Source organism: Perognathus longimembris, chromosome 4, assembly GCF_023159225.1.
Source record: "Perognathus longimembris pacificus isolate PPM17 chromosome 4, ASM2315922v1, whole genome shotgun sequence".
Classification (NCBI taxonomy): Eukaryota; Metazoa; Chordata; class Mammalia; order Rodentia; family Heteromyidae; genus Perognathus; species Perognathus longimembris.
Genome location: NC_063164.1, coordinates 53463205 through 53607383, shown reverse-complemented (window position 1 = coordinate 53607383; position 144179 = coordinate 53463205). Strand labels below are relative to the sequence as shown.

The 144179-nt window shown below is 40.5% G+C and overlaps 3 protein-coding genes and 1 pseudogene across 5 annotated transcripts; 2 read left to right on the top strand and 2 right to left on the bottom strand.

Annotated features, from left to right (window-relative positions):
- Positions 1-34418: 34418 nt before the first annotated feature.
- LOC125349984 lies at positions 34419-35253 on the top strand (annotated as a pseudogene).
- Positions 35254-59004: 23751 nt separating this feature from the next.
- Positions 59005-103059, top strand: Bbs5 (Bardet-Biedl syndrome 5). Of its 3 annotated transcripts, XM_048345281.1 has the most exons (17): positions 59005-59124; positions 61680-61762; positions 65780-65845; positions 67330-67379; positions 67484-67611; positions 69678-69813; positions 74730-74825; positions 78912-78974; positions 82246-82380; positions 83398-83481; positions 85035-85058; positions 88642-89763; positions 95038-95195; positions 95297-95404; positions 97947-98132; positions 98762-98908; positions 102442-103059. In XM_048345281.1, exons 1-17 carry the CDS (start codon positions 59066-59068, stop codon positions 102551-102553), a joined length of 2757 nt encoding a protein of 918 aa, XP_048201238.1. In that variant the 5' UTR covers positions 59005-59065; the 3' UTR covers positions 102554-103059. The 3 variants fall into 3 exon arrangements, with proteins under 3 accessions (XP_048201238.1, XP_048201239.1, XP_048201240.1); XM_048345282.1 differs by lacking the exon at positions 82246-82380; XM_048345283.1 differs by lacking the exons at positions 88642-89763; positions 95038-95195; positions 95297-95404; ... (1 more) ...; positions 98762-98908; positions 102442-103059 and adding an exon at positions 85196-85617.
- Positions 68686-69133, bottom strand: LOC125350585 (U6 snRNA-associated Sm-like protein LSm6). Its single transcript, XM_048345284.1, has one exon. It carries the CDS (start codon positions 69131-69133, stop codon positions 68891-68893), a length of 243 nt encoding a protein of 80 aa, XP_048201241.1. The 3' UTR covers positions 68686-68890.
- A 6416-nt stretch (positions 103060-109475) lies between the features above and the next one.
- Positions 109476-140311, bottom strand: Fastkd1 (FAST kinase domains 1). Its single transcript, XM_048345277.1, has 15 exons — positions 140190-140311; positions 136644-137143; positions 133876-133944; positions 132545-132670; positions 130943-131341; positions 128744-128854; positions 127426-127557; positions 124223-124709; positions 122821-122935; positions 118299-118427; positions 116309-116440; positions 115420-115533; positions 111985-112123; positions 110620-110734; positions 109476-109639 (listed from the first exon to the last, which is right to left on the bottom strand). The coding sequence occupies exons 2-15, from the start codon at positions 136976-136978 to the stop codon at positions 109544-109546; spliced, it is 2499 nt and encodes an 832-aa protein (XP_048201234.1). The 5' UTR covers positions 136979-137143; positions 140190-140311; the 3' UTR covers positions 109476-109543.
- Positions 140312-144179: the final 3868 nt, after the last annotated feature.

Here is a 144179-nt window from a genome sequence, read left to right as displayed (position 1 = left end):
GAGTTTTGTCATTGCAGAACTCTGGCAAGTATTTGTTGGTCAATTCTCAACAAATTACAGGTAAGCTCTACTCCTCTTGTTCTCCTGTTGCTTTAATTGGAAATAAAAAGGGCTTTTATGGATAAGACTCCTTTGATTTCAGTTCAAAGCCACCCCAGGCAGGAAAAAAATCCCTCTAAAACTCCATCTCCCATCTAACCAACAAAGAGCCAAACTGGAAGCTTGGCTCAAGAGATTCATATCATAGTAACCAGCCAAATGCTGGAAGCAGCATGGTGGCTCAAGTGGTAGGGTGCTAGCCTAGAGCAGAAGTGCTCAGGGACAATGCCCAGGCCTGGAGTTCAAACCCCATGAATGCCAACTGGGACAAGCTATCCAAGCAATGAGCACCTAGACAATCAGGACAAGGTCAGTTCTGACAACGAAGAACCATGGAGAGGAGTAAGAGAAGATGAAGTCACATCCTAAATGGAGTCACTTTAAACTTGCCCTTTCAAAATTAATCAGAGCCGGGAGCTGGGAATATGGCCTAATGGCAAGAGTGCTTGCCTTGTATACATGAAGCCCTGGGTTCGATTCTACAGCACCACACATATAGAAAACAGCCAGAAGTGGCACTGTGGCTCAAGTGGTAGAGTGCTAGCCTTGAGCAAAAAAAAAAAAAAAAAGCCAGGGGCAGTACTCAGGCCCTGAGTCCAAGGCCCAGGACTGGCAAAAAATAATAATAACAATAATCAGAGCCAGGAGATCAAGAGGGATAGTTGCTTGCCTACCTAATGTCCATACCTTTCCATTTTCCGTCTGGACAGAAACTTGCATTCTTGCCTTTGTTACTTGCTATATATATATATATATATATATATATATATATGTGTGTGTGTGTGTGTGTGTGTGTGTGTGTGTATACACATATATATACATATATACATATATATATATATTAGCCTTTGGCTGGTTGCTCCCAACAAATCCACTGCCTAATTGCCCCCTAAATACTCCCTTCCTGCCCCCAGTCCAGTTATTCCTTCTTCCTTGTAATGGGCCACAATTGGGTTTATGCTCCAAATGGAACTTTTCTGGCTTGTGGCCAGGGTGTGTTCTCCCATGTCATTCATGTTAACTGGTCCTGTAAACTTGTCAGCCTTTTGCCTGACATTTTCAAAAGTCTCTTTAACAGGATAACATCCCTCACCCAGGATGCCACCTGGGAACTTGCAGTTCAAGGCCATCCTGTTACTATAGGCAACTGGAGGCTTCACTTACACTGCTCTGCCCAGCGCAGATCTGGATCCTGAAGACCCCAGCCCCAGTGACTCCTTGATGTGCCCAAGCTGCAGGAGGTAGCCAGAGGAGACAGTGACACCCATTGGCCCTGATACCCATTCTCATGGAAATGATGAGGACTTTTACCAACCAAACTGTCAAATACTTCTTGGATGGTACCAGGCCAAACAACGAATCAGGGACCCCTGACTACTTCACCCCTTTACAGCAGGAAGTAGCTCCAGAAGAAACAACCTCCTCCCATACTCCCAGCCTGGTACTCCTCCCCAGTTATTAATAAACAACAAATGGGGGAATGTTAGCATTTCCCCAGCCTCAGGTCCTCAGCTCCTCCAATTAGCCCCCAGATCCACCCATTCCTAATGAGCCAGTCCTACTCACTATTAAGACCTACCTACTTTCCCTTTACCCCCAGAGAGAAGCTGCCACCTGGGTAAGGTGCAGACGCCATATTGCTCCCTCTCCCATGGGAGATATGGCCCCACGAATAAACCTCCTTATGAATCTTCTTCTCCTGTCTGTGATTATCTCCACACGGTCCCCTGGGATGGCTGGGACATATCCTTTCACAGATCTTATAGGAAAAGGAATCTCCTTAGATAGCAAATTCACCAAAGCAGTGTAAAGCTAAAATACAATCAACTCATTCCTTCAAGGCAAAATGCCCTCTTATCAGACCCTGACCACAGAATCATTATCAGGATCCGAGGTGGGCTTTGTTTCCCTCTGGGAAAGACCACTTAAATGAAAAGCCCCCAGGCCACTTTCAGCAAAAGGAAAAAGAAAAATTCCTATTTTCTAAAATCTCTCTTGAACTCCAGTTCTCAGATCTCTGAGCTAGAGATAGGGCTGGAATGTAGATGATGACTGGGAGTTGAAGTTCCAGGGTCTAGTCAATGGATACCCTGTTAAGGGGTGGGTTATTTTTTAAAGAAGTTTCCTAAAATCACTCAATGGGGGAAAAATAGATTACTTAACCTCTGGGTCTCAAAGTAGCCAATATTTGTGTCTCCATTTTATTTATCCTATCTAATGCACACCAATAACTAGTGTTTTCACTGTCTATTTTTTTGTTTCCTCCTCTATGCTACATACAATCTTTAAAACCCTGCTTGTATTTGAAACTTTACACTTCACATTATTTGGCATGCTTTATTGCATGTGTAAAAACAACTTTCAAATAATCTACACAAAAAGTTCAAAAGTGTGGAAGTAAAGAACCAAGATGGGTTGGAGATCTTTTTTTTCTCTTTGAGTTTATGTCTACTATGAGCTATTCTAAAGGTAATATGAATTACAGCTCTTCAGCCTAAAGGTAGCTTTAGGAATCATTGTTTTGTGCATTGTATAAGTTGGTGCTGAGTTTGTAAGGAGTATACCTTGAGCAGAAGTTGAGTTGAACTACATGGCAAAGATTTTGTAAAATCTGAACTTTAAACAGCATCACATCCAGGTGTTTGCTCTTTCAATGTCTGTCTGGTATTACTGACTCATAGGTGTCTGGTCTGCCTTGAATTGCCTTGAGAGCTGTGACTCAGCACATCTCAGGCAGAAAGCAAAAGGCAGAGAATGAATGTATGAACCAAGTAACACAGAGACAACTGCTCATCCCACTTCCCAATGCTTCGAGTACACTTTTCCTTCCTAAAATCCACCTAACCAGAAAAGAGACAGTAAAATAAAAGGAGTTTCCAATACATTTGAAAAGAATTTTTTTTACCAATTCTGTATGCAAATATATTCATGTACATGTATATATGTGCATATATATGTATAAAGAGAAAAGGAAAGATTTCTATGGTAATTTCTTATTGGTGGAGGGGGGAGGTTCTAAGACTTGAATTCAGGGCCTGGGTGCTGTCTCCTAGCTTTTTGGCTCAAGGCTAGCATAGCACTCTACCACTGGAGCCACAGCTCCACTTTCAGCTTTTTAGTGGTTAATTAGATGTAAGAATCTCACACTTTCTTACCCAGGTTGGCTTCCAACTTCAATCCTTAGCTCTCAGCCTTCTGAGTAGCTAGGATTATAGGCATGAGCCACCAGTACCTGACAGTCTTATTTTTAAAGTGGTCAATTAATGGGAATGTAGAACTCTGAGATAACTAATACTTCTAGAAAGCTAGAACTATTTTAAGTATCAAACAGACCCGATTTTCTACAAGTAATTGGTATAGTCAAATACCTATGAAATTGCAAAAGCTGCATTTCCTCTGGTGGCCATGTTTCTCCTTAAGCTTAACTACAACTCTTAAAGGTGGAGACTGTGGCAGCAGATCAAAGAATAAGAACTAGGTGGTAGGCTGCGGTCAGTTCTACATCAATAATAGCATGCAGCCTCCTCCTCCTCCTCCTAGTTCTTGATAAAAACCCATTAATTCCCACTCCCTCCTTTGCTAACATTCATTTCAAGGAAAAAAGTGCTTGGACCTGCTTTGCATTTAGGTGGCTCCCATACTGCAAAGACAAGCACAAAGACAGCTGAGCCACTCATAGTTTGTTCCATTCAGCGCTGCCTCCGATACCTCTGCCCCCTCCTCCATCCACCTATGAGGTGTTCCAAAGGAGGACTTATCATCCCCTTTACTGCCTAAGGTCAAAAGAAGATCAGATAAAAGCACATAAAAAGGTTATAGAGTGACCAAAGAGGGGGCAAGCATGTCTACTAGGAGCTTATGGCAAAAACCAGAAGCCCTCTGTTATTTTCCATACCCTTTGAGCAGATTCCCATGGGGTAGATTTTTATCTATTACATTTCTTAAACAAATTTGCCAGTTTTGAAGAAAACATTCAAGGACTAAGTTGCAAGGTTAAATATGACCATTTTAAAAGATTAACCTCTGTCCTAACCCCACTTGTTTTAATTCTTCTTTAAATGTGAGTAAAACACCTCAAGGTTTTACATATCCATGTTTTACATATCCAATACATAGACTTTTTTTTTTTTTGGCAGTACTGAGAATTAAATCCAGGGCTTATGTTATCTCCTCAGTCTCCTGCCTTCATATGTGTATGTATACACACACACACACACACACACACACGCGCGCGCACACACACACACACACACACACAGTCTTAAATAAACTTGTTTAAAGAGAAAAGTAGTATATCCTGTATATAATTTTATGCTCTTGTTATGGTTTTGTTTATGCCTGTACTGAGACTTAAACTCAGGACCTATTGTTCCAGCTCTGCTGTTTCACTCTAGGCTGGCACTCTACCACCACTTGAGTCATGTCTCCACTTTGTCCTTTTGCTGGATGATTGGAGATAAGAATCTCTCAGATTTGTTGGCCCAGGCTGCCTTCAATCCTTAGATCCCAGCCTACTGAGTAGCTAGGGTTATAGGTATAAGCCACCTTCACTCAGCTATATACATGATTTTTTAGAAGCAGGAGTAAACTCTGAAATAATGTTTTTTTAATTATAGCATAGTAAAAGCATAAACCAATTACATGGCCATTTATTATCATTAAGAAATGTCAACAGGTGCTGGTAGCTCACACCTATAATCCTAGGTACTCAGGAGGTTGAGATCTGAGGATCCCAGTTCAAAGCTGGCCCAGGCAGGAAAGTCCAGGACATTCTTACCTCCAATAAATCAGCAAAAAAGCAAGAAGTGGAGGTGTGGTTCAAGTGGTAGAGCACTAACTTTGAACAAAAAAGCTCAGGGACAGCCTCCAGGCCCTGAATTCAAGCCTCAGGACAGGCACCAGGAAGAAAGATGAAAGAGAAAGAGAGAGAGAGACGAAGGAAGGAAGGAAGGAAGGAAGGAAGGAAGGAAGGAAGGAAGGAAGGAAGGAAGGAAGGAAGGAAGAAAGGAAGGAAGGAAGGAAGGAAGGAAGGAAGGAAGGAAGGAAGGAAGGAAAGAAGGAAAGAAGGAAGGAAGGAAGGAAGGAAGGAAGGGAAAGATCATGTACAAAAATGTATTGCTATGGTTTAGGGATTTTTTGGGGGGGGGAGGTAGTAGGGTTTGAACCCAAGACCTGTACTTGCTAGTCAGACACTCTGCCAGTTAAGCCACTCCCTAACTGTGTTATACCTTTATCTGACTGATAATTCAATGGCTTTTTAAATTTTTCTCTTATTACCTTTAAGTAGTTGTAAAAAGGGATTACTATTCAACACTTCAGTTTATGAGTGCAATGTGTGGATCAATATCATCCCCAAAATAGCTGTGTGTGTTTGTGTGTCTATCTATCTATCTGTCTGTCTCTGTCTGTATGTGTGTCTGTGTCTATGGATCCTGGGGCTTGAACTCAGGGCCTGGGCATTGTCCCTGAGCTTTTTTGTTCAAGGGTAGTGCTCTACCACTTGGGCCACAGATCAACTTCTGGCTTTTCTTTTTTTTCTGTGCGTGTGTGTGCGCACACGCACGCACACTGAATTGGAGCTGAATGTCCTGGACTTTCCTGCCTGGGCTAGCATTGAACCATGATCTCCAGATCTCAGCCTCTTGAGTAGCTGGAATTACACCTGGCTTTGCAATGGTTTTTTAACAGCATCTCCACAAACACATGAGTAATATTGGTAGCTATGATGTCACTAAGACAATAGGAATTTTTCATCTCCATTACAATCTTATGGGACTACTGTCATGTTCTGGTATCCTACCACTAGAGCCTTAGTTCCACCTCTGGTTTATTTGCTGATTAATTGGAGATAAGAGTCTCACAGGCTTTCTGCCTTGGCTGGCTTCAAACCATGATCCTCAGATCTCAGCCTCCTGAGTAGTTATGATTACAGGCATGAGGCACCAGCGCCTGGCTCAAAGTCAAATACCTATTAAGGCATTGCATATGCAGTAGGAAGAGGATATTTGAGGTCTTGTGATCATCCAGTTTCCAGTCTTGTTCTATTTAATATAAGCAAAGGAAGTAATGGATGATGGAAGGCAACCATGGACTAAACACATAGGGGTCATTAGATGACACATCTTCCTGAAGGGACACAGAGTCAAGGAACACAGGCCCTCACTGCCCCACCTCCTGGGGCAGCCTATCCTTGATAGAACTTGCTCTCAAAAGTTTATTTCAAGTTTTTGCTTGTCTTCTACTTAGAGAGAACTCTTTTTCTTCCCAAAGTGCTCAGTGCTCTTATCTCTCCCTATCAACAACTACTGTTAATTTATTCTCCTTAACATGTAAATAGCTGCCAAACCTGAATGTTCTCTTTCATAGCAATATTTGCCCTTACCAAGACATCTTGATTTTAAGGAGTGAATCTCTAAGTATAGAATTTTACGTATCAGAGTCGGAAGAAAAGGTCTATATTAAAGAACAAGTAAGTCTGGGTTCTCAAGGTCACACCTGTAATCCTAGCTACCTAGAAGACTTAAAACCGAGGATAGAAGGCTCAAAGTCAGCCAGGCCGAAAAGTCCATGAGACTCTTATATCCAATTAATCAGCAAAATGCCAGAATGGAGGTATGGCTCAAGTGGTACAGCACCCACCAGCCTTGAGCAAAAAGCCAAGTGAGACCTTGAAGTCTTAAGTTCAAGCCCCAGTACCAGTACTGGGGATATGTGTGTGTGTGTGTGTGTGTGTGTGTGTGTGTGTGTGTGCATGTGTGTGTATCTGATACATATATACACACACATATATACCTATATAGCCTATATGTATACAGTATATATAAATATATGTGTGTATATGTATATGTATGTGTGTATACACACACGCACACACACACACACTATCTTATCAAGTAACTATGGAAGCTACCTTCTCTCCTATAGCAGTAGCTCCATTTGCTGAATGCTTGCTATGGGCCTTCCTTGTACCATGATCTTTATAAACTTCTTCTCACTTATATCTGTAGGCAGTAAGTAACATTCTCATATTTTTGCTTTCACAGATGAAAAGATTGAGGTCTCTTCACAGATGAAGAGGCAGCCCAAAAGGACACAACAAAGGTCACCGATTCATCTTTTCTCTCTGTAAGGCTGATCCTGAATACAGCAGTAGTTACCAGCCAAAGCTAAAGTAGGAACAAGAGGTTGAAGCTCCTCAGCAGGTCCCAGGAGAGGACTCATTCTTTTAGATCCTTAGGAGTGGGGGGTCTGAGAGGCCACGAAACAACACAGGCCCTGGTATCCCCTCCCCCCTGCTTCTGGCACCTTCGCCCCTCCTTCCTGCTGGACTTTGTCAGATGCTACATTAATGTTCTCAAGGCTGGGATAAGTCAAACTGCAGCCAGAGCTAAAGCACACGGAATGACTGCTCTGGAAACCCTGCAGAGCAACCTGCCAGGTTGACTTACAGTCATTCTAAGAAGTTATTGAAGCTTCTGAGCCCAATGAGGACTTCAGCTGCTGAACATAAAGAACCCCATATTCACCTCTGCACATGAGCACAGACCGCTTCTCCCAGTGCTCCAAAAGCAGTCCTCCAAAACCACTCCAAAGACACTTTTTTTTCCTATCATTCACTGAACTTTTGTGCTAGTACTGAATCTTGAGCTCAGGGCTTTGAGTTCTCACTTGGCTTTTGGGCTCAAGCCTGGCATTGTACCACTTGAGCCACAGATTCACTTCCAGCTTTTTGCTGATTGTGTGGCGATAAGAGTCTCACAGACTTTCCTGTCTGGGCTTGGCTTCAATCTGGGACCCTCAGATCTCAGCCTCCTGAATAGTTAGGATTACCTGGGTGAGCCATTGGGGCCTTCTTCCTGGGCCTTCCTGAAGGGTACTGTAGTTATCAGGAATTCTAAATACTGGACTGAGAAAGAGAACCAACCTTGGTTACAGGTGTGCCCCAAATGGACAGCCCTTAGTGTCATTAATAATCTCCAGGGATAGGGGTCAATCTTCTGGAAGTGCTGAAAAGGAAATGAATTCAGAATCTAAGCACATCCTCCCACAGTGCTTAGGTTTGGAAAGGAATGCAGAAACTCAGCAGCAGAAAGGTAAGAACCATCTACTACCTGTTGATCGTAGGTGTGATGATTACACTGGTTTTAGAGAGATCACTGGCACAGAACAGTTTCAAAGTCAGCCTAACATAATAGAAGGGTGAATTTGAAGCCATAGCCACCCATAATATACTTAAGGCATGTGTTAAAAGTGTGTGTGTGTGTGTGTGTGTGTGTGTGTGTGTGTGTGTACTGGGGCTTGAGCTTAGGGCCAAGAAAAATGTCTCACAGACTTTTCTGCATTGAACTACACCCCTGATCTCAGCCTTCTGAGAAGCCTTCTGAGGATTACAGGTATGAGCCCCAGTATGCACAGCACCTACCCCTCCTCCCACAGTTATGAGGCTTGAACTCAGGGCCTGGGAATTGTCTGTGAGTGATTTGCTCGAGGCTAACGCTCTACCACTCAAGCCACAGCTCCATTTCTGGCTTTCTGGTGGTTAACTGGAGATAGAGTCTCATCACCTTTCCTGCCCAGGCTGCCTTCGATTCTCAGATCTTTTTTTTTTTTCTCTCTCTCTCTTAGCATCATTTTTTTAAAAATTTTTATTATCAAACTGATGTACAGAGAGGTTACAGTTTCATACGTTAGGCATTGGATACATTTCTTGTACTGTTCGTTACCTCCTCCCTCATTCCCCCCTCCCCCTCCCCCATCCCTTTACCCCCCACCCCCCAATGAGTTGTTCAGTTCATTTACACCAAACAGTTTTGCAAGTATTGCTTTTGGAGTTGTTTATCTTTTTTTACCCTGTGTCTCTCGATTTTGGTATTCCCTTTCAATATCGTAGTTCTAATACCAGTATACACAATTTCCAATATACTCAGATAAGATACAGAGATAGTGTAGGTACAACCACAGGAAGGGGATACAAGAAGATCATCAATAATAGAAGCTACAGTTATACATAGCACGTTGAAAGTAGTTACAACAGTGATATAACAATTGTTTCCATAACATGGAGTTCATTTCACTTAGCATCATCTTATGTGTTCATAAGGGTATAGTTATTGGGCTCTTGTGATCCTCTGCTGTGACTTGCCTAAACATGTGCTAATTATTCCTTATGAGGGAGACCATAGAGTCCATGTTTCTTTGGGTCTGGCTCACTTCACTTAGTATAATTTTTTCCAAGTCCTTCCATTTCCTTACAAATGGGGCAATGTCATTCTTTCTGATAGAGGCATAAAATTCCATTGTGTATATATACCACATTTTCCTGATCCATTCGTCTACTGAGGGGGCATCTGGGTTGGTTCCAGATTCTTGCTATGACAAATTGTGCTGCGATGAACATTGTTGTGCTGGTGGCTTTAGTGTGATTTTGTTTGTGGTCTTTCGGATAGATACCCAAAAGTGGGGCTGCTGGGTCATAGGGGAGCTCTATGTTTAGCCTTCTGAGGAATCTCCATACTGCTTGCCAGAGTGGCTTAACCAGTTTACATTCCCACCAACAATGAAGTAGGGTTCCCTTTTGGCCACATCCCCTCCAACAATTGTTATTGTTACTTTTCTTGATATAGGACATTCTTACTGGGGTGAGATGGCAATTCTCAGATCTTACCCTCCTAAATAGCTAGGCTTACAGGCATGAGCCACTAGTGCCCATCTCCATTGAGAACTTAAGTTTTAAACTAATAAATTTGAAAAAAAATGAAAATATGTTCCTGACTAGTTCAGAAGTGAATGAAATCAAATGATTGTTTTTTCTTTTTGCAAATACCCAGCCTTATCTAGTTGGATGGAATGTTTTCTCCTGTGCCTCTACCTGCCATGATGAGTTTTAGGAGCCATGATATGGCTGTGATTTGGCTTAAGTGGACCACCAACTTCTAAGGAGATTTATCAGCAAGTTTCAGATAACAGAAGTCCGAGGTATGTTCAAGATTGTTGAGAGCTTTGGAAGGAGGGGGAGGAGTAGGGGTATCAAAGGCTTGAAGACTGTCAAAAGTAAGAGTGTCCAACTTTTCTATGTTCCACTCCCTCTAATCTGGACTGGCATGTCTGCCCAAATTCTTGCCTTTGGGACCACTTTTAAAATCCTAAAAGCTGAGCATACCAAAACACTATGCTAAAAAAAAAAAAAAAAATGTAGTCTTCCTAGGTGCTGGTGGCTCACGCTTATAATCCCAGTTACTCAAGGGGCCTGGGATGTGAGGATAGAGGCTCAAAGCCAAAATAAGCCTATGAAATTCCAAGTAACAAGAAAAAAGTTGGTTGGCTGGGAATATGGCCTAGTGGCAAGAGCACTTGCCTCGTATACATGAAGCCCTGGGTTCAATTCCCAGCACCACATATATAGAAAATGGCCAGAAGTGGCACTGTGGCTCAAGTGGCAGAGTGCTAGCCTTGAGCAAAAGGAAGCCAGGGACAGTGCTCAGGCCCTGAGTCCAAGCCCCAGGAAAGGCCAAAAAAAGAAAAAAGAAAGAAAAAAGTTGGAAGCGGAGGTATGGCTCAAGTAGTACAGTGCAACCTTGACTGAAAAAGCATAGTATAAGCCTCAATACCAGCAAAATAATAATAATAACAACAACAACAACAATGTGGTCTCAAGTCAAACTAATTCAGTTCCATGTTAACTTTTATAAAGCGATGATCAAGATATAATTATAAAATAAATAAATGAGGTGTACCATAGCACTTTTCCACTAGAACCACAGCATCATTTCTGGCTTTTTTTGGTAGTTAACTGGAAATAAGAGTCTCAAGAGCTTTCCTGCCCAGGCTGTATTTGAACATCAATCCTCAAATCTCAACCTCCCAAGTAGCTAGGATTAGGCTTTAAAAACCATTCAAATTAGCTTGTTTACCATCTTTGCAGAAAAAGAGTTAGGTGTGGTGATATATGTCTATAATCTTAGCACTCAGAAGGCCAAGGCAAGAGGAATATGTTCTAGGCTAACCTGTACTGCACTGTGAAACCCTGTCCCCAAAAAAAGAACAGAGAGAGAGAGAGAGAGAGAGAGAGAGGAATGAGGAGGAGGAGGAGGAGGAGGAGGAGGAGGAGGAGGAGGAGGAGGAGGAGGAGGAGGAGGAGGAGGAGGAGGAGGAGGAAAAGGAGGAGGAGGAGGAGGGAGGGTGGGAGGGAAGGAGAGAGGGAAAGGAGCTATGTATATATGTTGATATATGCATAGAATATGTCAACACACCAGAAGCATACTACTCTAGGAAGAGAAGAGAAGAGAAGGGGACAGGGAAACTGAAAATTTCCCTATAATGAACAACCTTTTCTAGTTTCACCTTTTTCCTTGTTTGAAAAAGTAATCTAAAAGAGTTAGTCTTCTTCCACTCATTAAGGTTTTATGCTCTGGGATTTCTCGATGTTCCATAGAGTACCTTAGAGCAGTGGTCACCTAATGATGTCTTATACCAATGACTGGGCTTCACCCAGAAAGATGTTAAAAGTGCAACTATCAACCTACTGTTGTCATGCAGGCTTCTTCTCCTGCCCTTTTCAGTCTTTTTTTTTCCCCTCCTCATATTTCTGATGATTAAAATCTTTGTTATGGTGGGAGATAAATCACAAAGACTCTAAAAGAGGAAGCCTGTCACATCTCCAAACTCTGGGGAGAAAATCGAGAAGAAAAGCTCCAGTTAAAGATTTTTCTTCCCTAACAATCCATAAATATGGATCAAGATTGACACCCAGTGGCCAAAATTTTTCTTTCTTCTTTCACTGAAATCCCCTTTCTGTATAGTTAGCTCTTTTCTGGGATGTCCTTTCATCTATTTTCAATGGGAAAAATTATTTGTATCTGTAACTTGTGAACATGAACTGCATCTAGGGAGACAGGTTAAATGGGAAAATTGTATTTCATACATAATTAATAGGCATGCTTTTGAACCTTTTTGTACTTTGTCTCTTACATTAAAAAAGCAATTTACTGCTAAGAGCATAGGACCATATATAATGAAGCATATCAACATGAACTCCAATAAATGGAAACAAGAGGGCTTTATTATGTCCTGTATGTTGTTACTTCTTCTTTTTCATTTCTTAGTTATCTGCACCCTGTGTCTTACATATAAATTTATTCGATCTGGGAAAGGGAATTACAGAAACAGCAGGACAAAGGATAAACTAATGCAACATAGATACTTGACACTACATTGGAGATGAACTCTACAACTTGCAGGAAGAAGGGGCCTAGGAATGGGTAAGCAGGAAAAAATGAGGGATGGGGTAACAGTGTTTAAAAACAAATGTTCTCATTACCTTACTTATGTAACTGTAACCTCTTGTGGATCACCTTTTCAGTGAAAAGAAGAAGAAGATGAAGAAGAAGAAGGAGGAGGAGGAGGAGGAGGAGGAGGAGGAGGAGGAGGAGGAGGAGGAGGAGGAGGAGGAGGAGGAGGACGAGGAGGAGGAGGAGGAGGACGAGGAGGAGGAGGAGGAGGAGGAGGAGGAGGAGGAGGAGGAGGAAAGCAAATTGCAAACTAAGCTCTTTTGCTCACACCTGTAATCCTAGCTACTCAGGAGGCTGAGATGTAAGGACCAAGGTTCAAATCCAACCCAGTCTGGGAAGCCCATGAGTCTCTCCTATCTCCAATTTAAAAAAAAAAAAAAAAAAAAAAGGCTGAGAGTGGAGCTGTGGCACAAGTAAAAGAGCCCAATCTTGAGCAAAAAAACGATCAGGACAGTACCCAGACCCAGAGTTCAAGCTCAAGGACTGGCACATGTGCGCGCACACACACGGAAATTTGTTTTCAATTGACAAAACAACATACTCAATTTCTAGTAGACATACTGTGACAAATTAGAATTATGTAACAGTCGAATTAGATGGCAAGATAAAATATCCATAACTTTTTCTATGTGGAATAGCAAAGTTACCAATTTCTGGTAATTAAGTCACTCATAATAATTTTAATTGTAAAATCTTAAGGGTAATATAAAAAGGGTTCATAAAAAAATTCACCAGACCTGAATTTTACTTACGTATACGGAGAAGAAAGTAACATAAAATACATAATTTTGTGGAATTGACTTTTTTTTCGGTTTTTTTTATTATCAAACTGAATTACAGAGAGGTTACAGTTTCATACATTAGGCATTGGAAACATTTCTTGTACTGTTTGTTACCTCCTCCCTCATTCCCCCCCTCCCCTCTCCCCCTTTCCATTTCCCCCATGAGTTGTTCAGTTGTTCAGTTCATTTACACCAAACAGTTTTGCAAGTATTGCTTTTGTAGTTGTTTGTCTTTTTTTTTAACCATGTCTCTCGATTTTGGTATTCCCTTCCAATTTGTGGAATTGAATCTTTTATAAACACTTTGAGAGCTTTGTGATAAGGCTTGTATTAAATGTATCTTGTCACATATATTTAAGTGTTCTGAAGACTAGAAAGGAAAAAAAACTATGATTTTGATAAGTCAATATTATATAAGTATTTTACCAAATGCACTTCACATGTTTAACATATTATCAAACAGAAAAGTAGTGAATTTTATTCCATACTTCTTTTTTTTCCTGTGCCGGAGATTAAACCCAAGGGATTGAATGCCAGAGAAAGGAAGATTATAAAACTCGAACTGACATCAGACATCTTTGTTATTGTTGTTTTGAGAAATGTCACACTATGACCTTTCAAGCTGGTCTAGAAATTTTCATCCTATATTATCCTCCTGAGTGCTGGGATTACAGGTGTATACCACCAAACCCACTCTCAGAATGTTCTTCTTGAATCAACTTTCCAGTACCTGGTTTGATGAACAACCCAGATTACATAGTTCCCTATGTAATCTGAGTATAAAAATTAAAATATAATCTAAAATGTTATGTATAACCTGGTTTGAATTATACAGTATTTTAAGTCTGTGTACATTCTTTTTTTTTTTTTTTTTTTTTTTTGGCTAGTCTTGGGGCTTGAACTCAGGGTCTGAGTACTGTCCCTGGCTTCTTTTTTGTTCAAGGCTAGCACTCTACCACTTGAGCCACAGCACCACTTCTGGCTTTTTCTATATATGTGGTGCTAAGAAATTGAACCCAGGGCTTCATGCATACAAGGCAAGCACTCTACCACTAGGCCATATTCCCAGCCCCCTCTGTGTACATTCTTGAACATTCTTCTATCAAAAATTAAAATTAGGGAGCTGGGAATGTGGCTTAGTGGTAGAGTACTTCCCTAGCATGCATGAAGCCCTGGGTTCACTGCCTCAGCACCACATAAACAGAAAATGCCAAAAGTGGTGCTGTGGCTCAAGAGGGAGAGTCCTAGCCTTGAGCAAAAAGAAACCAGGGTCAGTGCTCAGGCCCTGAGTCCAAGCCCCAGGACTGGCAATAAAAATAAATAAATAAATAAATAAAATTTGCTGGGTGCTGATGGCTCACACCTGTAATCCTAGCTACTTAGGAGGCTGAGATCTGAAGATTGAAGGGTGAAGTCAGTCTGGGCAGCAAAGTCCATGACACCCTTATCTCCAAATTAGCACCAAAAAGCCAAAGTAGATTTTTTTTTCCATCCTGAGGAGGACACCCAGAGCCTTGAGAATGCTGGGCAAGCACTTTACCATTGAGCTACATCCATGGAAAAACTTAAAGGATGTGATAAATATAATCAAAATGGAGCTGAGTGCTGGTGGCTCATATCTGTAATCCTACACTCAGAAAGCTGAAATCTGAGGATCTTGGTTTGAAATCAGCCCAGGTAGAAAAGAACGTAAGACTTTCATCTCCAATTAGCACAAAGCCAGAAGTGGAGCTATAGCTCAAGTGGCAGAGTTCCAGTCTTGAGTGAAAAGACCAAGCAAAAGCTTGAGGCACTGAGTTAAGTCCTCATGCCACACTGAGTTCAAGACACCTTACATACACACGAATGCATGCACGCACACGCTCACGCACACACACACACACACACACACACACTATACAAAGACAGAGAGATGGAGAGAGAGAGAGAGAAATAGCCTTTGCAAGAATCCTAATCTAGGTGATCCCTAATCAGGATCATTTTCCATTAAAGGAGAGTGACAATAATATTTGGAGCACATTATTGTTATTACTTAGAGCTGAGAAAAGCTTTCAAAAGTCACATAAGACTGCAAGTAGAAAGACAGAGTCTCTCAGATTTCTAAGTGTGGGAGCCATGCCAAAAGGCACAGAACTGACAACTCACAGCTCTTGATCTCTCTAGTCTCCACTGAGCTGGTGACTGCCTTAAGCAATATGCCATCAGACAAGGCTTCCCTGGGACTGAGAACATACATTCCATTACACTGTCTTCCTGGTTTTCGTCACAGTTCATCCATGTGTAACCTACACAGAGGTACAATTAAAAGTTATTCATGTATTGTTGCTGCTAAACACACACTCGAACTATAGCAGAAAATGTGTACCACACCAAAAATTTAGTAGATTTTTCTGCTTGTTTAATTTTGATTTTTTGAAAAGGAGACTTTGAGGGCTGGGAATATGGCCAAGTGGTAAAGTGCTTGCCTCACATACATGAAGCCCTGGGTTCGATTCCTCAGCACCACATATACAGAAAAAGTCAGAAGTGGTGCTGTGGATCAAGTGGAAGAATGCTAGCCTTGAGCAAAAAAAAAAAAAAAGAAAGAAAATCCAGGGACAGTGTCCAGGCCCTGAGTTCAAGCCCCAGGACTGGCAAAAAAAAAAAAATGACTTTGTTTTGTTTTTGTTTGCTTTTAGTATTTGTTTGGGGCCTTGTGTGGTGTGCGTGTACACATGTGTGTGTATGCACGCTGCTACTAGGCTTGAACTCAGGCCTGATTCAAGCCTGGGTGCTGATACTTTCTCTTTTTTCCCAAAGCTGGTTCTCTATCACTTCAGCCACAGCTCCTCTCCCAGCTTTTTAGTAGTTAATTGAAGACCCAAGTCTCACAGACTTTCTTGCTCAGGCCAGCTTTGAACCACAATCCTCAGATCTCAGCCTCCTGTTTAACTAGGATTACACGTATTAGCCACCAGAACCCAGCTTAGTTTGGAGTTTTTGAGACAGGATTTTATGATGTAACCCAAGCTAACCTTGAACTTGGTTATCCACTGGCCTCCATCTCCCAAGTGCTGGGATTATAGTCCTTTGCCATCACACCAGCTGTATTTTTTTTTCTGCACAATGAGAATAGCTCTTGTGTAGAAGAAATTTAGTCTTGATTGTGACATAGACAAGTCTCTTACTACTCTATATCTTATATACCTCATATAGTAACTGAAAGTGATATTCTTCACATTTATTGCAGGAATAGCAGGCAATACCACAGGCTGGTAAAAGGATTCTACAAATAATAGTGTTTTTTCTTCATGCTCTCAAAACAGTAAAATTATACAAAACTGACACTAATATCTGAGCATTCAGGATTCTCTCAGCCCAGCCCAACCCCAAACTCCTAGTGCCTTTAAGTAAGAGACCAAGGGTCATTCCACTCATCTATAAGTAAACCTACCCTCAAAGTACTAACATTTTCTGTCTTTTCTGGCCCCAAGAGAGATCCATTCTGAGTTATTCCTTATCAGCTGGCTCTGGGGCTTCTGGTCTGTAGCTCAGGTGAACAGTTTGCTCAGAAAAAGCCTTGGAATTCCAAACAGGCAGGTCACAATATTTCCTCTCTGACCTCTCCCTGACCAAGTGAATTTTAGTCATTAAGAAAGTATCTGCTTTGGCTCCTGTTTGACTTTTGTGCTTCACTGGTACAGATGGCTTCTCTCTTAGAATAAAGGACCTATTATGGGCCTACTACTGTACTAGGCATCTTACATACACTATTCCCACAGTCTACAACAACTTAGGAGTAGAAGTTAGTAACTTAGAAAAGTCACATAGTAGGGAAGGAAAATACTCAGGATAACCAGTTTCATCAGGCTGTAGTTATATGCTCTTTGTGGTTGGTAGTGGTGGTTTTTAACCTTTTTTCAGTTATCTTTTTTCTTTTTTTTGGTCTGAGACCAGAACTCAGATTCAATACAATTTCACTCATTGGCAAAATGAAGCCATGCATCCAAACCCTCTTTTAAAAGTGCAATATATATGTTTTTTGTTTGTTTGTTTGTTTTGTTTTTTGCCTCCTGGCTTGAACTCAGGGCCTGAGCACTGTCCCTGGCTCCTTTTTGCTCAAGGCTAGCACTCTACCACTTGAGCCACAACACCACTTCTGGCTTTTTCTGTTTATGTGGTACTGAGGAATTGAACTCTAGGCTTCATGCATGCTAGGCAAGTACTCTACCGCTAAGCCGTATTCCCAGCCCTATGTTTTTTTTTTAATAGTTGTAAAAGGGCACATATTCTTTGTAAAACAAGAAATCATCTAGCCTAAGCTATGCCAAATTCTGAATTCTGTCTCCTTTTTCCTCTCACAAGCTTTCCAGGAATCACTAGACTCAGTATCCAGCACCGTCTCTTATTAAAGCTACTCACCTTTTTCAGCTTTGGAACCTATCAAAGCATTCTATATGTGTGCACCTTGACCCATGGATTTCTCAACACGAATCTCTGGCTACATGGTTTACAACCATGTAAACCTGCTTGATGGCCACTTGCATTTCTCTCTCCACACATTCCCAGCCTTTTCCCATCTCATGCCTGCCAATGTTTCCAAAACGGCAGAACAATTCACACCTGAACCAGCCTCCATAACAACATATATATGTATATATACATATATACATGAAACAACATAATAATATATATCACCTTTTTAATCTCACTACAATGAGGACTTGGTGAAGTGAAAAGTTATTTGCTACCTTGGAAAAATATATTTCATTTGGATAACTAATTACAATTTACCATAAGAGAAGAGGAGCAGACATGTAGGCTTATCTTTATTGTTTGTCTTGTTTTCTACCAAGGCTGGTCTCATACTCCTACTTCTGCCTCCCTATTGCTGGGATTACAAGCATGTACCACCATATATGTCTGTAAAAACTTAGATTCACAGAAATCAGATGGAGAGGGTGCCCACACACACATAGTCATATTTATTTATTTATTTTCTTATTTGTTTCTTTGTGCACTTACTTATTCACTTTATTTCATATCTACGTTTTACAGTGCTTAGGGTAGTAACAAAGGCCTCATGCACAAAGGCAAGCATACTATCAGTAAGTTACATTTTTACCCTTCACTTTATTTTAAACTCAGGGACACTGCTCTAAAACCCCAGTAAAGAGCAATATTCCGCATGAAGTTTTAATATGCTCACACTAATTCTCAAAGTTCTGAAAATGTACAAAGAACCAGAATCAAATTTTATAGGCATTTGGAGAAGATATTTAGACAGTATTAAATCAACTATGATATCTCCAGAGTGAGCTTTGAAGAGCCCACAAGATAGAAGCAATACCACCCACTTATTTGTGACAATTCACTTCAATGTAGACTGGAAGCCATGATTTAAAAGAAAGCAATAGCTGAATAGCTGTAAGATCCCATGCTCTGGTGAACAAAGATTTCATTATGATCGCAATTATATACATTTGAGAATTAACTAGCAAAATTCACACCCAAACCAGAAGACAGGTATAATATCCCAACAAAGTGATCTCTGTTCTTGATGAAAAAGCAAGATATAAACCAGGTACCACTGATTCATCTGTAAACCTAACTACTCAAGAGGCTGAGATCTGAAAATTTTGGTCCAAAGCCAGCCAGGGAAAGAAAGTCCAAAAGACTTCTATCTCCAAGTAAACACTGAAAAGACAGCCTTGAATGAAAAAGCTAAGGAACAGTGCTCAGGCTATGAGTTCAAGCCCCAGTTTTGGCACACACACACACACACGCACGCACACACACACACACACACACACACGCAAGATGTGAATGTTAACTATGAGGTGACTGGGCAACCATTATTTAAACAATTATTACAGAGGTTAGATGGAGTAACCGCTCCCATTTCCAAGAGAATGTCCAGGTTTGGGGTAAAATACGGTTATAAAGCATTTATCAACTACATATGCTACAGTGGGTCCATCCTCAACACTGTAAACTAAATAAAATATAATAACTTGATAGTGAAAATCATTTCCAAATGCATATATATGCCATATATATACAAATACATATACATACATATATACAAACACATACATATATGTATATATGCACATGTATATGTATATATGTATATATACATATATGTATGTATATACATACGTACATATATGTACATATATACATATACATACATATACATATATACATATATATGTATGGTCACACTCATGCTCACAATCTCAGCATTCAGAAGGCTAAGACAAAAGGATCTTGAATTTGAGATCAGCCTAGGGTTACATAGCAAGGCCCTGTCTCAAAAAATAATAATAAGTTATGTATTTTAACAATTTTAAATAATTTAAACAGTTTAAAATAAACATTTTAACAATTTTTATTTGCCAATAAAGGAAGGGCTGTAGGTGTGACTTAGCAGTAATACTTGCCTAAATGCATAAAGTCCTAAATTTGATCCTCAGCTCTTGGGGGGAAAAAGAATTTGTCAATTATACATCAATAAAGCTAGAAGGAAAACAGCACTGACGCCAAGTATTCTACTTCATTCACGAGGAACGGGAACAAATGCCTCTGGCAGCCTTGATGCATAAGCCAAATTGCCAAGAGAATCTTAAAGGGTAGAGATCAGAACTAATTAGTGTCAGAGCCTTAGCAAAAGAGCAAGAAGCCACTCAAATTTCCCAGATCAAAGAGGACAAAAGTCAATTTCCACAAGCTCCCAGCAACACCAACAGGAGCATGGATGTCACCCTATGTTAGGCCTATTTCATGCCTTGCTGCCATAATAATATTATGTGTGTAAAGATTTTTCATACCACAGAGCTACTCTAATTCTTTTTAATTTCCAGTCAAGAAATATTGGAGGTCTTTCAGTTAAATATTGAATCTGGCCTTTACATTGTTTTAAGCTTCTATGCTGGCTTCATGGGAAGAGAGCTGATAGGAAGGTACAGTGGCATTGTTTGCTGTAACCTGATGTTGATTCTTTTGTTTCTTTGTATCCCTGTTGTCATTTAGTCCAGGGATAGAGGAATGCTGACACCTCAGAGTGGTTTTGTTGTTTCAGACTCCTAGGAATGTTCCAGGCCTGCACATTCCTTGCCCTTTTATCTTTCACCCATATATGACAACTAAGATAATCATGTAGTCCTTATCACAGTAACTGGCACATAACTGCTGAATAAAGATTAGCTATAATTATTCATTTTTCTGTCTATGAACTGTAGCTTAGACTGATAGTCCACAAAATCTTCTGGTTTTTCAAGGAAAAGAATTATTTTAAAAAATTTAAATCTTACAGCTCTTACCAAAGCTCTGATAACCATCAGAGCTTAGAAACATAGGTTAGAAACTCAAGGATAGCCAGACATAAATATTTGAACAATGCAAGTTAAAAGATAACTTTCTAAAGGTTAAAAGTAGATGGACACCAGTGGTTCACCTCTGTAATCCTAGCTACACAGAAGGCTGAGATCTACATCTAAAGCCAACTCAGACAGAAAAGCCTGGGAGATTCTTATCTCCAACTAGCCACCAAAACCTAGAAGTGGATGCAAGGCTCAAGTGGTACAGCACTAGTCTTGGGTGAAAAAGCTAAGAGATGGTACCCAGGCCCTGAGTTCAAGCCCCCAATAACAGCACTGAAAAAATATTAAAACTATGCTTTCATATAGACATTACAATGAACATGCATTAAAGATTAACTCAATGAGAAAACAGGAGAGATGTTATAAACAAGTCAAAGAAGTCAAAAAAAAGGCACAAATTTATCTTATCTAAATGTTGAAAGGCTAGTTTCCTTCACAGTGAGAGGATAGTCAGTTGTGCTTTTAGTAAAAATGGCATAATCTTCATGTCATAGCACGAGTTATTTTAGATGATTATAAGCTATCAACAATTTAAGGAACTTCAAAACAGTTCCTATAGAATTAGAATCAGATAGTATACAGGTCTTGCTCAGGCAATACATAGGCATTATTGGCCATTTTTATTTTATTTCTTTTGTGTGTGTATGTGTGTTGTCAGTCCTGGGCCTTGAACTCAGGGACTGGACACTATCCCTGCACTTCTTTACTCAAGGCTAGCAATCTAACACCCCAGCCATGGCTCCACTTCTGGTATTTTGGTACTTAATTAGAGATAGGCATCTCACAGACTTTCCAGCTGGGACTGTCTTAGAACTGTGACCCTTAGATCTCAACCTCCTGCGTAGTTAGGATTACAAGTGTGAGCCACTAGCACCTGGCTTTATACTTTTTCTTTTGAGAACTGTATTAGTTTGCCTAGTTATTAACAAATTTTATTAACAAATAATACCATTATTTGTTATTTTGGTGTCAAAATTTTTTAGCTTTTTGTCTTCTGGATACTGATCTGTTCTGGTGGGGAGGATAATTTTCTTTAAATTTTAAACTAGAGGTTGGAGGCATGGTTCAGTTGGTAGAACACTAGCCGATGAGTGAAAACATCAGAACCAAGTTTGAATCCTGGTCTTGGAACTAAAAAAAAATTTAATTAATTAATGTAATTTCAGTCCCCCAACACCTATTAAACTCTAGTTTGCCTGAGGCTTCCTAACTCCACAGACTGGAACACAGATGTGCTTATGTACTTCTCACAGAAGAACCAAGAGTATAAAAACAAAACCTAAAGGATTGTAATTACAAGGGTTTAGACCACTGACTCACATCTGTAAGCCTAGATACTCAAGAGACTAAGAACTGAAGATCATGGTTCTAAGCCAACCCAAGCAGGAAAATCTATGAGACTATTTTCTCCAATAACTACCCAAAAGCCAATAATGGAGCTGTGGCTCAAGTGGTAGAATGCCAGCCTTGAGAACAAAAAGCTACGAGAGAGTACCCAGACCCTGAGTTCAAGTTCCAGTACCTGTACCAAAAAAAAAAAAAAAAAAAAGCAAGGAAGCAAACAAGCAAGGAAGGGAGGGGAGAAAGAAGGAAGGAAGGAAGAAAGGGAGGAAGGGAGGAAGGAAGGAAGGAAGGAAGGAAGGAAGGAAGGAAGGAAGGAAGGAAGGAAGGAAGGAAGGGAGGGAGGGAGGGAGGGAGGGAGGGAGGGAGGGAGGGAGGGAGGGAGGGAGGGAGGGAGGGAGGGAGGGAGGGAGGGAGAAAAGAAATTGCAAGGGCTGGGAATATGGCCTCGTGGTAGAATGCTTGCCTAGCCTGCAGGAAGCCCTGGGTTTGATTCCTCAGCAGCACATATACAGAAAAAGCCAGAAGTGGTGCTATGGCTCAAGTGGTTGAGTGCTAGCTTTGAGCAAAAAGGAAGCCAGAGACAGTGCTCAGGCCCTGAGTTCAAGCCTCAGGACTGGTTTAAAAAAAAAAAGAATCCTGGAGAATACTGTTCCTGGTTTCCTTTTGCTCAAGGCTAACACTCTACCACTTGAGCCACAGCACCACTTCTGGCCTTTTCTATTTATGTAGTACTGAGAAATCAAACCCAGGCTTCATGCCAGCTAAGCAAGCACTCTACCTCTAAGCCACATTCCCAGCCCAAAAGATCTCCTCTTAAACTTCCACTTATATTTTCTTCTATTAGAGGACATAAGGACCCATGAGCAAGAAATTTTTTGTTCATTTGTTTCTGTTTTCTTGTTTAGTTTTTGGTGCTGAGGGTCAAACCCAGGGACTCATACATGGTAAGCCTCTGTATTACCAGTGAGCTACATCTCCAGCCCAACAAAGTTCAACTTCTAACTCATGTAAGTTTTAACTAAATTTTGAACGAACTCTCTTATTACTTGCCCTGTAATAGAAGACAGGCTTGAGAAATAGGAATCCTTGAGGATCTCACTAGCAACAGACAACAACACTCCAGTCAAGACAAGAAAATCACCAGGGTAAGTTGGAATCCATCTGCCAAAAGGTCAAGCTTTCTGTCCCTCATCAGGGTAGAACAAAGTTGTGCACCTGTAGCTTTGCAGCCCGGAACTATATACTTACAGAGAATACTTTATTTGGTTGATAGCTACTGCTAGGTTTATATTTTTCATGGAAGCAACAGGTAAAATATTCCCAACCAAAAACCAAAGAAAGCAAAATCAGTAGTAACAGTGGATTCGAGCTGGAGCGCACCTGGAAGGGAACTCTGACAAACAAAGTGCACTGCATCTTGGGTATCCCAGGAGTTGCTGGTGCTTGAACACTGAATGGTTGGTGACTAAAAAGCTAGGTGGTGGCATGAGTTCAAAGACTTAATACCCATATCCAGGGAGCATTATTTGCTACTAATTTGGGTTGCACAGCTAAGCAAGTGTTCATTTTCTGCTCTTGGACTATTGGCAGACCTTGAATATTTTTTGGTTTTGTTTAGTTTTTTTGCCAGTCCTGGGGCTTGGACTCAGGGCCTGAGCACTGTCCCTGGCTTCTTTTTGCTTAAGGCTAGCACTCTGCCAACTTGAGCTACAGCGCCACTTTTGGCCTTTCCTATATATGTGGTGCTGAGGAATCGAACCTAGGGCTTCGTGCATAGGAGGCAAGCACTCTTGCCACTAGGCCATATTCCCAGCCCTTTTGTTTATTTTTGTGCCAGTCCTGGGGCTTGAATTTGGGGCCTGGGAAATGTCCCTAAGCTTCTTTTGCCCAAAATAGCACTCTAGGGCTGGGGATATAGCCTAGTGGCAAGAGTGCCTGCCTCGGATACACGAGGCCCTAGGTTCGATTCCCCAGCACCACATATACAGAAAACGGCCAGAAGCGGCGCTGTGGCTCAAGTGGCAGAGTGCTAGCCTTGAACGGGAAGAAGCCAGGGACAGTGCTCAGGCCCTGAGTCCAAGGCCCAGGACTGGCCAAAAAAAAAAGATAGCACTCTACCACTAAAACTACCGCTCCACATCCAGCTTTTTTTGGTAGTTAGTTGGAGATAAATGTCTCACAAGTCTTCTTGACCAGGCCAGTTTTGAACTTGATCTTAAGATCTCAGCCTCCTGTGTAGCTAGGATTACAGGCATGAGTTACCTGTACCTGGCAAAGGTATAGCCCAGGCTGGTCTCAAACTCATGATCCTCCTGCTTCATCCTCATTGATTACCAGCATGTGCCACCACAGCTGGCAACATTTTAAGACTCGAACATTTTAAGTCTTTCTTTTGTGACAAGCTCTTACTACAAAATCCAGGCTGTCATTGAATTTGTGATCCCCCTGCCTCTACCTTCTGTGTGTTGGGAATAGATGTATAAGCCACCACATCCAGTTATGTTAAAGTATGGTATATGCAAAGGGAAGGTTTCAATGGTGTAACACTCCTTCGAACAACCAACTTACAGTTTAACAAAATGAATACCAGGAAGCTGAAACATGTGTTATTGGAGGTCAGGTTAAGAGGAGGGGTGGGGCAGACCAATGAAAAGAATAAGGGTGGGAGAATGTAGTCATAATATATGTAAAAAATATCGTAAGATCAAGTTCAAAACCAGCCTGGTTAAGAAAGCTTGTGAGATGTTTATCTCCAATTAACTACCAAAAAAAGCTGGATGTGGAGCTGTAGTTTTAGTGGTAGAGTGCTATCCTTGGGTTAAAGAAGCTCAGGGACATTTCCCAGGCCCTGAATTCAAGCCCCAGAGGCAAGCGACCAATACAGGCTCAAGGCTTTATTGGGGGGACAGGCCTGCTGGGCTGCTCCAAGCACAGATGGAGGCAGCAGCAGTGGGCAAGTGTGGGCCAAACTTAGGTGGCAATCATGTGCCACATTACATGGACTTCAGGAATTGGTGTGGGGGGAGAGTCTGAGAAGAGGCATTTACCTGGGCTTTGGAAATTGCAGGGAGAGTCTTGTTCTGAGAAGGAATGTAAGAAGAATGCTGCAACCAGGGCAGGAATTTGTATATCACACTGGGGAAACAGTACAATGTTGGGGAAATAGAAACTTAACAGAGTTTTGTAAACAGGTAGAGATGCAGGATGGAGACTTTCCAGAATCAGCAGGCTGACTCGAGACCTTAGATTCCCATCTTTTTATGTATATGTTTAAAAAAGTAAGAGGCAGAGGGTAGGTGAGATAGTCTCTATCTGCTGCCTGATGGTTGGGGCATCAGAGTTTTTAAAGGATCAAAGGTAGAGATGTTGTCTAGTCCAGAAGAAGGTAGTAGCAACAGTTCCTTGGTGGCAAACACACATATATATCTTTGGATGAAATCTGAAAGAAGTTTTATAAGACAGGGGTCAAACAATAAGATAAGAAAAAACATTATTAGAGGGCCTACAAACAGCAGAAGGAAGGACAGCCATCCATTCCAGGTGGAAAGGAAAAAATTGGATGACTTGGCTAGTTCCTGTCTCCTGCATAACAGGAGGTCCTGGAGTTGGTGGATCATATCCTTCACTACTTCTGACTGATTAATATCTGGACACTGGGTAATGGAGAGCATGGTGGACTGATTGAGAATAATCAGTCAGAAGCTGGGGCTGGATTGGATTGATTAATGGCCCAGTGGGAAGCTTTGATCATTTCCTGAACTATAGATGTCTAGCCTAGAGAGTATGGATGGGAGACCCACTATAAACAGAAATAGCAAGTAACAAAGGCAAGAATTAAGTTCCTGTCCAGTTATACAGCAGATAGATATGGACATTAGATAGACATGCTTATGAACTATGTTCTTTTGATCTCCTGGCTCTGGTTAGTTTTGAAAGGACAAGCACAAAGTGACTCCAAAGGGACACCATCCCCTCTTACCTGAGCAGTTCTTCCCAGCTGCCTCTGGATAGACCCTGGTTGCCAGGGCTAACTCTGTCCTAGTGGGTCTAGGAGGTCTCTTCTTATTGCTGAGATGATGTCCCATTTGGTGCTTTTGCTCATTGCTGGGATGGGATGTCCTAGTTGACTGAGTCCCGTATTAGAGGGGATGGTGACTGACAGATAAAATGAGAATTTTTGCCAATAACCCCTTTTTCATTTCCAAGTGAAGAAACAAGGAGGTCAATAGAAATAGTTTATAAGCAGGGCTTACCTGAAACTTACTAAGAATAAAAGTTCAACCTGACAATCTCCTAAGAGTTATCTGTCCCTCTATGAGTTTGACTGTAAATGCTGCAGAGGATCAAATCTGTAATAACAAAATTCAATATTGGTCATGATGACAGTTTTGAAACAGCAACTGATTACACAATCTAGTTAATTTTTTTTTTTGCCAGTCCTTGAGCTTGAATCAGGGTCTGGGCACTGTCCCTGAGCTTCATTTGCTCAAAGCTGGCACTCTACTAACTGAGCCACGGTGCCATTTCCAGCTTTTTCTGTTTATGTGGTACTAAGGAATTGAATCCAAGACGTCATGCGTGCTAGCCAAGCACTCTGCCACTAAAGCCACATTCTCAGCCCCAATCTAGTTATTTTCAACTGAATAAAGCACTTTAAGATACTAATTAAGATTGAAACCATTGTCAGCTCTGTATTCAAGGTGGCTTACATACTTGGGAAATGGACATATTAGACACATTTGTTTGCACCCAAATCTGATTCATTTCTTACAGTTTGAGTTTTTGTTTTTTTCTTTTGGCCTATGGCACTAGTTAAGTCTTGGTTACCTTAGAACTTCACAGTGACTCTCCTCAAAACAATTTACTGTTAGCCTATACAGAGTAAGGCTGCCCAAGCAGAGAAGTTTGTTAGGTTTTTACCCCAATCCAAACTGTTCTTCCTCCCTGTCAAGGAGTTACACTCACATTCTAAGTATAACTGATTACTAAGAGGGCTATTCCTCTAATTTTTGTCACTAGCAGCATAGATAATTGTTACAGTTGAAGTCAAAAAGCAAATAATTTCAGGAAATATCAGTACTAAAGAAATCAGAAGCACTTTGGTTTGATAGAGGACTTTTTCTCACACTGTGACAGTTTTATGCATTAAAATGAAGTTATCTTGAACATGTTTACATACATACACACTTGCACACAAACATTTTATGGCACACTTAGGTTTTAAAAAATGAAAGTTGTCCATAAGTTTTCTGGAATTCCAGTGGCAAAAGACATTTTTGACCATTGCATGTGGTCAGTGCTAGAAAAACAGGCAACAACAAACAAAATATAAGAAAAAATTCAAGACACAACAACAAACAGAATTTAACAGAATCTCCATGCTTAAACATAGATTGATTAACCAGGACAGAAAACTTTTAAAATAATTTTGATTAAAAAAAGACACATTCGCCTACAAATGGACCTTTGACCACCTAGGTGGGTGGAGAAGGGTAAGCTTGACAGAAGAGTGGGGGTGACATGAAAACCTACCATGTGGCCTTTGTTTCTTCCTAGGTATCAATCTTCAGGGTCTGCAAAGAAAATTGGGGGAGATGCCCAAACCAGATTTTCAAGGGAAAGATGCAGCACTTTCCTAAATTCCTATAGACCCCAAAGAGGACAAGGCCATTTAAGCTAGAGAGAGAGAGAGAGAGAGAGAGAGAGGGAGAGAGAGAGAGAGAGAGAGAGAAGAAAAGAGAAGAGGAGAGGAGAGAGAGAGAAAGAGGGAGAGGGAGAGAGAAAGAAAGAATGAGAGATTGAGCAGCTTCTACTATATTTACAAGACAAAGGAAATTACCTTTCCAGAAGAGATGCCTGGGAGGCTTATGCCCGCCCCCATCCTGTGTCAGCCACATGGGCCTGGCAGGCACAGGGGTGAAGGTCAACAGAGAGTTTGCTTAGAGAGACAGACAGAGAGAAGGATGAGCAAGGAGAGCAAAGAAAGCCTGAACATATGGAACCTCTGACCATTTACCATTGCATTGGCAGAAATTGTCCAGCTCTCTAAGAATATTGAAATGTGATTAGTTGTTTTGGCTTTATGTCATCTTTTAGAGAGAGTTTGGTGAGGATGTGGAGGGAGAGGATCATAAAGAAGTTGTGCCAGGTGAAGTTACAGGCCTGAGTATAGATGTCAGGCTCAGTTTGGAAAGAACCCAGACTTTTTTCTATTTGGGACAAGTCAGAAAGGGAGAAAAGAATGTGAATATGAGCAATGCCTTAGCACCGGCCACCTCTCAAAGGTGAAAGAGGTGGGCTGGCGCCACAGCAGATGATTGATGGGAAGTGTGGGAACAGGCTTAAGGCAGAGAGTCAGCAGCAAAGTGGGGCGAGTAGAAGAAGAAGGTAGGCATTGATAGGGTGGTGGAGAGGGAGGAGGAGACTAAGAAGTAGGGTTGAAAGGGGAATATGGAGGAGGAGAGTGAGTCAGCAGGGTTGAACAGTAGGTCTGCTTCAAGGAGAGGGGCATGAGGAAGTTTAGGTTGTGAATGAGCCAAAAGATTTGAGGAGAACTACAGGACTAGCAAAGAGAGGGACAGGATTGAAGTTAGAAAAAACCCTGAGCATAAGGAATCTCTCCAACCTTGCCATGTTAGTGACAGAAGTTATTCAGATCTGTAAGGATATTAAAGTCGAAGGTATGGGACTGCCTAACATGCATGAAGCCCTGGTTTCGATTCTTCAGTACCACATAAACAGAAAAGGCCAGATGTGACTCAAGTGGTAGAGTGCTAGCCTTGAGCAAAAGAAGCTCTGAGACAGTACCCAGGCCCTGAGTTCAAGCCCCAGGACTAACCAATTGGTATTGAGGTTATGCCATATTGCAATAGAAAATCAGCCTCTTGGGTTTAATAACATCTGAGAGACCCAGTTAATGGAGATTAGCCAAAAGATAGCCGAAAAGGGTGTTTTATTCTTTTTTTTTTTTTTTGGCCAGTCCTGGGCCTTGGACTCAGGGCCTGAGCACCGTCCCTGGCTTCTTCCCGCTCAAGGCTAGCACTCTGCCACTTGAGCCACAGCGCCGCTTCTGGCCGTTTTCCGTATATGTGGTGCTGGGGAATCGAACCTAGGGCCTCGTGTATCCGAGGCAGGCACTCTTGCCACTAGGCTATATCCCTAGCCCCGAAAAGGGTGTTTTAAGGCTGTTTAGATTGATTGGTACCCATTTTAAGCAGAGAGTGGCAATTGAGATCCCAGTAGAGGAATTTTCTGTCCTGGGTGTCCCCAGAAGCTCAAGAGGACTCTTAGTACAGCAGGACAATGCCTCAAGGAGTCACATCATTCCATGAAACAAGTCAATGGGAGCAACCCCGGCCACTCATCTGGTATTTTGAGAATGAATGTAGAGGCAGGGAGGCTCAAAAAGACAGGTGGTCAATGCTCACCCTTGCAGGTCTGATCATGAGGCATGTAGATGTCTCCAAGTGGGAATGGAGGGAGCAGCAATGGACAGGTGTGGGCAAAAGTTAACAAAATAATTTAGGGGGAGGTCATGGGTCATATTATGTGGGCTGTGGGAATTGTGGGGAGAGTCAGGTTCTGAGAAGAGGTTTCCACAAGGGCTATTGGAATTGGGGGGAGAGTCACTTCCCCAGGAGTGGAAGGAGACTGTTACAACTGGGGTGGGAATTTGCACATCACATCAGGAAAACAGTACAACATCAGGGAAATAAAAACCTAACAGATTTTTGTAAACAGATAAGTATACAGGATGGGGACTTTCCAGAGTCAGCGGGCTGACTCTGAGATCTTAGAAAATTCAATGTGTATGTATGAAATTGGAACTGGGTAAATAGAGGGGATGGACAGGGTTAGGAGAGATGGGGAAGAATGATGCTGGAAGGGGTGAAATTGATCAAGATGAATTTGTACTTACAAATGGACATGTAAAACTAAAACTTGTTTCTACAACCACTTAAGGATAATAGAATATTTTTTTTTACTTTACTGCTATGTTGAAAATAACCACAACAATGATAAACCACTTATTTCCATAACCTGGAGTTCATTTCACTTAACATCTTTCTATGTTCATTTGCACTAGCTATTTAGCTATTGTGATCTTCTGCTAGGATAATCCTAGATGTGTACTAATTATTACCAATGTGGGAAACGATAGAGTCTATGTTTCTTTGAGTCTGGCTCACTTCACTTAATATGATTGTAGTTATTTTCAATGTACCATGTGAAATTATGCCTTTTTCTTTTGCCTTTCTTCCCCCATAGTTTTACCCCTGATGTCACTGTAACTGATTTTGGTACCCTGGGTATTGTATATGCATTTATCAGAACTAGGGATGGGAAGGGGAACATCAAAGTGGAGAAAGAAAAGGTAAAAGGAAAACCAATGCAACAGCAATACTTACAAGACAATATGCTGTAAACCAACTGTACAACTTGGAGGAAGAGACAATTGGGGAGGGGGGAAGATAGGAGAAAAATGGAGGAGGTAACAAGTTTGATAAGAAATATACTCACTGCCTTATGTATGAAACTGTAACCCCTCTGTACATCACTTTGACAATAAATTAATTAATAAATTTTTTCTAATTGCCCATGAATCCCACCCATGATCCTGCTTTTGACTGCTTGTCAGCAGGTGCTGCTAGCTTGTTATTCCTCTTCCTATGCTAAATAAATATCTGAAGTTTCCTACCTGAGTGCCTAGAAGAAAAAAAAAAAAGACTACCTTTTTGTGAGAGGGGAAGAAACTAAAACCCTCAAAGATACCCAGAAAACAACATAGAAAAGGGAAACATAAATAATGATAGATTTGTTTAGTAAACTCAACAAACTATGCTATGTTTGCTTTCTTATTAACCAGATTATGCAAGGATAGTACAGGAATTTCAACCATGTTCTTGATTAACACAAATGTTAGGCAGTATTGACTGAAAAATGGAAGAAACACAAACTTTCTCCAGGCTAGTTTGGAATGACTTATCTGAAAGGAATGACTCCTGAATCTTGTACCTCATGGAAAGTTTCCATGTATAAGGCTAGTTAAAAGGTTAAAAGCACATAAGTTATAAAGATACTATGAAAGAGCTTACAAAAGTAGCTACGCAGAGACTTAAAACCAAGGGTTCCACACCAAAGAGAAATGAATGCTCAAGATTCAACAACTACTTCATACTTTGGACAGTAGAGAACTAAAGAAGCAAAAGGATACAAAATAAAGAAGGAAAAATCAGGGGGTGGGGGGGTATGTAGTAAAGGGAAAGGAGGAAGGATACTGTTCAGGAAAGATAGGAAAAGTTGCAAGGAATTACCTTAAAAAATGAAGAGATTTCCTGAAAAGAAAAGAGAAGACAAGAAAAAAATGAAAGAAAGGAAAGAAGTGCTAAGAAAAGAAGTATTCTAAGAATAAGAAAGAGCTCTGAAAACAAGATACATGACTCACATGGCTGACAGAGCACTTATTTAGCTACTGCAAGGATCTGAGTTCAAACCCCAGTGTCACAAGCTTACGTACGTAAGTACATACAAACATACATGCTATCATCTGTTTTTTGTTTTTTTGTTGTTTTTTTTTCTGGCCAGTCCTGGGCCTTGGACTCAGGGCCTGAGCACTGTCCCTGGCTTCCTTTTTGCTCAAGGCTAGTACTCTGCCACTTGAGCCACAGCGCCACTTCTGGCCGTTTTCTGTATATGTGGTGCTGGGGAATTGGACCCAGGGCCTCATGTATACGAGGCAAGCTCTTTCGCCACTAGGCCATATCCCCAGCCCCACATGCTATCATCTGGAAATGAAAGATCTATACAGTTGGTCAGACAGACTGATTCACACATATAGTCCCAGCCACTTTGAGAGGCTGAGGTGGAAGAATCACCTGATACCAGCCTAGAAATTGGAGGCCAGACTGGACTCTGTCACAAAAACAGAACCAAACAAAGAAAACATACACTTATTCAAATTTTTACTGAATTTGAAGAATGAGGTAAATACAGTCTTACCAGAGACTAGGAGAAAAAAAAGAGAGATCAGAAAACAGAGAAGATGAAAAACAGATTTTTTAAAAAATCCGAATATTAATTACGTTTGTGGAACATGTCATCTTTGAGTACCAGGAAAGGGAAAAAAATAGATTAAATAAAAGGCCCAAAGTGATTGTCTAAGACATAATTCAAGAAAAGTAGTGGGGCCAAAGGACACAACTCAGACTGGAGTGTAGCTCAATGATTGAGCATGTGACTAGCATGAGTAAGGCCCTGAGTTTGACCCCCAGCACCACAAAAATGTGTGTTTTTTTTTATTTTAATTTTTTTTTCACAAAAATGTTTTAAAAGCAGAAGACATAACTCTGTAGATTGAAAAGATTTCCCAAGTGGACAGTTCTTCTGGGACAATTTTCCTTTCAGATAGAACAATTGATTTTAAAATTCCCAATCAAACAACAGTATAATATATCCCATTGACTATTGAACATAACCAAAAATTCTCTAGGTCTTCAGAAAACAGAATCCAAGATCAGATACAAATAAGATAAAAATAGCCTTGAACTTCTCAATAATGACTCCAGATACGGAAACAAAAGGTCATAACTCTCAATATTTTTTAAAGACAGCTGGCTCTTCAACAAATTGGGCTGGCAAAATTGGCTATCTACATGCAGAAAACTGAAGCTAGATACCCATAAATCACCCTGTACTAGAATCAACACTAAATGGATCAAAGACCTCAATGTAAGACCAGATACCATGAAAACATTACAGGAAAGGGAAGGAGAAGTCCTAGACCTTCTAGGTACAGTTGGAAACTTGCTAAATAAAGATCCAGAATCACAGCAAATCAAAGAAAGACTGGATAGATGGGACTGTATCCAATTGAAGCGCTTCTGCATGACAAAGAACATAGCTAGGAAGATAAGTAGAAAGCCCACAGAATGAGAGAAAATATTTACTAGCTATGCATCAGACAAGGACCTCATATCTCAAATATACTTAGAACTCAAAAAATTAAATCCCCAAAAAATAAACCCTCAAAAATTCAACAACCTAATCAATAAATGAGCTAAAGACTTAGAGACTTCACAGAAATGAAGAAATAAAAATGGCCAATAGACACATGAAGAAGTGTTCAACAGGGGCTGGGAGTAGTGGCAAGAGTGCTTGCCTCGTATACATGAGGCTCTGGGTTCGATTCCTCAGCACCACATATACAGAAAATGGCCAGAGGTGGCGCTGTGGCTCAAGTGGCAGAGTGCTAGCTAGCCTTGAGCAAAAAAAGAAGCCAGGGACAGTGCTCAGGCCCTGAGTTCACAGCCTAGGACTGGCAAAAAAAAAAAAAAGTGTTCAATATCTCTGGCTATAAAAGAAACACAAATCAAAACAACATTAAGATTCCACCTCACTCCAGTTAGAATGGCCCTTATCAGGAAAACTAAAAATAACAGATGTTGGTGGGGATGTAGCCAAAAGGGAATTCTATTACACTGTTGGTAAACTTGTTCATCCACTCTGGAAAGCAGTGTGGAGGTTCCTTAAAAGACTAAACATAGACCTTCCCTATGACCCAGAAATCCCACTCCTGGGCATTTATTCAGTGGACCACAAACCAGGTCACACTGAAGCCACCAGCACAAGCATGTTCATTGCAACATTACTTACCATAGTCAAGATATGAAATCAGGGGGCTGGGGATATGGCCTAGTGGCAAGAGTGCCTGCCTCGGATACACGAGGCCCTAGGTTCGATTCCCCAGCACCACATATACAGAAAACGGCCAGAAGCGGCGCTGTGGCTCAAGTGGCAGAGTGCTAGCCTTGAGCGGGAAGAAGCCAGGGACAGTGCTCAGGCCCCTGAGTCCAAGGCCCAGGACTGGCAAAAAAAAAAAAAAAAAAAAAAGATATGAAATCAGGGCTGGGGATATAGCCTAGTGGCAAGAGTGCCTGCCTCCGATACAAGAGGCCCTAGGTTCGATTCCCCAGCACCACATATACAGAAAACGGCCAGAAGCGGCGCTGTGGCTCAAGTGACAGAGTGCTAGCCTTGAGCGGGAAGAAGCCAGGGACAGTGCTCAGGCCCTGAGTCCAAGGCCCAGGACTGGCCAAAAAAAAAAAAAAAGATATGAAATCAATCCAGATGCCCCTCAGTGGACGAATGGATCAAGAAAATGTGGTATATATACACAATAGAATTGTACTCATCCATCAGAAAGAATATTGTAAGGAAATGGAAAGACTTGGGGAAAATTATGTTAAATGAAGTAAGCCAGAGCCAAAGAAACATAGGTTGCATGGTTTCCCTCATTTGTGGAAACTAGAATGTGCCTATCAATCTACAAGTAAACATACTGAATGAATGAATATATATGCGCAGACACACTGATACATGAATACAGGACTGTAGACATTCACATACTGAGACCAAAGGAGGATATGCATAGAAGTGGTTAACAAGGCTCAATAACTATGTGCATGTGATCATATAAAATAATATTCTGGGGTCGTGGAGCCGGCTTGCGGCCCGCGGTGGCTGCCTGAGCCAGGCGCTCCGCCGCGGGGCTGCAGCAGGGGCTGCTGCAGGCGGGCCATGTTCTACGCCGTGCGCAGGGGCAGCCGAACCGGGGTCTTCCTGAGCTGGAATGAGTGTCGTAAACAGGTGAACCGATTTCCTGCTGCCAAAATTGAAAATTTCCATAGAAGATGAGGCCTGGGCCTTTGTCAGAAACTCTGCCAGCCCTGGTGGTTCAGAAGACCAGAAAAATACCCATGAACACAAGCCACAGGTGGAGGCCAGCAAGCAGCTTCGAGAATCTTCCGATGAAGATGAAAGTGCAAAGCCCTGTGCAAAGCACGTGAGACAAAACTCAGAAATGACACCGGTTGTTAGCAAAGACACCTTTTCTTATATGCGAGACCATGCATGTCGTGGTCTACACTGACGGCTGTTGCTCCAGTAACGGGCGCAAGAGGGCGCGAGCAGGAATTGGCGTTTACTGGGGACCCCGCCATCCTCTCAATGTTGGCATTCGACTTCCTGGACCACAGACGAACCAAAGAGCCGAGATCCATGCAGCTTGCCAAGCCATCGAGCAAGCCAAAGCCCAGAACATCAGTAGATTGGCTCTGTATACGAACAGCATGTTCCCATAAACGGCATCACCAACTGGGTCCAAGGCTGGAAGAGGAACGGGTGGAGGACCAGTGCGTGCAAGGATGTAATCAAAAAGAAGGATTTCATGGCGCTGGAGTGGCAAACCGATGACATGGACATCCAGTGGTTGCACGTTCCTGGTCACTCGGGATTTGTGGGTAACGAAGAAACTGACCGACTGGCAAGAGAAGGGGCAAAGCAGTGTGCAGACTGAGCTCTGGGAACCTGGCCCAGGGCTCTAGGTTCCGCTTGCTGCTGTCGACCCCAGGACCACTGCAGTGCCACTGCAGTAAGCAGCACCCGTGGCTGTCCAGCAGTCGGGAGTGCGCAGTGGTGCCCCGTGGTGTGGTGACACGTGGGACGTAACGTGCTTCACTGGTCAGCCGGGGAACACCTTTGAAATCTGGAATAACGTGGGACTTCAGCTTTAGACCAACTGGACTTGATGCTCTTCTGGCTTATCTGTTGCAATCTGGCCCCAAATAGTTAGGCTTAGATTTTATTAAGGAATCAATAAAACATGGTTTAAAAGAAAAAAATAATATTCTATGAATGAACTCCAATAAAAGGTAACAAGAAACATTTTTAGTTGACGTTGTGGCTGTTTTGTTTTCTTTTCCTCTTGTCTTATATGCTAGTTTGTATTTGGGAGTGTAAGGGAGGGCACAGAAAAGGTGAAACAAGGGTTAACAAATACAACAGCACTCACTAGACACTGTGGAAGATGAACTATACATCTTGTGTTACAGGAGGGAAAAACTAGGAGAGAGCGACAGGGGGAGACACATGGTTCACAAAGATTGGTACCTCATTCATGTAACTGTAAAACCCTCAACTCTACAACAACTTTTTAAAGACAGCTGGATATGGTAGTGCATATCTGTAATCCCAAGAGGGATTTAAGGAGGCTGAGATAAGAGGATTACAAGACCAGCTTGGTCTAAATGAAATTAGACTCTGACTCAAAAATCGAAAAATAAATAAAAATTATATATGTATATATATATATATAATTTGAAGACAATGTTGAAACAACCAAACGTTTTATACCCAAACAAGTTTTAGAGTAGACTCCAATTGTCTTATAAATGCACAAAGAATAGACAAATTAACATCCTTTCTTAGAAAGCCAGTATGTATTCAGCAAAATACTCAAACTAATCAAGAAAAGAGAATCACAAATCCTAAAAATGAGATTGTTGAACTGTGTCCATAAATAGTTACAAGATAACAACCTGGAGAGCAGCCAATTCAGATTGAACCCACAGGGTTCCAGGAAGAACAGAAGAAAGAAAGAAAGAAAGAAAGAAAGAAAGAAAGAAAGAAAGAAAGAAAGAAAGAAAGAAAGAAAGAAAGAAAGAAAGAAAGAGAAAGAAAGAAAGGAGGGAGGGAGGGAGGGAGGGAAGGAAGGAAGCAAGCAAGGAAGGAAGGAAGGAAGGAAGGAAGGAAGGAAGGAAGGAAGGGAGAAAAGAAAGAAGAAAGAAAAAGAAAGAAGGAAGGAAGGAAAGAAAGAAAGATGAATGAAGTTAATTGATGATCTGGTATGCTCTTTATTTGGAAAACTAGTGAAAGTTGTTTGACAAATCTCATAGAAAAAGTCAAGGGTAAAATAGTGGAAAATAATTGAGTGAAACAATTGTTGCAATCATCAACTCAAGGAAAAACAAGCACAAAGACTTAAAATAAAGAAATTAAATCATAAAATAATAGTTGGTCCAGGTGTAAACAAAATTAATGTAGTGTGATGTACAGGAAACAAATATTGTTCTATCAATGTGATAGAATATTGCTACTTTCCTAATATCTCTTGTCTACCTTCCCCCACCTACTACCTCCACCTAGATTTTACTCCTGAATTTGCAATTTTCTGCCCGTCAGTGCACTTTATGGGAGAGTAATCCCGCACACACAGAATCCAGCACACACACAGAAAACACGTTACTTACCCCTGGAAGAATTTGACTTGTAGATTCCTTATTCTAGCACTTCTATAGGGGAAGAGCAAGGGGTAGATGGATGGTTAGGTTGATTAAATAAAGGGTGAATGAACAAACTAACTTAGCCTGTGGCAAGATTTGCCCCTGCATATGTTTCTATTGGCCAAGGAGCTCATCAGCTAAATTCCATAGTTGCCCACTCCACCTATTCTTTTTCTTGGGTCCCGGGCAGAAAGTTTTTGGTTTAATAATGAGTGGAGTTCTGCTAAAGCCCACGGAGTAAGGAACATCTGTGTCCAGAACAGGACTCCCCCAGACAGTTCTCGAAAAGTTTGGCCACAGGGTGAAGACCCCTTGGATCCGTCAATACTGTTCAAGGCGGTGCCCACCGGTTCCTCTGCCCACCTTTAGCTCTTATGGCTGAATTCATCCCTCCCTGAACTCGTTCCATCCAGGAACCAAGGAGCTGGGTATGCATTTAAGAAGAGAGCAGGGCTTGGATGTTCTCAGCAGGCCCAGAAAGGAGGCCCACAGGGCAGGGCGAGGACCCAGAGCCTGCTCTGCCTTTCATTAGCAAAGCCCAATGTCCCAGGGTCACTTCGCCATCTGCCGGCTAAGAGCTGTCTTCCCTTGGGGTTGGGGAAGACTAAATGAACTAAGTGGCTGGCACACAAAGACCACTGGGCTGGGAATGTGGTTTAGCAGTAGAACACTTGCCTAGCATGCATGAAGCCCTGGGCTCGATTCCTCAGCACTACATAAACAGAAAGAAAAGAAAAAAAAAAGCCAGAAGTGGCGCTGCGGCTCAAGAGGTAGAGTGCCAGCTTTGAACAAAAAAGCTCAAGGACAGTGCCCAGGCTCTGAATGCAAGCTTCAGGACTGGCAACAAAAAAGGAAAGAAAAAGGAAGGGAGTTGCTGTGGTTACTGTCAGACTATGGGAAATCTTCAGATAGAAACTCTGCCTCACAAATTGTACAAGAAATGTATCCACTGCCTTACATCTGAAACGGTAGCCACTCTGTATATCAGTTTGACAATAAATAAGTGATTATTTAGAAAGAAAAAAAATAATGAGTGGAGTTGGTACTGGTGGCTCATGCCTGTAACCTTAGCTACTTAGAAGACTGAGAGCTGAGGATCACAGTTAGAAGCTGGTCAGGGCAGCAAAGTCAATGACACTCTTCACTCCAATGAATCACCAGAAAATCGTTAGTAGAGCTGTGTCAGAGTGCTAGTGTTGAGCACAAAAGCTCAGGGACATTGCACAGGCCCTGAATTCAAGCCCTACAGTAGACAAAAAAAAAAAATGAATAACAAAAACATTTGTTCATGTGTGCCTGTGTGTGTATGTGTATATGTGTGTGTGTGTGTGTGTGTGTGTGTGTTGTGGTGTGTCTTGGGGCTTGAACTTAAGAACTAGACACTGTGGGGCTGGGAATATGGCCTAGTGGCAAGAGTGCTCGCCTCGTTTACATGAAGCCCTGGGTTCGATTCCCCAGCACCACATATATAGAAAATGGCCAGAAGTGGCGCTGTGGCTCAAGTGGCAGAGTGCTAGCCTTGAGCAAAAGGAAGCCAGGGACAGTGCTCAGGCCCTGAGTCCAAACCCAGGACCGGCAAAAGAAAAAAAAAAGAGCTAGACACTGTGTCTATACTTTTTGCTTAAAGCTATCATTCTACCACTTGAGCAACACCATCACTTCCACCTTTTTGAATGGTTAATTGGAGACAAGAGTCTCATAGACTTGTCTTCTCCAGACTGGCTTTGAATCACAATCCTCACATCTCAGCCTCCTGAATAACTAGAATTACAAGCATAAGCCACCAGAGCCCAGCAGTTATTCTGTTTTGAAAAAAAGACTGTCCATTTTCTCTCTTAGAACTCATGGTAAGTATGAGGTGGCAGACAAGATATTTTTTAATCCCTGCACCTTTGTCTGACACTCTGAAAGTGAGAAATCCAATGGGGTCCATGCAAGCCTTTGCTTTGAAGTGCCCCTATGTGACCCACATGGAGCCAACACATGGTTGTGGGTTTTCATTGTTTGAATAAATGTGACCACTCTTACCCAAGGGGACTGTGGTTTTTGATCTATTGAAAGAACCCTACAGACAGCCAGGGATCAGCATAAAGGGTGAAAGGTTACCAATAAATATGCCAGTGCAGTCACACAATTAGGTTTATAAAAAAGGCACTGAAGCAAAATGGAACATCAGCGATTTACAAAAGCAGCTGACATGTTCTGTGTTTTAGAGATGGATTTATGGCTAATTAACTGTCCAAAACTATTCTAACTCCTGAACATAGGAAAACATGAGCTGAGACAAAGAGTGATTGATTTCAGTGGGAAAGTCCTATATTGTGAAGTGAGAAGAGAGGGAAGATAGAGAAGGCAATTATTGGGAAGTATTGTGTTTGCACAACTCAGATGTAGAACCAAGATTTTGTCAAAGACTTGCTTTACTTCTGCAGTTGTGGTTTATATTGCTAATGTTTGTGTTGTTTTAACGTATATTGTGGTAAAATAGCTCTGTCATAGAATGGAAGCTGGACCACAAGACCGCTCAGAACCTTTGAAGTTTACTAGCTCTGGAAGCCAAAGGGCAGCAATATTAATCAGCAATCATTGTAAAGAGATTAACATGCAGTTGTTACAAGAGAGAGGAAAGAGTTTCCAAATTTCATTGAATTTGTTTCTTCCACAGTCTGAATTTTCCTAGGATTTCAGGGGCTAATAAAATGCTATGTAATAAGAATAAGCACAGTCATATTTTGAAAATTCATCCTTTGTCCTGAAGTAAGCAATTTCTGCCCACAGCAACATGTGCAACCACTTTCACAGATTTGAAAGATGTCAGCCAGTCGCTCATGCCTGTAGTCCTAGCTACTCAGGATGCTGAGAACTGAGGATCACCATTGGAAGCCAACCCAAGCAGGGAAGGCCAGGAGACTCTTGTCTCCAATTAACTTCCAAGAAGACCAAAGTGGAGCTGTGGCTAAACTGGTAGAGCACTAGCCTGGAGCAAAAAAGTTCAGGGAAAGTGCTCAGGCTCTTAAAGTGAAGCCCAGGACTGGCAACAAACAGAAAAAAAAATTTCCAGAGGTAAAACTGGTTGAAATTAATAGTAAATAAAGATTAAAGATAAATGAATAGCTTACTTTTCTGACAATGAAAAACAAAATTCTAGAGTTGATCAATTTAATGACATCTAACTCTAGAAAACATAAAATGTCTTAAACACAGAGTTGGTTCATACATGGGAAAGAAACTGGTGATAACTGACAGCAAGTTTCACAAGTGTTCTGATATACTGTCTCGCAGTAGACCACACATAGGTCCTTGATGAAAGTTGGAGATTTCAAAAATTATGTGCCTTCCAGGTGCCTGTAGCTCACACCTATGGTCCTAGCTACTCAGGAGGCTGAGATCTGAGGTTACCAGTTAAAGACAGCCAAGACAGAAAAAAAAAAAATTCAAGAGACTATTATTTTGAATTGACCACCAAAAATGCAGAACTGGAAGTATGGCTTAAGTGGTAAAGCTCTAGCAATGAGAAAAAAAAAAAAAACTAAACAAGAGAGTGAAGCATGGGGTGACGTCAAAAAGAAATATACTCTTTACCTGACTTATATAACTGTAACCCCTCTGTACATCACCTTGATAATAACAATAAGAAAACTTTTTAAAGAGAGTAAAGCTTGGTATACACACACACACACACACACGCATACACACCTTATACTTTCATAATCCAGTAAAAGGCATGAGCCACTTTTTCTGAGCCTAGTTTAGGGGATGGTGGGAAGAATTGGACACATTTAGCCTGGTGACGCAAAGAGATGAAATGATGAATTACCTATTAATTTACAGAACTTGCCCATAGTTTGCTAAGCCCTTTCCAGTATATTACTCCTGAAGAAAGATCTTAGTGCCTTAGAGTTTGACCTCAAACCACTAAAGAAAAGCTTTGTAACCTTTTCATTGGGAATAAATAAAATGACCTACCTAGATAAGCAGTGAACTTCTCATCATTGCAAATCATTGACCATGTTCGAGCAGATGTTACATCACCATACATCAAGCTTATTGCCAGAAAGATTATTTCACTGAGCTTTCAAAGACTGATCTACTTAACCTCTAAGGTCTCTTCCAACTGTACCTCCTGCATTCTGCATTATGAATGAGGCTGTAAATCACTTTCACCCTGCAGGGGCCTCTGACTCCCTGCAGCCCATTTGACTGTACATTACATACAGAAAGCTCACAAAATCTCCATCCATTTCTCCTACTCATAACTTCCCAAAGAGCCTTCCTGGCTGTGTTAATGATACCCCACCAGTAACTGGGAAGAAGATATGCAGAACTGAGAAAAAAAAATCTGAAAGTAGTGCAGAATGGACAGAGACTATATAAAGAAGAAAGAGAATGATTCTATAATTCTTTAATCTCACTCCTCATATTTTACTCTCTAGTTTCCACCATGTGAATTAGCTAACTTTCCCAAGTAGTGAGTCTGGAAACAAGTCACTCAAACACCCAAATATCGTTTGTTTTTACTCACATGTGAAAGCTAACTTAGAAGACATACATAGTCATGGGCATCTATGTGTGCAAATAGATCCATATACATAATTATTTATACAGATAAACACTGAACATGAATCTAACTAAGGGACTACTTTGAAGAAGAAAGAAAAGGGAGAAATGAAAAAGAGAAGTAATAGATGAATAATTTTGAAATACATTGCAATTATATATCAGAACAGCATGATGATCCTCAATGAAAGCTGTTCATCAATAGATGGAGAAATAAGTAAGGGGTAGTTTCTAGCAGGGGAGGAAGGTTGACACTGCTGGGTACAGTCAAAACAGATTGTCTGTAGGGCATTGGTAGCTCACACCTATAACCCTGGCTACTCAGGAGGCTGAGATCTGAGGATCAGGATTGGAAGCCAGCCTGAGAAGGAAAGTCTGTGAGACTTTTTTTTCTCTAATTAAGCACCAAAAAGGCTGAACGTGGAGCTATGGCTCAGGTAGTCAAGCACCAGCCTTGAGGAAAAAAAAAAAAAAGTTGGCTGGGAATATGGCCTAGTGGCAAGAGTGCTTGCCTCATATACACGAAGCCTTGGGTTCGATTCCTCAGCACCACATATATAGAAAAGGCCAGAAGTAGTGCTCTGGCTCAAGTGGCAGAGTGCTGGCCTTGAGCAAAAAGAAGCCAGGGACAGTGCTCAGGCCCTGAGTCAAAGCTCCAGGACTGGCAAAAAAAAAAAAAAAAAAAGTTTAGGGACAGCACCCAGGCCCTGAGTACAAGCCCCAGGGCAAGGCTGGAGGGAGGGAGAAAGGGGGGGGAGGGGGGAGGGAAAAGAAAAGGATGGGGAGGAGGGGAGAGGAAGAGAAAAGAAGAGAGGACAGGAGAGGACAGGAGGGGAAGACAGGGCAGGGCAGGGTAGGGCAGGGCAGAGCAGGGCAGGGCAGGGTAAGGAAGGGAAGAATGAAACCTGTTGTTGAAATTGTTTAGAGGAGGGAGAGATAAAATGAAGTTGATTGGAATATATTATAAATATGTCTGAAAATAAAACAATGAAACACACACTTGTGGGCTGGGAATATGGCCTAGTGGTAAAGTGCTCGCCTCATATACATGAAGCCCTGGGTTCGATTCCTCAGCACCACATATATAGAAAAAGCTGGAAGTGTCACTGTGGCTCAAGTGGCAGAGTGCTAGCCTTGAGCAAAAAGAAGCCAGGGTCAGTGCTCAGGCCCTGAGTTCAAGCCCCAGGACTGGCACAAAAATAAAAAAGAAAGAGGGCTGGGAATATGGCCTAGTGGCAAGAGTGCTTGCCTCCTACACATGAAGCTCTCGGTTCGATTCCCCAGCACCACATATATGGAAAATGGCCAGAAGGGGCGCTGTGGCTCAGGTGGCAGAGTGCTAGCCTTGAGCGGGAAGAAGCCAGGGACGGTGCTGAAGCCAGGGACGGTGCTGAGTCCAAGGCCCAGGACTGGCCAAAAAAAAAAAAGAAAGAAAGAAACACACACTTGTGTAACTAATATAAGCTAATTACAAAGGATGTATATAGGGCTGGGGATATAGCCTAGCGGCAAGAGTGCCTGCCTCGGATACATGAGGCCCTAGGTTCGATTCCCCAGCACCACATATACAGAAAACGGCCAGAAGCGGCGCTGTGGCTCAAGTGGCAGAGTGCTAGCCTTGAGCAGGAAGAAGCCAGGGACAGTGCTCAGGCCCTGAGTCCAAGGCCCAGGACTGGCAAAAAAAAAAAAAAAAAAAACAAAGGATGTATATATTTTGTGCCCGTTGTGGGACTTGAACATAGGGTCTGTGCACTGATCCTGAGCTTTTTTGCTCAAGGCTGGCCCTGTACCACTTGAGCCACAGCTGTACTTCTCGGTTTTTTGGTGGTTAGAGTGAAGAGTCTCACAGATTTTGTTTCCTAGGCTAGCTTTGAACCATGATCCTTGGATCTCAGCCTCCTGAGTAGCTAGGTATGAGCCACTGGCACCTAGCTAGAAAACATATTCTAGCCAATAAATTTTAAAAAATTAAAATAGCCACTCTGCTACCAACTCGAGGGCTGGGAATGTGGCTTAGTGGTAGAATGCTTGCCTAGCATGCATGAAGCCCTGGGTTCAATTCCTCAGTACCACATAAACAGAAAAGGCTGGAAGTGGCACTGTGGCTCAGGAGGTAGAGTGCTAGCCTTGAGCAAAAAGAAGCCAGGGACAGTGCTCAGGCCCTGAGTCCCAAGGCCCAGGCCTGACAAAAAAAAAAAAAAAAAAAAAAGTTCATCCAACTAAAGAAGCACAAGTGACTAGAGAAGGTCACAGTAGAAAGGATCAGGGAAGACCACAGGCTAGGCAGACAGCAAGCCAAGCAGGACTGGGCTAGATCTGTCTATGTAGAGGAGCTATGTCTGGCAGGATCAGTCAAAGCAATGATGAGTACTGGGATATCGAACATCAGAAGGGTAGCATGTACAGTAGTCAGTCTGAAAAGTTATGCAGCATGTCAAGCAGAAATTCTGTAGCACCCAGTGATGCTCAAGTCCAGAGTTTTGGATTTTTTGTTTTGTTTAGCTACTGGAAGCCAGCAGTAGGCCTTAGCCCAGACGCTCAGCATGTGCTTGCCCTCTCACCCTTCCTCTCTGTGTCTCTGTGTCTGTCTGTCTCCCACCCCATTCCTCGCCCCATATCCTTGCATAGGAAGATGCACACATACACAAGAGGAATTTGTCTTTTATCCCCAACTGGGAGCCGATGTGGCATGGCTCAGCACCTGACTGTTGTCATTCTGTAGACAGGATTTAATATTCCATTCCTCAGTGCTAGGGGCCTTGTGCACTGGAGCAGGAGAAACAGGTTAATATCTGTTTACTAAAGTGTGTGTGTGTGTGTGTGTGTGTGTGTGTGTGTGTAGCAAAAAAGGAAAGAAATACATCAATGCCTCAATAGCTGTTGTAGGGAGTACAGCTGACTCCATCTTGATTAGGGAAACATAGTAGGAAATGTTGGGGGAAGTAGATTAGGTCAACCTAACCCCAAAATTCTGCTTCTGTAAATGGCTTGCTTAACTTGTTTGTTGCTTGTTCTACCCCCTGCATCAACCCCCTACATCTGTGCTACGTTTTTACCTTATAAACCCCAGTTTGAGGACTGCTGGGGGTCAAGGTGGCAGCTCCCGAGTCTGTACTGTGTCCCTGGCCCGTTAGCCCGCTTTTCACTATTGCAGTTCAGCTCCCAAGTTTGTGCTAAGTCCCTGGCCGGTCAGCTCGCATTATGCTTCCCCAATAAACCCATTTTTTTTTTACTTGAAACTGTCTCTGCGTGGTGGACTCTTGGAGGGACAGGGAATCCCCTCCCTCAAACCCCGTAACAATAGTTATTTCTGTTGAATGATGAGATTAATATTTATCACTGTTTTTCTCATCTCCTTTTATATTTTACTTATGATTGGGCATTCTTTTTTTTTAAATACTATCAGTAAAAATGTTATATTCACAGAGTAGACTACCATTTTTTTTTGTTGGTTGTGGAACTTGAACTCAGGGCCTGGGCACTGTCTCTGAACTTCTTTGTGCTCAAGGCTAGTGCTCTACCACTTGAGCCACAGCACCACTTCTGGTTTGGGGGTAGGTTAATTTTGAGTGGAAATAAGAGTATCATGAGGACTTTTCTGCCCCAGTTGACTTTGAACTGGGATTCTCAGATTTCAGCCTCCTGATCAGCTAGGATCACAGGCATGAGCCACTTGTGCCCAGCTACACTATCATTTTTAAACTAAGTTTTCTCAGTGGATTCATTGTATTGTTTGGAAAACAAGGCTTTATCAGATGAGGTTTGAAGATGGTTCTCCTTCAGTCTGTGCCTTGTCTTCTCATTCTCTTAACAGTATCTTTTCTAGAACAGTAGTTTTTAATTTTAATACAGTCTAGCTTATCAACTTCTTTCTTTCATAGACTGTTCCTAATGCTCCTAAAAACTCATTACCACCTACTGAATATCTGGTATTATTCTCTGTTTAAATAAGAGAAATAGTTCTCTGATGTTCCTTATCTCCATTTTGAAAATGAGGAAATCAAGACTTAAAGATTAGCTAAGTTGGCTAAGCTCAGACAGGCAACAAGTACTGTATGGATCTGGAATTGACCTACATTCCAGTGTTCCATCCAACATGTAATGTTGCATTGCTTGCTAACCTTATTGTTCCAGTATTTGTTTTCTTTTCCTTTTTCTTTATTTCTTTTGATTTATTTTTTCTAAGAGTTGAACTCAGGATCTTGTGCTTGCTAGCATAGGTATTCTATTATTTGAGCTATGCCCCAGCATTTTTGCCTTAATTATTTTTCTGATAGAGTTTTTAATTTTTGCTACAGCAGATCTAGACTACAATCCTTCCGTGTACACTTCCCACACAGTGACAAGTATATGCTACTATGCCTGTCTTATTTGTTGAGATGAGATTTCACTGACCTTTTGCCTCCTGAGTGGTCTCACATCCTTTGTCCTGTAAAGATGTTATTTTAACCTATAGTGCACCTGGTTTTTCAAAAGAAATGGCAGCTAGCAAGCCAGGGGGAAGGAAGAGATAAAGCTTACAAGTTATCCCAAAGTCTATCACAATTACACTGGCAGAAACATGCTGTTAGAGGCCAATGTCATGATTCTGGGAGTTTTAGACCCCATGAGGAGTATGTTATGAAAGCAAGGGCCAGACAGGCACCAGTGTCTCTCATCTGTAATCCTAACTGCAATCTATGAATCAAGCTTCAAAGCCAGCCTGAGCAAGAAAGTCCATGAGACTTTTATCTCCAATTATCCACCAAAAAGCCTGAAGTGGAGCTGTCGATCAAGTGGTAGAATGCTAGCCTTGAGCAAAAAAACTCAGGAACAGCTCCCAGGCCCTGAGTTCAAGTCCTTGGACTGGCACAAAAAAGCACAAGGGCCCATTTTCCCAACAATACACTTACACACAACAGTTTACATACTAATATTGGGCTGCTCTGCAACATAAATATATACAAAATTAGTTTAGCACCTGATCATCTGATAAAAAATAAAATAATACAAGAAAAATCTCTATGAAAGCAGCAGCATAGCTCCTGCCCACAGTAAGCACTTAGTAAATTCTCTGAATTTGATATGAAGTCTGATTGATGAGGTCATTGGTGGTTTTACCTGCAAGAAATCTACATCCACTCTGCACAATAACTTCAATTCTAAAGATTGCCACTAGATGTCACTACTGCTCCAGGAGAAAATGAATAGATTGTTCACAGGTGTTCTCCGCCCCCCCCCCTTTCTCTCCTCTCTCATCTCTGTCTCCCTGTTTTTCTCTCTCTGTCTCTCTCTTCCTCATTTGTTTTAAGTCCTTTTTAAAAGAACTAAGTACACTGGTGAGGAAGAGTGTAGGGAAGGGCATTATGATTTATCCTTAGAAGATTGGTGGGTGTGTTTTTTTCTTCAATAAACATACTATTATCATAATTCAAAGTCAGGTATAGTGGTAGATACTTGTATTCCTAGCTACTCAGGAGCTAAGGCTGGAGGATCACTTGAGCCCAGAATTTCCAAGGTAGCCTGGGTAGCATAGTAAGAACCTGTCTCAAAAACAATAATAAATAAACACAGCCGGGCACCTGTGGCTCACACACTCAGGAGGCTGAGATCTGAGGACTGTGGTTCAAAGTGAGCCTGGGCAAGAAAGACTAAGACTCTTATTTCAAATTAACCACCAGAAGTGACACTGTGGCTCAAAGTGGTAGAATGCTAGCCTTGAGCTCAGAGACAGTGCCTAGGCCCTGAGTTCAAGGCCCAAGACCAACAAAAAATAAGAAGCAATATGATTGATTATATTTAAATGTTTTATGAAAATATTGCACCTATATATTTCAGAGTTGTTCTTGGTATAAAAAAGCCAACTTGTAAAGCACTCTGGGTACAGACTAACCCAGAAGATATTTGGGAGTGTCAACCATAATTTCACAGAGTACGTTGAACAGAGTTGTTGTTTTTTTTAACATGACTAAACAGTACACCGAAGTGAAGTTCATTTTACTCAGCACAAAAGTGTCTGGAATTAATGTTCATGTGAAATCATTAATTTTTAAGCATAATCTGGGAAACTGTAGAGTCTGTCTAAGTATAGTACTTGTATCTGATATCTTATCATCTGAAGTAGGAGACAAGAAAAATGAACTCCAAGCCTCCGAGGAAAGTACCACCAAGATCAGCAAATGACACTCAATGGGATTCAGTAACTTTGCCAAGGATATCAAATCCCTTGTATATGAAAGTGTTAAGTTACAATTAAAAGCACAGATGAAAAGCTATGCTTTCCGAGTTCAAATCTTGAATTCACTGGTTTACTAACTGCATGAACTTGAATTCTGCTTTTTGTTTTTATGTTTCTGTGTTTGGATGAGCATTGGTGGCTCATGCCTGTTATCTTGGCTACTCAGGAGGCTGAGATCTAAGGATAGAGGTTCAAAGCCAGTGTGGGAAGACAAGTTCATGAGACTCACATACCCACCAACCAACAAAGAGCCAGAAATGGAGCTGTGGTTCAATTAGTAGAGCATCAGCCTTGACCAAAAAGCTAAGGAACATTGCCCAGAATTCAAACCCAGTACCAGAATGAAAAATAAAATACCTTTGTGCTTAAGACCATATCAAGAAGGGATGCTAATAATAGCTACCTACCTTATAAGGTGGTTGTGAGGTTTAAGTAAGCTAGTTCCTAAAATATTTAGAACAGTGCTTGCATATGGAAAGTCTTATGTAAGCATTGACTATTACTATTATTAGAATTCAAATTTGCCTGCATTTAAAGCCCTTGACCTTGATTAAAAAAATGCCTCTCCAGCTCACCTTATTTTTGCAGGCTAAAAATGGGGCTTGGGGAGGGCCCAAGCTGAATCAAGAATGCTGGGAAATGCCACCTCTCTGTTAAGCCTGGCACAGTCAGGACACTGCTGGTGACCCACCCAGTTCACAGCCAGACGATGACCATTGCCCCTTCTCTCCTTCAGCCGCTATGCCAGGCACCACAGCTTGGACATACACTGCACCTCTGCTCAGGAAAGAGTCACAAGAGCAGCTGCCTCCTGCAAAAGTCACTGTTATATCCCTATAGAGATAGACTGAGAAGCTCCTCTGCCATTTTCCAAACAGGGGAAGCAAAAACAGGCCAATAAAGTGACACAAGGACTAATGATGGCAAAGGAGTTGTCCTGTCATATCTCAAAGCTACAGGGGACAATCAGGCTGATTAATGGCAACAATGAAAATGGTGCTGGTTTGGTCCACAATGGTGGCGGGGAGGGCTGGTTCTGGGGTTCGAACCCCAGTGTTGTCCTTCAGATATTCACTCACGTTGGTAGTCTACAACTTGAGACGTATTACCAGTTGTAGTTTTGGGTCATGAATTGAAGATGAGTCTCACAAATTTTCCTATCAGGGCTGCTTCAAATCACAATCCTCATGTCTCAGCCTTCTAAGTAGCTAGGATTACAGGTGTGGACCACCAGCACCCAGCATCCACAATGTCATTAAGAGAACTGAGCAAATCTTTTAGTTCTTAACATTCATTCTGGGAGAAGGGAAACCAGAGAAGAAAGACATCTATTCCAAAAAATACAAAGGAATCAAACTTAACTCTGAAGTCTTCTTACACAAGTGCATTAACTCTATATTTGTATAACAGTCTGCTTAACCTCTAGAATTGCTTTGGGAGAGAATTAATAATCAGTTAATAAACAAATCCCTGCTGGGTGTGACCTTGGAGCTGCTGTATGGGGTTAATCACATAAAGCAGAAGCTCATTAACTCCATACCTATGATTGGGAGCACTGCCATGGTGACTCTGAATTTGAAATCTCTGTAGTTTTCTCTAAACATCTAGGGAGCCTCCTTACTGCAAACATTTTCAACTTTGGTTGCTGTGCCTGAAGTCTTGATGCCACTGGTCTGAATGTAACCAGGGAAACAAGAACTTCAAAGGCTCTGGGTTATAGAGAGTTACGTTTAAGACTTGGTGCTTGTTTGGCATTCCATGAGCCCCCCGGCTTCCTTGGTTTCAGCTGTCCTGCAAGATGGCGCTGGCATTTTGAGATCTCCTCTGATGTTCCTCCACTACTGGGTGAATTTTAATCTGCTAAGTAGCCTATGGCCCATTTATCACTTTAGACTATCCCAACCTGAACCTTCAGGAAAGGTCTCCTGCATGAGCAAGGATTGTCTTTTTCCCACAACCTCCTTTGGTTACTCAGTGCTATAACAAGTTACTATAGGCTGGACTGGTGTATTTCTCACAGTTGTGAAGGCCAGGAAGGAGATCAAGGTGTTCAGAGTTCTGTTGTCTGAAAAGGTATCAGCTGTCTTTTTCCTGTGTCATCACAGAAAGAAAAGATTCTGGGCTTTTCAGGTCCTTATGATGGTACTCATTTCATCCTGTGACCAGATTACCTACCCAAACCCCGACTATCATTACATTGGGAGTTGAGATTTCAGCATATGCCGACAAGACAATTCTGTCCCATTCACAATAGCCTGAAACAAACCCAAAACTTAGGAATAAATTTAATTAAGAAAGTGAAAGGCTAGGCAGTGGTGGCTCACACCTCTAATCCTAGCTCCTCAGGACGCTGAGATCTGAGGATCATGGGTCAAAGTCAGTCCAAGCAGGAAAGTCTATGAGGTTTTGTTATCTTCAGTTAACTACACAAAAGCTGGAAGTGGAGCTGTGGCCCAAGTGGTAGAGCACAGCATCCAGGTCCTGAGTTAGCTCTAAGACTGGCAATAAAGAAAAAGGTTTCTGTTGGTTTTTTTTGGCCAGTCCTGGGCCGTGAACTCAGGGCCTGAGCACTGTCCCTGGCTTCTTTTTGCTCAAGGTTAGCACTCTGCCACTTGAGCCACAGCGCCACTTCTGGCCATTTTCTGTATATGTGGTGCTGAGGAATCGAACCCAGGGCCTCATGTGTACAAGGCAAGCACTCTTGCCACTAGGCCATATTCCCAGCCCCAGAAAAAGGTTTCTGTGCTGTGCCCAACCAAATCCAGATACCCCAAATATCACCAAGACCGAGATCGATGCAAAAGCAAAGGTACTGTTTATTACCAAATACGCATTTGAGCCAATGTGCTCACCAGACGCAGCTGAGAGACGAGGGCCCTGAGGATTGCACACATTTTGGGGGAAGGTATTTAAAAAGTAAGGATTGTCTTCAATTGTCACAGAACGCTCGAGTAAGTCGCTGATAATGTGAGGAAGTAGAAGATGGTGTGAGTGGGGATGTGTTAAGTTTTATAAGACACAGCTTAAAAAACAGTATAAGGAAAGACTTTAGAAAAAGAATTAGGGATTTCATGGGGCTGGGGATATAGCCTAGTGGCAAGAGTGCCTGCCTCGGATACACGAGGCCCTAGGTTCGATTCCCCAGCACCACATATACAGAAAACGGCCAGAAGCGGCGCTGTGGCTCAAGTGGCAGAGTGCTAGCCTTGAGCGGGAAGAAGCCAGGGACAGTGCTCAGGCCCTGAGTCCAAGGCCCAGGACTGGCCAAAAAAAAAAAAAAAAAAGAATTGGGGATTTCCTTTAGCTTTAAAGGTTTTGGCATGTTAAAAGTGAGGAAGACACTCCCCAGAAAGTTTAAGTATGTAGCAAATGGTATGAGTATGTCTTTTTTTTTTTTTTTTTGGCCAGTCCTGGGGCTTAGACTCAGGGCCTGAGCACTGTCCCTGGCTTCTTTTTGCTCAAGGCTAGTACTCTGCCACTTGAGCCACAGCTCAACTTCTGGCCATTTTCTGCATATGCGGTGCTGGGGAATTGAACCCAGGGCCTCATGTATACGAGACAAGCACTCTTGCCACTGGGCCATATCCCCAGCCCAATGAGTATGTCTTAAAATCGGAACTTCTGAGTAAAGTTGGTATGTAATCAAGTAGTATAAATAGGGTCAAAATTGATGCATTGATGTTGGAACTATGTTTATCTGTATCCATATCTATAGGGCTGAAAGACACATGTAAAGTGATCCAAATGGAAACCAGAAAGATCTCCTCATGTTAGCTTTGATAGTAGGACCCTGTGTGATAAATAGGTTTGCAGCTTTTGTAAAAGAGCAAGTGAATACAGTTCAACTAATGGTGCTTAGACAACAATATCAATCCCTAGACTTGCGAGTGACTGACTCGTACATTGAGATGACCCCATACACTGATGTGGGCATCTCACAGGAACCAAGATTGGTTCCCCAGTCTCCTATGAGAAGGAGGGAATGAAAGACCAAAGTGATTCAATTTGAAAAAGAGGCAGCCATGTTAGAGTTAGAGCTGATTCCGAGAAGCTGAGAGAGCAGTTACTAAAAAAACCACAACTATATGCCCACCCAGTAACCAGCTAAACAACAAATAGGGGGCAAGCTGACCTAGCCAAGAATAAACCATTGCTGTTTTGAAATGTGCATATGGCCCCTAACCACTCAAGTTTAAACTTATCAGGCATTGCTGAAGGTCGACCAATAGGGTAGCTGCCAACATGGTAAGCCCTTAAAGTTGTTTGTTCACTTGTATAAAAAGTGTGCAGTCCCCTTTCTCAAGGCCCTTGTCTCAGCTGCGTCTGGTGAGCACGTTGGCTCAAATGCATATTCGGTAATAAACGGCACCTTTGCTTTTGCATCGATCTCAATCTCGGTGGTCTTTGGGGTATCTGGATTTGGGCACAACACCTGCACATCAAAGAAGACAACTCAAAGACACAACCTACAGAATGGGAGACAACTTTTGCCACGTATTCATCTGACAGAGAATTAATAGCCAGAATATATTTAGAAACTCAAAAAAAAGTTAAACATCAAAAGAACAACTCCAATCAATAAGTGTCAAACTGAATAGAGTTCTCAAAAGATGCACAAACCAATTATATATATATATATATATATACTTTCATTAAAAATGTTCAATATATCTAGCCATTATGGAAATACAAAGCAAAATAACATTGAAATTAAGTGTCAAACTGAATAGAGTTCTCAAAAGATGCACAAAACGGGCTGGGGATATGGCCTAGTGGCAAGAGTGCCTGCCTCATATACATGAGGCCCTGGGTTCGATTCCCCAGCACCACATATACAGAAAATGGCCAGAAGTGGCGCTGTGGCTCAAGTGGCAGAGTGCTAGCCTTGAGCAAAAAGAAGCCAGGGACAGTGCTCAGGCCCTGAGTCCAAGCCCCAGGACTGGCAAAAAAAAAAAAAAAAAAAAAAAAGATGCACAAAACAATAGTAAATATGTATATATGTACACTCATTAAAAATGTTCATTATACCTAGCCATTATGGAAATACAAAGCAAAATAACACTGAAATTTCACCCCCCAGAATGACGAGAGTGACAAAAATAACAAATACTAGTAAATATTTTTGCTCTTGTTAAAAATACATACAGGGCTGGGGAATATGGCCTAGTGGTAAAGTGCTCGCCTTATATACATGAAGCTCTGGGTTGATTCCTCAGCACCACATATTTAGAAAAGGCCAGAAGTGGCGCTGTGGCTCAAGTGGCAGAGTGCTAGCCTTGAGCAAAAAAAAGCCAGGGACAGTGCTTAGACTCTGAGTTCAAGCCCCAGGACTGGCAAAAAAACAAAACCAAACAAAAATATATACAAAGAATCAGGTTGTCATGTGCTGGTGGCTCATGCCTGTACTTTTAGCTACTTAGGAGGCTGAGATCTGAATATCAGTGTTTGAAGCCAACCCAGGCAGAACAGTCCTTGTGAGACTCTGTTGTTGTTGTTTTTTTTTTCTTTGTTGGTTGTAGGCCATGAATTTGGGGCTGGGTCCTTTCTGTGAGTCTCTTTGTATTCAAGGTTAGTGCTCTACCATTTGAGCCACAGCACCATTTCCAGTTTTTCTGGTGGCTTCTTGGAGATAAAAGTATAAGAGTCTCACGGGGGCTGGGAATATGGCCTAGTGGCAAGAGTGCTTGCCTTGTATACACGAAGCCCTATATATAGAAAATGCCAGAAGGGGCGCTGTGGCTCAAGTGGTAGAGTGCTGGCCTTGAGCAAAAAGAAGCCATGGACAGTGCTCAGGCCCTGAGTTCAAGCCCCAAGACTGGCAAAAAAAAGAAAAGAAAAGAAAAAGAAATGTACCCACTGCCTTACCTATGAAACTGTAACCCCTCTGTATATCACTTTGACAATAAATAAGTAATTATTCAGAAAAAAAAAAGAGTCTCACAGACTTTTCCTGGCTTCCAGCTGTGATCCTCAGATCTCAGCCTCCTAAATAGCTAGGATTATAGGCATAAACCATTGGCACTCAGCAAAAGGTTCAGGGTTTTTTGTTGTTTGGGTGGGGAGAGGTCGTTTTCATTTGTTGTGTTTTCTTTTTTTGTTTGTTTGTTATAGGGCTTGAGCTCAAAGCCTGGGTGCTATCCCTGAGCTTTTCACTCAAGGCTAGGGAGCCCTGTACCACTTTGAGCCATAGTTCCACTTCGGTTTTTGAGTGGTTAATTGAAGATCAGAGTTTCACAGGACGGGCTGGGAATATGGCCTAGTGGCAAGAGTGCTTGCCTCGTATACATGAAGCCCTGGGTTCGATTCCCAGCACCACATATATAGAAAACGGCCAGAAGGGGTGCTGTGGCTCAAGTGGCAGAGTGCTAGCCTTGAGCAAAAAGAAGCCAGGGACAGTGCTCAGGCCCTGAGGTCAAGGCCCAGGACTGGAAAAAAAAGAGTTTCACAGGAAGTGACACTGTGGCACAAAGTAGTAGACCAAAACCTTGAGCAAAAGAGCTAATGGACAGCACCCAGGCTCTGACTTCAAGCCCCACAAACAACAACAACAAAGAGGTATGGGCTGGGGGGTGAGGCCCAAGTGCCTGCCTAATAACTGCAAGGCCCTGAGTACAAACTCCAGTTCACAAACATACACACAAATCTTTAAAAGATAAAAGTAAAACAGGTCAATTTACAAGGTACTAGTGGCCATGGCTATAATCCTAGCTATTCAGGAGTCTGAAACCTGGAGGACCACAGTTCAAAGCCAGCCCAGGCAGAAAAATCTGTGAGACCTCTATCTTCAATTAACTAGTAAGATGCTGGACTAGAGGTATGGCTCAAGTGGTGTAAGCAAGCTGAGCAACAGCACAAGGTCACAATTTCAAGCCTTTTTACCAACACACACATACGAAAAAAATTATAGCTGTCTTCACAGCCCCTTTTTCTGTTCCTATCCTAAACATGAAAATTTACTCCACTTTCTGACTTTACCAGGCAAAAAATTGTCATGCAAAGCCTTTGTGTTGACAGCTGAATAAAAAAAAAAATTTTGGTAATACTGAGGGTTGATTGAACTCAGGACCTTTAACTTGCTACACAGGTGCTTTACTACTTGAGCCATGCTGCTAGCCCAACTAAAATTTTTTTGAAATAAGATTGACATCATAATCCTCCAGAAGCTTTTAAATCAAAGTCTACTGTGCACATCATTCAAAGGACCTCCTGCCATGCTGTTAAAATTGCCTTACCTACTTCAGCTTCCCTCTAGGTTGCTTTGTTTTCTCCCACTAGTCACGATATGAGTGGTCTAAAGATAACATGGTGGAGTGCAAGCACTTGTGTGCAAGTAGAGGGGCTTGAACCTCATGTTTTCACTTGCCTTTTTTATTCAAGGCTGGTGCTCTAACACTTGGACCACAGCGCTACTTCCAGCTTTGTGGTGGTTAATTGGGGATGAGTCCTTCAGATTTGTCTTCCCTGGCTGGCTTCTAATGGAGATCCTCAGATCTCAGCCTCCAGAATAAATAGGATTATAGGAGGGAGCTATCAGTGTCCAGCTGTCTTAAAATTAACAGTCTTCTAAAAGGCAGTTTTCAAAGTGCAGGCTTTTATAAGTATCAGTCATATTACAGCTTACAGAAAGGATTTTTTTTTTTTTTTGCCAGTCCTGGGGCTTGAACTCAAGGCCTGAGCACTGTCCCTGGCTTCTTTTTGCTCAAGCCCAGCACTCTACCACTTGAGCCACAGTGCCCCTTCTGGCATTTTCTATATACGTGGTGCTGAGGAATCAAACCCAGGGCTTCATGTATCTGAGGCAAGCCCTCTGCCACTAGGCCATATTCCCAGCCCCAGAAGGGATTTTTTTTTTAAAGCTTTGTTATAACCAATAGTAGCAGAAATCCCAAAAAATAGATATTTTTCTTCTTCCTCCAACATCTCTAATCTTTAAAACTTAACCTGATGGTTAATGTACTGTAAAAAGTTTTAACATCATCAGATTGTTTCATGTTTTCGAGTTACATGAAAGAACAGTAAGGATTAAATGCATTCTATTCGTAAGGTTTATGTTTTATGGTGCAAAGGGTTGCACTTTTATCAGCCCATTGAACATTAAAGCCCAATTGGACTGTACAAATCTTATTGCAAGACAAAATAATAATCTTCTAAATGTGTTGCTATGTAGTATTAATGTCATTCTGTTAATATAACTGGGACCATAGTAAATCTTTTCTGAGATGCAAGTTAAAATTATTGTAGTTTAGCCAGAGGAGAGGATGGAAAAGGGAGTGCAGACCAATAGAGACAGGAAGGATAAGCTAATAATGCTCATTATATTCAATGTCCATATGTAAAAATGGAACCACATAACTTGAAGGTATGGTTGGTGTTAGGACAGATGGAAGAGAACAAAGGAAGGGGTGACATTGATCAAGGTGCATTTTATGCTTGGTGCCAGTGCCTCACACCTATAACCTTGCTACTCAAGAGGCTGAGATCCATGGAACTGTGGTTCAAGTGGTAGAGTGCTAGCCTTGAGTAAAAGAGCCCAGACCCCTAACTTCAAGCCTCAGGACTGGAAAAAAAAAAGATACATTTTACTTATAAACCAATTTTCTGAAACCTGTTTTTACAACAAAGGATAAGAAAATGTTTTATAAAATGATTAATAATGAGATATGCATAATTCCAGATATTTTCCTTATTTTTATTTTGTACTGAAGTTTGAACTTAGGGGTTGAGCTCTCATTTTGCTTTTCCACCACTTGAGCCACAACTCCACTTCCAGATTTTTGCTGGTTAATTTAGGACTTTGCCTCGGCTGATTTCAATATGCAATTCTCAGATCTCAGCCTCCTAAATATCTAGGATTATGGAACCATCAGCAAGATTATATGAGCCACCAGCACCTAGTTCCTTTTTCTTTTTTATTTGTTTTTTGTTTTTGCAGCCAGTCCTGGGGTGTGGACTCAGGGCCTGAGCACTGTCCCTGGCTTCTTTTTGCTCAAGGCTAGCACTCTGCCACTTGAGTCACAGCGCCACTTCTGGCCATTTTCTGTATATGTAGTGCTGGGGAATCGAACCCAGGGCTTCATGTATACAGGGCGAGCACTTTACCACTAGGCCATATTCCCAGCCCCCTTTTTCTTTTTTAGATACAGGATATATCGGTGCAGTGCCATAGCCTGCCTGAGACCAATATTACCTTCTGTGCAGAATATACAGTGGTACTATGCTATGGATATAAATGACTGTACTTAGTTTTGGTAGGTTGGCCACCACAGAAATCCTATCATTTTATCAGTGAAATTAAACTAAAAAGCCTGCCCACTTTCCAAATGGAGGTTAGGCGAATAACCCGAGAGTCTGAGAGTTTCAGATGGGGAGGAAAATGCATCCAGGAAGAGAAAAACAAAAAGATAAGCATGAGGCTCATTCTCTGAGTTCCTAGTTGGGTACTTGGCTGTTGGTAAATTAAGGAGATGGAAGGCCAGAATGTTCGGATAATGATAATGAGAAGGATAATTATAAAGAGTATTCAGGATAAGGATAATTATAAAGAGTATTTATAAAAATTCTTTTCTACAATTAACCACAAAAAAGCTGACATGATTAGAAGTAATGTACCACTGAAGACACACAGGGATCCTCAGACCACTCTTGGTGACTCTGTGGTTTAAAGAATTGTCCTGAGGGCTGGGAATATGGCCTAGTAGCAAGAGTGCTTTCCTCTTATACTTGAAGCCCTGGGTTCGATTCCTCAGCACCACATATAAAGAAAAGGCCAGAAGTGGCGCTGGGATCAAGTGGCAGAGTGCTAACCTTGAGCAAAAAGAAGCCAGGGACAGTGCTCAGGCCCTAAGTTCAAGGCCCACGACTGGCAAAAAAAAAAAAAAAGAATTGTCATGAATGGAAGGAAGGTGCCTTGAAACATTGGAAACGATGGTGTTTATTGGGTGCCAATTGTGCACATAACATTGTTCACTAGATACACCAAATATCTGCCCTTAGTTTTGAAAGCATAGGTATCAGCCATCCCAGAGGACCATACGGAGATAATCACAGGCAGGAGAAGAAGGTTCATAAGGAGGTTTATTAGTGGGGCCATAGTTCCCACGGGAGAGGGAGGTACATGGCATCTGCACCTTATCCAGGTGGCAGCTTCTCTCTCTGGGGGTAAAGGGGAAGTAGTTAGGTAGTGAACAGTGGTGGCTTATTAGGTGTGGGTGGATCTGGGGGCTAGTGGGAGGAGCTGAGGACCTGAGGCTAGGGAAATGCTAACAAGTTTAGGTTGCTCAGCGCTTGACAATTGAACTGAGACGTCAATGACAAGAAATCGGCCATGCAGAATCTGGGGACATGGCACTCCACACAGGGAAGGGGGCCCTGCAAAGGCTCTAAGCCTTTCTGCCTGGAGCCTATCCAGAAGGAGCAGGGCAGGGGGAGGGGAGGTTCCCAAGGTCTGAGGGCCAGATCAGCAGATCAGGCAGGACCTGTTTTGTGTTTTTGTTGTTGTTATTGTGCCCATTCTAGGGCTTGAACTCAGGGCCAGGTGCTGCGTCTGAGCTTTTTGTTCACGCCTGGCATTCTACCACAGCTCCAATTCCAGCTTTTTGATAGTTAGGACTTTCAAGGTAGGGTAGGCTTCGAATCATAATCCTTAGTTCATAATCCTTAGTTCATAATCCTTAGCTAAGATTATATGCATGTAATCTCAGGCTGTTGTTTTGTTTTTAGGTTTTTGGTTTTTGCCGGTCCAGGGGCTTGAACTCAGGGCCTGGGCGCTGTCCCTGAGCTTCTTTTGCTTAAGACTAGCACTCTGCCACTTGAGCCACAGCTCCACTTCTGGCTTTTTTCTGGGAAGTTCATTGGAGATAAAGAGTCTCGCAGACTTTTCTGCCCAGGCTGACTTTGAACCAGATCTCAGCCTCCTGAGTGGCTTGCAGTGCAGGCCTGAGCCACAGACAACCGGCTGGGCTGTTTTGTTTGGTTGGTTGGTTGGCTTATTTTGTTGTTCTTTAAGTAGACCTTTAAGTCTAAATCTCCTGGAAGTGTAGAAAAATAGCGGGAAGGGTGGAATGGCTAAAGGAGGCCAGTTTGGAGGCGAGGAAGGTAGGCCAGAGGTGAAGCCCCAAACTCTATCCCACACCTCTAGCCTCAAAGCGGCTTAGTGACGTGACAGCGCGTGCGCGCTCGCTGCAGGAAGTTTGGGTCTCGTTGCCTGCCGTAGACGTCCTGACGGGAGCCTGTTGCCGCGGAGACGGGGAGACGCTCAGGGCCTCCTCCACCGTGGAGGCCGCGGGCCCAGGCCATCATGTCGGTGCTCGACGTACTCTGGGAAGACCGCGAGGTCCGCTTCGACTTGTACTCGCAGTGAGTCTTCGAGCTTCTCCCTGGGCCCGGGGCCTGCGGAGGCCGCCGTGGCGCGGATTCGCGACCCGCGGGCGGAGCCTGGCGGGGGTGGGAGAGGTGGGCGCGGGCTGTGGGCGGCGCGAGACGCCGGGGCAGCCCGGGCCTCCGCGGGTTCGCGGCCAGGGAACAGTTCCATTCTGCGCTCTCCGCCCCTGGTGCCCCCAGAGGATCCTTCAGGACCACCCGGGGATGGAATGTTCCGACAACCAAGTGAACTGGGATTTCAGGGGGTTTGGGGTGGTTTCTTTTTGGGGGGGGGCGGTTATTTTGTGCCGGTCCTAGGACTTGAACTCAGGGCCTGGGCTCCACTTCTGGCTTTTTGGTATTTACTTGGCGATAAGAGTCTCATGGACTTTCCTGCTAGGTCTGACTTTGAACCACAGTCCTCAAATCTCAGCCTCCTCAGTAGCTAGGATTACAGGTGTGAGCCACCGGTGCCCTACTAATTGTACTCATAAAGGTACTTTGTACACAGCCCTTTAACTATTCTTTCTCTAACTGCCTTGTATCTGTCCTATGCTTAGAAACATCTCCGGGTTCTCTGTTGTCCACAGAATGGGGCACATTTATTTGGGGTTTTCCATTATCTGGTTTCTCTTTGTTCAACTATATTTCTCTCACACTGAAATCTTTGTTCTTCCCGGCCTCTTATCATATGCCCTAATCTTTCTGGATCTTGGTCTTTAATTATAGACATTCCTCTTTTTTCTGTTGAGTTCTCCAAACCCTACCCACTTTTAGGTCTGGCTTACTTCCAAGTGACCCTGCTCACCCCAGGCCACTGCAGAACCTTGAGTTCTGGAGGTTGTGTTTTGTGTGTGTGTGTGTGTTTAGGTGCAGCACTGAGGTTTGAACTCGGAGGCTTGAGCTTGTAAGGAAGGCCCCCTACCAATTGAGCCATGCCTAATACCAGCCCAGAGTTCTTGATTATTTGCAAATGCCCAAAACAGCTATTTTTTTTTTCTTTTTTAAAAAATGTATTTATTGTCAGTGATGTACAGGTTACAGTTTCATACATAAGGCAGTGAGTACATTTCTTAACAAACTTGTTACCTCTTCCCTCATTTTTTTTCCTTTTTTGTCAAAATGTGGTACAGGGGGGTTACAGATTCATATGAAAGGCAGTGAGTACATTTCTTGTTCTGTTACCTCCTGCCTCATTTTTCCTCCACCTCCCAAGCTCTCCCCCTCACTTTTCTCCCATCTTCCCCCCTCCTCAATTTCCCCTTCCCCATGGGTTGTACAGCTGGTTTACAGCATATGGTTTTGTAAGTATTGCTGTTGCACTGGTTCACCTTTTATCCTTTGTCTCTCCATTTTGATGTTCCCTTTACCTTCCCTAGTTTCAATAAATACATATACAATACCCAGGGTACCAAAATCAAGTACAGTGACATCAGTGGTAAAACCCTCGGGAGAAAGACAAAAGAAAATGGCATAATTTCACATGGTACATTGCAAATAACAACAATAATAAACCACTTATTTCCATAACTTGGAGTTCATTTCACTTAGCATCATCTTATGTTCATATGTACATAGCTATCGAGCTATTGTGATCTTCTGCTAGGACTATCCTAGACCTGTGCTAATTATTACCAATGAGGAAAAACATATATTCTATGTCTCTTCAGGTCTGGATCACTTCACTTAGTATGATTTTTTTTCCAAATCTTTCCATTTCCTTACAAATGGGGCAATGCCATTCTTTCTGATGGAAGCATAGAATTCCATTGTATATATGTACCACATTTTCTTTATCCATTTATCTACTGAGGGGCATCTAGTTTGGTTCCATATTTTGGCAATGGTAAATTGTGCTGTGATGAACATAGTTGTGCTGGTAGCTTTAGTGTGGTCTTGCTTGTAATCCTTTGGGTAGATGCCCAAAAGTAAGGATGCTGGGTTGTAGGGGAGCTCTGTGTTTAGTCTTTTGAGGAACCTCCATACTGCTTTCCAGAGTGGTTGAACAAGTTTACACTTCTACCAACAGTGTAGTAGCATTCCCTTTTGGACACATCCCCTCCAGCATCTGTTATTATTAGTTTTCTTGGTAATGGACATTCTTATTGGGGTGAGGTGGAATCTCAATGTCGTTTTGATTTGCATTTCTTTTATAGGCAATGATTTGAGCACTTCTTCATGTGCCTCTTGGCCATTCTCATTTCCTCTTCAGAGAAGTCTCTCTTTAGGTTTTTAGCCCATTTATTAAGGGGGCAGTTGTTTCTGTAAGGATTTGTTCTGGGGGAACTTAATTTTTTGAGTTCTATGTATATTTTAGATATGAGGCCCTTGTCTATTGTATGGCCAGTGAAGATCTTCTCCCAATGTGAGGGCTTTCTATTTATCTTGCAAGCTATGTCCTTTGCCGTGCAGAAGCTCTGCAGTTACTATCAGCTATTTATATGCCTATATATGTCTCTTCTTCGTATGCCTATATGTCTCTTCTTTTCCCTAAGTAGATTCTAAGTGGATGGAGTTTAGTTAAAACATTAACACTTTTGTATTTATTTTAGACAAATGAAAACAAGACCTGGAGAAGTCCTTATTGATTGTTTAGATTCTATTGAAGACACCAAAGGAAACAATGGGGATAGAGGTAAGCATATTTCTAATGAATTTTATATTTACAAATACAGATTCTTATATGAAATACAGATTCTTATATATGAAACAGCATCATATGCAGATGTAATCACAGAAAAATTAAACCCACAGGGTTTTCTTAGACTTAAATAAAACAAAGAGTAGCCTTTAAACTTCCAGCCAGAGAACATAGGTTCTTCCTCAACTTCAGTCCATCTCTGACATCAGAACTTTTCTTTATCCAACGAAACTGTTAAGACTCCAAGAGGAGCCCTATTTTCAAGTGTCATGGGATAGTTCTGATCTGACTCCCCAAAAAGGACTTGGGAGCCTGATGCCAGTTGCTACGACTGTAATCCTAACTACTCTGGGGGCTGAAATCTGAGGATCGTAGTTTGAAGCCAGCCCAACTGGAAAGTCCACAAGACTCTTACCTCCAATTAACTACCAAGTGGCAGAGTGCTAGTCCTAAGCATAAAAGTTCACAGCAGGGGAAAGAGGGAAGGGGAGAAGAAGGAAGAGAAAGAAAATGAGCGGCAGAAGAACCTGTTGTCACTGCCAGCTCTGGGCAGATCCTTTCAGTGGCTAGAGCCTGTCCTTATAGGAATGCTTAGATCATTTCTGAAATGTTTTCTGGCATCATTCAGGCCAAGGTGAGGGTGAATTTTGGAGGTGTGACAGCAAACATAGTCTTGGTTTGTGCCTTGGGGGTGGGACAACAATTCCACTGTCACAATGGCTATATCTTGCTGAAATCTGAATTAACTTGAAGAAGTCAAGAAAAATTTGTGGTGTTTTTCTACAGATTGGAAAAAATACTTAATGTAACAGACAGTCCTTCAGTATAGACAAAGACTGGTGGGTAATAGATCATTTTTGATTTATCAAATATGAGTAGAGAATACTGCACTAGTACTTTGGAGGAGAGAGGGAGGAAAACATTCTCCAGCCAAAAATCTACATCACAGTGCCTGAAACCCTACTTTTAGTGGGGAAAAAAAACCCCACAAAACTATTGGATATTTATGGGCATGTGTGAACACAGAATCAGAAACCTCTATAAATGAAACTATAGCAGTATCCAAAGCTTCTGGGCTAAAAGGAGGTCGAAAAGAAAAGAAAAATCTTGCTTTCCAAACATCTGTCTACATTCCTTCCTAGCCATTTGAAAACAACTAAGTTAAGATGCTGTTGGTCTAGGAGCCCCTATTTTAGAACTATAAGTACCCTAGAAGATTAGCCTGTTTAAGCCAGTCAACTCCCAAGTATACTGCCTGAAATGATCAGATTAGCTTTTGCACTGAAACCACGTGAGAATCAAACAGGGCAGTGTTTGGAAGATTAATATTATGGAGATTAAAAGAAACAGGGACAGCAGGTGAGATAGAAAAAAATCCAGGCCTGAAACACCAGGTTTGAAGCTATAGGAAGAGAAGTCCTTTAGGAGAAAAGAGGTAGCATAGAAATCCAAGAAACTTCATCAAAGATCATCAAGAGAAAAAAAAATAGATGTGGTTGTTCCAGGGATACTGTAATAGCATTAAAACATTAGTAGATATTCTGTGTTTGTAGCCCAGTTGTACAGACAAAATATTGTCTTAAGGAAATAATAATCCAGGGACTGGGAATGTGGCTTAGTGATAAAGTGCTTGCCTAACATGCATGAAGCCCTGGGTTTAATTCCTCAGTACCACATACACAGAAAAAGCCAGAAATGGTACAGTGGCTCAAATGGTAGAGTGCTAGCCTTGAGCAAAAGCTCAGGGACAGTGCCCATGCCCTCAGTTCAAGTCCAGGACTGGCAAAAGAAAAAAGAATCCAATGTATCCATAGTTTGTGCGTGCGCATGCGCACGCGCACGCGTGTGTGTGTGTGTGTGTGTGTGTGTGTGTGTGTACTAGGATTTGATTTTAGGGCTTTGAGCTCTCATTTTGCTTCCCACTCAAGGATGGGGTTCTACCACTTAAGCCATATCTCCACTTCTGATTTTTTGATAGTTAATTGGAAATAAGAGTCTCATAATCAATCATCATATCTCAACCTCCTGAGTAGCTAGAATTACAGATGTGAGCCACCAGTACCTAGCAATATATAAAAAGTCATAAAAGTTAGTTGCAAAACATTAAAGTATAAAGCTTAGCACCATGGTACACAACTGTAGACCTACCTACTTTGGGCTCATTTGAGCCTACAAGTTCCAGACAAGCCTGGACAACAAGGTCCCATCTCAAAATAATTAAAATATTAAAAAGCATAACAGCTCCTAACATTTTGAATGTTTACTATTCGCATGAAGTAACTCAGAAACAGAGTTTGATTAAGTTTTCCAAGATCACATAGCTAAGTGATGAGCTAAAGTACTTACTTTGCTTCCTGAATCAGTAAGATGACATTATTTGCTTCTCAAAAATCTATAATCCTAAACTTGACCTCAACTCTATTCCCTCCATTACTAATGGGTCTAACTCTGAATTGCTTGGTCTAGCATCGAAGAACTTCTAGCTGGTCCATTAACAATCTTTTCTGGCTGTGCAGCTATGTTACATTTGTCCTTCCAGGTCTAGCACCTTGTTCTACTCCTTTCCCCTGGACCTGGAAAGATGGCTTGTTTTGCTTACATCAAAAGGTTCTTCCTGGGCAGAAGATCAAAGGGAGGTGTGAGAATCTTCCTGGGTTCTCTCTGAATGAAAGGCTGGCGCTATGTCTCTTCTCTCTATAATGTCAGCTTCAAGGGCTCTTGTTCCTTCCAGGTTATGTTAACTGCTCTGTCCTTTGGGTCTGGGGAGGTAGTAGGTCTGCTGACTCACCTATGATTCTGACATTCCATCCATACTTGTAATAAGTCCATCTGCAAATAATCTTCATTGTCCTCTTTAGGCGCCATCTGTTTTCTCTTGAACCTATCATTGATGCAGTGCTAAGTCCTCTGTGATGTGTAAACCACACATATGTTCTATCCATATTGGGTTACTTATTATTTGCCAAATAGTATGTAATTTCCTAAATTTTCCCCTAAGATTGCCTTCCTTTTAATTTTAATTCTTTCAGAACCTAATTTCTATCCCAACTCAGTCCAATACTCCTGTAGGCCTAGTTTATTATCTTTTAAGTAATTATACAAAGGGGTTGCCACTCAACCACTCAGTATGTGTGTACAACACATCTTGGTCACTATCACCCCTTTCATCATTCTTTGCCAGGTTTTTCTGATTTTAGGCATATTAGGTTTCAAGGAAGAAAGAGTATGGTAAATTACTCATAAAAAGAATCCTGAAGGAAGTGGAGCTTTGGCTCAAGTGGTAGAGCACTAGCTGTGAGCAAAGAAGCTCAGGGATAGCACTCAGGCCCTGAGTTCAAGCCCCAGGACACACAAACACACATACACATATCCTGTGGTTATAATTTGTTAGATAATTGTATTTAACAAAGTTCAGTGTGTTTTCTTATTTCAAGATTTCTTAAAGCTATTGTAATGTGCAACTATATTGTAAATTTCTGTAACATAAAATTTACCATAGGACTCTTTTGCTCCCTTCTTGGATCATCTGTACTACAGAGCAGACCATATAGGGTCCACCATTCTACAGGATACACTTTGAGAAATTAAGTGCATCTAACCTTGTACTTTTGTATGAGAACATCAGGCTGTTGCTAAGAATGAAAAGTGCAAAGCCTTATAGACTTCCGCCTTTTCCACTAACTAAATTGGGTATATAAGTATATGGCTAATTTAAACGAAAACTTCTAAGATAGCACTCTTATGGCAGGAACTAGTGTGTATATGTTATTTTAGTGAGTACTTTTATAATTATATTATACCGTATGTCCACATATGAGCTGCTAGGAATTAAGGGAATCTTATAACAAAACCAAGCTATTGTCCACGAATACCTGAATCCTTTCTACAGCTGTCACTTGTTAGTACCTAGAACAGATGTACAGAAAAAAGTTTTGCATCCCCTTCATTCTGTACTGCAGATATGGATCATTTCTTAAGCTAATCAATTTCTCGTCATTTGTTTGCTTTTAGGTAGACTCTTAGTAACAAATTTAAGAATTATCTGGCATTCTTTGGCATTAATTCGAGTCAATCTTTGTAAGTATTCTCACTAGATAAACCTCTTAAGGAAAAAATAATCTTTCATCAAGGAAGTTGGGTGGCAGATTTTAATATAAAAAGGCTATACTATGGCTGGGCATTGGTGGCTCACACCTGTAATCCCAGCTACTTAGGAGGCTTAGATCTGAGAATTTAGGTTCAAAGCCAGCCCAGTCAAGAAAGTCCAAGAGACTCTTAATCTCCAAGTACCTACTAAAAAAGAAAACAAACAAACCAGAAATGGCTCTTTGGTTCAAGTGATAGAGCACTAGCCTTGAGCACAAAAGCTGAGGAACAGGGCTCAGGCCCTGAATTCAAACCCCAGGACCAGCACATACACAAACACACACACACAAAGCTATATTATGAAATACATAGAAAATTGATTTTTAAAACCTGAGAGACTGACCTAAACACAGACTGCACCATAATACAAAAAAATGGCTTTTTCTTGCTTTTTAGCCTCCCTATTCTGTATCTTGCACATATACATATATATATATATATATATATTAGTGCTTTTTACAATTAGTGCTTTTACAATGAATGGTTTTGTTTTGTTTGTTTTGGCTTGTCTTTGACAGCTTGCTATAACCTTTTTTCAAGAAAACCAAAAGGAAGATTTAAATTCTAATGAAAATAGTCTTCATTATTGTAAATTGGTATCACTTTTTAATACTATTTTTTTTTTTTTGGCCAGTCCTGGGCCTTGAACTCAGGGCCTGAGCACTGTCCCTGGCTTCTTCCCACTCAAGGCTAGCACTCTGCCACTTGAGCCACAGCGCCGCTTCTGGCCGTTTTCTGTATATGTGGTGCTGGGGAATCGAACCTAGGGCCTCGTGTATCCGAGGCAGGCACTCTTGCCACTAGGCTATATCCCCAGCCCCACTTTTTAATACTATTTTAGATTATCCAGTAAGACTTTTTCTTTTGATGAGGGGTGCCAAGATTTTCAATAAATAATGCTATATGGGTTTGAGAAAAGCATATACCTTTTTTTCTGGGGTTATAAGTAATTTTGTTTGTCCAAAGAGGCAGAATTGACTGGTTTAACTAAATTTGTAAGTCACAAAAATTTTTAAGTTGTATTTCTTTTTTTTCCTTCTCTTTCTTTCCTTCTTTCTTTCTTTTTTGTGCCAATACTGGGGCTTGAACTCAGCATGTTGTGCTTTTGGTTGGCTGTTTTGCTCAAGGCTGGTGTTCTGTCATTTGAGCCATACCTCCATTTCCAGCTTTTTGCTGGTTAATTTGAAATAAAAGTCTCTTGGATTTATCTGCAGGGACTAACTTTGAACCTGAATTCTCAGATTTCAGCCTCTTAAGTAACTAGGACTATGTGAGTGAGCTACTAGTGCCCAGCTGAAGTTGGATTTTGTATATGTCTAGTTTTTAAAACTAAAGTTCTGGATGTTTTTTACAATAATATTTTTCTCAGTTTACTTTATCATGTTCTTTAAATTCTTTGATTTTTCTTATTTTAGCTATTGGTTACAACTGCATATTGAATATTACAATAAGGACTGCTAACTCTGTAAGTCTGAGAAATCTTAATGTTTGTTTTGTTAATGTTTGTTTGCACTTTAAATGAGAAATTATTCTTCAAATCTGAACTTTTAAATAAATTTGTTCTTACAGAAATTACGAGGTCAAACTGAAGCTCTTTATATACTAACAAAATGTAACACTACTCGCTTTGAATTTATATTTACAAATTTGGTTCCTGGAAGTCCTAGACTTTTTACTTCTGTGATTGCAGTACGCAGGTACAGTAATCGTTTGTGGGTAATTATATATTTTTAAGTTCTGTGATATAAAGATTTAGAGGACAAAGTTTAGAAGTTATTACAATATCTTTTACCAAGATTCACAGCAAATATCCTGAAGCTACTTAGGAGAACACATTATAATTCAATAATCTCTCTAAAGGAATTTATGAAACATGTAAGACACCAGACATGTTAGTGCATACCAATAATCCCAGCACTGAGAAGACAGTGATAAGGAGGATCGTGGTTTGAGGTCAGCGCAGGAAAGTTTGGAGCCCCTTCTCAACTCAGGAGGCATGGATCAGAATGTTGAAGACCCTAGCTGGAAAATGCCTACAGGAGAAAGTGACTAGAAGATGGCTTAAGTGGTAAAACACTTGTCTTGTAATATATGAAGTTCAGAGTTAAAATACCAGTACTTCCAAGAAAGAAAGAGAGAAGGGAGGAGGGAGGGAGCAAAAAGGGAGGGAGAGAGTCAGAGTAAGAGAGAGGGGGAGAGAGAGACAGATCTAGGCTAAGATGACAAGAAATATAATTGTTTTGATTTATATTTCATATAATTATACCAAATGAAAGAAAAAACAAAATTAGATCATTTTCTGCTCTAAATGTTACCAGTATTTCTCAACTTCAAATTCATTTTATTTTTAATTTTGTTGATGATTGTAAAATTTATATAAATGTTTAATTTTTTTTTTTTGGCCAGTCCTGGGCCTTGGACTCAGGGCCTGAGCACTGTCCCTGGCTTCTTTTTGCTCAAGGCTAGCACTCTGCCACTTGAGCCACAGCGCCACTTCTGGCCATTTTCTATATATGTGGTGCTGGGGAATCGAACCCAGGGCCTCATGTATACGAGGCAAGCTCTCTCGCCACTAGGCCATATCCCCAGCCCAATTGTTTAATTTTTTACAGAGGTATAATTTATGTTGGCATAAAATTTTACCTCTCAGGTTCTAGGATTACAGATGTGCACTACCATAGCCAGCTGAAAAAAAAATTTTTTTTTTAAATAATCTTGAAGGAAGAAATCGGTTTTGGTATTTCTCTTAATTCTTTTTAGCATTTTGTATACTGACACATGTAAAAAGAAAATGAAACTTAAATGAGCAATTCTTTACAAGTCAATCATAATTTTATATACCTTACTCATATATCAGGGAAAAAAATCACCATTATGAAAACTGGACAAATTATATCACAAAAGAACCCCATAAAATAGAAAAACATTTCATATAAATTACATCTAAATATGAAATGAACTGCTTCCTGGGTGCCTTCACATTCTTCTCTTCTGGGTGCTGATGTACAACACATTGTTTCCTTGGAAAAATGCATCCCTATATTTGTTCTTCAGCTGTCCATTTACATATTCCTCTGTCTGCTCCAGGGTTATGTTCATGTAGCCATCCAGGCAAGCCAGGACCCCTTGACAATCTACTCCAGAATTTAATTTTACTACAACTGTCCATCTGATGATTTGCTTTAAGAAGTCACTGGGGGTTTGCTTCTGTAGACTCATTTTAACAGTCTTGGAAAGCAGGAAACCTGAGTTCTAATCCCAGCTCTGCTACTTATTTAGCTGTGTGACTTGAGTTATCAGTTCATCTCTCGTGGCCCCAGGTTCATCTCTGGCACCTCCAGCGCCTCCATGTCCCATGCTCCGAAAACCCTGAAAAAAAATTTAATTTGCGGGCTGGGGATATGGCCTAGTGGCAAGGGTGCTCGCTTTGTATACATTAGGTCCTAGGTTCAATTCCCCAGCACCACATATAAAGAAAATGGCCAGAAGTGGCGCTGTGGCTCAAGTGGCAGGATGCTAGCCTTGAGCAAAAAGAAGCCAGGGACAGTGCTCAGGCCCTGAGTCCAAGGCCCAGGACTGGCAAAAAAAAAAAAAAAAAAAAAAATTTAATTTGCTATAATTATTTGAATGAAGTGCATAAGTACTAACATGTATGTGTGTGTTTTATATATATATGTATATGTATGTATTATTAGATAAGTAAACATAGCCTAAGAAAACCACATTTTCAGTTTGGATTAGCCTTTTGTTTGTTTTTTTATAGGGCATATGAAACTTCTAAGATGTATCGCGATTTCAAATTGAGAAGTGCACTAATTCAAAACAAGCAATTAAAATTATTACCACAAGAGCATGTTTATGATAAAATCAATGGTGTATGGAATTTATCCAGTGATCAGGTATTGTACAAAGGACTAATGAACTTTTGGAAACTGTTTTTTGGCAGTCATTTTTTTCATCCATCAAGTTCTTACAATGAAAATTATAGCTCTGGATAAATTAGTGTTATAGCTCTTGATATGAAGTAATATTCTGGTTTTTATGGCTTTATGCTCTTTGCAGCAACCTCAATTCTGTATAGAATTGAGAGCTACAGTGGATCTTTGAGATATCTAGTTCACTCCTTCACTCTCATACTTGAGAAACACAGGCCTGCAAGCATTCCGTAGTTTCATATGCATAGTTTGTCTCAAATCCATACTTCTCTTTATACTACACAACCCTCAACTTCTTGGTAACTCACATTAATAGAAGGAGAACCACAGTGTAAACAGTCACAGAGTCTTCTAATTTTGTTTGGTCTTCTTACAGCCCGTAGGTTTGTTAGAGAGAATGTCACTATGTAATCAACCTGGCCTCACACCTGAAATCATACTGCCTCTGCCCATCATAATGCTGGGATTATAGGCATGCACCACCATACCATCATGCTGAGATTTAGTCTGGTCTTTAGAGAACTATGCATATTATTTACTGACTATTTTTTCAGACAAGATCTTGCTGTGTAGCCCAAGGTGGCTTGGAGCTTGGAATCTTCCTGCCTCCGCTTCCCAATGCTGGCATTACAGCCATGGTTGGCTTTGTCCAGCTCATTTGGTGACTCTTAAGTCTACCATTATTGTTTTTCATTTTCTCTTTAAATTATAATCAGTTGGAACATGTGAATAATTAGAAAAACTTCTCTCTAGCTTTCAGGCTTTGTGAGACTGCTAACCTCTATGGAAACACTATAGTATTTTGGAATATAGAACTTTTTTTTGGTAGTCCTTGGGTTTGAACTCAGGACTTTGTACTTGGTAGGCAGGTGCTCCATTACTTGAGCCACCCCCATCCCTTTTTGCCTTATTTTTCAGGTAGGGTCTTGAGCTTTTGGTCTAGGCCCAGTTGCAGACCATTCCTCCTGCCAATGACTCCTGCATAGCTGGGATTACAGATATGTGTCAACCTCACTGGCTGGTTGAGATGGGAATATCACTACTTTCAAATTACACACACATACACACACACACACGTATATATATATTTACACATACACCTTATATATATTTATGCTTTTGATAAAAGGATATATATGAATATTTATAACATACATTATATAATATACATTAATGATATAGTATGTAAGATATATACTATATTTATATATAATGTATATAAGATATATATATTTATATATTAAGGATATATTATATATAATCTATTAAAAACAAGGATGTTACCAGGTATGGTGGCACAAGCTTGTAATACTCACTACTTGAGAGGCAGAGATCTGGGGATCAGCATTCAAGACCAGGTACAAGAGTCCTGAGACTCCCATCTCAACCAGTCAGCCAGTGCCTGGGCAAGGTGGCATGTGCTTGTTATCCCACCTATGGGGAAAGGATCATGGCCGAACACAGTGGTGCAAATGCCTGTTATTCCCGGCAACACAGAAGCACAAGTAAGAGGTTGAAGCCCAGGCATAAAGCAGGACTCTTCCTAGAAAATAACCAATGCAAAAGGTGCTAGAGGCATGGCTCAACTGATAGAAGACCTGCCTAGCAAGCTTAAGACCCTGATTTCAACCCAGGTACCACCAAAAAAGAAGGAAACAAGGATGCTGTTATCAACCTAACTTAAGTTTATGAAAAAATAATGAAATATGACCTCACATTATTTTAAGAAATATTTAGGAGCGGGGCTGGGGATATGGCCTAGTGGCAAGAGTGCTTGCCTTGTATACATGAGGCCCTGGGTTCAATTCCCCAGCACCACATATACAGAAAACGGCCAGAAGGGGTGCTGTGGCTCAAGTGGCAGAGTGCTAGCCTTGAGCAAAAAGAAGCCAGGGACAGTGCTCAGGCCCTGAGTCGAAGCCCCAGGACTGGCCAAAAAAAAAAAAAAAGAAATATTTAGGAGCTTCACAATTCTGTTATCTAAATGAGAGGAAATAATGACATAAGGAATTAATATTTATGAATTTAGACTTTGTATTGATAAATTGGACAGGAAACAATGGCTAAACTTTTTGCACAGTAATTACTTACATGATAAGAGTAGGGGAGAAATATTTATGTGCTGTAATGTTTGGGGGGTTTTGTTGTTGTTGTTTTGTTTTGCCAGTCCTGGGACTTGGACTCAGGGCCTGAGCACTGTCCCTGGCTTCTTTTTGCTCAAGGCTAGCACTCTACCACTTGAGCCACCATACCACTCTGGCTTTTTCTATATATGTGGTACTGAGGAATCGAACCCAGGGCTTCATGTATAGGAGGCAAGCACTCTTGCCAGTAGGCCATATTCCAAGCTTTGCTATAAGGTTTTGTTTATTTATAATTGAGGAATAGGTAATCTTTTTCTGGCAGTACTAAGGTTTGAACTTAAGTCCTTGTGCTTGCCAATCAGGCACTTTACACTTGAGCTGTTTGCTAAGTCCTACTTTCTTTTCTTTTTTCTTTTTCTTTTTCTTTTCTTTTGGCCAGTCCTGGGGCTTGGACTTAGGGCCTGAGCACTGTCCCTGGCTTCTTTTTGCTCAAGGCTAGCACTCTACCACTTGAGCCACAGTGCCACTTCTGGCCATTTTCTGTATATGTGGTGCTGGGGAATTGAACCCAGGGCCTCATATATACGAGGCAAGCACTCTTGCCACTAGGCCATATCCCCAGCCCAAGTCCTCCTTTCTTTTATGATAAAAACAAAAGCAAAGGGCAGTTTAGAGAAGAACCAACTATACCTCAAAGGGTGAGACAAGCACTTGGAGTAAAGTCTGCAGCAGCTTGGTGTTTATCAGTAAGTAGAGGTTACTAGATGTGAAGAAATCAGGGCTTTCTCCTGTGGCCATTCCCAAGTGGTATAGCCACTGAGCACAAGATACCCAGGAGTGGGAAGGTCTGTGCCTGTGCATTGGCATCTCCCTGCCTTTCTACTTGATTCTCTTTGTCTTTCCCAGTTTAACCTTGAAATGGGGACTGGGCACTGTAAGGATACAGGACCATTATCTTAATCTATTTATATTTATCTTAAACCATTATCTTAAAACTATGGGCCATTTTGCCTTCCCAAGTGCTCAGTAATCTGAACTTTTTCAGATATCTGGATGGTGAAGTCAGTCTGATCTCAGCTGACAGAGGGTGATGTGGGCACTCAGGTCCACAGTCTCACTGTCAGGACACAAGAAAGTTGATTTGGATCAGGCAGAGACACTGCTGAGAATGTGGCCTTTCTGCTGTCAAACCAGCAGAACTATGGTAGTCACAAAATGACATGGCTGTATATTATCCAAGGGTGAAAGATGCTGTGGGAAGATGTTAGGACTGTCTGAGGATGATGATACCCTAACCTGGAGGTGAGAAGTTGAGCAAATATGGTAAAAATTGAGACAAATAATAATATTAGGAGCAGGGAACAGTAGGTATGGTCAAAGGTATGCTCTGTATGACCATTTTCTCCAAATTGGTTAGGTATTGCTTTGTCAGGGTAAGAAAGCCATTTGTGCTTAAGGGTAGGGATAGATTCACTTTGCCTCTTGTCACAAGAAGTTTACCTGTCAGACCTGTTTCCCTAGGAATCTAAGGTGACTGAAATGACACTGTAGAGACAGAATGTTTGCAGGTCCAGTGAAGAGTTGGCTTCTGGGCTGGGGATATGGCCTAGTGGCAAGAGTGCTTGCCTCGTATACATGAGGCCCTGGGTTCGATTCCCCAGCACCACATATACAGAAAATGGCCAGAAGTGGCACTGTGGCTCAAGTGGCAGAGTGCTAGCCTTGAGCAAGAAGAAGCCAGGGACAGTGCTCAGGCCCTGAGTCCAAGCCCCAGGACTGGCAAAAAAAAAAAAAGAGTTGGCTGCTTTCTAGCAAAAGCACTTGAGTATCTATTACAAACCCCCTTATGTTTAAACATTTCTTACTCTTGGGTGAACTAGGATGCAACAAATCTATTTTGTATGTTTCCAGGCTGTGGATTAACTTGTATATGAGTAGAGGATAATCTTTAAAGGCTAGAAAAAGCCTGGTGTTCAATCCTGAAGATCATACCATTACAAAGCAGAATACAAGAACTACAGAGGGAATTTGCCTTCTGTCAGAAGTGCTTGGAAGGGCATTTATGCCAATAACCGCATAAGAATCCTTTCTCCATAACCTCTCAGTTTTTAGTTACTTTTGAAAGCACTGGCACAAGTCACTACATTTTTGCTGTTGTTTTTTAGATAGGGTCTCACTCTGCAGATCAGGCTGTCCTGGAATTTGGTATGTAGACTGATCTCAAACTCATGATCCTCCTGTTTCTGCCTGTCAAGTACTGAAATTATAAGAATGTACCACCATGCCTGGTAGACTCCATTTTTATTCTGAAACCATCCTCTAGTGTCTTCATGTAGTTCCAGAGAGAATGGTCTCTTCCATTGAGATGGAGTCTCTTGGACTTTTCCATCTAGGCTTATGTGGAACCATCATCCTGAAACCTAGCCTCCTACATAACTAGAGTGACAGGTCTATATAACACTGTTGGGTGCCCGCTGTGCCCAGTGTTGGATTGAGAAGAGGTCTTGCGAAAAATGTTCTGCCTAGCTTGGCCTCAAACCTTGATCCTCCCATTCTCAGCCTAGGATTATATGTGTAAGTTTTAACTATACTGACAGTTTAATGATAAATGATTCTACATTCTAGACTCACATCATCTAATTATTCTGCCATCATATTGAAAGCATTTATACTCCATAATACTCAGTTCTTACATTTATCTGCTGCTGTGATATCAGAATTATTCTGAGTTCGAGAAAATAAAGACTAAGTGTCCAAGCAAATAATCGATTTATGTTTTATTACTGTCTTTTGCAGGGAAATTTAGGAACATTTTTTATCACCAATGTGAGAATTGTGTGGCATGCAAATATGAATGACAGTTTTAATGTCAGCATCCCATATTTGCAAATTGTAAGTACATACATTTTGGTTACTTAAGTGTATAATAACTAATACAGTTAATAAGCAGTCAATAGGACTGTTGGAGTTAGATAAGTTCTTTCTCTTTCCCATTTTTATGTGGCAGTAGTTATTAGCTAAGAACATACTTTTAAAATTTTGATACTTTATCATTCTACTAGAAAAGACTTAACTATATTTATATTTATGGAAAACAGCATCATTATTAACTTAGTACTAAAAAAGAAATGCATTCGGTTCTACAATTTTAAATAGTTATCTAAGTTTTTTTTATTAGATTCTGATCAAAGGCCTTTAGCCACTAAAGTTTTCTGCAACCTTTCCATGGGGCAGGTAAGTGGTGATTCCTTTGGTTTGGCCTTAGCACACTAACTCATATACTTGCCATTGATTTTACATATCACTTTCTGCTTCAAACCCTTTTTAAGCCAGAATGAATCCATTGTCTTATGAATGACCTGCTTTCATTCTATTCAAATAGACTGCAACAAAACCACAGGTTTAGTGAAAGGAATCAAGATGATTTTTAGTGATAATACTTTCAGCTTAAGTTCAATTAAAGCTGCTAAAATTTAGAATAAGAACTTATTACATCTGAGACCAGGCACTGGTGGCTCAGGCCTGTAATCCTAGCTACTCAGGAGGCTGAGATCTGAGGATCGTGGTTCAAAGCCAACCTAGGCAGAAAAATCCATGAGACTCATATCTATTTAACCACCAAAAAACTGAGAGTGGAGCTGTGGCTCAAAGTGGTAGAGCCCTAGCCTTGAGCAAAAGAGCTCAGGGACAGCACCCAGGCCCTGAGTTCAAGCCCCATAACCAACAACAACAAAAAACAGTAAGTCTTACTCTGCTGCTACTACTGCTGGATAAATATGTACTTTGGTGAAAAAAATAGTAAAAACAATACATGAAAGAAATTACTTACAGAACCATAGGGCAACTTAAATGAAAATAAATGTTTATTGAAAATCCTGTGAGGTTATCCTATGATACTAATCTTTATTGTAGAAATAAGTAGTCTTAAAACTAAGTGAAAACAGCCATCCCAGAACACCATTCAGACACCATCATGTACAGGAGAAGCTATATAAGTAGGTTTATCAGAGGGGGTGATATGATCTATCCAGGGGCATTGTTGTAACACTAGGGTGAGAGGTGGGACATACCCTGTATGCACAGTTAGGTCTGGGCAGAGAGTGGGAATGGCAGCCTATCCCAAAGAAACTGGCGGGAGACCTGGGAGAGACAGGGTAGAGCTCAGGTTAAGTGGTGGGCATTCCTGTGGTGCAACTGGGGGAAGATACAAGCTGCTCCAGGAAGTGAAGAGGGAGGGGCTGAGGACCTGATGAGGGAATGCTAACACTAAGCAGTCTTATTAGTCCTTACTGAATAGATACAGTATATGTAATATCTAGAAGATACTTTTTTTTTTTCCAGTCCTGGGACTTGAACTCTGGACCTGGGCACTGTCTCCAAGCTCCTTTTGCTCAAAACTAGTGCACTAGCATTTGAGTCACAGCTCCCCTTCTGGCTTTTTCTTTTCTTTTTTTTTTTTTTTTTTTTTTTGGCCAGTCCTGGGCCTTGGACTCAGGGCCTGAGCACTGTCCCTGGCTTCTTCCCGCTCAAGGCTAGCACTCTGCCACTTGAGCCACAGCGCCGCTTCTGGCCGTTTTCTGTATATGTGGTGCTGGGGAATCGAACATAGGGCCTCGTGTATCCGAGGCAGGCACTCTTGCCACTAGGCTATATCCCCAGCCCCTGGCTTTTTCTTTAATTAAGGAACCTTATAGACTTTCCTATCCAGGCTAGCTTTGAACCTCAATCCTCAGAGCTCAGCCACCTGAGTGGCTAAGATTACAGGCGTGATCCACCTGTGCCTGACTGAAGATGCTATTTATTCAAAAAGAATTCTTGGGTGATATCCAAAAAGAAATGTACTTTCTACCTGACTTATATAACTATAACCTCTCTGTACATCACCTTTAAAATAACAAATTTTAAAAAGAAAAAATCTTAGCCTATGAGATTAATAATACTTTGCAAAATATTTCCAAGCCTCTTTTTTCCAAACTAGTTTGATTTCTAAGTTACTTTAAAGTATCTTAACATTTAAACAAATGTATTTATTGTCAAAGTGATATACAGAGGGGTTACAGTTTCATAAGTAAGGCAGTTTCATAAGTAAGGCAGTTTTATAAGTAAAGCAGTAAGTACATTTCTTATCCAACTTGTTACCGCCTTCCTCATTTTTCTCATATCTTCCCCCCTCCCCATTTCCCTTTCCCTCCTCCCCATGAGTTGTACAGTTGGTTTACAGCATATAGTTTTGTAAGTATTGCTGTTGCATTGGTTCGTCTTTTATCCTTTGTCTCTCCATTTTGATGTTCCCCTTTCCCTTCCTTAGTTCCACTAAATGTATATACAATATCCAGGGTACTAAAATCAGTTACAGTGACATCAGGGATAAAACCCTGGGGAAGAAAGACAAAAGAAAAAGGGCATAATTTCACATGGTATGTTGAAATTAACAACAATATATCTTAACATTTCTTTACTCATTTGCCAGATACTAAACACCACCTCTTTGTTAAGGGCCAGAAATAACAATCCTGAATCAATATACCATTCCTGCCATTAAGGAGCTTTCAATGTGGTGGAGAAAAGCAACACATAGAGATCAGTAGGAAGAAAATTATTTCTGGCCATCCAAAGAAATTCAATTTGTTTTATTTTACTTGTTGTTCTGAGGATCAAAGTCGGGGTCTTGTGCATACTGAGCAGGCATTCTACCACTGAACTATACCTCTAGCTAGAAATATGGAAAATTGTGATTTTATTGTATTTTGTGTGCTAAAACTTACCTCATATAACCTCTCTCATGCCAAATAATTACCGATTAGTAAACAACCATGTGCTTTCTGTTACTCAAATAAAGTATTTTTGCTGTAGTAGTTTATTCGGAATAGAGCAGCCAAAATGTGGCCTCTAGAGTGAATTCAGCCTAACCAAAACAGCTTGCAATCTGATACTATACCAGATTGTCTCTGCAGTAGTCATTCCCTAACTTCAGCTCTACACCTCAGCCATGGCTCGACTCTTTGTGTGCGTGTGCGTGTGTGTGTGTGTGTGTACTTGTTGCTGTTTCTCTTTTACCCGCCTGTATCTCCTAGTAACATTATCTGCTGATGACAGCAAAGGGTGCCAGTGTTCTATGGTTCTGAACTAGGAACTCTGAATTCTTGGTGGAATGTAAAGTAGTTAGATGAAAGGCCAGATTTTCATGAGAATTACCACTAAAGTCTGTCTCTCTCCCCTTTTTCTCTGGAAGTGTGATATGCCATCAGCTGCCACAGAAGACCCATCTCCGGGCTTTGGTCTGCTGGGATAATATTAGGTCCTCCAAGGTTTTCCCTTTCTCAACCAATAAGTGGTTTTTGTCTCTTTGTACAGCCCCTACTTGCCATTGCCTCCTCCCTTTTCCCAGGCTCTGGAGCCACTTCCCATCTCCTGCTCCTTTGTTTAATCCTCGTGTTACATTTCCAAGCTCTTGTTCATTACATCTAATTATGTCTTCCTGATTCCTGGTGATTGGTGTTCATAAGTTTTTTGTGTTTTTTTTTAAATGGAGGGCTGAGGTATATCTCTGTGCTAAGAGAACTTGCCCAGTGTGTACCAGGCCCTGGAGCACCACAAAAGAATAAGTAAATACAAAGTGAAAATCAAGGGTCTTTTAGAACTTAGCTACCCTTGATGTAGGAAATAGCATGTGACTTTCAACCTAACCCTACCTTGACACCACAAAAGACACTGGCTCATAGTAACTTAAAAATTATTGGTGTGTTAAACAAAAATGGTTGTGTAAAATAATCAGAAAAATTGCTAGCTCCCTGGAAGTGGGAAATATTTATGTGCATATTTCAGATGTCTTCATTTTCAGCATGAGTCTTAGTCTATTAACTTGATCTCTGTGAAGTGTATCCTTTGAAAAGTAGTGCCTGTATAAAAGTTTAAAACCTTACATTAAAGAATTACCACTGTAGATAATAAAACATGCATTTTCTTTTCTTTTTTTAGCGTTCAATAAAGATTAGAGATTCAAAGTTTGGCTTAGCTCTTGTCATAGAAAGTTCTAAACAGGTAAGATATTTTACATTTTTATTAACCTCTGATAAACTTTTTAAACTGTGTGACAGTCTGAATTTTTTTTAATCTTAGCTTTTGGTTTTATTACCTAGCAACAAAAAGAATATTAACTGTACTATGAAGCTGTGTGAAGTGTTTTAAGTTTTGTGCTGTCTCTGTAGGAGGGGTTCTGTCCATGTTTCTTGTTTCATTTGTTTTGAGAAAGTATCTCTCTGTATATCCCAAGCCAGCTTCCAGTTCACAATCGTCCTGCTTCAGCACCCTCAGTCCTGGGACTACAGGCCTGTACCACCAAGCCCAGCTCTGCCTTTGTTTTTGTTTTTTGCTGGAGAGACATAATTATCACTTGTTACTAATCAAGTTATTGTATCACATGCTGTTTCTTTATTCTCTCAGTCCAACAACTCTACTATTTTCCCTCATTTTACTGCCTAGAAGCTGACACTTGGAGAAGTTAGGAGCCTGGTCTGTGGCCTCACATCTAGTAAGGGGTGAGACTAGGATTTGATCCCCGATCTGACTGACTCATAAGATTTTCTTTGAGGGGTTGGAGGCATGGCTCAGGTAGTAGAGTATCAACCAATGAGCGAAAGCATCAGATACCTAGTTCAGGTCTAGAAAAACAAACAAAAGATTTTCTTTGAGAAACACACACCCACCCACACAATACATTTTATATTTTAACATACAGATTATATAAAATCCTAGACCCTCATTTTGCTGTGTTTTTATAGAAATACTTTTATTATTTAAGTAGTTGTACAGCAGATTTGACATTTAACAAAGCAGTTTATGAATACAATGCATCGTGTTCAATGTTACCCCTTCAAACATTCTTACCGATCCCTCTCAGCTCACCCTTAGAAACTATTTATTTATTTCTGTGTGTGCCTGTCCTAGGGCTTGAACATAGGGTCTGAGTCTTATTGTTGAGTGTTTTTACTTAGGGATGGTGCTTTACAACTTGAGCAATAGCTCCATTTCTAGAGATGAGAATCTCACGGCCCTTCATGCCCAAGCAGGCTTCAAACCACAATCCTCAGATCTCATCCTCTTGACTAGCTAGGATTACAGGCATGAGCCACTAGCACCTGCCTCCCAAAAACACTTTTAAATAGAACATCTAAAAATATTTTTTTGCAAAGTGAATTATAAAATACATTCTAGATTTAAACATGAACATCTATTCATTCTTTTCCCATAGGCTACAGCTGCCATTATTTACTATGTCCCAGCAACTATATCAAGAGCCCTATATACATTGCCTATTTTATGTGTTTTGTTTTTGTTTTTGTTTTTGTTTTTTGCCAGTCCTGGGCCTTGGACTCAGGGCCTGAGCACTGTCCCTGGCTTCTCTTTGTTTTGTTTGTTTTTTTTTTTTTGGCCAGTCCTGGGGCTTGGACTCAGGGCCTGAGCACTGTCCCTGGCTTCTTTTTGCTCAAGGCTAGCACTCTACCACTTGAGCCACAGCGCCACTTCTGGCCATTTTCTGTATATGTGGTGCTGGGGAATTGAACCCAGGGCCTCATGTATACAAGGCAAGCACTCTTGCCACTAGGCCATATCCCCAGCCCCGACCTGGCTTCTCTTTGATCAAGGCTAAAACTCTGCCATTTGAGCCACAGCGCCACTTCTGGCCATTTTCTATATATGTGGTGCTGGGGAATTGAACCCTGGGCTTCATGTATATGAGGAAAGCACTCTTGCCACTAGGCCATATTCCCAGCCCCTACATTGCCTATTTTAATACAACAACCAGATAACCATTTGGTGGTGTACCTGGGAATGTAAGTTTCCTAGCATCAGACAGCAAATAAGGATATATAGAATGAGACTTTGAACCCAAACTGTTATAGTATGCTGCTTATCTCTTGTTTATTATTGAATTATACCAGCGTTTTTAATATTTGTCCTAATGGCTAATCATAGTTTCTAAATTCTTTTTTTTTTTTTTTTTTTTTTGGCCCGTCCTGGGGCTTGGACTCAGGGCCGGAGCACTGTCCCTGGCTTCTTCTTGCTCAAGGCTACCACTCTGCCACTTGAGCCACAGCGCCACTTCTGGCCATTTTCTGTATATGTGGTGCTGGGGAATCGAACCCAGGGCCTCAGGATGTATACGAGGCAAGCACTCTTGCCACTAGGCCATATCCCCAGCCCAGTTTCTAAATTCTTGAAGGAGCTAGCCTTCAAGGATTTCAATAAGCCAGTTCTTTTTCTTTCTTTCTTTTTTTACTGCTGGTACTGGGAGTTGGACTCCGGAGCTTGAGCTCTCACTTAGCTTCCTTGCTTATGGCTAGTTCTCTACCATTGAGCCACAGCTCAAGTCTGGTATTTTGCTGGTTTATTGGAGATGGCTCTCCAGGTTCTGGCTTTGAACCTTGACCCTCCAGATCTCTGCCTCTTGAGGCAGGAATTGTAGGAATGAGCCACCAATGCCTGGCTCATTTCTTTTCTCTACCTTTTCTCTACTTTTTCAAGCACTAGCTCAAGCCAGGCACTAGTGGCTCACACCTGTAATTCTAGCTACTCAGGAGGCTGAGATCTGAGGATCGTGGTTCAAAGCCAGCTGCACAGGAAAAGTTCCTGTGAGACTGTTTTCCACTTAACCACTCAAAAACCAGAAGTAGGGCTGGGAATGTGACTTAGCAGTAGAGTGCTTTCCCAGCATGGATGAAGGCCTGGGTTCGATTCCTCAGCACCACATAAACAGAAAAGGCCAGAAGAGGTACTGTGGCTCAAGAGGTAGAGTGCTAGCCTTAAGCAAAAAGAAGCCAGGGACAGTGCTCAGGCCCCGAGTTCCAAGCCCTCAGGACTGGCCAAAACCAAAACAAAACCAAAAACCAGAAGTAACCCTGTGGCTCAAGTGGTAGAGTGCTAACCTTGAGGAAAAAGAGCTCAAGGACAGCTCCCAGGCCCTGAGTTCAAGCCCTACAACCAACCAAAAAAAAAAAAAAACTAGCTCAAGAAAAACTTAAAATCTACAGTGCATTTATTTTAATTTTGAGAGACCTCTTATATTTACAAATGAGGTTAGATGATATCTGAACATACTTCAGAATAATGCTGTCTGAAATTCTGTGATGACTATCTGAAGGCCTGTTGTATTGTTCTGTTTTTATATGTGCTTAAAATTTTTCATAGTGATGAGTTTAATTTTTTAATCAACATATATGTGTACTCTAAAATAAGAACAATTAAACTGTAGTTTGTCTTGTCTTTTAAATATCATTTCTCAGGCTTTTTCTTTTCTATTATTTTCTTGTAGAGTGGAGGATATGTTCTTGGCTTTAAAATAGATCCCGTGGAAAAACTACAGGAATCAGTTAAGGAAATCAATTCACTTCACAAAGTCTATTCTGCTAGTCCTATATTTGGAGTGAATTATGAAATGGAGGAAAAGGTAATCTGTTCAAGATCTGAACTGTTGAGTTTGCTGAATTGCTTTTATGCTACATATAAAATGCATATATAAAGGCCTTGTGTACAATTTGCTTTAAACTAGATACACAGACTTTGTTCAAGTGAGCATGGCCAGGGCTGGACTGTGTTAACTGTTGATCGTTACCTTTCTCCTGTTGGTTGCATCATCTTTCATTCTTCCATACCTAGATGAGCTTCTTTGCATAGGTAGAACCCGATGATTTGTTAGTATTTGACCTCATAAAAATCATAATTTCATATAGTTCAATCTAGTAGTTATTTGTAATTGTGTTTTATTTTTCTAACCACTATCAGAAGATTATAAATCCTTTGTGGGTAAGAAAAAGAATTTTATACCCTTGATGGTACTAGAACATGCTACCTAATACAGTATACAAACTCAATTTGAAAAATGAACAGCTTAGTAAATATCAGCACTATGTCTTATTCTGCCTTATCTTTAAAACATCCTATACAAATCTTAGTTATTTTACTTTTTTATAAATTTTATTTTATGAGTATGTTGAAGAAGTTTATAGTTTTTGATCATGTGAAAGAAAAATAAGGAGTTTTTAATCTTTAAGAATGGCTCTTAAGGGGGGGGGAGGGGGGGAATGAGGCAGGAGGTAACAAACAGTATATGAAATGTATGCATTGCCTAATGTAGGAAACTGTAACCTCTCTGTAGATCAGTTTGACAATAAAAATTTTGAGAAAAGAATGGCTCTTAAGTATAATAAATATATGGATTTTCCTATCCTAATTTTTTTTGATGATCTAGACTTCAGATTTATAAATCTAAGTGTAAAGCTAATGCATTTTACTATTCAAGTTAGTTTTAGTGAAGGAATATAAATTGTAATGGTGATTTTCTTAAGACTTGCATAGTTACAATTATATCTTCTTGAACATATTTACAGTTCTCACAGTACATTTTTCACAAATGACTTGTTTAGGTAATGTTGTCTCTGATAAATTCTGATATCTTGATTTCTAGCCACAGCCTCTTGAAGCTCTGACAGTGGAACAAATTCAAGATGATGTTGAAATAGACTCAGATGGTCACACAGATGCTTTTGTGGTGAGTGTCAGAAAGAACTATTAAATTTCTTACGATTTGTATATGAGTCATGTTTAGTTAAATCATGGTCTGACTGTAGAACATTATGAAATGTGAGACTTTTGACATGAAGTTGAGCTCATTTTTTAAAATGAGGGGATTTGTTTTGCGATAATGCTTTTAAATTACCAAACCAAGAGCTGTGCACTGGTGACTAACACCTATAATTTTAGCTACTTATAAGGCTGAGACTTGAAGGATCATGGTTCAAATTTAGCCTGGGCAGAAAAGTCTGTGAGATGCCATCTCTAAGCAGCAAAACACTGGGTTGGAGGCATGATTTAAGTTAGAGCATGAGCATGAGCAAAACAAGCTGAGCAACTGTGAAATTCTGAGTTCAACTTCTGGTACGAGTGCTCCTCAAGAAAATTATCAAAAACTATTACAGTTAGTTAAATACTTTAAAAATTATATATTACATAAGATAAATTTCCCTTAATCTGTAACAATATGGTGTTAGAAGTACACACATCTGAATAATAAATGTTTTTGTTTCCAAATTGGTATTACTTAACTAATAGCCATTAGGATAATAATGCTTTCTCCATACTGTAAATCTGTGAATCTAACCAGAATGCCTGTCTGGTAACATATTTTCAAACAAAATGTAACATTACCATAAAATATTTCATCATCAACTACCACTATCTCTGTGTATTTACTGGCACATTAAAGTACTGTTTTTTTTGTTTTGCTTTGTTCATCTCAAGTTAGGAATGAGTTACACATTAATGACAAAGCACATGTCAGGTTTTTTATAGTTCTGCGGCTTGATTTTAGAGCCTTGTGCTTGCTAGGTAGAGGCTTCTGCCTCTTGAGGACTTTTTGCTTTTGTTATTTTTCAAGTATGGTCTCTTATTTTTGCCCAGATTGGCCTGAATCACCATCTTCCTGTTTATTCCTTCCCATATGACAGCTGGGATGACAGATGCAGGCCGCCATGCTTAGCTTTTATTGATTGAGATGGAGGTCTCACAAACTTTTGCCAGGACTGGCCTCAAACCATGATTTTTCTCCATTTTAGCCTCTCAGGTAGCTAAAATTACAGATGTAAGCCACCATTTTCAGCCCTACAAAGCACATTTGTTTAGAGCTTAAAAACATATCTTGTAGAAGTTAAAACTGATCAATAAATTTTTATTTTCTAGCATCATAGAGATAAGTGAGAAAACCATTAAATACCTGGTAACAAAACATGGAATACGGGGCTAGGGGTTATAGCCTAGTGGCAAGAGTGCCTGCCTCGGATACACGAGGCCCGAGGTTCGATTCCCCAGCACCACATATACAGAAAACGGCCAGAAGCGGCGCTGTGGCTCAAGTGGCAGAGTGCTAGCCTTGAGCGGGAAGAAGCCAGGGACAGTGCTCAGGCCCTAAGTCCAAGGCCCAGGACTGGCCAAAAAAAAAAAAACATGGAATACATTTAGTTGCAGAATCACTGTGCAAATCCATTATCTGTTCCTTAGCTCACTTATCTATTACATATCAAATATATGAATTTTTTTGTCTTATAGGCTTACTTTGCTGATGGTAATAAGGTAAGGACTTTTTTTTTTGCAATTTTCTAAATTTCAGCATTTAGCATTCACAAACTTATGTGAAACCTATTTTTTGTTTTTTTCCTCTCCCTTGCCTACCCTCTCTATTCCTATCTTGTTCTCTTACCTCCCAAAAGCAACAGGATCGTGAACCTGTATTTTCAGAAGAACTGGGGCTGGCAATAGAGAAATTGAAGGATGGATTCACACTACAGGGACTTTGGGAAGTAATGAGTTGATTTTAAGTTGAGCTGGATTTCTATTTAAACATTTCTCAAGAGTAAAGATTCTAGTCACCTATAAGGCATGGAATGGTTTTTATATTTACAGCTTTTATAAACAAGGCTTTCCAGAAAGATTTTTTTTTTACTGATTAAGGAAAACCTCACTTAGAAAACCTCCAGTTCTTTAAGAAAATATATATATATGTATATATATAATTGTAATTGAAATGTATCTAGTTTGTAAATGTTTATAATATACTTAATACTTGTAAAGTTTTAGTTTTCAGATATTAAATGACTATCATTGGGTTTAATAAAGAATTTATGCAGCACCATCTAGTGTTTTGAAAGTATCATTTAACGGAACAAGATCATAACTCAGAATACACCTTTCTTAGTTATAAAAATTTAGCTTAAATACATTATCACATAGCCAACTCTATATAAGCTAACTATACAAATTGTAGCCTGTAAACATGTCATTTTTAGGGAGTCATTTTTGTGAAAACTAAAAACTATACCTAACTACAGTATACACATAAAACCTCCACTTGTTTTGAGTGCTAGTGTGGAAGTGATTTCACTATAGTTTGGACAAGAATATATTTCCAAGGAAATTGCTTTGTTATTTGCTGACTTTTTCTTCATTTGTATTTACTGAAACTTCTTAAATTTTTCAAAAAATAGCACATTCTTTTTCTAACTTCTTGATTAGGTAACATTTGTCCATCTCTCTGGCATAATTTAGTGGGCTCCTACCCCAGTTGCGAAGTTGCAAGAGCATTGCGAGAGCATTGCGAGAGCATTGTGGACAAGTGGTTCACATTAGCCACAGGAGTCCTTTCTCTAGTGGGAAAGAATGAGGTTGTACAGACATTTGAAGATTCAATAATATATACAGCCATAGACAGATAATACAACCTAGTGCTCATCTGAATTTTTTTTAAATCGCTGAACAAAAGTTTTAAGTGGGTTTCTTCTTTTAAATGGAAAAGGATTTTTACACTTTTTTTTTTCTTTTTTGGTGCCAGTCTAGGGCTGAAACTCAGGGTCTGGGTGCCATCCCTGGGCTTTTGTGCTCAAAGCTTGTGTTCTATCTCTTGTGCCACAGTTCCACTTTTGGGTTTTTTTGGTGATTAATTGGAGATCCGTCTCATGGATTTTCCTTCCTGGGTTAGCTTTGAACTTTGATCCAAAGACTTTTGCCTCCTGAGTAGTTAGGATTATAAGCATGAGCCACAAGTACTCAGGTGTATTTTTACACATTTAAGGGATAGAGTTATAATGACCTATTTTAGGGCGTCACAAGTAAAATATTGTCATAAGACTGTTTAAATGCTACTTTTTAAGCAAAAGAAACTAAAATTGCCCACTGGGAAGAAATAATCCCAAGTACCATATCATGGTACTTACATCTGACTCATCTTTTCAAATGATAGGTATTCTGTGTGGAGAGAAATGAGTCATTTATTGTTTAAGTAAGGGAACAGCTGTTATTTTTTTTTCTAGTGTGCTAAAACCTTTAATGACTTCTATAAATGGAAAAGGCATCAATGAGCTCTTCTTTCAGCTGTTGTTTTAGCAACTGACAGTACCATCAACTTCACTATGATGTAAAATGAAAGAATTTTTACACGTGGCTAGAGACCTTGAAATTTAAAAATAGAGAATTCTCTGATTTAGGCATTCATTCATTCAACAAATGTTTATGGAGCACTTGTGAGGCTATGGATTATACTTCTGAACAGTAGCGCGCACGCGCGCACACACACACACACAAACATAAAAAGCACAGAGGGTTGGGAATGTGACTTAGTGGTGGCATGCTTGCCTAGCATGCATGAATCCCTGGGCTTCATTCCTCATTCCTTCATTCCACATAAACAGAAAAAGACAGAAGTGGTTCTGTAGCTCAAGTGGTAGAGTACTAGCCTTGAGCAAAACAAACTCAAGGACAGTGCCCGGGAGTTCAAGACCCAGGATTAGCAAAAAAAAAAAGCACAGAGTTTATATTCTTTGGAGTATGTTTTAGAACACAGTGTCTCTGTGGTGGTAAATTACTTCCTCCAGGGCTGGGAATATGGCCTAGTGGCAAGAGTGCTTGCCTCGTAAATTACTTCCTCCGCATTCGCAAGCCCCTCAGTACCACAAAAACACCAAGTACCAGCCCTGAAGTGCTTTCTGTAACCCTACTGACTCTTCATTATGACCTCACGTTTGGTAATTAATGTGGTGTTCTCTTAGAATCAATGACTTCAATTATCATTCCTGTTATATGTGTATGTATACTTTTAAAAATAATGTTTGTTTTCCAAATTGTACAGATGGCATAGTACTTTATTCTGATTTTGTTAGTGTTCTGACAATAACAATATTTCATAGGGCTACATTTGTTCTACTTTTTAACATTTTGTTTAATGAAATAACTTAACACTAAAAATTACAAAATATCTCTTGTGATCATATTTTTTATCTATGGGGTCTTTAGTTTCTTTAGCCTTGATTTTAACTTTTTCCTTTGATCTTGAAGAATCCCTTTTAAAATTTTGCCTTCATTTCCCTATTATTGTTAGCTATAACACATCCTTAGTACAGCAAGGCAGGGTATGAAAAAATTTAAATACTTTTATAACTTAATTCAGCATCAATTAGTTTTCTTACATAAAAATAAAGATCATTTAGATTGTCTTAGAAAATTATCATTTGTTTATATGCATTATTTCAGATATTTTGGATGTGGCATCGCATATTTTATAAACATTTTATTTTATATTTTATAATTATATACAAGTAAACATCTTTTAAGTTTCCTGCTTCTAAAAGAAATATCTATATCCCACCATTTTAAATAGAAAATAAAAATTAGTGTATAACCATTCCTGGAAAGGTGATCTTATAAGAATTCAAGAAAACTCACTTCATATTCTTGACCTTTGCGTCATTAATTCAAAGAGCCATGTAGTTCGCCACTAGATCCTTTTTAGAGGGGTGACTCATTTTTATGATTCATTTTTCTGTAAGTTCAGCATATTCTTGTGGTAACCTTTATTAGCATATCTTCTAATGCTTTATATATATTAAAGCTTTCTACTTCACGTAAATGTCTTGTTTTCTTAGCAGTTTCCTTGGTGATTAAAAGTTCCAGTTGTTACTTTCAATCTATGACAGCTGCCAGAACAACTCTTCTTTCCAAAGTAGCTCTCCTAAATTCCCAGTGTTAAGAGTTGGTATCTATATTTAGCTGGTGATATTAAATTGCAGAGGCTTCAAGCTGGGCAAAGCACACTGATCTGCCTTTTTACAGCTAGACGGGTGTGCTGCAAGGAGCTGAGGCCCTCAGTGTCCCCTTCCTTACCCAGGTTGCTCACAAAATGGATTCCCAGCGGGAACTTGCAGAGGAACTACGGCTTTACCAATCCACCCTTCTTCAGGATGGTCTAAAAGATCTCCTGGATGAGAAAAAATTCATCGATTGCACCCTCAAAGCAGGTGACAAAAGTCTTCCTTGCCACAGATTGATTTTGTCAGCTTGTAGTCCGTACTTCCGTGAGTACTTTTTATCTGAAATTGAAGAGGAGAAAAAAAAGGAGGTAGTACTAGACAATGTGGATCCGGTTATACTTGATTTAATCATCAAATACCTGTACTCTGCTAGTATTGATCTCAATGATGGAAACGTACAAGATATCTTTGCGTTGGCTAGCCGCTTTCAGATCCCCTCAGTATTCACTGTGTGCGTGTCCTATCTCCAGAAGAGACTTGCTCCTGGTAACTGTCTAGCCATCCTAAGATTAGGACTTCTTCTTGACTGCCCAAGACTTGCCATTTCTGCCCGGGAATTTGTGTCTGATCGATTTGTTCAGATTTGTAAGGAGGAGGACTTTATGCAACTGTCTCCACAGGAACTGATCTCAGTCATTTCAAATGACAGTCTAAATGTAGAAAAGGAAGAAGTGGTATTTGAAGCAGTGATGAAATGGGTAAGAACAGACAAAGAAAACAGGGCTAAAAATCTTAGCGAAGTGTTCGATTGTATCCGTTTTCGTCTCATGACAGAAAAGTATTTTAAAGATCAGGTTGAGAAAGATGACATAATTAAAAGCAACTCCGAACTCCAGAAAAAAATCAAAGTTCTAAAAGATGCTTTCGCAGGCAAACTCCCAGAACCTAGCAAAAATGCAGAGAAGACGGGGACTGGAGAGGTGAATGGGGATGTTGGAGATGAAGACTTGCTTCCTGGCTACCTGAATGACATTCCCAGGCACGGAATGTTTGTCAAAGACCTCATCCTCTTAGTTAATGACACAGCTGCAGTGGCTTATGATCCCACCGAAAATGAATGCTACCTTACTGCACTGGCTGAGCAGATCCCCAGAAATCATTCCAGCATTGTTACCCAACAAAATCAGGTATATGTGGTAGGAGGACTGTATGTAGATGAAGAAAATAAGGATCAACCTCTGCAGTCATACTTTTTCCAGGTAAGACAACTATTTCTGTGTAAATAGAAGTTTAAGAGAATACTGTTACCATGCAGTTAGTCATTAGCCATTTGTGGGTTATTCGGGCCTCTTGCATTTTATTCTAATAGATATCCTATTGTACGCCATTGCAATGCTTAGAGAGTAGAGAGAAATACTCCACTGCTTGTTAAGATTGAACAAAAAGTGTGGTGAAGCAGAGTTCTTATTAATATTTATTTAACACTTTTACCCCCAAATATCATGTTTAAAGTTGATTGATTATAATCATAATCATTCAAAACAATATTTTAATAAAAAATCATAATCTTATATACTATTTCCTGAAAAATAAAGATCATTCCCTCAATGAAATTATTTCCTATCGTCAAAGTGACTTACCTATTGTATAGGTCATATTTTGTTTTTTCTCCAGATTTCTTTTTTTTTCTGAAAAGTCCTTAGAGATAGAATTTCATCTTAATATATGGTTACCATCTAAACCATAATTTTGTTGAAAAAAAGTTGTGTACATATTCTGTATATTTTTATTTTTGTTTTATTGTCAAGGTGATGTACAGAGGGGTTATAGTTACATATATAAGATAGTGATTACATTTCTTGTCAAACTTGTTACCCCCACCCTCATTTTTCTCTGACCTTTCCTACACACACACACACACACACACACATATTTGTACAGTTAATTTCCAACATATTGTCTTGTGAGTATCGCTGTTGCTTTGGTTCTCCCTTTATCCTTTGTCTCACCATTTTGGTGCTCCCCTCCCTTTCCCCAATTCAGATAAATGTTGCATATATTTTGAATTATAGGAAAAAACCTTTCTCCACAAATGTCACTCATTATATTAAGAAGGTTTTGTTTGTATTTTACTTGGATCAGAGCTATACATTATTATAACTTAATAATCTGTTTTGTGTATCCATAGAAGTTTGCAGGAAAACAAATTCTCCTAAATTAGTAGACTCTCTGTAGTTTGTTTATAGGGAATTGACTTCATATAATCAGTGCATTATAGGTTATGAATTTATGAAGGAATCAGTAATTCAAACTTTATATCCAGCAATATCAGTGGCACTCCTTTGTAGCTTACAGTTAGCTCAAAGAGTTCATTTAGGTCATAGCTAATCATGGTCTGGGGTTTACAGGCACTTGGATTGGGAAGGCCAAAGATAAGCAAGTGTAGAATGCCATATCATAGTTACAATATGCTCTCACAATGTATGACATACACTCACAAATACTATCTTTAAGCACCTTTTTCTGATCTTAAGAATGTTATAATAGGGCTAGGGATATGGCCTAGTGGCAAGAGTGCTTGCCTCGTATACATGAGGCCCTGGGTTCAATTCCCCAGCACCACATATACAGAAAGCGGCCAGAAGTGGCGCTGTGGCTCAAGTGGCAGAGTGCTAGCCTTGAGCAAAAACAAGCCAGGGACAGTGCTCAGGCCCTGAGTCCAAGCCCCAGGACTGGCAAAAAAAAAAAAAAAAAAAAGAATGTTATAATAAACACAGTATATATAAGACATGTTTATTTTAAATTCCCAGTGGAAAATATGTTTTTTAGTATGGACCAGAAAATTTCCTAAGCACTAATTTTAAATTTAGATTAACTTTTGAAAGGGCACATTCCATGAAAAGCACTATAAATACATTACATATAGGAAATATTAAAAATATGAAAACACAGACAGACAGATAGACCTCAGAATAGTGATAGCCACAGAATAATTCTCCAAACTCCTATAGCTTTTAATCCACTTTAGATTATTGAACATAGGATCTGGTATATAGGTAAATGGTAGTGTGCACTTAGCTTGCACAAGGCCTTTGGTTTGGCCCTCACTACCATACAAACAAACAAATTTAAGCATATCCACAGCCCAGCCATTGATTTTCAGGTGCTCAGTTTAATCTTTATTCTCTTCTAATCTGTTACTACCCTTACAGACATGGCTTCTTATTTATGGGTCAAGGAACTGGCTAGATATTTATTAAAGCTCCTAAAGCAGTTATACAAAGTTAGAAGGTCAATTCTTTGTCACTGCCTGTACTTTGCCACTTTCAAAAAGCACAAATGGTAGAACAAGATGCCAGGATTAAAACATCTGACCATAAAAGAGGGTGTGACTCACCAAATATATTTGTATGAGAATTTCAGGTTTTGTTTTTCTAGTTGTTCATACATGCTTAAAATGTATTAATTTAGAAGTAATTTAGTATTTGGTTATATACTGCAAGTAGATTACATATTTTTTTACTTAATAAGAGCCTTTTTCTTCCTCCATAGCATTAATAGATTCAGTTTTGAACCCCACTAGCTTTTGAATGATCTAGACCCAAACTCTTTTTTTTTTTTTGCCAGTTCTGAAGCTTGAACGCTGGGCCTGAGCACTGTCCTTGGCTTCTTTTTGCTCAAGGCTAGCACTCTACCTCTTGAGCCACAGCACCACTTCCAGCTTTTTTGTTTATGTGGTGCTGAGGAATCGAATCCAGGGCTTCCTGTGTGCTAGGCACTGTACCCCTAAGCCACATTCCCAGCCCCACACTCTAATTTTTATCAAGAGGAAAGTAGAACCAAGAGAGGTTTAGAAACATGATAGCCTCCTTTTACTAAAAGATGTGTTGAAGAGAAACTTGAATATTGATAACTTCTCTTCTTGTGAAAGAGGCTTGGTCGGGTGCTGGTGGCTCACACCAAAATCCTGTCACTTAGGAGGCTGAGATCTGAGGATTCTGGATGGAAGCCCATCTGGTCAAGAAAGTCTTTGAGACTTATTTCTAATTAACCACCACAAATCTGGGAGTGGAACTCTGGCTCAAGTGTTAGAGTGCTAGCCTTGAGCAAAAAAAGTGCAGGGATGGGGCCCAATCCCTGAGTTCAAGTCGCAGGACTGACCAAAAAAAAGAGAGGCTGAGGCTGGCAGGCAATTCACCATTCCATCTGCTATGCAAAGAACAGAATAAGGGTGATATGGGAGGGATAACAGTACAGCACAGTATGAGAACTGATCCCTCAGGGCACTGTTTCTCAAAAATGAAATCATTAGGGATAAAGGATCATGATCTAGATGGTGACACTAATGCATGGCAGGGATTAACACTCATGCCATGCTGTCTGGTTCTAATGCTTGTTTAACTGAGAGTACAAGACCATATCTAGAGAAGCTTCTACACATGCCTCCCTGTCCAGCTTTTCTATTTATAGCTATGCTTCATATCTAATGAATCTCAGCTTTACATGTTTTTCTTCTGCTATCTAGAAGTAGCACCAGTGAGAACAACAGCCTGCAGCTGCACTTCCTCAGGAAATGGTTTTCTTGTGCCTTACTATCCTAAAATGCAAAGTAGAAAAAAATCTTAAGACTAGTTCATAGTTAAGGGCTGAAATGGATGCTGGCTAGGTGAGAGCCACCTGCCCAGAGCATGGGTACTAGCAAGGTCATAGTAGGCTTGCAGCAATGGTAACAAAATAAACAAACCAAAAAGTTTCTTCTTAATATAAGTGTGTGTGTATGTTGGGGGAGAGAGTATTTTAAATGACTCCTCCAAAAGACTAGGAAGCCAACATCAATACCTGTCTGTTCCCAAAATAATAAACAAAACTTAGGTATCCTAAAACTGTTTAAAAGAATGAAAAATAAGAATCAAGCAATTGTGTGTGTGTGTGTGTGTGTGTGTGTGTGTGTGTGTGTGTGTGTACTCAATGGAATTCTATGATTCCATCAGAAGGAATAACATCACCCCATTTGTAAAGAAATGGAAAGATTTGAGGGGCTGGGAATATGGACTAGTGGTAAAGTGGTCACCTTGTATACATGAAGCCCTGGGTTCGATTCCTCAGCACCACATATATAGAAAAAGCCAGAAGTGATGCTGTGGCTCAAGTGGTAGAGTACTAGCCTTGAGCAAAAAAAGAAGCCAGGGACAGTGCTCAGGCCCTGAGTTCAAGCCCCAGGACTGGCAAAAAAGAAAAAAACAGAAATGGAAAGATTTGGAAAAAAAAATCCTATGAAATAAAGCCAGACCCAAAGAAACATAGGCTCCATGATTTCCCTCATTTGTAATAATTAGTATATGTCTAGGATAATCCTAGCTCAATAGCTATGTATATATGACCATATAAAATGATGCTAACCAAGATGAACCCCAAGAAATGGGAACAATTTTTTGTTTTTGTTTTTCATGTGTTATGTGAAATTATTTCTTTTTTCATTCGTTTATTCCCCCCGCCCTTTGGTTTATCCCCAGTTGTCACTATTTTATATTTTGGTACCCTGTGTCTTGTATATGTGTCAATCTGATTTGGAGAAGGGAAGGGGAAATCAAATTGTGAGACAAAGGACAAAGGGTGAACCAATGCAACAGCCATTCTCACAAGACACTGTTGGAAATGAATTTTACAACTTGGGGGAGATGAGTCGGGAGAGGGAAAGTAGGAGAAAATGAGGACAGGTAATACTGTTCAACAAGAAATGTACTCATTACTTACTTATGAAACTGTAACCTTTCTGTACATCACCTTTACAATAAAATTTAATTATATTTTTTAAAAGAATGAAAAATGATATTGCCTAAACTTCCCAGTTGTCTGTGGCCTGAGCGACAGGTCCAGCTGTCTGGCTGCTGGCTTTGGGAGTGTGTTAAATATAGTTCTTGGGGGTCATTCACATACTGTGACCATCCCTGCTGTGGCCACCTGTCTTTTCCTAGTGTCCTAAAAAATATTAAGATGTCTTGTTTCAAAGATGTACCTGAAAAAAAAAATTCAACAAGAAACCTCACAGTTCTAACTAACCTCTGGAGCTTCTATTTTATTATCTTTCTGTTTTTGAAGTCTTGAAGATTTTGGTGCTTATTTTGGCAGGTGAAGTAGATTTTCTCATTCTTTTTTTTTTTTTTTTTTTGCCAGTCCCAGGCCTTGAACTCAGGGCCTGAGCACTGTCCCTGGCTTCTTTTTGCTCAAGGCTAGCACTCTGCCACTTGAGCCACAGCACCACTTCTGGCCATTTTCTATGTATGTGGTGCTGGGGAATAGAACCCAGGGCTTCATGTATACGAGGCAAGCACTCTTGCCACTAGGTCATAGTCCCAGCCCGATTTTCTCATTCTTCATGGTAATTCCAACCAAACACATACTTTTTGTTAATTTTATTTGTGAGATCTTTGACTATCTCAGTATATTTTAAACACACCATGTACAGCATAGTCATTGTTTTACCCCTAACTTTTTTCTACTAAGCATCACAATTGTTTGTATTTTTTTTTCAGCTTGACAACATATCATCTGAGTGGGTTGGACTTCCACCTCTCCCTTCAGCCAGGTGTCTCTTTGGTCTGGGAGAAGTAGATGACAAAATCTATGTAGTTGCAGGCAAAGATCTACAAACAGAGGCTTCACTGGATTCAGTATTGTGCTATGATCCTGTGTAAGTTGGTATGACATTCCTGTTCCCTAAGGAACAAATACCTACAGCAAATACATATTTTCAGACTTATTGAAAACATCAATTCTATCGTCTCATTTCAGAGCTGCAAAATGGAATGAAGTAAAACATCTTCCTATCAAAGTCTATGGCCATAATGTGATTTCATATAATGGGATGATATATTGTCTTGGTGGAAAGACAGATGACAAGTAAGTGACTGAAATGGCCTTGTGATTTATGTCCAAGTGAGTTTTCAATACAAGGGTCTCTTCTTTTCCTGTGAGTATATATACTGAAATGGACTTGGTTCTCTCCCATCATATTTGGAATCAAATTTCAATAAAAATGTAAAACTTATTTTTGGAGAACAATGAAATTTACAAAAGTGAGATGGACATATCACAAATCATGTTAAGTAAGGCAACTGAAGCTCACAGAGATAAACAGTGCATGTCTTCTCTCATATGTAGAAGCTAGAGCTAAAATAGGACATGATAAATTATACAGGACTCGAGGCATTCACATGCAGTGAGACCAAAGGAGGATATTCTTAAGAGAGGAACACAAAGCCAGGTGCTGGTGGCTCACACCTATAATCCTAGCAACTCAGGAGGCTAAGATCTGAGGGATCAGAGTTCAAAGTCAGCCCAGACAGGAAAGTCCATGAGATTCTTGATCTCTAATTAACCACCAGAAAACTGGAAGTGGTGCTGTGGCTCAAAATGATAGAGTACTGGGGCTGGGGATATGGCCTAGTGGCGAGAGAGCTTGCCTTGTATACATGAGGCCCTGGGTTCGATTCCCCAGCACCACATATACAGAAAACGGCCAGAAGTGGCGCTGTGGCTCAAGTGGCAGAGTGCTAGCCTTGAGCAAAAAGGAAGCCAGGGACAGTGCTCAGGCCCTGAGTCCAAGGCCCAGGACTGGCCAAAAAAAAAAAAAAATGATAGAGTACTAGCCTTGAGAAAAACAGCTCAGGAACAGCAACCATGCCCTGAGTTCAAGCCCAGAAGTGACGTGCCCACATGCGTGCACGTGCACACACACACACAAAGACAATGAAAGTTATTATTTTGTACAATTTAAATACATGAATAATTTTTTAAAGAAATTAAGCTTTTCCCCCTGAAACTCTGATTTCACTTACTTAGACTGTTTGACTAATCCAGGTGTTAATTGCCTTTCCACTCTTGGAAAAGAAACCTAAATAACAAGTTGTAAGGATTCAGTGGCATGTGCTTATAGTTCCAGCTACTTGGGAAAATCATCTTAGCCCAGAAGTTCAAAATGGCCTGTGCAATATAGCAAGACCTCATCTCAAACAAGAACTATAACAGCATAGCAGGAAAGGAATAAAATATGAAAATGTGTTAAAAGTAAAAAAACTATATGTCAAAAGTAAAAAACTATCTGGCGTTATTAATTAGTGGCTATTAAGATGATAGAGTATAAAAAGCAATGATTTTCATGTACTCTATATTCAAAGGTAATATATTCTGAAATATTTTTATCCTTCTTAAGCCTTGCTGTTTGCATCAAATGAATATTTAAAAGAAAGTATGGTAGTTCCCACCTGTTATCCTGGCATTTAGGAGCCTAAAACAGGAAGATTGAGAGTTTGAGGACAAGCTGAGCTTCATAGTGAATTTGAGGCCAACCAAGGCTCCATGTCAAAACTGTGTTTCAAAAATTAATAGAAACTTACTGTATGCCAAATCTTATTTGGGGTGTTTTCCCTAAGTAAATGGAAGAAAACTGCCGTTGAATATGTGGCTACTGATGTAGCTACTGTTGGGAGTCTTCCAAATTATTTAAATTGTTTCCTTCAAGCAGCATTAGTAGGAAATTGATATGTCAGTAAGAAGCATATGAGTCTTGTCAGTAAGAAAACATTAGTCTTAAGAACATGATTAACTAGACAACATTGCTTAACAAATGTCAAAGTCAAGAACTTTAAAATGAGTCATTACCTAAAAGTAAGGGCCCAGGCTGGAGATGTAGCTCAGTGGTAGAGTACTTATCTAGCATGTACAGAAGAAGAAACAAATAAGTAAAGGCAAGAGTTGAATTGCATTAGTTACCAGCAGTGAATTAGAAGAATATGATTTTTGATCATACACTTATCAAATTTTCCAGTGATACTCAGTCCAATATTAGAGCAAACATTTCTACTGCAGATATCTAGTGTTTGTGTTTTTTTAAACAAGATTAATAAAAAAAAAAAGTATCACCATAAGAAATTTAGGTGGAGGGTTCCTTTCATGTTTGGATACCAGCATGGATACCAAGTGTTTACAGTTAATTAGGATTAGGAATCAACCTATCATACAGTTATAGATTGGTTTCAGGAACATACTTAGAATAACTTAGGTGAACCCAGACCTTTGGGCTAGCACTTAGCTCATCAGCCAAGATGACTAGTCATCTAAAGTGCTAGATTTCTGAAAATGAAGTGCTATATTATCTAAGAAACAAAGCCAAATATTGAAGTTGCTTAAAAAAAAAAAAAAAAAAGACGGTCTGGGCTGGGAACGTGGCTCAGTGGTAGAATCCTTAAGTTCAGTCCCTCAGTACACAAACAGAAAAAGCCAGACATGGCACTGTGACTCAAGTGGTAGAGTGCTAGCCTTGAGAAAAAGCAGTTCAGGGAAAGTGCCCAGGCCTTTAGTTCAAGCCCCAAGACTGGCAAAAATAAATAAATAAATAAAAGAAAGTTATAAAGTTAACATTTATGGTCTTTTGTGTTTACAGAAAGTGTACAAATAGAGTGTTCATCTACAACCCTAAAAAAGGAGACTGGAAAGATCTGGCTCCAATGAAAACCCCTCGCTCCATGTTTGGTGTGGCTTTCCACAAAGGCAAAATTGTAATTGCAGGAGGTGTCACTGAAGATGGCCTTTCAGCTTCAGTTGAAGCTTTTGATCTCAAAACCAATAAGTGAGTTGCCTTGCTACAACATGTGAATTGCTGTGTTTTGTTTAAATTTGGATAAAAACTAAGCTTTCTAATTGAGTCCTGGAAAGGAGAAGTCAGGAAGGCATAGGTTAAAGAGGAAACATGTTGGTCTGGGTTTCTTTGGTACTGGGTAAAATTCCTTTGTGGTGTGATACCTGTGTTTGTAATTTTGGATGTGTAGTATTCAAGTTAATGTTGGAAGGTTCTGTTTGTTCTTACTTATTATTAACTTGGTGGGTTTAGTCCTGCAGATGTAATACTTGAAAATAATTGTACATGTGTAGATGGATAAATGTGTCTCTAAAAGTTATTTGACTTCAAATATGAAAAGACCTAACAGATGAAAGATCTAGCCAGGTGACAGTGGCTCACACCTGCAATCCTAGCTACTCAGGAGGCTGGTCTGGAGGTGTGGCTCACATAGAAGCTCACTTGACAGGAACAACAAGCCAGGTTAAACCCCAGGAGGCCCTAAGTTCAAGTCCCACAGCACCACATACACAGTAAAACACACACACATATTTAAATAATAATTTCCCATAATTGTTCAATAAATACATTTAGAATTCATTTAAATTTTACACTAACTTTATTTTCAATTAAATATGCAGGTGGGAAGTAATGACAGAATTTCCTCAAGAAAGAAGCTCCATCAGTTTGGTCAGCCTGGCCGGATCCCTGTACGCCATTGGTGGTTTTGCTATGATTCAATTGGAAAACAAAGAGTTTGCACCCACTGAAGTCAATGACATCTGGAAGTAAGTTCTCTTACTCTAATTTTTGGAACTCAGTATTAAATCAGATAACTGATAAACAGTTTTGTAGTAAATAATAAGTCAGACTTGGCCAATATTGCAAGCTCCTTTTGATAGTGGACTAAACACTACTTACTAAACATACTACTTACTTGATGATGTACCACTGCTAATTAGCTGTGACTCTTGGAAAGAACATAGCTGTGAACATGGCAAAGAACTTATTGGAGCCTCTTTCTCTATCTATAGAATTAACAGTTGGATGGTTGAGCTGCTAAGCCACATTTCAGCCCTCAAAGGGTAATGTGCCAAATATTCAGAACAACTAGTTTATTTTTCACTAAAGAATAGTTTATTTCCTTAAATAAAAAAAAAAAAGCAGCTCTGACTGGATACCAATCGCTCGCATCTGTAATCCTAGATATTCAGGAAACTGAGATCTGAGGATTACGTGCAAACCCAGCTCAGGCAGGAAAATCTGAGACTCTTATCTCCAATTAACCACCAAAAAGCCAGAAGTGGAGCTGTGGCACAAATGGTAGAGCACTAGCCTTGAACAAAAAGCTCAGGGACAGCACCCACTGAATTAAAGCCCCAGGATCAGTTCCCATGGTTTCACTTGGCCTGTTTGCTCCTGTCAGGTATGCTACTGTGTGTGAGCCATTAACATCAGAAAATACAGCTCTGAAGAAATATCTAACTTCTCAACTTGCCCATTAATTTATTAAATCTATTTCAAATCTAGTTTATTCTAGTTGAGTATTCAGTTAACAAAAAGAAAAAAGTGAAAGTAGTAATCCATTTTACCTTCCAGGGATATTTGCAATTGCTATTCAATTGAACTATTCTAGTCAAAGTTGTGGGGCTTGAGCTCAGGGCCTGGGCGCTGTCCCTGAGCCCCTTTGTGCTCAAGGTTAGTGCTCTACCACTTGAGCCATGGCACCACTTCCAGTTTTTGAGTGGCTAATTGGAGATAAGAGTCTCACGGGGACTTTACTGCCCCGACTGGCTTTGAACCGAGATCCTCAGATCTCAGCCTTCATAGTAGCTAGGATTGCAGGCGTGAGCCACTTGGGCCTGGCCAAAGCAGTATTTTATTTATTTATTTATTTTTGCCAGTCCTGGAGCTTGGACTCGGCCTGAGCACTGTCCCTGGCTTCCTTTTACTCAAGGCTAGCACTCTACCACTTGAGCCACAGCACCACTTCTGGCCATTTTCTATATATGTGGTGCTGGGGAATTGAACCCAGGGCTTCATGTATACCAGGCAAACACTCTTGCCACTAGGCCACTTTCCCAGCCCCCAAAGCAATAATATTTTTGAAAGAGTACAAAAAACATTTTATCTTAGTGTCTTATGCAGTTAATAGCATATGGACAGCAAGATACATCCCGCTGTGTCAGGAGCATAAGTTTGTGTTATATAGCCTTATAGTCTTCAGCAGGGTATGGTACCATGGGGACACTACAGGTGTCTGCCTGTGGACCCTGGTGTTTCCAAGGCCAAGCTCTGTGATTACTTATCTAACTTATATGAGGTAGCACTCAGCTGCCCACCATGAGCCTCCGTGAGTTATGCTGCACACTTAACAGAAACTGTCATACCCACGCTTTCTCCTGTCAGCTTAAAAGCCAGTTGCCACTTGCACGCCGCCACTCAGTCCATTTACTTGGCTACTATTAGTTTATCTGAGGCCTTGCTACACAGCATCTCTGGCATCTAGGTACTGCTATAAAAGTAGAATTCTAGCCGGGCATTGATGGCTCAGTCATGTAATCCTAGCTATTCAGGAGCTGAGATCTGAGGGTCACAGTTCAAAACCAGCCCAGGCAGGAAGTCTGTCAGACTCTTAGCTCCAATTAACCACCAGAAAACTGGAAGTGGTACTGTGGCTCAAGTGGTAGAGCACTAGCCTTGAGCTGAAGAGCTCAGGGACAGCACACAGGCCTAGAGTTCAAGCCCCATGACTGACCAAAAAAAAAAAAAAAAAAAAAGAGTAGAATCCCTATGCCCATGTGCCATTGGCTCACACCAATAGCGATTCAAAGCCAGCCTGAGGAGGAAAGTCTGTGAGACTATGTTCAGTTAGCTACCAAAAAGCCAGAAGTGGAGCTGTGTTGCAAGTTGTAGAGTGCTAGTCTTGAACAAAAAAACTCAGGGACAGTGTCAGGCCCAATTTTCAAATCCTAGGACCAGCATACACACATGCACACATACATATACACACACATACACATACGTACACACACACAAAGTAGATCCCATCTGGACATTGTAGTATACACCTGTAATCTCAGTCCTTGAGAAATAGTCACAGGAAGATTTAGTTTGAAGCCAGTGTGGGCTACATAGCAAGATCCAGCCTGAAATACCAGGCAACACAGCAAGAATTGCTTCAAAAATGCAAAATCCCAAGTGACACCTCATATCCACTAATCAGAATCTGCATTTTGGCCAGGTGCCAGTAGCTCATATCTAAAATTCTAGATCTCAGGAAACTGAGATCTGAAGATCAAGGTACAAAAAGCCAGCTTAGGTAGACAAATCTATAGAACTCTTATCTCCAATTAACAAGTAAAAAGCCAAAACTGGAGGCAAGGCTCAAATGATAAGAGCACCAGTTGTGAACTAAATGCTGAGGGAGTGAAAGGCAGTGTTTAAGAGCTTCTCATAGAACATTCCATGTACCAGGCCAAGGGCACATGTCAGACACACGTCAGGGGAATTCATGTTGTCTGTACCTTTATGATATTGACTACTCAGAAAAGATGATCAGTTCTTACCTGAAGTACAGAGCCTGAGAGGAGGTCTCCAAAACTACAGAGCAGCAGAACACATGTTCATGAAGTGACCACTATGCATCAGGTGCCACACTGTGCACCAGCATGAGGACAACTGAAATCATAATTAAGGGCACTATAGTCCCTGCTTTCCCCTAGTTTCTCCTCCGCCCTCTCTCTTTGCCAGTTCTGGGCCTTGAACTCATGGCTTGGGCACTGTTTCTGAGCTTCTTTTGCTCAAGGCTAGTGCTCTACAACATGAGCCACAGCGCCACTTCCAGCTTTTTCTGTTTATGTAGTACTGAAGAATTGAACCCAGGGCTTCATGCATGCTAGGCAAGCATTCTACCACTAAGCCACTCTCCCAGCCCCCCAATTCTTCCTCATAAGGAAGTCTTTTTACATTGACTCTGAGACTAACTCTCTTCATCAGCCCAAAGACGAATGATTAACTGCCTAGTTGTCTGTTTACTCTGGACAGTTGATCCCCAGAGAAGGCTGGACTGCTAGGCATCCAGTTTCAACACTGGGCCATAGTTCAGGTATGAATTTGTTCAGAGAGTGCATATTTTGAAAGGAATTTTTCTAGCAGACATGTGCCATTTCCTCCTCTAGGTAAGAGCCCATAGGAATTTTTTTTTTTTAAAGATCCACATTTGTATGTAGAACACAGGGAAACCTCTAGAACTGTTTATTCAAAAGCTGCTTACTGTTTTGGGTTTTTTGTTGTTTCATTTTTTGTTTTCCTCCAACAGGTATGAAGATGATAAAAAAGAATGGGCTGGGATGTTGAAGGAAATTCGTTATGCTTCAGGAGCTAGTTGCCTGGCAACACGTTTAAATCTCTTCAAACTGTCTAAACTATAAATAAGGTGACAAATTACAATAGATTGAGGTGTTTTTTGTTTTTGATAATGGAGTTTTAAGTTTTTAAAACCTGTATAAAGATTAATGTAGAAATTCTTCCATGCTATTATCTAAGAAGCCTAGAGTGAATCAATACGTCTGCCATTGGCTCTTCAATGTAACTTGAGTTTAGGACCATTTTTTGTACAAAATTTAAAATGTTTATTTCAACAAATTATTTGTTGTTCCAGCTCACTCAAAATGTAAAAGAGTTTCCTCAATTTGAATTATTAACCCTTTGTATTGTTAAGGTACTTTTACAACTTGTTTTTCTATTATAAATGAAATGCGTAGATCTGTGTTTTTAAAAATGTCTCACATATCAAAAACCTTTCCTCATGCTTCAAGCTTTGACAGGAATCCTGTGCATTAATGACATGCCATGAGCTGATTTGGAAATAATATTTAAGGAATGTAATAAGTTTCATTTGAAAGAGAAAGTCTCAAGTAAAAGTAGTCAAACCCAAGTGGCCTTTCTTTTTTCTCCATTCTTCTTGCAACACCAGCATATTTAACTTTTAATTTTTTTAAAGCCAGTAAATTGTAGTCCTCAGGCTATTTGGTACAGCTTCTGTAGTGGGGTTGGAGAGCACCATTATGAAATACATTGATTCTTTACATTTCTGGGATCCAGTAGGCTGTGAAGAAAGATATAATCATCTAAATTTCAACCACACTTTTCATAAAGAGGCTACCTATTGCAAATTTCTGATAGCAAGAAAGATGACTAGACCAGGTATGAGGGCCAAGTGCCTGTACTTCCAGCTACTCAAGAGGCTGAGGTAGGAGGCCTGCTTGAGCACATGTATTCAAGATCACTGTGGACAACGCTGTCTCATCCTTGCCAACACAAGATAAAAATTTTTTAAAGTGACTGTATGATTCCATTTTCTGGGATGTAAGGTTCTTCAGACATTTCTTCTTAGTGTTCATAGTATGTTGACTCTGTCTATAACCATCAAACAACTCTTCATGAATCATGAGCTAATCATCACATTCTCCTAGCCACACATCCATGTAAGGGTCACATGTAGCTCTCATGCTCACTATTTGACTTCTAACTTTACACAGTATTTTCTGACAAACCTGATTTGGGGCTCATTTAGAGCATTTCTTGATTAGTCATCCAGAAGCTACATTAAGCAGCTACATGTGTGAGCCCAGTGCTGGTGGCTCATGCCTATAATCCTAAATACTCATGAGGCCGAGATCTGAGGATCATGGCTCGAAGCCAGCCTGGACAGGACAAGTCTGTGAAACTCTTATCTCCAACTAAGCCAGCAGAAAGCTAGAAGTGTGCTGTGGCTCAAAGTGGTAGAGCACTAACCTTGAGCAAAAAACTTAGGGAGAGTACCCAGGCACTCAGTTCAAGCCCACAGCTGACAAAAACAAAAAATATATATATATATAATATATGTATATGTATAAATAAATAAATATGTATGTAGCTTTCTCTATCATAAATAAGGAATCCGTTAAAGCCCAGTCCCTATCCCTAGAAATTCTGATTTAATTGGTCTGTGATAGAGCCCAAGTATTAGGATTATTTTCCAAATATCCTAGATGATCAGAATGTATTGAAGCTGGAAAATGAATAAAATAAACGTAGAAATATATATTCAGCAAAATTTTGGTTTTTATAAATTTGGAAACCGTTCTGATTACTGAATATTGAAAATACTGATCAAGGAAGGACAGGGGCTGGGAATATGGCCTAGTTGAGTAGTAAAGTGCTCGCCTCGAATACATGAAGTCCTGGGTTCGATTCCTCAGCAACACATATATAGAAAAAGCCGGAAGTTGCACTGTGGCTCAAGTGGTAGAGTGCTAGCTTTGAGCAAAAAGAAGCCAGGGACAGTGCTCAGGCCCTGAGTTCAAGCCCCAGGAATGGCACAAAAAAAAAAGGAAGGTCAGTTGGAGGCATGACTCAGTAGAGGACCAGCCAATGAGTAAAAGTGTCAGGTATGAAGTTGGAGTCCTGGTCCCAGACCCCTTTCCGCCCCCCCACCCCAAAAAAAAAGGAAAGAGAAGGAAAAGAGGGAGAAAGAACAAAGAAGAAGGGGGAGGAAGGAAGAGAAGAATGCAGAGAAGGAGGGAGAAGAAAAGAAAGGAGGAAGGGAGGGGAGAAAACATCAGCTGTACCACAAATACACAACAACAAATCCCAAAGATAGTTAACTTATATGCAAGTTCAACAGTTAAATTGTTAGGAGGAAACAATAGCAAGTGATGTCTATAGACTGTTAATGGTGGCACACAAATGTAGTCCCAGCAGTCGAGAAGCTGAGGCAGAGGATCATGATTTTGGACTAGCTTGGACTACATACCTGTCTCTGGAGGGTGGTGGTAGAGGGGGAAGACTTGAAAGGGTGAACAATAGAGAAATTGATGATAGGTGGTTCACACCTGTAATCCTAGCTACTCAAAAGACTGAGATCTGAGGATCTAGGTTCAAAGGCAGCCCAAGCAGGAAAGCCCATGATAATCTTATCTCCAATAAACTACCCCCACCCCCACCCCCCAAAAAAAGCCACAAGAGGAACTGTGGCTCAAGTTGTAGAGTTCTAGCCTTGAGCAAAAAACTGCAAGGACAGTTACCAGGCCCTGAGTTCAAGCCCCAGAAAGGGGTTACAAAAAGGACTTAACAATCAATCAGGAGATTGCTTTTGGGAGAGAATACTAACCTAGATAGAAATGAAATTCTTCTTATGTTGGGATCCAGCCTTTGGACTTGACGGGGGACTTGACGCCCTTCCCCCAAGCCCTAGAGGAATGCAGAAGCAGGCTACGGTTCTCTGGGTCCAGAACCAGAAGAACCGGCTTTGCACCCAGCCCCAAACTCTCTCACTAGCCCAGGTGCCTCCCTGTCTCGCCCTGGCTCCGCGCTTTCGAGTGACGTTAGTTCAAGGGGGTCATGTGATAGCTCTCAGCCTATCGGCATCCTGGCCAATCGCCTTCTCTCGCTATCATTTCCCTTTATACCCGCCTTAATAAATCAGATTGCTCTGGAAGCTTCTCCGAGACTGGCTTACGCCTGGCTTTCTTTATCGGTAAGGAGGTGGGCAAGCGTTCTCATTAGGCCGTGCCCACGTGAGGTCAGTACTGACCCCTCCGCCCCATCCTGGCTATCTGCTGGCCGCGTGACCAGGAGAGAGGACGAGAAAAGGGGGTGGCGAGAAACCTAGCTGAGCCTTGATCCCCACTCCGGGAGAGGCGACTCGAGCCCGACATTCTTAGTGTTTCTTTGGGTGTGGTAGGGGGGAAGTGATAAAAATGTTCTGACTATACACTAAAAATCACATTATGGGGGCTGGGGATATAGCCTAGTGGCAAGAGTGCCTGCCTCGGATACCCGAGGCCCTAGGTTCGATTCCCCAGCACCACATATACAGAAAACGGCCAGAAGTGGCGCTGTGGCTCAAGTGGCAGAGTGCCAGCCTTGAGCGGGAAGAAGCCAGGGACAGTGCTTAGGCCCTGAGTCCAAGGCCCAGGACTGGCAAAAAAAAAAAAAAAATCACATTATGTGTGTGTACATATATGCATGTTAGGATGAGAGGAGCATGTGGCTGAGACATCTGTCTCCCATTGGCGGCTAGCTAGGCAAATAGCAAATGTCTTCTTCCCTCTCCGACTACTCCAGGTGAGCCGCATGCTTGGTTTAAGAGGGCAGCCTCCCCCTACCCACCCCACTTCTTCAGTCAAGTGTATACAAGTAGCTACACTTCCCCACTAAAACTTCCAAACAAGCTCTCAAGAAAACCATTTCAGTCAAGCAGGCCTACCGGAGAGTAAGAAATTTAGTGAGACATTAGACTATATGTAACAGTAAGTGTAAGACATGCCAGGGTCATTTAATCAAGGTTTCCAAACACTTATAGTACATGAAAATTTATGTCCATTATTTATATCCGAGACAATTTATAAATATCAGTATAATTATTTTATTCTAAAAGCTACATAGTCCCACAGTTTAACTTACTCAAGGTTTTAGTGACATTTGCTTGAGAAATGAATAATATTCAGGTAATGGATAACTGGACATTTAGGATTTTGTGTATCTTCCAACATAAGTGAATATCATGAGGGAATTTAAGGGGAAGGGTGGTTAGAAGGAGATGTCTTTTGCATTCTTAATATTCTGATTCTATTTTTCGCACAAGGTTTTATGGGGTTCCCTTGTGTAAAAGTCAATTATCAGGACTCAGGACGAGGCAAAGCCACTGGATATTTTAAACATATACTTCAGAGGTTGTGGGGGGAGAGCTGTGGGATTCATGAAGTCACAAGGGCCCCAGGCAGCTCTGCAGCCACCTCTGTGTAAGGATACAAGAGGGCTGACACAGACAAGAGCCAGACACAGAATCTACCAGCACCCTGATCTGGGCCTTTTCAACCCCCAGAACTGTGAAAGTAAGTACCTCTTGCTCACACCACACAATCCATAGTATTGTTATTTCAGGCCAAATTAACTAACATTCCTTTTTTGATAGTTGGATTGTAACATCCTTTAGGGCTAAAAATTCTGTGAATTTATTTTTCCATGTGCCAAAAGCTAAGGTTCAGCTGACATCAACTTGCTACAAGTTAATTTTTTTGTGCCAGTCCAGGGTCTTGAACTCAGGGCCTGGGCACTATCCCTGAGCTTTTTTGCTCAAGGCTAGCACTCTATCACTTGAGCCACAGCTCCACTTCTGGCTTTTTTTTTTTTTTGTAGTTAATTGGAGATAAGAGTCTCACAGACTTTTCTGCCCAGGCTGGCTTTGAACCATGATCCTTAAATCTTAGCCTCCTGAGTACTGAGTAGCTAGGATTACAGGTGTGAGCAGCCAGCACCAGGCAAGAACACATATAGCTTTTAAGCTATGCTTATGATAGAAGGCACTCTGGCTACCAACTGTGGAACAAAGTTCATTTACAATTTAGAGGATGCAAAAGACAGCTAAGTTTCAGATGTCCTTCCTCCACCTACCCACCCTGCATATCACAGCACAGATGGCCTGAGGGTAGTTCCTTTCACTGTAGCTTCTCAAAGGGCACAAATATTATCACTGTTAAAAGATGGAGGTGGAATTACACCAACACAGTTGATTCATGGTAACTATTTTATTAGGAATGTGTCGTATGACAAAGAAAATAATTCCTTTAACACTGAAGGATTAGACTAAGTCAAGATTGGCCCATTCAAGATACCACCCCATTTCTTTGCTTCCAAAAGAAAATTCATGCCTCCTCCTCTCTTCTGAAAACAGGCTTTCACAGCTAGCATTTCTTTTCAGGCTACTGATTATTTTCTTGTTGCTTTTCTTCTGCTCTTTTTCTTCTGCTGGAGTGGAGGTAGGGGTATAACTCTACAAGCCACATCCCCAGTCTTCTTATTGCTAAATTTAGTAGGCATTTCCCAGACCTCAACTTACCTGACCTATCAGCAGTAACTGATATAATTGCTCACTTCTTGATTGTTTTGTTTTGTTTTTTGCCAGTCCTGAGGCTTGGACTCGGCCTGAGCACTGTCCCTGGCTTCTTTTTGCTCAAGGCTAGCACTCTACCTCTTGAGCTACAGCGCCACTTCTGGCTGTCCTGGAACTACAACCTTCTCAATCAGATCTTTCACATGATGATAGGCACACACCACTGCACCCAGCTATGGATTGAGATAGGGGCAAAGGGGGGCTGCTCATGAACTCTTCTGCCTGAGCTGGCATCCCATGTCTCAAGTAATTAGGATTAGAGGTGTGATCCCCTAGTACCCAACTTCTTTCCTGACCTTTTAATCTTAGAGTGCCCAACAGCATAGTCCAAAGATATCTCCTACACTCGCCCTATTCTTTATTCATACCTTAAGTGGTTTCTTCCAGTCTGTGGCATTAGATACCAATGACAACTTTCAGATTTATGTCTGGAGCCTGGGCTTTTCCCTGACCTCCAAACTCAAATACTGAATCATTTTTATTTGTACTTAGTTGCTTAAAAAGCATCAAGAGCTCACGATCCTCTTAGACCCCAGGCCATCTCTCATATTGCTCTTCCCATAGGCATCCCTATCCCATTTAACGACAGTGATGTCTTTCAGTTGCTCAGAGCAAAACTTTAGAATTATTCCTGACTTGTTTTTCTTATACCTTATCTCTATCAATGAGAAAATTCTGTAATTTCAAAATTCATTTATAAATCTGACTCCTCCTTATCACCTCCACTGCTACTACTATCTTCAAGATACCATTCAGGATTATTAACATGTCCTTTAAATAGCTACCCTTCACTTCTTGCTTTCATGTGCTCCACTGAAGTTAACTCAATAGGGTAGCCAGATTGGTGGACTTCAAATGTGAGTTGTCATTCCTTGCTTAAAACCCTACCACCTTCAGAGTAAGCAGCACACCCCTTACTTTTTATTATACTCCTGCCGCACCACCCACTTGTTCTGCTCCAGCCACAATGGATCGGTGGTGTTCTCAAACACACCAGGCATGTTCACATCTCACAGAGTATGTGCATCAATCACTTTTTAATTGAGTCTAAATGAACTGAACAATTCATGGGGGGGAAAGGGAAAGGGGAATGAGGGACGAGGTAACAAACAGTACAAGAAATGTATCCAATGCCTAATGTATAAAACTGTAACCACTCTGTACATCAGTTTGATAATAAAAATTTTTAAAAAATTGAGTCTAGGGGCTGGGGATATGGCCTAGTGGCAAGAGAGCTTGCCTCGTATACATGAGGCCCTGGGTTCGATTCCCCAGCACCACATATACAGAAAACAGCCAGAAGTGGCGCTGTGGCTCAAGTGACAGAGTGCTAGCCTTGAGCAAAAGAAGCCAGGGACAGTGCTCAGGCCCTGAGTCCAAGGCCCAGGACTGGCAAAAAAAAAAAAAAAAAAAAAAATTGAGTCTAGTCATTTAAAAAATGCAAACATGACATACCATAAATCATTTTAATTAATAAATACAATCATGATTTGTCTGTTCCAAATACATGTTCTCTCAGGTATTTTATCCGGGCATCCTTTTGGGACATTGCCATAGAGTTCCATTCAAAATAAGGGATCTGTAAAATAAGTAATGTAGTTTGAATCAAAGTTTTAAAGCAGCTACAAAAAACAGCCAAGGAACAAAACAAACAAACAAAAACAGGGAAGACCTAGTATTTTAAAGTAAATCTGTGGGACCCCTAAGAAATGAGTTTACAGAAGCACAGCCTTTGCACATTAGTGGAAGCCAAAGCAAGTCTGTCTGCCTTCCTGGCATTGTCTGAAGAGCTTTTTCTTTGCCTCCTCCTTCATCTCTACAGTACCAGCAGTGGACATTTCCCACATATCCTTCCACATTCACATTAGCCTTTTCCTCCTACAACTCCAGCAGGTTTTTCCAAAGACAATAAAAGAAATGAGGATTTTTTTTCTTATTTTACTAAGAACAAAAAGGTATTTGTTTCAGAGGTACTTTAAAGTAGCTCTTTTTAACATAAAAGTGGCAATTCTGAAACCTTCAAGTTGAAGCAAAATGTATAGTCAATGTCTGGGCTTTCTGTTTGGTTGTATTGTTTTGGTTTGGTTTTTTGCCATATTGGGGTTTTTAATTTAGCCTCATGATTACGAGGCAACTGCTCTACCACCTGAGCCATGCCTCCAGCCCTTTCTGTTTTAGTTGTTTATTTGAGTAGGGTCTTAGGATTTTGCCCCGGAAAGATCGCAGACTGCAATCCTCCTGCCTATGGCTTTCCGAGAAGCTGAGATACTGCCACTTATTGAGATAGGAGAGTCTTTAACGTTTTGCCCAGCTTGGTCTCGAACTATGATCTATCTGATCTCTATCTTTTCAGAATCTGGAATTATAGGAAGGAATGAGACACCATGACTGTCCTTGTCTGGTTTCTTATTTTCTTTTTTGAGACAGTCTTACAGTGTAGCCCAGGCTGGCTTCAAATTTGCGTTCCTCTTGTCTCAGCCCCCCAGCGCTATGATTACAGGCCTGTACCACTGCACCTGACTGTTGGGTTTTCTAAAGGCTGAGTTACATATTTCATACCTGAATGACGTGGTAGCCCAAAATTTCCAGATGTCGTTTTTTCATAGCAGACTTTCCTTTTAAGTGAGGGAGATTTCTACAAAAAGCTCTTGAATCCAAAAATTCAAAAGCAATCCTAAATAAGACAAAAATAAGCATTTACTTCTAAAAGAAAAAGGAGAAAATGTATAATGACAAGCCTTTCAAGAACAAGAATGAACCTTTTTCATTTCTTTTTGTTGTTGTTGTTGTTGTTGTTGGGGGAAGGTATGGAGATTTAACTTAGAGCCTCATGCGTGTCAGGCAGGTAATTCTACCACTTGAGCCACACCTGCAGTCCCTCTTTGTATTGATTATTTCCTTGCTTCTTGCCCATGATCATTCCTGGGCTATGATACTATTATCTGTGCTTCCCTGGGTTGCTAGGGATGAAAAGTGTGCACCACTCCACCCAGCCATTGTGCTTCTCTTGTAACTGGAGAACTGGAATATGTCACCATGCCCAGACACTGATTGAGATGGAATCTCAGGAACTTTTTTTTTTTTTTTGGCCAGTCCTGGGGCTTGGACTCAGGGCCTGAGCACTGTCCCTGGCTTTTTGCTCAAGGCTAGCATTTTGCCACTTGAGCCACAGCGCCACTTCTGGCCATTTTCTGTATATGTGGTGCTGGGGAATCGAACCCAGGGCCTCATGTATATGAGGCAGGCACTCTTGCCACTAGGCCATATCCCCAGCCCGAAATCTCAGGAACTTTTATGCCCAGGCTATCAATCTACTACCCCCCCATCTCTGCCTCCCAAGTAACTAGGAATATGAGCTTGAGCCATGCACCTGGTTAAGAATGCATCTTTATAAGCTAAAAAGAAAAAAGGCAAACATATAAATTATTTTCTACTTAAGAAAATAGCAATCACACCTATTCATTTAAAACAAATTATAGTGAACTATCTCCCTACTTTCATCTGTTTCTTTGTCCAAAAACATACTTATGTGTTCTCTATATAAGGGATTTACACATTGAGATAAAGCAACAAAGCATTAAGTCTAACTGGGAACATGAGGTACAAAACTAATACAGAATAGGAGGTGACTAAGTGCTGTCTGAAGGTAGAATTTTGGAAGCACAAAGGAAACCAACAGGATTTCCTTCCAGTTGAGGACAAGCAAGTGAGGACTTCCGATAGAGAGGCTGCTAGGCTTTGGACAGGTGGAGGTAGGATAATGAGAGAGGAGGCAAAGGGAAGGCTGAGATACACAAGAAGACTACATGAGCTATATGAGGAGAAGGTGCAACCATACCCACTGGTCCTTGATAATAAAGGTCATACATAACCAAATGCCTGATTTAATAGTTAAATAAAATCTGAATATAAGAAATCAATTACCTTTCAGCTCCCAGGGGAAGCAATGATCCAACTCTTTGGGTACTTGGTTCCGAATACATGCCTGGTAGTTTCCCCACTGTTATATTACAGTTTCCATAAGGAAGAGGTCTTTTTCTTTTATCCAGGAAACACTCAAAATCTTAAAGAAGTATAGAAATTAATCATGTAAATCGATACATTCTTTTTGTTGGTGGTGGTGGTCATGGGGCTTGAACATAGGACCTGGGCGCTGTTCCCCAGCTCTTTTGCTCAAGGCTAGTGCTCACCACTTTGAGCCGTAGCTCCACTTCGTGTTTTCTGGTGGTTAATTGGAAATTAGTCTGACGGACTTTCCTGCTCAGGCTGGCTTTTTTTTTTTTTTTTTTGCCAGTCCTGGGCCTTGAACTCAGGGCCTGAGCACTGTCCCTGGCTTCCTTTTTTGCTCAAGGCTAACACTCTGCCACTTGAGCCACAGCGCCACTTCTGGCCGTTTTCCATATATGTGGTACTGGGGAATTGAACCCAGGGCTTCATGTATACGAGGCAGGCTCTCTTGCCACTAGGCCATATTCCCAGCCTCAGGCTGGCTTTAAACTGTGTGTGATCCTCAGATCTCAGCCTCCTGAGCAGCTAGGATTACAGGAGTGAACCACCAGTGCTTAGACAATACATTGGTTTTTTGTTGTTGTTTTTTTTCTTTTGCTAATCCTGGGGCTTGGGACTCAGGGCCTGAGCACTGTCCCTGAGCCTCTTTTTGCTCAAGGCCAGAACTCTACCTCTTGAGCTACTGCGCCACTTCTGGCTTTTTCTGTTTATGTGGTGCTGAGGAATCAAACCCAGGGCTTCATGCATGCTGGGCAAGCACTCTACCACTAAGCCACATTCCTAACCCCAATTAATACATTCTTATAGAAAAAATTTTAAGACAAAAATTTTAAGACATTTAAAAAAGATAAACCTCCTTAGTTACTCAACTTATTTTATAAGATCTGGTCCACAATACCTGTCTTTGAAAATCACTCAGTAAAATCTACGAATGAGCATTAATAAATAATATATGAAAAGAACTATACTATTCCAAATTGCACTAAAAAATTATTTTAGCCAGGCGGAAACAGAGCTGTGGCTCAAAGTGGTAAAGCAAAAGCTCAGGGATAGCACCCAGGCTCTGAGTTCAAGCCCCAAGACTAGCACCCAAAAAAGAACAGAAATTATTTTAAGCTAGGTGTAGTAGCACATAGCTTGAATTGTAGCACTTGGGAAGCCGAGGTCTCCAGTTTGGGTTAGCTTAGTCTACACTGTGAGACTGTTTCCAAAAAAAGTCTGACTTTAGTATCTTTATATCTTGGTATCAGTTGGAGGAAGCTAAAACTATTGAAAGTAAAGGTTTAAGCATGTATATATTGTACATAAACTAACAAAATTAGTTGCAATAGTAAGTTGGTTCTATTCTGTGGGGCTTTAAAATTTAATTTCTTAACTACCACATATTAGAATGCAAGGGCATCTCATTGTAATAATTCCATACATGAGTACAAGTTCATCCCTTTGTTTATATTCCTCCCTCCTCCTCCCTTTTCATACAATTTAATGGGTTTAATTATGATGTCTTTGTATATAGTTAAGTCATAGCACAATCCTTCAGACATTAAAAATTATGTTCAATAAATATATTTGTCCATGTACAAAATAGTCACAAAATATTCCAGATGCTGGTGGCTCGGTGGCTCACGCTTGTAATCCTAACTACCCATGAGGCTGAGATCTGAGGATGGCAGTTCAAAGCCAGCCCAGGCAGGAAAGTTTGTAAGACTCATCTCCAGAAGTGGCACTGTGGCTCAAGTGGTAGAGTGCTAGCCTTGAGCTGAAGAGCTCAGGGAGAGTTCCCAGGCCCAGAGTTCAAGCCCCATGACCACCACCACCACCAACAACAACAAAAAAAAGCAAGGAAGAGTTGATCTGAGCATCACAGTTCAACGCCAGCTGGAGCAGGAAAGTCTATGAGACTCTTATCTCAAATAAACTACTAAGAAAAAGCCAGAAGGGCCACTATGACTCAAGTGGAAGAGCGCTAGCCTTGAGCACAAAGAGGCTCAGGAACAGTGTCCAGGCCCTGAGTTCAAGCCCAGGACTCCCCACCTCCCCCCCCCCCCAAAAAAATCACAAAATCTTAAAGTTTCAAGTGCTATGACCTGAATGCTTCCTCCCTAAATTCACATATTGAATCTTAATCACCAGTGTGCCAGTTGTAAAAGGTGGGGCCTTCCTAATACTAGCATTAGCAACCTTACAAAAAAAAGGTTGAGGAGAACACACTAGGCCTCCCTTTCCCCTCTGCCACACAAGGAGACAACCTTCAAAATGCCACATGGGAAGCAGACACAGGGCTTGTACCACAAACAACCTGCTGACGGCAGACTAGGGATAGAAATCTGGATTTTGCACATGCTAAGCAAGCACTCTACCACTGATCTTCCCTCTAACCCTAAGTGTGTTTTTGGTTTTTAATAACGTAAACAATGCTTCTGACCTATAGATTTTTGTTGCTGCTGCTGTTTTTATTTTATTTTTCCTAGATTAAACCCAATATGTTGAATATACTAAGCAAGCATCCTAACATGACTTACACCCAGGACCTGATCCACAGGTCTTTTTTTTTTTTTTGCCAGTCCTGGGCCTTGAACTCAGGGCCTGGGCCTGAGCACTGTCCCTGGCTTCTTTTTGCTCAAGACTAGCACTCTGCCACCTGAGTCACAGCACCACTTCTGGCTTTTTCTTTATATGTGGTGCTGAGGAATTGAACCCAGGGCTTCATGTATGCGAGGCAAGCACTCTTGCCACTAGGCCATATTCCCAGCCCTGATCTACAGGTCTTAATCACAACTAGTCAACTAACCATAATTAAGAAATGTATGTGGGCTGGGATGTAGCTCAGTGGCAAAGCACTTGCCTAGCAAGTGCAACGTCCTGGGTTCGATCCCCAGTACCAAAAAAGAAAAAAAAAAAACACAAAAAAATACAGTTAAAAAAAAATGTATGTTGTTGCAATTATACTATATTCCTGTACACAAATGAACCAATTAAATCTTAATTTTAAAGATTTATATGTACTTTCACATAAGAATGACAATGAGAATTAGCACATATGAATTGCAATTCTGATGGGACTGGGATTTAATAACCCTACTTAAGTACTAATTACATGTATTTAAGACATGTTATTTTCTATGCTTTTGTCTTCTCTTTTCTCTCCTGTATTTTCCACATACAATGAATATGTATTGGTACTAGCGTAAAAGAAAACAGTATATTGCTCTAGTTTTGTCTGTTTGGAAATTTTATAGCAATTTTTGAAATAAATTTTAAACTTCTCTTTTTAAAATTCAATTGATTAGATGATTCTATTCAAGTCAGTCTGGTCCTCTGAAAGCAATCAATTATCTACTAACAACTTACCAACTGTGTAGTAGTAAGGAGAAAGATTGGAAGCTTTCACGCAATTGACTCCTCCTAATATGTCTGCTAACATTCTGTAAATCTCTTGTTGTGCTGAACTCATATTGCCAATATCTTAAAGAAAGTAGAAATAATTAATCTACTGAACTGGTTTTTAGAATGATGATCATTCTAATTCTACAAACTGAAACATGAAGATTGCTAATTCCCACTCATGTTTCAGTGTAATACCATATGTAAGACACTAAATTTAACAAAAGATAAGTACTTGCTCTCAAAAAAAGAGGTTTAATATGCTAACTAAGGAATTCCAGCTGGGGAACTAATCCCAGCAAGTGGGTACCCAGATAGGAGGGACAGCCTGGTCATAGCAAACCTAGGTCTCAGAAAGAGAGAGAGAAATGTACCCACTGCCTTACATATGAAATTGTAACCCCTCTGTACATCATTTTGACAATAAATAAGTAATTATTAAAAAGAGAGAGAGAAAAAGGAGGGAGGAAGGGAGGAAGGGAGGGAGAGAGGGGGAGGGAGGGAGAGAGGGGGAGGGAGGGAAGGAAGGAGGAAGGGAGGAAGGAAGGGAGGAAGGAAGGGAGGAAGGAAGGAAGGAAGGAAGGAAGGAAGGAAGGAAGGAAGGAAGGAAGGAAGGAAGGAAGGAAGGAAGGAAGGAAAGAAGAAGGAAGGAATTCCTGTAACACAAATCCTATCTAAAAAATTCAACAGGGCATGGATCTCTGGGAGACCCTGTGTGACATACTTAGGTTTAATGATAAAGAACAATGTATTATTTAGCAATTTACATTAGAATGATGATCATTCTAATTCTACAGTGCAATGTAAATTTACTTTAAAACTAAACTTCTCTTTCTTACTAAAAGAAAACTCAAACCTTTATTAAACTGTTGTTGACAAAAACGTTCATGAAACCATGGAATTTCAAACTCAGGGCACTCCAGGCAGACTGCTCTATTTAACTCCATTAGACGAAACTGGACTCTTGTCCGTAGAGATGAAGGTAAAACTGAAATTAAAAATAAAATATCGGATTTCAGTAACTTAAAACTAGCAAAGACAACATTGTTTGCACCACTTATCCCCACTTTGGACTGATATTTTCATACTCGTATTAAAAATCACTTCACAAATACACAAATGCTTTACATTTTGAAATTAACACATTCAGTAGCATAATTAAAACCAACTTTTACATTATTTTTATCAATTATGAATGTAAAACTACTACATTTTTTTAAAAAGTACCAATAAAACTAAGAACATGGCTCAGGGAGCAAAGCACCTGCCTAGCAAGCATAAGATCTTGAGTTCAAACCCTATACAGACAAAAAACAAAAGCTAACAAGAACTTTCACTGCTCTAATATTCCATATTTAGGAATTTATCCTAAAGAAACAATGATCCATGTATAATAATTATTCAGGGGCTAGGAATGCGGCTTAGCGGTAGAGTGCTTGCCCAGCATGCATGAAGCCCTGGGTTCAATTCCTCAGCACCACATAAACAAAAAAAGACGGAAGTGGCACCATGGCTCAAGTGGTGGAGCACTAGCCTTGAGAAAAATGAAGCCAGGGACAGTGCCCAGGCCCTGGTTTCAAGCCCCAGGATACAGACACACACACACACACACACACACACACACACACACACACACACACACAGTGTGTGTATACAATCTATTTTATTTTAAAATACACTGATATAGAAACATATACTTGAGAGCAGGAGAAACAGGAAAATATTCCAAGGCCTGGAGTAGAGATCAGTGGAATAGAACATGCTTAGGATACAAGAAGCCCCAGGCTCAATCCCTAACACTAAAAGAAAAAAAAAAAAAGGGAAGAAAACAGAAAACATTAAAAGTAGTAGTTTTACTTGGTATAAAATTATACTTTTTTTGACAAGGTCCCCCAGATTATCTTGAAATTCACTAAGTAGCCAAAACTGGCCTTGAATTCATGATTCTCCTACATCTATCTCCTAAGTGCTAGCATTAGAAGAATGAACTATCATATCCAACTTAGTTTTCTATTTTACACTTTTATGTGTTTTCCAAATTTTCTACAAAAATTATTGAAAACAATTTTAAAAAAGCAGTTCTGGGCTAGGCACTAGGTGGCTCATGCCTATAATCCTAGCTACTCAGGAAGCTGATGCCTGGGAGATTGAGTTTCAAAGCCAGACAGGGAAGAAATTCACAAAGCTCCCCTCCAAATAACCAACAAAAAGCTAGGCTGGAGGCATGGCTCATGTAGTAGAGTGTAGACCATGAGCAAACAAGTTAAGCATGAAAGGAGGGTGACTCCTGAGCTCAAGCTCTACTATCAGCAAAAAAACAAAAACAAAACAGTGCTGATATATATGTATATATGTGTGTGATATATATGTATATGTGTGTATGTATGTATATATATATGTGTATATATATATATATATATATATATATGAGAGACAAGTGCTCTACCACTAAATTATATTCCTCTAGTCAACCATGATACACTGTTAGGAAAAAAAAAAGTTACAGCAGACACCAGTGGCTCAATCTGTAGTCCTAGCTACCCAAGAGGCTGAGATCTGAGGATCACCATTCAAAGCTAGCCCAGGTAGGGAAATCCATAAGCCTCTTATCTCCAATAAATTACAAAAAACAAAAAACAAACAAAAAAAAAAAAAACCGAAGTGGAGCTGTGGCTCAAGTGATAGAGCACTGGTCTTGAGCAAAAGAAAGAAGCTCAGGGCCTGAGTTCAAGCCCCAGGACTGGGGAAAAAAGTCACTAGCGCTTAAGTCCTTAAGATAGGGAGAACTGAAACTTGGATATAAAATACAAGTAATAAACTTTAAAAAGTAAAATGGAAATACCTACTTTCAAGTTGAGAATCTAATCTGGCTAAAAATTTGATATTAAAAATTGTCTTCAGCAGATTTTCTGGAAAATATTGAAGAGTAGCCAAGTTGAAACCAAGAAATACTAACACAAGAGGATCCAATGTGCCTAAAAAACAAAATTATAAAAAAATTATAATGCATAGATATTTTACAAACATCATTATGTCATTCGATCAAGTCAGTTTTTTTTATTTTTTAAAGAATGATAAAAACCAAGAATTGACAGTGTTCAAATAAGAATAGTAGCTAAGTGACTAATTTTAGTGGGAAAAGGAGGAAAATAGAGACTGAAGAAAAGGCACAAGCACTGTGTTTATAGATCTGAATGCTGATGATCTGAGTGGATTGATTTCTGTAAATCCAAACTGTCATTCGAATGTTTGATAACCAATATTGCTATTGATATTAAAAGTGTTTTTTTAATTTTTATTGTTATTGTAAGGTTACAGTTATATAAGTCAGGTAAAGAGTAAATTTCTTTTTGGACGATGTCACCCCTTCCCTCACTCTCTCCCAATTTTTCTATTAAAAGATTTTAAAACTATCTTGGGGCTGGGAATATGGCCTAGAGGCAAGAGTGCTTGCCTCGTATACATGAAGCCCTGGATTTGATTCATCAGCACCACATATATAGATAAGGCCAGACATGGCGCTGTGGCTCAAGTGGCAGAGTGCTAGCCTTGAGCAAAAAGAAGCCAGGGACAGTGCTCAGGCCCTGAGTCCAAGCCCCAGGACTGGCAAAAAGAAAAAAAAAAAAAAAAAAAAAAGAGGACTTGGCCCTAAGTTCAAGCCCCAAAGCTGGCACCAAAAAAAAAAAAAAAAAAAAAAGTGCAGTGAGGGAAAAGGTAACGTTGTCCAAAAAAAGAAAAGAAAGAATCTGAAACCAAAGGACAGTGATATAAAAGTAGAAGTGATCGTCACATCAGTGACTGGTGATAGCATAATAGTGCTCAGAGTGGGAGGTACCATTGCAAGCAATACCAATAAACACACCTGCTCATTTCAATCTCCTTTTTGTGTATGCCAGTATCGGGGCTTGAACTCAGAGCCTCACACACTCTGCCACGAACCACACCACCACGTACCACTTTTTTGCTAGTTAATCAGCAATTAGAATTTCACAGACTTCTCTTCCTGTGCTGGCTTCAAACCAAGATCTCAGATCTCCGCCCCTTTAGTAGCTAGGATTATAGGTACGAGCCACTACTGCCTGGCTTTAAACTCATTTCTCTGCACAGTAGGAACAGGTATTATACTTGCTTTATAAATACATATAGGGAGGTTAAATGACTTGCCTCATGTCACAGAGTATGGGATTTCACTCAGTAAGCCCAGCTCTAGTGCCTTTTGTTGCTCTATGGAAATCTCAGGACTCCAGACTAAGTACTCATATTTGAAGTCCAGGTCCCACTTAATACTTTCCTGATAACCTGTCACCTAGCAGCATTACTGATAACTCATGCCTGAAGTGATTTTCCTGATTTGCCACATCCAAGACACATTTCTGATGTGGAAGAAAAAGGCAACAAAATGGCCTATTGGCATGAATAGTCTTACCAAAGTCAGAAAAGACAACATTAAATCTTCCCTTTTGGGAAGGCACTAGGATTTGAACACAGCTTTCTAGACTCTACCACTTAAACTTCTAGCCAGCTCTTTTGGTTTAAATTATTTTTCAAATAACCCTACGTGGTTACTGTATATGATTTTTTGTACACTAGATATTGTATATATGCCTATCTGATCTAGGGAAGGGAAAGAAAAATAAGGGTGTAAGATATAACAAATGTATTCACTGCCTTATTATGTAACTGTACCCCCTTTGTACAACACCTTGTCAATAAAATTTAATTTAAAAAAATAGGGCTGCGTGGTTTTGCGAAGCCAGCCAGGATGCAATCCTCCTATTTAGACCTCCTGATCAGCAGGGATGACAAGCTTACATCAACATGCCTAGTTATTGGTTGAGATGGAGTCCCATGAAATTTTAGCCCAGGATGATCTTCAACTTCAATTTTCCCCCCAAGTAGTTGAGAGTATACAGGTGTAAACCACCATGCTAGATTTTGGATTTTTGTTATTTATTTAATAAAGATCGCAAGGTACATGCAGTTAATAGTAATCACTTCCATTAGCAAAACTATTCTATCAAAGCTAGCCTTTAAGCTGGGCACCAGTGGCTGTAATTCTAGCTACTCAGGAGGCTGAGAACTGAGGATTGTGGTTCAAAGCCAAACCCAGGCAGAAAAGTCTGTGAGATTCTTATCTCCAATTAACCACCAGAAAATTTTAAGTGCCACTGTGGCTCAAAGTGGTAGAGCATTAGCCTTGAGCAAAAGAGCTCAGAGACAGGGCCCAGGCTCTGAATTCAAGCCCCAACAAAAACCAAAAAGAAAAAAAAAAGACAATCATTATTCCATTAGGTTAGTGTAAATTTTACTTCAAAAAGACTCTAGTAAGGGGCTTGGAATATGGCCTAGTGGTAGGGTGCTTGCCTCGTATACATGAAAGCCCTGGGTTCAATTCCTCAACACCACATATATAGAAAAAGCCAGAAGGGGTGCTGTGGCTCAAGTGACAGAGTGCTAAGCCTTGAGCAAAAGGAAGCCAGGGACAGTGCTCAGGCCCTGAGTTCAAGCCCCAAAATTGTCAAAAAAAAAAAAGTCTCTAATAATTTTTCATGGCTGAGAGGCATAAGTGGTAGAGAATTTGCACTTGAGTTCAGTCCTCCTAACAAGAAATTTTCAAGCTTTCTATAAGTCATAAAATAAAAGCTATTTTTTAAATATTCTCATATTTTTCAGTTTAAAAAAAATCTAATTTGGGGTTGAGAATATGGCCTGGTGGTAGAGTGCTTGCCTTGCATACATGAAGCCCTGGGTTCGATTCCTCAGCACCACATGAACAGAAAAAGCCAGAAGTGGCGCTGTGGCTCAATAGGTAGAGTGTTAGCCTTGAGCATAAAGAAGCCAGGGACAGTGCTCAGGCCCTGAGTCCAAGCCCCAGGACTGGCAAAAAATAAAAATTCTAATTTGTAAGCCTCTAAGTACATCTTTAAGGGGAAGGGAGATGGACTTTCATTCCTTCTGGTTAACAACCAACTGAACAACCCAACAGTACAGTAGGTCTGCTTCAAGTCTTTTACTAAAAATAGGTACATTACTAAAATGTATAGATGCACAGGCATGTGCATGATGATATCCTAGCCTATTTTTCTTGTCTGTTTGCAGGTACAGTAGTATTAAACATTATACACTATCTGGCTAAGAAATCCCACAAAAGTACAACAAAGTTCTTTAACCTGATACTGATTTAACTACTGTATGATACTGGTCTTCCACAAGCTTATCCAGTGCTAGTCTATAGGTCTATACAACTATACCCTAATATGAAGACTAGAACCTAACCCTGAACATGAAATGTCAGCATCTGTTGCTTGAAGATGACTTGCTTTCCATGCACAGCAAAAAGTTCCCAGGAAATGAGTCTCTGGTTATCTCTCCAACAACTCCTCCTAGGTTCAACCTACTTCCTCCATGCCTGACACAGAATCTGCTGTTTCTCAAAGATGCTCTCACCTCAAGGCATCTGGTATTGCCATTCCTTAGTCCTAGTATACTTTTTCCATTCTAACAATATGACTCACTCCTTCACTTCACTCAGCCCATAATGACAACACAATGAAGCAGTACTTGAATTCCTCAACAGTCACTGGCCTGAACCCATCCTACTTCTCCATGCTCCATCCTACACATTTACCCTGAAGTAATATTCTAAAGTACTTTGAACTGCTTGACCTTACAGAGTACTTTATTGTTTATGCCAGTATCCCTCCTATAGAAAGTAAACTCAACAATGGTAGCCTAATAGCCAGGCATAGTGGCACATGCCTGTAATCCCAATACTCAGGAGGTGAAGGCAGGCAAGCAGATGATGACTTCAAGGCCAGTGTGGTCTACATACCACAAAATTCAGTAGTAATCTATCTGGTTTCTGTCTCCTGTATGTCCAGTGCCTGGAATAATACCTGATTGGACAGAAGTGATGGTGAATGTTGACTGAAAAGGCAAGAAGAACCTCTGGGCCAGACATCTCACTTGTAACACTTCCACATCATGATATAGACAAGTAGGCAGTTTGGGTCTGAGAATTCTCACAAAGTCCTACTCCTTAGAGGTCAAAGTCAATTCAAGACTTTTCATTCTAGGATGAAAAGTAATTTTCTTCCTCTGTTATCTTCTGCTAAAGACAACATAAAAAGGACTATTTATTTTCTTCTTGTTGTCTTGAGACAACCTGGTTTTGTCTATGAACTCATTTTATTGTCCATACTGGCCTCAAACTCACAATCTTCCTGCCTCTTCCACCCAGGTGCTAAAAATATATATATATTATTATTATTATATTTTTTCAAGTTTTAGTAAAACACTATTTAAAAACATTTTTTTGAGACACAAATACCTGCCCAGTGCCAGATCACTTGCCCTGAATATACCTACCTAAGTTAGAATCAATGCACCGAATGCATGTTCCAAAAAATTCATCTCTTTGAGGTGGATCATAGTTCAAGATGCTGAATGGAAGAAGAATAGGAAGGATTGAAAAAGGATGGATCTGTATAAACAGAACAAAAAATATAGTTTAAGCTTCAGTAAAATGAAACAATAATTTAACATTTTTTAGGTAAGGTCATAGAATTATATGAAGAAGTTATCACCCTGCCTGTTAATTTTTTTTTTATTTTTTTTTTTGCCAGTCCTGGGCTTGAACTCATCCTGGGCACTGACTCTGAGCTTCTTTTTTGCTCAAGGTTAGCACTCTACCACTTGAGTCACAGAGCCACTTCTGGCTTTTTCTGTGTATGTGGTACTGAATAATAGAACCCAGGGCTTCGTGCATGCTAAGCAAGCACTCTACCACTAAGCCACATTCCCAACCCTTGTTAATTTTTTTATCCTGCCATAATTTATTTATGTGATGACTTATGAGTAGCTTTAGAAGCATAATGTAGAAAAAAATAAATCAGATAATCTACAAATTAATTATTAGGTACAAAATTCTATTCTAGAAGTCATAACTAATTAAAATGAATAGGAAGTAATATCACTTATTTCCATATCTGTACATTGTACAGAAACATACAAAGAGCTCTCTCAATTCATTTGCATTTATTTTTCATCTATTTTTTCATTTTTTTTATTTTTCACTCACTCATTCAATATGACTATCAGGCACTAAGATAACAAATAAGACAGGTTTTCATCTTTCTTAGGGGGAGGGGCTACACTGGTATTTGAATTTAGGGCTTTGTACTTGCTAAGCAGGTGCTCTACCACTTGAGACATGCCCCCCAACCCTTTTTTTCTTTTAGTTACTTTGTATTGTCTTATATTTTTAATAGCATGGCTTGGAAGGCAATTCTATTTATGCTTTCTGTGCAGCTGTGAGGACAGGTACCCATCATCATTGTGCCTATCCAGGCTTTTCTCAGCCCTTGATTTCCCAATTGCCACCTCTGAAATAACTAGTATTACAGGCTTGAGCCACTGCATCCACACCAGAGTTTATTCTTTTTTTTTATTTTTTATTTTTTGCCAGTCCTGGGCCTTGGACTCAGGGCCTGAGCACTGTCCCTGTCTTCTCTTTGCTGAAGGCTAGCACTCTGCCACTTGAGCCACAGCGCCACTTCTGGCCATTTTCTATATATGTGGTGCTGGGGAATCGAACCCAGGGCTTCATGTATACGAGTCAGGCACTCTTGCCACTAGGCCATATTCCCAGCCCCCAGAGTTTATTCTTAAACTTCAAACTCTAACTTCTGAAAGTACTTAGGATTTTTAAAAATTATCTTTATAGAAGTTAACAAATATATAAAATTAATATATAACATTTAAATTTCACCTTTTCAATCTGCTGAACCACCACTGAGGCTATTCTATCAAGGAGAAGACTACTGAGGTAGTTAGTTCTAGAAATAAAAGAAGCAATTCCAGAAACGTTCATGCAATTAATTCCATCCACCAAATGCTGTAAAGTATCCATTGTTTCCTCAAGAAGTGATTCACAAAGCCAGTCTCCTTTTATAGGTTTAAATTCCTTCCAAAACAGGTCAAAATTGCTCCTTTGTTGTAATCTCTGAAGACCATAAAGATCTAATTTTTGAAGTAGTTTCAGTTGTTTCCCAGCAATTCTAGCCGAACACCTGTGATCATACTGAATCCATCTTAAAACAGATGAGGCAAAATCATCGAGTTCAAAGAGGGAACACTGTGGTAAAACAGCTTCAATTCGGGATGTCCCCTCTTCACTTATGTGAGGAGAAGGAAGCATGGAAATGGCAGAGACCAGGACAGAAACCTCACTTGGTATCACACTAACTTTCAAAGAACTATAAAGAAAGAGGGAGAAAAAAAAGATTAGTACAACAGAAAAAAATTTTTTTTAATATATATATATATGAAGTTACAAATTTAAATTTATTAAATCAAACAGCACTAGTGGCTCACACCTGTAGCTACTTGGGAGGCTGAGATCTGAGGATCTCGGTTCAAAGCCAGCCCAGGCAGGGAAGTCCATGAGACTCATCTCCAATTAACCATCAGAACCTGTAGTGGTGCTATGGCTCAAGAGGTAGAGCACTAGGCTTGAGCTGAAGTGCTTAGAGGCAGCTCCCAGGCCCCGAGTTCAAGCTCCATACCAACAATAAATAAGTAAATTTATTAAATTTTAGTCCTCGTCTATAGCTAATATTAAAACATGGATAACTATTACTAATAGTTGATAGGTGAGGAAAGGTTAAAATAAAAATTTAAGAAGAGTTCAATAAGTTTAATGGCAGCAAGTCATGAAAGACGATTAACAGAATCCTAAGATGTCCTAAAGAAGGGTCTGAAATTTTTTTATGAAGAAACAAAAAAGATCAACGGTCAAAACAATGTTTCTTGTGCCACTACTTGGGACGGATTTGGACTCAATTTCTGGTAAGAACTATCAGGTCCTAGCATGACCCTGCAAAGACCCTAACACACAGTGGTCACCTGATACTGATTCTCTTCTCATTTCTGATATACAGGAAGTCCAACCGTAAAATACACATCCACAAGACCAGATTTTCTACTCCTCCTTTCCCAAATTCACATGAGAACTTTCCCATCATGAAGATGGTAATTCAAATAGCTGGGCATGGTGACACACATATAGTCCTAGCTACTCAGGAAGCTGAGAGATCAGGAGGCTTGTAGTTCAAGGTGAACCTGAGGAAAAAGTACAGAAGACCTCATCTCAGTCAATAAGAAGCTGAACACAGTGGTTCATATCTGTCATCCCAGCCAAGTAGGAAGCATAAATAGGAACATCATGGTGCAGGACAGCACAGGTAAAAAGCAAGATCCTATTCAAAAAATAGCAAAAGGAGCTGGAGACATAGCTCAAGTGATAGAGAAACCATTTAGCAACTAGAAAACTGTTCAAACCACAGCACCTCTAAGTAAAAAAGAAACAAAACAACTATAACAACAAATCAAAAAAGTAGGACTAGGACTTTGTAGAGTAGGTTTAGAAGTCGAAGGAATAATCTAAATTAAATGCAAAATCGAGTTACTTTGAAATTATTAAATTAGCATAGGAAAATAATCATAAATTCAATGCTAATGAAGATACAATTTGATACAGGCATTTTCATTATTAACATTTTTTCTCCATTTCTTTTTATTCTGTTGGTCATGGGACTTAAAACTCAGGGCTTTGGTGCTGTCCCTGACTTTTTTGCTCAAGCCTAGTGCTTTACCACTTTGAGCCACAGTACCATTTCTCTTTTTCTGATGGTTAATTAGAGATAATAGTTTCATATCCTTTCCTGTCTGGGCTGGCTTCAAACGGCAATCCTCAAATCACAGCCTCCTGAGTAGCTAGGGTTACAGGTGTTGAGCTACTGGTGTCCAGCACAACTTTTTTTTTTTTTTTTTTGGTATGCATGTATATGTGTGTGCAGTACTGAAGACTGAACTCAGAATCTGAGTGTTGTCCCTTAGCTTTTTCTGCCAGGACCAGTGCTCTACCACTTGAGCCTGACTCCAATTCTGGCTCTTTGGTGATTAACTGAAGAGTCACATGCCTTTTCTTTTCTGCCTCAGCTGGCTTTGAATCAGATCTCAGCCTCCTGATTTTGAGTAGCTAGGAGGTATGAACCACCAATAATTATATCATTTTATATAAACCCCTATCTAGTAACCTAAGAAATAATCTAGAACTTACTTAGTTCAGGTCTAAGTAATCACATACTACATGTTCTACTGATACAAAGTACCAAGGCAAAATAAACCCATAGTTACAACTAGAAACAGTAGTTAATCCTGGGAACAAGAAAAAGGTAAGTACATTTTATTTGGGTTATACTTCATTAAGTTAAAAACAATAGACATATTCTAGTATACGAACTCTCTTGATTCTCAGAGCTGTTTTCAGGAGATACTAATACAAACATTTTGGTGAATTAGAGTTCATTCCTTTTTTGTGTGTGCTGATCTCGGGGCTTGAACTCAGAGCCTGAGCATTGTCCTTGAGTTTTTGTGCTCAAGGCTAGCTAGTGCTCTACCATCTGAGCCACAGCTTCACGTCCAACTTTTTGGTGGTGAACCATAGATAAGAGTCTTGGGACTTTCCTGCCTGGGCTCTGAACTTTAATCCTCAGATCTAAGCCTCCTGAGTAAATTTTGCCTCTAAAAGTTTTAGCAACTCTGTACATTAAACCAAAGAGCTGACGTTGTAGCTCAAGTGGTAGTGCACCAGCCAAGTCAGCAAGGGCCTGAATTAAAAACCCAATACCAGTAGAAAACCCAAACCCCAACTGCTGGACTGGAGGTGTAGCTCAAGAAGTAAAGTGCGAGACAGCAAGAAAACGAAGTGTCAGAGGCCAGAGTTCAACTCCCAGTACCAGAAAAAAAACAACAAAACACTGCAGCTAGATTAGAAAATTAAGTTCTAATGAAACATTTCTTTTTTTTTTTAATTCGGTACTAAGAATTGAACCCAGGACCTCTAGTTTGCTAGGCAAATATTCCATTTGAGGTATACTACCAGCCAATAAATACTTCTATTAATCTTACCTAAGCAGTAATTCTCTTAGCTTCACAAAAAGCTCCTTACTTTGAAACTGAAGAAATATCAATGCTTGAGTTATCTTCAATAACTCTACAGGCTTATAGTTATCCAAATACTTATGTAGAATCGAAGCAATTCTAAAAAAAATGACAGAACATATACTATAACCAGTTCATTTATTTATCAAACATTCACAGAAAGCATTTATGCCAAGTGCTCTTAGCTGGAGAAACAGTAGTGTATGAGACAAGATTCTGTTCTTCCAGAATTATCTTAACATGATAGAAATAAATGTAAACAGTTAAAATTAAATAAGAGCAATCAATAAAGTGTAACTAAAATAATGTTCAATTATAAATAGTAAGACGAGTTAAAAATACTTTTACTTTCAAAGTAAAACACATATCAGAACAGACATCAAATTCTCCACCCCTTCCCTAACAAAAATCTTACATCAAAAGTTATAAACAATTAGCAAAACTGGCTTATTTTCTTCCCTAAACCCACAGCAGAGCTTTTCTCAGAACAGTCCCACCTACAAAGTAAAGTAATGGGAAATACTAAAAGGCAATAAGTTGAGGGGACCACGAATGTTTCTCTTTCTTTTTTATCTCTCCTTACTTTAACCTTAAAAGTACTAAAGTAAATTCCTCCAAAACTTTAAAAATAAATAAGCAAGAAGTTGAAATAAATGGAACAGAAAGAATATTAAAATAAAGGACCATATTACAATAAAATATTTACATACATATGATTTTGCAATACATGTATATTTTGAATTCTATATATTTTCTCCTTGAATCTCATTACAACATAAGCCAATATATGGCATTATGGCTTCGAGGTAACAATGTGATGTGAACAATTCAAGTTCACAGTTGTTACCTGTTCTGTAGAAATTTTATTACTGTGTGCTTGAGGATTAACAATAGTAGTAAATAAAATGAAAGCTTCTATAAATGGTTTTGTTAGCTCTAATGTGAAATAACAAGTTCAAACATAAATTAATGCTTTAAGGGGCAATTCCTTATTTCTTCAAAGAAACAATTATAATACTGTATATACTGGTATTAGAACTAGGGAAGGGAAATGGAATATCAAAATCGAGAGACAAAGGATAAAAAGACAAACGACTCCAAAAGCAATACTTACAAAACCATTTGGTATAAACCAACTGAAAAACTGATGGGGGAAGAGGGGAAGGGAGAGGGGAAGGGAGAGAGGAAGGGAGGGAAATGAGGGAGGAAGTTAAAAAAAAAAACAATTATAGAATACAATTACTCATAAGTGAAGATAAACAGCATGAACTTTAGGAAAGGCTACTTTTTAATCAAATGTGAATTCCTGCTTTCCATAGCTTCCATTGCTCCCACCACTGCCAAGGCTTGCTGGCGGCTCAGCTCCTCGGACATCAGTAATAGAGTTGATTGAAGCCTAGAAGAGATGGAATTAAAATTAGAATTAGCTTAAAAATTGAAAATTTACCAATAAAAAATTCTTGGGTAATACACAAGAAAGAAATAATATAGATAAAAATTAAATTCCTTTATAGTTCTAATTTTCTAATTCAAATTCCTCACTTATTTGGAGTTAACATATTAAATAGAGAAAAGTAGTTATCGTCCAAGCAATTAAGGTCCCAGTATAATTTAATATTGTGCATTTCATTAAAAAATAGAACTTTGTTAGGAAAAGTGAGGGAAGAGATGACACTGCTCAAAAAGCAGTGTACTAATTACCTGACTTATGTAACTGTAACCCCTCTGTACATCACCTTTATTGTTTTGTTTTGTTTTGTTTTATTGCCAGTCCCAGGGCTTAAATTCAGGGCCTGAACACTGTCCCTGGCTTCTTTTTTGCTCAAGGCTAGCACTCTACAACTTGAGCCACAGCACCACTTCTGGCTTTTTCTGCTTATGTGTTGCTGAGGAATGGAACCCAGGGCTTCATGCATGCAAGGCAAGCATTCTACCAATAAGCCACATTCCCACTCCCCCCAATCTTTTTAATAGGGCATATTAATTGTATAAAAGCATACCATTATATTTCCTTATATGCCTATAATGTATTTTTAACAAATTCAAATCTCTTGTAAAAGTTGAATAGTCATCTGGTTTCCATACAAACTTAATATGTACCCCTAAATTTTTCACATAATTCAATGGACACCTAAAAAATATAAAACTCTATAAAAATTTTTCCCCAACAGAGTAATCATGTAGATTCGTATTATTCTATCACTCAGCTTTTAGAACCCCTAATTAAATGAATCTACTTATCTATAAGGACTACTGTAGCCATACATGGCACACCCCCATCATGCCAGCACTAGGGAGGCTGTGGCAGGAGGTTACTATGTTCCAAACTAGTCTAGTCTAGTCTGTATAGTAAAATCATCTCAAAAAGAAAAAGAGAAAGTGAAAAAGAAAGGAAAAGGCAAGACTACTCCAATTCTAAATATCCCATACACTTGTATGCCGGGTGAAGCAATCTTATGCCTTGTGTCAATCTAGTCATACAATTTAGTCTGAATCTCACCTGTCAATAATACTTATATGTTAATGTTATATTTGTTCATATACCAAGTACAGTGTTTCTAGCTCTTCCATATCCACAAAACTGGAATTTTGTTCTGGGGCTTGAACTCAGGGCCTAGGCATCGTTCCTGAGCTTCCCTGCTCAAGGCTAGCACTCTAACACTTGAGCCTCAGCTCTACTTTTGGCATTTGCTGGGTAGGGAGTATTATGCCTCTGTTAACTCCAGTCACATGGCCTAGGAAAGGAAAATAAAAAATTTTAAATGGTATTTTGTCTTATCTTCTGTGTTGGTCCAGCACCAGAGATTTATTGGCCACCTTTCAAAATATAATAGTAGGGACTGGGAATGTGGCTTAGTAGTAAGAGTGCTTGCCTAATATGCATGAAGCCCTGAGTTTGATTCCTCAGTACCACATACACAGAAAAAGCCAGAAGTAGCACTGTGGTTCTAGTGGCAGATGGCTAGCCTTGAGCAAAAGAAGCTCAGGGACAATGCTCAGGCCTTCAGTTCAAGTCCCAGGTCTAGAAAAAAAATTTTAATTAATTAATTATAATAGTGGACTAAGAGCTGGAGATGTAAATACCAACTATCAAAAAAATAATTTTAACATGGTAGTATACATCTGTAATTTCAGCTACCTGGGAAGCTAAGGCAGAAAGATGGCTAATTTGAAGCCAGCCAAGGTCACTTATCAAGTTCCAAATCAGCCTGAGCTATGTAGCAAGACTTGACATACAACAGAAGTAAAAATAATAAGCAAAAATTTAATGAAAAGATTCAGACATAACTCTATGGTACAGCACAAACCTAGCATATGAAAGATCCTAGTTTCTATCTTCAGAACCAGACTTTGAAATAAAATAAAAACAAAGTGCTAAGCAGAGAAGATTATTTGATTTTTGTGCTTTCTGGACATAAGACCTAAGCGCGAAAGATGTATATACTCTCACCAGGAAAAGTAAAGCATTTGAAACTGAACTTACTGTTTCTTTTCTTCAGGTCCTGCTATTGGTCCCAATGTGACAAACAATTTCACAAAGCTCTCAGGGTCATCAGTCAGAGGAATCATCTCTGACAGCCTCTTTTTAGCCACCGCAACAAATTCAAAACTACGGAACTGCAGAACTTGGTACAGACCAAGTATTTTACTGATGGAATCCAAATTAAGGTGGTTCACATTGCTTAAAAACACTTTATTACATCTCTCTAATAGTGGATAATAACTATATTTAACATTTCGAAGAAACTGAACTATTCTTCTTGAAATACTGACAATGGAAGCATCTGTAGTATCAAAAAGTAGCTCTGCTTTGTTCACTAATTGTTTTTGAAAACATTGTGATATTAAAGCAGATATGCTGACCATCAAGACAGACAAGGACCTAAAGGAGAAAAAAGATAAATATTTCACATTATTGAATACAACTGACCAATTCTAGAACTGAATATCTAGATATGAAAAAGTAATGGTAAACGTATTGTTTTCTATCATAATTTTTTTCTTTTAAATACTAATGAGACTTGAATTCAGATATCTCAGTAATCAAATGTTTTTAGAGAAAAACAGTTAAATAAACTAGGTGTTAGTAGCTCCCATATGTAATCCTAGCTACTCAGGACCTGAGTTTGAAGCCTGCCTAGGCTAGCAACACTTTTGATCTCCAATTAAACACCAAAAGAGCCAAAAATGGAGCTGTGACTCAAGTGGTAGCACACTAGCCTTGAGCAAAAAGAGCTCAGAGACAATGCCAAGGCCCTGAGTTCAACCAAGCCCGATGACCAGTACAAAAAAAGAAAGAAAAAAACAGTATTTTTCATTGAATATATAAAATACTTCAATCTATGGATAAAAGTACTTGATGCTAAATACTCTGGTAAAATTCACTCTGAAACCAAACTGGACCATCAGTCTATGAATGTTATATAAAAAGTCTCATTTTTTATCCTTTGGAAGTTTATTTTTTGGGATCGTTTCTGTATACACATGAAGTCTTAGCAAAATCTTTGTTACTAGCAAATGAGTGCATAATTCTTAGTATTTCATGGTAGATTGAAATCAAAATATAACAGTAAGTGTACAAAACATGGAGTGACATAATATTTCTTCACTCAATAAACATTTAAGCAGGGGCTGGGAATATGGCCTAGTGGCAAGAGTGCTAGCCTCGTATACATGAAGTCCTGGGTTCGATTCCTCAGCACCATATATATAGAAAATGGCCAGAAGGGGCGCTGTGGCTCAAGAGGCAGAGTGCTAGCCTTGAGCAAAAAGAAGCAAGGGACAGTGCTCAGGCCCTGAGTCCAAACCCCAGGACTGGCCAAAAATAAAAAAATAAAAAATAAATAAACATTTAGTAGCATTAAAAATCACAGGCTATTCATATATCTCAATAACACTGTGTTGCATTTCATAGAATATAAAATGTAGAGGTATGACCATCGCTCCTTTATAGACAAACTTTCAAGAGAAGAATTAGACATAGATGGACTTTCAAAACTTAGACATTACTATGATTGGCAAATCTGTATCTACATCCAAAGCTCAGTACCTTTTATACACCAACAAAGAGTCTAAGTCAATTTACCTTAAGTCCTGTATGGTTTCTAAGTTTCTATTTACAATAGCAGCTATTTCTCCCATTAATGGACTACAGTACAAATGCTGATCTGCTAGGCATGTGGAAAACATTGACAACACATTCATATCAAACCTATTAAAGGAAATATAAAAATTAGATCATTAACATTTACTCTTAAAACATGATGCAGTAGAAAATGAGAGCTAAGGGATGACAATGACCAAGAAGTATTATTGTATTCATAACCTCACATATAGAATTGTAACCCCTTTGTACAACTACATAACAACAACAACCACAACACCAATAATAGTAATAAACAGTAAGCCAGGCACTAGTGGCTTACACACATAATCCTAGCTATTCAAGACACATTTCTAAGAACCATAGCGTGAAGCCAGTCTGGGCAGGGAACTCTGCAAGACCCTTACCTCCAATGAAACACCAGAAAATTGGAAGTAGCACTCCAGTTCAAAGTACTAAAGCACTAGCCTTGAGCAAAAGAGCTCATGGACAGTGTCCAGGCCCTGAGTTCAAGACCATGACCACCACCAACAACAATAAAAAATGCCAGAAGTAGAGTGGTAGCTCAAGTGATAGAGCACTAGCCTTGAGTGGAAAAGGTTATATAAAGTGCCCAGGGCTGGGCTGGGAATATGGCCTAGTGGCAAGAGTGCTTGCCTCCTACACATGAAGCTCTCGGTTTGATTCCCCAGCACCACATATATGGAAAACGGCCAGAAGGGGCGCTGTGGCTCAGGTGGCAGAGTGCTAGCATTGAGCGGGAAGAAGCCAGGGATGGTGCTCAGGCCCTGAGTCTAAGGACCAGGACTGGCCAAAAAAATAAATAAATAAATAAAAAATATAGTGCCCAGGGCCAGAGTTAAAGCCACAGTACTGACACCAAAAACAAGAGAGGAGAGAGGGGGGGGGAGAGAGAGAGAAAGAGAGAAAGAGAGAGAGAGAGAGAGAAGCAAGGGAAAAAATGATCTTAGATTAGAAATAACATTTTTATTGCCTTTTCTTTTTTTTTTTTAATCCCATTGAAATCTCACCTGTAAGACTTCAATATGAGAGAGAAGAAGGGATACTAAACAAAAGGAAGAAATGCACATATCACCTGATCTGGAAGAAATGGTTTTATTGTTAAATCCATACAGTTCGTAAGCTTTGTATAGTAGAATGATGATTTTCATCATTGTGAAGGCTAAAATCTGTACTGTGAAATTTATGTAGTTACTTAAATTCAATAAAAAACAAAAATAAAAAATAAAATAAAAAGAGTTAATTTTGGTAACTGTAATTGTGATCCTAGATAATGAATTTATAATACTTGCCTTTCCAGTCTCTCCCATGCTTCTGTTACTAGTGCTTCAACTAGTGGGTCATGGGGCTCAACTGCAAATCTCAAGAAAACAAGAAAAAATAATTTTCCACATATAAATATTTTAAAACTATTAAAAACACACAAAGCAAAATACAGGTATGAAAATGTTCATGAAACTCATTATTTTATACAATTTATAAGCCCACTTAAAAAATACTAACACCAGGTGCTGGTGGCTCACGCCTGTAGTCCTAGCTACTCAGGAGGCCAAGATCTGAGGACTGTGGTTCAAAGCCAGCCCTGGCAGGAAAGTCCATGAGATTCTTATCTCCAATTAACCACCAGAAAACCAGAAGTGGCACTGTGGCTCAAGTGGTAGAGTGCTAACCAGGAGCTGAAGAACTCAGGGACAGTGTCCAGGCCCAGAGTTGAAGCTCCAAGACCAAGCAAAACAAGAAGAAAAAATACTAACAAAAAGTTTAAAAGGGCTGGGGATATAGCCTAGTGGCAAGAGTGCCTGCCTCGGATACACGAGGCCCTAGGTTCGATTCCCCAGCACCACATATACAGAAAAAAATGGCCAGAAGCGGCGCTGTGGCTCAAGTGGCAGAGTGCTAGCCTTGAGCAAAAGGAAGCCAGGGACAGTGCTCAGGCCCTGAGTCCAAGGCCCAGGACTGGCCAAAAAAAAACAAAAAAAAGTTTAAAAAAAAAAAAAACACATACAAGTGAGTATGGTGGTATATATCAGGTATCCATCACTAAGGAGGTTGAGGCAGAAAATCTGTAGTTCAAGGCCAGCCTGGGCTACATAGTTAAGACCCTGTCTCAACAGTATGCTGAGCTGAGTGCCAGTGGCTCAGGCCTGTAATCCGGGCTACTTAGGAGGCTGAGATATGAAGGTCAAGGTTCAAAGGCAGTTGGGCAGGAAAGACCATAAGACTCTTATCTCCAATTAACATCACAAAGCCAGAAGTAGAGCTGTGGATCAACTGGTAGAGTGCTACTCTTTAGCTCAGAGACAACACCCAGGCCGACTTTAAGCTCAGGACCAGCACCAAAAAAAAGAAAAAAAGGAAAGAAGGGAGGGAGAAAGGGAGGGAGAGAGGAAGCATATTTGTCATCAGCTTAATTATAGGATCCAAGAGAGTACAAACAATCAAAGATGCAATTTACTAGCTTCTGATTTGTGGGCTGGGAATATGGCCTAGTGGCAAAGTGCTCGCCTTGTATACATGAAGCCCTGGGTTGGATTCTTCAGCACCACATATACAGAAAAAGCCGGAAGTGGTGCTGAGCAAAAGGAAGCCAGGGACAGTGCTGAGGCCCTGAGTTCAAGCCCCAGGACTGGCAAAAACAAAACAAAAACAAAAACTAGCTTCTGATTTATTAGGCATTTATATGAAGGCTAAGTTAGGAGCTAGTAACTCAGGCCTGTAATCCTAGTGAGTTAGGAGACTGAGATCTGAGGATCTTAGTTTGAAGCCAGCCTAGAAATACAAATCCAAGCTGGGCACTGGTGGCTTACATCTGTAACTTAATCCTACCTACTCACAAGGCTGAGATCTGAGGATCATGGTTAGAAGCCAGCCCAGTCAGGAAAGTACCTGTGAGACTCTTATCTCCAGTAAACCGCCAAAAAAAAAAAAAAAAAGTGGAGCTGTGGCTCAAGTGTTAGAGTGGAAGAGCTCAGGGACAGAACCCAGGCCCTGAGTTCAAGCTCCATGACTGACAAAAAAATAAAAATAGAAAGAAATACAAATGGGCTGGGGATATAGCCTAGTGGCAAGAGTGCCTGCCTCGGATACACGAGGCCCTAGGTTCGATTCCCCAGCACCACATATACAGAAAACGGCCAGAAGTGGCGCTGTGGCTCAAGTGGCAGAGTGCTAGCCTTGAGCAAAAAGAAGCCAGGGACAGTGCTCAGGCCCTGAGTCCAAGGCCCAGGACTGGCCAAAAAAAAAAAAAAGGCTGGGGATATAGCCTAGTGGCAAGAGTGCCTGCCTCGAATACACGAGGCCCTAGGTTCGATTCCCCAGCACCACATATACAGAAAACGGCCAGAAGCGGCGCTGTGGCTCAAGTGGCAGAGTGCTATCCTTGAGCGGGAAAGAAGCCAGGGACAGTGCTCAGGCCCTGAGTCCAAGGCCCAGGACTGGCCAAAAAAAAAAGAAAAGAAATACAAACCAAGAGACCCTTATCTCCAGTTAAGAAAAAATTGGGGGACTGGGAATATGGCCTAGTGGTAGAGTGCTTGCCTCACATATATGAAGCCCTGGGTTTGAACCCTCAGCACCACATACACAGAAAAAGCCAAAAGTGGTGCTGTGGCTCTCAAGTGGTAGAGTGCTAGCCTTGAGCAAAAAGAAGCCAGGGAAGAAGTCAGGTCCTGAGTGACAAAAAAAAAAGCTAGAAGTGAAGGTGTGGCTCAAGTGGTAGAGTGTCAGCTTGGAATGACAAAAACTAAGAAAGAATGCAAAGCCCTGAGTTCAAGCCTCATTACAGGCACAAAGCCTTGTTATCTCTAGCCAACCACATTTCTATAAAATTCCACAACAATCCAGCTTCATATAACCAGGTTAATAATTTCTACTACCACACTGATTATATTTTAATTTTTATAACTCTAATACTAATAAGCATCTAATAAATCCTTCAGACATCTTTAAGATACTATATTATGTGTAAAACTATCTTTTAGGGAGAAAACAGTTTTTCATTTTAAAGATTTTTAGAAAATTGAACTACATACATTCTCCAAATAATCTAAAAGCAACTTACCTTTGTGTGATGTATAACACATTCACCAGGGTACTGTCATTCATTAATTTGATTTTACTTCTAGTTAAATTACAAAGAATAAGAAAGTTTGGATGGTCTCTGACACTCTTAACATTGTTTAACCTGCTGATATTCTGCTTCTTAAATCTCCAAAGTGTACTAAATGCACATCCCACTTGCTCTTCTGTAAGTGTGGCTTTGTTTCTTTCAATAAGATCAAAGACTTGCTCTTCATCTGTGCAGTTATTCATCTTAACAATTAGGGATTCACAACTGAAGGGTCGAAACTGAAACACTCTCCAGGGGAATGTTGAAATAGCTCTTAGACGAAACATATTTATAACCAGAGTTCAGGAAAAACAGGCTTTTTAACTTTATATTGCAAATTTTCTTAGATAAAGAAAGCCATCTGCAACTAGTTTCCAGATGTAACCTGCTGGTGTCAAGATAACTGGTTCTCTTTCCACTAGGATGACCCAAAGTCTTCCACCACATGGTTTCTGTAAAACAATTGGTTTGGCATGGTTATTCTCATCTTATTAATATTAAACTTTCTGTTTAAAGTAACAAGGTTTTTTCTATACTAACTAAAGACTGTTCTTAGCCTGAATCAGTAGCAATATCTAATCCAAACTGAACTATCTAGAAAAACAGAGCTTTTTCTAACACCCTATTTTGTTGGTTGGTTTTTTTTTTAACTGTATATATATATATATATATATATATATATATATATATATGTGTGTATATATATATATATATTTTTTTTTTTGTCTTTTCTTTTTCGGTCCTGGGGATCAAACCCAGGCCGTTGCACTTGCTAGGCAAGCGCTTTGCCACTGAGCTACATCCCAGTCATCTAACACCCTATTTTAAAAACATTTGTCTGGGCTGGGAATATGACTTAGTGGTAAAGTGCTCGCCTCGTATACCTGAAGCCCTGGGTTCCATTCCTCAGCACCACATATATAGAAAAAAAAAAAAGCCAGAAGTGGCGCTGTGGCTCAAGAGATACAGTACTAGCCTTGAGCAAAAAAGAAGCCAGGGGGGCTGGGGATATGGCCTAGTGGCAAGAGCGCTTGCCTCGTGTACATGAAGCCCTCAGTTCAATTCCCCAGCACCACATATACAGAAAATGGCCAGAAGTGGCGCTGCGGCTCAAGTGGCAGAGTGCTAGCCTTGAGCAAAAAGAAGCCAGGGATAGTGCTCAGGCCCTGCGTCCACACCCCAGGACTGGCAACAAAAACAAAACAAATTAAAAACATTTGTCTGATATGACCTAAATTTTCAAATCTGACCATAAAAGCAGAAGAAAAAAAGACTAAAACCAGGGAGCTTTTTTTTTTTTTTTTTTTTTTGCCAGTCCTGGGGCTTGAACTCAGGGCCTGAGCACTGTCCCTGGCTTCTTTTTGCTCAAGGCTAGCACTCTACCACTTGAGCCACGGTGCCACTTCCTGCATTTTCCATATATGTGGTGCTGAGGAATCAAACCCAGGGCTTCATGGGGTGAGCACTTTACCACTAGGCCATATTCCCAGCCCAGGGCTTTTGTTTTGTTTTCTTGTTTATTTGTTTATTTTTTTAATTTTAGCGCGCCTTTCACTGTTGGTTCAGCTCCCAAGTCTGTGCTGCGTCCCTGGCTGGTCAGTTCGCTTTTTGCTTCCCCAATAAATCCATCTTTTTGTTTGAAAAAAAAAAAATTAGGATGCTCTCTGGCATATCAGCTTTCCAGGTAATTTCTTGCCCCTTTCTTCTTGTACCTTAAAAGAATTTAATTGAGCCACTAAATTACTTAATGGCCTTATAGAGGTCTTAATCAATCAATGAGTTTTTTACAGCACAATCAAGAAATATTTAAAGGCTAGGAACGATTTTTTTTTTTTAAACTTGTATGTTAGACTACAAAAATCGTGTGTGTGTGTGTGTGTTGTTTCTGGGGCTTGAACACAGAGCCTGAGTTCTGTCCAGGAGTTTTTTGGTGATTAACTGGAGGTAAGAGTCTCATGTACTTTTCTGCTGGGGCTGGTTTTGAAGCATCATCCTCAGATCTCCATCTCCTGAGTAGCTAGGATTACAGGCATGAGCCACCAGTGCCTGGCTTACAAAGTTTTTTTTTTTTTTTTTTTTTTTTTTTGCCAATCCTGGGGCTTGAACTCAGGGCCTGAGCACTGTCCCTGGCTACTTTTTGCCCAAGGCTAGCACTCTGCCACTTGAGCCCAGAGCACCACTTCTAGCCTTTTCTATATATGTGGTGCTGAGGAATCGAACCCAAGGAGGACTTCATGTATAGAAGGTAAGCACTCTTGTCATTAGGCCATATTCCCAGCCCACAAAGAACTTTTAAAAACATCATTAAATTCTCAACTACCTTTCCAGGAAGATACTATCATTTTCATTTTACACATAAGAAAAACTAGGTTCAAAAAGGGTTTTGAAGGGGCTGGGGATATGGCCTAGTGGCAAGCGTGCTTGCCCCGTATACATGAGGCCCTGGGTTCAATTCCCCAGCACCACATATATAGAAAATGGCCAGAAATGGCGCTGTGACTCAAGTGGCAGAGTGCTAGCCTTGAGCAAAATGAAGCCAGGGACAGTGCCAGTGCTCAGGCCCTGAGTCCAAGCTCCAAGACTGGCCAAAAAAAGGGGTTTTGAAGAAAAAATAAAATATGTGAGCACTGGCGGCTTACACCTGTTATCCTAACTACCTTGGAGGCTTCAAATCAAAGGACTGAAGAGCACCAGACTTGAATAAACAGACCAAGAGGAGATGAGAAGACGAGAAGAGGAGAAGGAAAAAGGGAAGCCCTTAGGTCAAGCTGTGACACACACACACACACCCCAAATAAATAAATAGTACTGGAGAAGCTGGGACTACAACCTCCTAACATCGGCAAATAAACATGTGATCAACCCTTATCCACTAAAACCAGCCTCACACCCTTCTTTAAAGTTACGCAAAACTGAGTTTACAACCACGCCACTCACTGCACTGCCTATTTTGTGGCTACGTGCATGACCCAAAGCTGCTCAGAGCCGCACAATTTCACAACCAGCCTCGCACAAAGGAAAGGTGCTACCCACGCACACTCAAAGTGGAGACGACATGATGGTTTGAATGGAGATGCCTCGGCCCCAACTGAATGACCTTGGGGAAGGCATTTAACTAACGGAAGAGCCTTGGCTGTTAGCGAGCGCCGCGTGCGACTCCCAGTGAACCCGCAGGGTGCGGGGTTCAAGGGTTGCGAGTGACAAGCGCGCTGGGCGTGCGGCCACCGCAGGAGCGCGGGAGGGGGAGCGGTCTCCGGGACCTCGGCAGCAGGGGGCTCGGCCTCGCGGCGGTCCTCTGAGCTTCGGAGAACAAAATACCAGCAAGAAAGCCTCCATTTCTCCGGCAAACTCTGGACGAGGAAGAACGGCAGCCGCTGGTCCGGCCGGGACTCGCCGGCGCGCTTTTCATCGGCGGCCGACAATTTTCCTGCGTAATCCTGGAGAAGAGAAGGTTGCGACGGCTCAGAAGTCGGCATTATCCCTGGCTTCTTCGCTTACCCTGCCTGTCCCAGAGTGTTCAGCCTTTCCACAAGAGACACCATCTTCTTCAAATTTTCATCAGGCGGAGCAGGAGCGCCACAGGGAAGCGTGAGCCCGGGAGACTCACACTACACTTCCCAAAAGGCTTGGCGCGAAGCGTGGACGTCACTCGCGCCCTTAAGGGAATTCTGGGATTGGTAGTTTTATGCCTCAATGAGCAGCAGAGGGCCCACATCCAAGCTACTGGAGAATATTCTGGACCTTCAGGTCGGTCATTGTCTTTCTACGGCTGAGGATCTCCCCCAGGCCTTGAAGTATTGGTTGTATTTATAATATATATAAGAAAGATTGTATTTTAAACAAATTATAAATGGAAACATGAAGCCCGTTATGGTACTCCACTGATGCAAGGCAAGGGATTGCAAGTTCAAAGCCAGCCTGGACTGCATAGAGGGAAAACGCCGCCAAAATGAAAGTAAAAGGGAACAAACAAAAAGTAAACATAGAAAAGGAAAACACAGAATTGTGTGCTGGCTTTTTTTGGTGGTTAATTGGAGATATGAACAGGGCATCATACATGGTAGGCAAACACTGTCACTGAATAACATTCCCCAGCCATTGTTGTTTAAGTTCTGGCTCAAATGATCCTTACAGCTTTAGTCTCTCCTAAGTGGCAGAAAGTACAGGTATGCCCAGGCTTGCTTCAAACAACCATTCTGAGATCTCAGCCTCCAAGTAACTAGGATTACAGGCTTGAGCCACTAGGGCCCAATTAAGTTGAAACATTTTTTGTAACTCCAGAAAGATATTCAGTAACCATTTGCAGATTCCTTATACCCTGCTGCCCTCCAATAACCTAGGCAACAACTAATCCCAGACCACACTTAATAGAAGTGATTTATGTTGTTTGGAACTAGATGGATATAGCACAAAAGCGATTTAAATAAAAATGTGAGGGAAAGAATAGTAAGGTAACAGTATAAGGTGTAACCATACAATCTATGTCAACACTCCTCATTCACAAGACAACAAAGGGGACTACAAGTAGAGTTCAGTGAGTTCAGTAGAGTTCAGTTGGGCTTGCCTAGTATCCCAGCACAAAAAAGAAACATATGTTAGTTCCCAAAACCTACTACCATTTATCTAAAATCCAGGTGTCTACAACTCTAGAATTTATAAGGACAGACAGTATAAAGATATTTCAGCAGCTAGGGGAGGGAAGAAATGAGGCATTTAATGAGTTTCAGTTTTGTGAGATAAGGAGTTCTGGACATAGGTTGCACAATAATAAGAATGTACTTTTCCTATTGAATTATAACTGTAAAAGTTAAGCTGGGAGCTGGGAATGTGGCTTAGTGGTAGAGCGCTTGCCTAGCATGCTTGAAACCCTGGGTTCGATTCTTCAGTACCACATAAAAAGAAAAAGTCTGAAGTGGTTCTGTGGACAAGTGGAAGTGGTAGAGTGATAGTTTTGAGCAAAAGAAGCGCAGGGAAAGTGCCCAGGCCCTGAACTCAAGCCACGGGACTGGCAACAACAACAAATGGCTGGGTGCTGGTAACTCACCATTTTAATCCTAGCTACTCCGGAGGCTGAGATCTGAAGCCAGCAGTGACAGAAGAGTCCCCATGAGACCCTTATCTCCAATAAACCTCTCAAAAACCAGAAGTGGCACTGTGACTCAAGTAGTAGAGCACTAGCCTTGAGCACAAAGACACTCAGGGACAGCACCCAGGCCCTGAGTCCAAGCCCCACAACTGGAAAAAAAATTAAGATGGTGAATTTTATGATACACACACACTGTTGTTTTTGTTTGTTTGTTTGTTTTTTTACCAGTCCTGGAGCTTGGACTCAGGGCCTGAGCACTGTCCCTGGCTTCTTTTTGCTCAAGGCTAGCACTCTGCCATTGAGCCACAGAACCACTTCTGGTCATTTTCTATATATGTGGTGCTGAGGAATCGAACCGTATAAGAGGCAAGCACTCTTGCCACTAGGCCATACTCCCAGCCCCACACTGTTGTTTTTGAGACAGGGTTTTGCTATGTAGTCCAGGGTGACCTGAACTGAAGTTCCTCCTGCCTCAACTTCTCAAGTGCTGTGATAACAGATGTGTGCTTCCATAGTTAGTTTTGTTATATATGCTCTTAACAATGAACCCAGGGAGTAATACATGGTAGGCAAACACTGTCACTGAATAATAACCCCCAGCCATTGTTATTTTGAGGCAAAGTCTTACTATACTGTCCAAACTGATCTCTAATTTCTGGCTCAAATGAGCCTACAGGTTAAGCCTCTTAAGTAGCACTAAGTACATGTATGTACCACCATTCCCAGCTAGCTAACCACTTTTAGTGGTAGTAGAGATAAGAACAAATACCTCAGGAGAATGGCATTAGGCGGTTTAGGGAGAATTATTAAACTTTAAACTTCTATAAAATGTTTAAACTTTTTTTTTTTTGGCCAGTCCTGGGGCTTGGACTCAGGGCCTGAGCACTGTCCCTGGCTTCTTTTTGCTCAAGGCTAGCACTCTGCCACTTGAGCCACAGCGCCACTTCTGGCCATTTTCTGTATATGTGGTGCTGGGGAATCGAACCCAGGGCTTCATGTATAGGAGGCAAGCACTCTTGCCACTAGGCCATATCCCCAGCCCCAAATGTTTAAACTTTTACAATAAACAAGGCTTGGTAGTACATACAGATAGTCTGTGTTACTTGTGAAGCTGAGGCAGGAGTACTGCTTGAACTATAAGTTCAAGACCAGCTTGGAGCCTGGTGCCAGTGGCTCATGCCTGTAATCCTAGCTACTCAGGAGGTCAAGATCTGAGGATTGTGGTTCAAAGCCAGCCCTGGCAGGAAAGTCTTTGAGACTCTTATCTCCAATTAACCACCAGAAAACCAGAAGTAGCACTCTGGCTCAAGTGGTTGAGTGCTAACCTTGAGCTGAAGAACTCAAGGACAGTGCCCAGGCCCAGAGTTCAAGCCCAACAACTGACAAAAAATAATAACAAGAGCAGTCTGGGAAACAGAGCAGAAGGGCAGCTAAAATAAACCCACAAATTTTTACAATAGCTCATATTTCTATGAAATATATGTGAAAACAAACATAGTTTTGTTTAAAAGTTAAACATACTATTGTTAATATAATAGTTGGTTGTATGTATAACCATATATAATAATATGGGTAATATTTATTTATTTATTTATTTTTTGCCAGTCCTGGGCCTTGGACTCAGGGCATGAGCACTGTCCCTGGCTTCTCTTTGCTCAAGGCTAGCACTCTGCCACTTGAGCCACAGCGCCACTTCTGGCCATTTTCTATATATGTGGTGCTGGGGAATCGAACCCAGGGCTTCATGTATACGAGTCAGGCACTCTTGCCACTAGGCCATATTCCCAGCCAATATGGGTAATATATGATTAATATAATAATATAAAAAGTTAAACATACTATGGTTAATATTTCAGAAATGGAGGGACAAAGGGTAAGCAAATGCACTGAGGGTACTCACTAGACACTATGTTGAAAATGAACTATAGAACTTGTGGGTAGGGATAGAAGGGAAAAACTAGAAGAAAATGAGGGGAGGAGTGACATTGTCTAAAAAGAAATTTTTTCTTTACTTGAAGAAGAAATAAAAAGTAAAGGCAAAGGTTAACTCCACAGTTAACCTAGCCAGTTAACCTAGTTCACCCATACCCCTTCTTTTGGTATCAGAACCCATTCTTTCTGGGCACTCATTGTTTGGCCTGTAATCCTTGTTACTCATGAGGCTGAGATCTGAAGAAGCCACACCAGGCAGCCAAAATGTCCAGATTCTTATCTCTAATTAACCAGCAAATAGTGGACGTATGGCTCAGTGGTAGAGTAGTAGCTGTGAGCAAAAAAAAAAAAGCCAGAACAAGAGGCCCTCAGTTCAAGCACAAATAAGGAATGAAACACAGAAAGAAAATAGGAAAGAAATGAAGGTGGAAACAAGAACGAAAACCCATTATCCCTGTTTCAAAGACTGA

Excerpts from the sequence above, each read along its gene's own strand:
- Bbs5 (XM_048345281.1), top strand. The coding sequence starts at position 59,066 with ATGTCGGTGCTCGACGTACTCTGGGAAGACCGCGAGGTCCGCTTCGAC. Across the intron at positions 82,381-83,397 it reads ATTATGAAATGGAGGAAAAG|CCACAGCCTCTTGAAGCTCT; the intron begins GTAATCTGTTCA and ends CTTGATTTCTAG. Across the intron at positions 83,482-85,034 it reads GTCACACAGATGCTTTTGTG|GCTTACTTTGCTGATGGTAA; the intron begins GTGAGTGTCAGA and ends TTTGTCTTATAG.
- LOC125350585 (XM_048345284.1), bottom strand. The coding sequence starts at position 69,133 with ATGAGTCTACAGAAGCAAACCCCCAGTGACTTCTTAAAGCAAATCATC.
- Fastkd1 (XM_048345277.1), bottom strand. The coding sequence starts at position 136,978 with ATGTTTCGTCTAAGAGCTATTTCAACATTCCCCTGGAGAGTGTTTCAG. Across the intron at positions 131,342-132,544 it reads GAAACCATACAGGACTTAAG|GTCCTTGTCTGTCTTGATGG; the intron begins GTAAATTGACTT and ends TTTCTCCTTTAG. Across the intron at positions 109,640-110,619 it reads TGGGCTACCACGTCATTCAG|ATCCCTTATTTTGAATGGAA; the intron begins GTATGAAATATG and ends CTTATTTTACAG.